The sequence below is a fragment of the Pelecanus crispus genome, chromosome 3, assembly GCF_030463565.1.
Source record: "Pelecanus crispus isolate bPelCri1 chromosome 3, bPelCri1.pri, whole genome shotgun sequence".
In the NCBI taxonomy this organism is placed as follows: Eukaryota; Metazoa; Chordata; class Aves; order Pelecaniformes; family Pelecanidae; genus Pelecanus; species Pelecanus crispus.
Window position 1 is genome coordinate 59,902,408 of NC_134645.1, and position 144,179 is coordinate 60,046,586.

General features: G+C 40.5%; 3 protein-coding genes across 16 annotated transcripts in view; 1 reads left to right on the forward strand and 2 right to left on the reverse strand.

Annotated features, from left to right (window-relative positions):
• The window catches only part of ZBTB2 (zinc finger and BTB domain containing 2), a 9,227-nt gene extending 4,080 nt beyond the window's left edge, over positions 1-5,147 (reverse strand). The window contains exons 1-2 of the mRNA XM_075707346.1: positions 5,119-5,147; positions 980-1,163 (exon numbers count right to left, since the gene is read on the reverse strand). Coding sequence (XP_075563461.1) covers positions 980-1,152 — 173 coding nt within the window. The 5' untranslated portion in view covers positions 1,153-1,163; positions 5,119-5,147. The remainder of the gene's footprint in view (positions 1-979; positions 1,164-5,118) is intronic.
• Positions 5,148-15,902: 10,755 nt separating this feature from the next.
• On the reverse strand, positions 15,903-38,229 carry RMND1 (required for meiotic nuclear division 1 homolog). Of its 12 annotated transcripts, none has more exons than XM_075706655.1 (14): positions 36,604-37,015; positions 36,311-36,368; positions 35,662-35,826; positions 34,689-35,206; positions 29,987-30,095; positions 27,000-27,075; positions 26,602-26,641; positions 22,966-23,066; positions 21,612-21,718; positions 19,457-19,521; positions 18,537-18,613; positions 17,259-17,379; positions 16,341-16,457; positions 15,903-16,094 (listed from the first exon to the last, which is right to left on the reverse strand). In XM_075706655.1, the coding sequence occupies exons 3-14, from the start codon at positions 35,669-35,671 to the stop codon at positions 16,062-16,064; spliced, it is 1,374 nt and encodes a 457-aa protein (XP_075562770.1). In that variant the 5' UTR covers positions 35,672-35,826; positions 36,311-36,368; positions 36,604-37,015; the 3' UTR covers positions 15,903-16,061. The 12 variants fall into 12 exon arrangements, 10 of the variants coding, with proteins under 10 accessions (XP_075562770.1, XP_075562772.1, XP_075562771.1 ...); XR_012830896.1 differs by lacking the exon at positions 15,903-16,094 and adding an exon at positions 16,910-17,078 and having other exon boundaries at positions 16,429-16,457; positions 36,604-37,020; XR_012830897.1 differs by lacking the exon at positions 15,903-16,094 and adding an exon at positions 16,910-17,083 and having other exon boundaries at positions 16,429-16,457; positions 36,604-37,020.
• Positions 38,230-38,413: 184 nt separating this feature from the next.
• Positions 38,414-100,387, forward strand: LOC104034806 (coiled-coil domain-containing protein 170). 3 transcript variants are annotated; one of them, XM_075707913.1, is made up of 15 exons: positions 38,414-38,463; positions 39,507-39,612; positions 40,188-40,429; positions 41,940-42,105; positions 43,090-43,812; positions 64,637-64,768; positions 68,092-68,348; positions 72,558-72,702; positions 74,525-74,710; positions 84,658-84,975; positions 91,881-92,081; positions 93,439-93,612; positions 94,818-95,060; positions 96,113-96,349; positions 100,187-100,387. In XM_075707913.1, the coding sequence occupies exons 1-15, from the start codon at positions 38,414-38,416 to the stop codon at positions 100,385-100,387; spliced, it is 3,381 nt and encodes a 1,126-aa protein (XP_075564028.1). The 3 variants fall into 3 exon arrangements, with proteins under 3 accessions (XP_075564028.1, XP_075564029.1, XP_009486185.2); XM_075707914.1 differs by lacking the exons at positions 38,414-38,463; positions 39,507-39,612; positions 40,188-40,429; positions 41,940-42,105; positions 43,090-43,812 and adding an exon at positions 56,472-56,567; XM_009487910.2 differs by lacking the exons at positions 38,414-38,463; positions 39,507-39,612; positions 40,188-40,429; positions 41,940-42,105; positions 43,090-43,812 and adding an exon at positions 61,280-61,321.
• The last annotated feature ends 43,792 nt before the right edge of the window (positions 100,388-144,179 follow it).

Below are 144,179 nucleotides of genomic sequence, written 5' to 3' on the forward strand. Positions count from 1 at the left end.
ATAAAAGACAGAAATCTAGAAACGGACGTGGCCGCACGCTGTGGTCTGAATGCTCTAACCACAGTAGGCTACCAAGCCGAGGAGGAAATTATAGCCAATTCTTCCATTTCTTGAGGTGCACCCTTCTTATCTTTCTCTCTGACTGCTTTTGAATTCTCACCCATTAATCAAAAGTAAACTTTGCAATGCCATCTTCCAGAGATGACTGTGTGCTCTTGATGAAGCATCAAGACTGGCACATCTGCCGGCAGTCCTGTCTGAGTAGTGCACGTGCACTTCTGTCCTTGATGTTTACTTTTGGCTAAGAACCTTTAGCCAAAGACTTAAGAGTTTCACTCACTTAACATAAACTTTTTGAGATAGTTCAAATAATTGGGAAAAAGAAAAAAAAAATCTTGAAAACAGTCTTACACTTTTGTTATCTTTTCAATGCCCTCCATGTAAGGCTGCTGGCCAAAAGAAAAAAAAAAAAAAAAAAAGGAAGAAACACAAACTCCCTTATTTTCCACAACTATGTAGTATTTTATTATTTAACTGACTTTGGTAAACTGTAAAAAAAAAAGAAACATATTGACCTCTTTTAAAAGTCCATTTCTCAAAATCTCCTGGCAAATACTTATTGGGTTGTATATGTTATGGAAATGTCAAGAATAGGGCCAAGACAGAGTAGAGGATAGTGAGTGGGGGAAGGAAAGTGCAAGACTGAAGACAGAATCCTTTAAATATTCAATTCTAGGAATTCTCTGCTTTTTTTAAGGATAAAGAACTTGTGCTGAATTACAACATTAGTGTTAATGAATCACAGTTCAACTTTAACAGGTTTTAAACTGAGATTCTAGTTTGCAGATAAGACTGGATTCCATATTCCTTATGTCATAGCAAGAAGCAAAAGGAACATTTTCAGGTTTCAAAATGTTGTTAGACCTCCTTAGCTTAGCTAGCTGAACAACATTTAAACAGTGAACCTTTTTATAGTTACCTGGTTTGATGAACAAACAACATCTTGAAGTAGTTGGAGAAAGAAGCAAGGACCGATTTGTGTGCCTTGAAGTAGACATCACCAATGGCAACCGTGCAGTCACACAGGAAACCAAACTCTCTCTGAGCATTTAGTTGCTGCAGCAGAATAAGTCCATGGTTGGCCAAATCCATTTTTCTACACTCTGAAAAGCAAATGACTTCCATGTAAAACTTAACAGTTTTGTCAAAAACTTTTGTCAAAAATAAAAACTTGTTGCATCTGATGCAACAGTGGATGTCTCTTAGATATTTTTCTCTAATACCTGCATATCATGCTTTAGTAACACCTCTTAAACCCAGATGACTATAACTGATATCTTACACGTAGGCAAGGATCTCTGTCTCCTGACGGGCAATGCAATTCACAAAGATGCAAGTGATTTGACAAGGCTTAAAGAGCAAAGCAGAGGCAGGACTAAAGAGTTCTGAAAAGGCATGTGGGGGGACTTGGATACAGAAACATAAATAGCTAAAGGAGAGGAAGAAATATCAACAAGTAGTAAACCCATCTATTTGTAATGGGAAGAATGAAGTATTTTGGCTACCACTTGTCTGTTCAAACAGGAAAAATACATCTCCCTTCTGGTATCAGTCCCCCTCACCTAAGTGGGTGGGAGAGACAAGAGCAGAACCCAATAACCCAAGACAAGTTAGATACCTTTTACGTAAAAGATATATAGAGAAACTGAAAATTCAGGTTAAAAGTATGTGTCCATCCAGCTGAATCCAAACCCAATGTTAAATACTTAAGCACTTCTGATGGTTATGCCCTCTCCTGGGAAATACCAGACACATACCTGAGTCTTCCCAGGCTGAAACAATGAATTCATTCTAGGCATTGGCAAGCCCTCTGGACTATCAGAACAGGAGGGGCCAATCTTTTCACTCAGCAACTATTGGTGTATTTACTGAGATCAGCCACAACAGCATTTTGTAAGGAGCCTGCGTGCCTCATGCTCGCCTAGCAAATCAAGAAACCCGAGGGGCGATAGGTGCGCTTCCGTCCATCGCTGGCCGTCGGCGCAAGGTAGGGTAACTAACGGCGAAATGCAGCGCCAACCTGAGCCCCCCTAAACCAGGGCTTCTGGGGGCCCCCACCCTCCCTGCGCTTCCTTGTAGCAGCTGCTGGAGGCTGCCCTCAAAGGACTACCTAAGAGCCATCAACTTTTTCTCAAGGATTCGGGGGCAGCCTTGGAGGCAAGAATTGGTAACTTTGGGAAAAAAATAGCCAGGGAAACACATTAGGGCAGTTGCATACGGTTGGAGGGATGAATTATATGGCTAGTAAGATCAACAAGTGGATATAAACGTAACCAAAACAAATAGAGCTTTGGGCAGAAAAAGTGAAAGTTTGAAGTAATGTAGGTCTGTATGTAGCCACATAAAACAGCAAGAAACAAAACAAAATATCAGTCAGCAAAATACCCAGGCACGTTACACCCAGAACAGGGCAGATGCCTTATGAACAGAAAAGAAAGAGAAGGTGAAACCAGGACAAGTGGATCAAAAGTGGTAGATGTATAAAAAGTCTTGGTTTTTTTCCCTCCAAATTTAATAGGAAGTTATAGAAATTTTAGGTTAGGTACAAACAGCTTGTTTCTTCTATGCAGTAAGAGTATGGCTTTTTGGGAAAGAGAATAAAAGTGTATTCCACATATGCCAATATGTTTAGTCATTGGGGAAACGAGTATTTCTACTTGCTGGAGAGCGAAGAATGCCTTCATATTTAAACCAATAACCAGGCTGACCAAATGTATTCCTTTGCATTTGCATGCGATCAGAACTCATTTGAGTCAGGGGTGTAAGGGCAAAGAAATAAATACAATTTAAGATACCGTTGATGGTTTTCTTACAGTTAATAAGAGGAAAAAAAAAAAACTAAACAGGTTCCAACTCTCTTCAGGTCCATCCTCTCCTCCCTAAATTACTGTTTGGATAATTATGTTTGTACAAACAATACGCTAAAATCCTCTCTCTCTCTCCAAAAGAGGGAACACTTGCTGTCAGCAGTAACAAAAATCATGTTCATCATTATTTAATCCTGCAAGATGCTCCATGCAGGTAGACTTTGTGATATTACGGAAAACATGATTTTTTTTTTTTTTTGTAGCTTTAATTTAGATTATTCTGTGTGTGCTACATTTTTTAATTCATCAGTGTTGAGCCTGGTTTGTACTTGGACAGTGAAGCTTGTCAAGCAGAACAAACCATTGATGTGAGGGAACTTCAAGCCAGAAAGGCATTCTTTCTAGTTATTATCATCCTAAGTTTGTTTAGCTTATAGTTAGGCTTATCCAAACAGCAGTCACTGGGGCAGTTGAAGCTGTTACCCTTCATCAGAGACCCGAATTAATCTCTTCACCAAATGATACGGTGTTCGTACACGTGCGCAACACTACGTTTCTGTGCGTATTGAAAAGATGTTTAAATGCTTTGAACTGAAAGCACCGGAAGAATTACACTCTAAGGAAGTTATTAAGAGCACTCCGTCCCTCTTTTCTGTGTAGAAGGGTATGTTATAGGCATGCATACATTCAGGAGTTTTACCCTTGTCTAAATAAAGCGATGAACACCAGCAAGGGTATATTTTTGCGTTGACCGACTCAACAACTGTGCAAAATATTTCTGGTGCCCCGAAACCCGGCAGGGACAGCCCTTCCATCGCACGGCTGACAGGCCGGCCTGGCCCAGCTTTATCGCGACTTTTGAAAGGACCCAATTCGCTCAGCGGTGGGCGAAGAACCACGCGAGGCCGAGCCCGTTCGGGAAAACGCCCGTTTATTTCGGGGACCAGGGAGGGAAAAGCGGCGGGCGCAGGTCAAGGCTGAGGCTGAGACAGAGCCGGCACCGCACCAGGCAGGGGGGGAAGCGAACAGGCCGGGAGCGCGGCGGCAGCGGAGGGGAGCGGAGGCGGCCGCCCTGACAGCGAACAGCTGCCGGCCCGGCACAGGCAGGGCCCGGCGCTCCCCGCCCCGTCCCCGCACCCCTCCGCGGACGCCAGACCTCCTACCGATCCCCGGCCCGCTTCCGCGGCAGAAGGCGCCGGCACCGCCCGGCAGCCCCCGCGCCTCCGCCGTGGGGCCCGGACCGGCCCCGCCCGCCGCAACGGGCCCGCGCGCGCGCGCCGGCGGGAGGGGGGAGGCGGGGGAGACGAGGACAGGGGCGCGCGCCGCTCGGGCGCTCCCGCCGCCTGCCGGCGCCGTAGCGCGCGGCGGGGGGGGCGTGGCCTACAGCCCGCCTCCCCCCCCCCCCCCCCCTCCCCCGAGTCACGCTCGGCCCCTGTGGCACAGGTGACGGCGCCCTCCCATTGGCCGCCGGGGCGGAAGGCCGGGTGGCCGCGCGCCGCTCTCACTGGCTGCGCCCCGCCCCCCCGCCCCTCTCCTCCCCCCGCCCCCACCCCCCCCCCCCCCGCGCACGCCACGCGCGCACGGACGGACGGAGACGGCGCGAGACGCAGCGCGAGCGGAGCCGCCAGGGCGCGCGAGACGGGAACCGCTGCCGCCGCCGACGCCGCCGGGGCCGCCCAGCCCGCCGCGGAGAGACAGGCGGGGCCGCCCCTCCCGCCCCGCGCGGCGCCCTCCTCCCCCGCCCCGCCCTGCGCCGGATGCCGCGGGGGGGGGCCGCCCCGCTGCGGGCGGGCGCGCGGGACCCAACCGGCCGAGCCGAGCCCGGCGCCGGGCGGCACCGACCCCCCCCCCCCCCCCCCTCCGCCCCCTCCCTCCCCCCGGCGCGGCCCTGCCCTCCCCTCCCCTCGGCGCGGGCCCATCCCCCCCCCGGGCTGTGTCCCGGATGGAGCCGCCCGGCCCGGCCCGGCCCGGCGGGGGTTTGTCAGGAGGCCAGGGCAGTCCCGGCGGCGCCAGGCGCGGCCCGCCGCCGCCGCCGCCTCCTCCGCGCCCCCCTCGGCCCGCCGCGGCGCGGCCGGACCCCGCGGCCGGGCGCCCCTCGCACACAATGAGGAGGTAGGGCCGAGCAGGCCCCGCCGCGCCCCCGCGCCCGCCGCCGCCGCCTCAGCCCGGGCCGCGGCCGGTGCGGCGGGGCCGGGCGCACGTGCGGGCGGCGCCGGGGTCCCTCGCGGGGCGCGGCGCGGCCGGTGCTCACCTGGGGGGCGCGGGCCGCCGAGGCGCCTGGTGCCGGGCGGGCCGCCGCCGTCTCCGCGCCCAGCAGCAGCAGCAGCAACAACGGAGTCAGCGCGGCGGCGGCGGCGGCGGCGGCTTTTCCTGTCCGGTTACGTTAGGGTCACATGACCGAGAGCGGAGCACAGAGGCTGCAGCGAGGAGCCCCCGCCGGGGGGGAGGGGAGGCGGCGAGCGCTGTGGCGGCAGCAGCAGCAGCAGGAGCCACCCAGCCCCCGCCCGCCCCTCCCTCCCCCGCCCGCCGCGCGCGGCGCGGGCCGCACCGGCGGGACCGGCCCAGCCGCCGCCGCCGCCCCCCCCCCCCGCCCGGCACCCCCCCGGCCGAAAGCCGCGGCGGGGCGCGGGCGCTGCGGCGGGCGCGCTGCCCCTTTAAAACTCCCGGGGGTGGGGGCCGCTGCAGCCCCCCCCCCCCGCCCCGCACCGCTCGCCGCCGGCCGGGGGCGGCCGCGCCGCCGACAGCGCCGCTCCGCCGGCAGCGGCCGGGCCGGGCCGGGGGGCGCTGCCCTGCCCTGCGCCGCGCTCGCCGCCGCCGCCTTCCCGGCGCCCTGCCGGCCTCTCCGCGGCGGCAGAGCCCGGTGCCGCCGGGGGCGCCCGGGGCCGGCGGGTGGCTCCTGCCGGGCGGCGCTCGGCGGGCGGCGGCGGGCGGGGGGTGCCCTCCGGTGCCGTCGTGTGTCCGCCCCCTCCCCCGCGCTTGCCCGGGGAGAAGTGGCGGGCGCAGGTGCGTCCCTCCGCTTCCCGCCGAGCCACCGGGGACGGGGACAAACCGGCGGCCGTGGGCGCGGAGCGGAGCCGGGCGGTGGGGCGCGGTGTCCCGCGTCCCCCGGGGCTCTCGGGCGCGAAGTTTGCGAGCGGGTGTCCCGGTCCGCGCCCCCCCGGCTCCTCCCCAGCTGCCCCTTATGGCGGGGGGAGGCCGCGGGGCCCGGCCCTGCTGGCGTGGGGCTCTGGGGGGGCCGCTCTGCCCCTGCCCGAAAGCGCCCCGGCAGCGGCGCGGGTGAGGTTACGAGGTCACTTGTCAAAAAGAGCGATTCCGAGTACAAACGTGCGAAGCTTGCGTTTGCTTTTCGTCCGTTCAGGTGGGCAAGGTATTTGAAACGGATATTTTTAACTCTGCTTTCTAACGGGGGTGGGGGGGAACATAGCAGTCTTCTGTAAAAATCCAATCTACGACTTTGCGCAGCGGCAGGTTCGGTTGCGGTGGAGCACGGAGGGAAGGTGGCTGTAGCCAGGCCTTGTGTTATCCAAATCCAAGGCGTGCTGTGGAACTCATGGGTGCTTATAAAACTGCACAGATAAATGCAACAACGGGCACATGGAAAAAATTGTCGGTCTTGCAGAAGTTGTTAACTCAGAGTTGTCGGTGTGGAGCAGGGAGGCAAGAGAGTCAAGAGGCAAGAGTCTTTGGCAAGAGGTCGGGAAGTCCCCAAAGAAATTGGAAGGGCGAGCCCTGCATTGGGCGCGAGTGTGATTTCTCGGCATCAGAGCATCAGGCTGGGCACGGGCCGGAGCCGCACCTCGTCGTAAGGCGACATCCGCTAGCTGGAGCGGTGGCGCGGGCGAAACCGTTTTCGGAGAGAAACTTTGCCGTTGTTGGAAACCTTGTAGGAAGGTATTTGGCCAGCAATAGTTGAAGAGGGTTCCTTTGCACCCCCTGTCGTGGGGGCCTGCTCCTGCTATCCTGAAGTATGCTTTCTGTTGTTCCTTAGGAACAGCATATACCGCAAAGTCAGCGATTTTAATTAGGTCCAGATGATTATTACTACCTTCTTTTTAAGGTAGTTATCTAAGCAATCTTGTAGGGGGCTAGCTGTTGCTGGGATGATGTTTCCACAGTCACTAAATAAGGTGTGCTGTGGAAAAAAGGCCCAAACACTTTTAATTTAGTTTCTTGACAGCAAGTGTGCTGAGAGAGGGAGGCGGAGTCTTGTGTCTTGTCTGGTTTGTGGATCAACAGATGATTGCAGTCATCCCAGGCTATTGTTATGTTTACGGGATCTAAATTGATCAAGGACTAGACCAGTTTTAAGTGAGTCTGACTCTTCTGGCTCCCACTGAAGTTGGTGGAAGTCTTGATAGACACAGCTTGAGTCCCTTTGCATTGTATAGCTTGTGAATATTCATTTATTTATCCAAGTTAAGCTGCACTTGAAAACTAACTAGTTAAGTCCTAAAAAAACCAACCTCAAAACCCCACAGCTTATTTTTAATTTTAGCAGAGCTGAAAGCTGATAGTCTGTTTGCTGCTGTTGGCAGTATTTTGAATAAAGCAGCTGAAGAGAATTGCATCTTTAGGACCTGCCTCGAGTACCTGTGATGTGCTGAACTACAAGGGACGCGTTTTTAACAGCCCTCTGTGTTCTGCTATGTGAGCACATGGCAGAAGTGTGTAGAGTGTATTTAACCAGTTTACCTGGCAAAATTTTTCCCTGTACATTTCACTTGCATTTCAGCTCTGCAAACTAAATACAAAGTAAAGAGAGCGGATGGACATTTGAACTTAAGTCGCTTAGTAGTGGATGATTTGTCTCATTCTCATGGAAGATGGTGAAAGTGATATAATTTTTAATTAAATTGAGTGGGCTACTTAGGAAAACCAGTGTGTTTCTGGCAGATATCTGGCAGGCTTTGTGGTCTGTTTTTTCTCTTCTATGTTGCACTTGAATACTTCTCTGTCGGCATTCATGTGGGATTCTCCTCTGTGCTATCTCTGAAACTGGAGAAAAATTAACTTAGTTATGTTTTTTTTTTTTATTAATAGCTCGTAATTCAGCTTTAAAGCACCTTTGCTTGGACCGCAATACTTTAATCCAGCAATAATGCAATTCTTAATTTAAAAGTGTCCCGTCTGATTCAAGGTCCATTGAAATCTGTGCAAAGATTTCTGTGTTGAGTTTAATGCTGCCAAACTTCACAGCTTCGATTCTTACATCTGAGACATATCTGTGTTGCACGGAGCGATAAGCAGTTCATCTGTTGCATTTTGGACACCGGACTTAGGATGTGAATCTAAAATTTTACTTCCATCTCATCTTTTGAGGTATTTTTTTAACATTGTTACAATCCATGCAGCTGAAATTGTAATTAAAATTTATCCATGTCTCATTAAGTGGTATTATTGTGCTTTTAGTTTTGATATGCTGATTCCCTCCTCCCCGCCCCGTCTCTTGAGGTACTTGTTTAGGACTCCTTTCCTAGTTCTATGACTTTTTGAAAGGACTGTTCAGATTGATTCAGATATTGCTGCGCACTTGAGAGCATTCTTAGTTGTGTTGCTGTTGATGATAGGATCATTCCCTAGGTTTTTGGTTTTGCTTTGGTTTGCGTATACCCAGATTAAAGGCAGAATTTTGTCTGGTAAGATCATATTTTGCATTGTAAATGAGCATACTGCTGATGATTTAAGTGTTAATAGGATGACGAAGGTGTCTGCTAATCTAAGTAAAAATTCACTTGAGCAGTGGGAGGAACTTGATCCAGACCCAGGTCCTGTAAGTGTGTCTCTTTGGTAGCGTTCAGTTGGAATCTGGAATGGAATAGTACATTTTATTGTTATAGTCAAAACCTTAACAGCTCTAGTGATGTTAGTCAGGCTCAAACCGCTAAGATTTTCAGTGAGTTTTCAAACTTCTCAGCATTTTTGAAAAATCAGGGCGCAGAGTCCCTGTTCTGAAGAGCTCTTTGCTTGCTGCTCCCTGCGGCACTGCCGACCCACTCCCGCAGGACCCTTGCTGGCTCTGCCGAAGCCGTGGGGAGCCAGGAGCGTGTGTCCCAGGTAATGGGCGAGAACGCTTCCCTGAAGGTGTGGGGCACCGCTTCCACGCTGGTACTACTGTAGTAAAATGTGAGTTTATATTGATGCTGTAAATCCATTTTATTAGCACAGCTGCCATTTCTAACACTTCCACTTCTGATTTATGTTGGTGAGAAGGCTCGGTGGGAAGCGCGACAGCTGCAGTAGCTTCTCGCTAGATGAGGAAATGTTGTACCTCTGAAAGTCTCCAACCTTTTCATCCAGGGATGTCCTCCCTCCCTGTTAGAATTTTTCACATGCTCGGTCTGAATCTCACTCGTCTTTCATGCAGCGTTGGAAGCACGAAGCACGTAAGAGTGATCCCCAGGAAAAACCCTGATGTACGGGTGCAGCAGCGCTTGTGGAACAGCGCTGCTTTTTCTGACCCTGCCACGGGGAGGCTGTTGGGGTACATTCGTGATGGGTGCGTGGTCAGCCCCCAAGCAGATCTGAGCTTTCGCATTTTTGTTGTGAGTAGGTCTGGCTGCCCTAGAGGTGAAGGAGAACTGTGGTGTGTAAGCCACTTTTTGTGTACACTGTAAAAGGTGAAAAAAATGAAGAAATAGATCTTTGTCATTCCGTAGGCCAAGCTGTTCTCCTGGTATCAATATGTTAATTAGGCAGTTTCCACACCTAGTGAACAAAGCTTTATCAACAGCTAGTATGTTGCAGTGTGGACGGGGGGGGGGGGGGCAGAGAATCCTTTTGCTAGTACAGTGTGTCATCTAAGGAAATGGTTTAACTGTATGTATAGAATGTTTCTTGTTAGAGTCTCATCTCCATCAGGAGTTGTTTGTGTAACCAAACTGATACAGCTTCTGCAGTGCAGATTAGCTCTCTGCTTTCTGGCTTCGCCCGAGTCCCAGATGAGCCTGTTACATGGGCCCTGCCTGCTTTTAACTGGAAAAGTTCAAACATGACTATGCGTTCTTGGCTGGGGTGACATTTTTAGTGGAGCATGACTATAAAGTTACAGTAATATATGTACTTGCATGTTTTGTTTTCCTTAGAAAAAAGGATTCAAACAGCCACTGTAGTGAGTGCATTTTTAAAGCCCATGCAGCTGAGGTATTCTGTAGAGAAAGGTGCGCTAAGTGAAATAGCATTGATACTATGTTCACGTTACTATGTAATATCATCTAAATGGTGACTTTAAGCTCATGAGATACTTAATAAACAGTTTTGAATAAACAGAGAGTTCGTCATCATTGGCTCAAGCTTAGTTAGGAAAGTGTTAAAAAGTATTTGGGGGGCAATACTAATTGGCAGTTACCATCGTTTAGTAGGCATACTTCACCAGTTTGGAAAATGTATTTCTTGAATGGCTGGAGCTTGAAGATGGACGTAAAGGGGCAAATGACTGAGCACTAACAGAGAGAAATGGTGATACTAGCTGTAGCTGTGATGCCTTCAACAGCTCAAAATAGAGTGAAGGAAAAAAATGCTTGTCCTTGTTTTAAGTTTGTTTGATAAAGTTTGTTTAAAGAATCAGAAATCGGGGTGGTTGTCGTGCTACGTGTGCAAGGAGAGGGGATTTTTTGTTCTGTTTCCCCAGTCTGACTAGGTCTGTCCAGCTCTTACTCTGTCAAAAACTTTGGAGGACCCAGACTGTTGGAATTGCTCAGTGTTCTGAGATTCAGCCACCTGGGTTTTATGTGTAGTACAGAGTACAGAGGTGATGTCAAGAAGTATGTCACTGGCAGCACTTGGGGGATTGGGAGAAACAGGCTACCTCATACAGCGTACAGCTATGGCAAAATAATTTTCTAAGGCCAACAAAGACCTTTGCTTTTCTGCTGATTGTAAAGAATTACAGTCTCTTTAAAAATCCTGTTCTCAGCTGGGGCTATATACATTTCAAGACGCTTTTTCCCCCTCCTAGATAGTGAAGACAGATAGTTAGGCTTGCTTCCCCCCCCCTCCCCCCCAAGACGACAAGTGTTTTGGGCAATGGTTTTGGTTTTTAAACCCTGTGCATATCACTTATTGTATCTGAGTACTTCAGCCTCTGTGTTTCTTTTGGGTAGTTGTCACACTAGTATCACAAACCGGTCCGTAGACAAGGATAATGAGACTCTTGGCAGATGTTAAATGTCAGCCGGTGAAGGAAGGTCGTACATCGCAGATCAGTGGTTTCCAGCCCGTAGGCTTTCCTTAGACAGTATCTTGATGATCTAGGGAAAGTGGCTGAGAAAAGTAAACTGGCAAACTCAGTACACCAGTGCCTTTTGCAGTTTCTAAATTGGTCTACACATGAAGGGTCCATAAATTGGAAGAGGTTCACCACAACTATTATCACTACTAAGGACATCCATCTGTGTCTTGTTGTAATGTCTGGTACATTCCTTTACAAGGCACCTTTGTTACTTGGCTATCAGTAAACAAACTCGTTTAGGTGGGCACAAAGTATCTGGCTTTTTCCCCCCCTTAGGAAACTTTGAGCTGCAGTTTGTTCAGTTGCTAGGACTAAGGTAGGATGGGGAAGGAGAGACATTTTCTGACATGTTTTAGTGTTCTTGTATTTTTGTTTCAGGCAGGCGCTTGAAGTTGGTGAGAATGTCATCCTTCTCACAGAAGCTGGTATGTGCTGGCTGGACTGAATATGCCTTATTTTTGCAGAGAGAAATAATACGAGATTTTTGCAGGGAGGTGTTGTGTGTGTGCAGTTGCCTGTCCAGCTGGCAGGGCTGATGTGCTGAGCACCACAACTGAGAACAGGGACTGACCCTGCAGCCAGCAGAGCCGGCTTTACCCCACAAAAATGGGGCTGGAAGTCAGGAGTCCCGACTCTCAGCATTCTTTGCTGTTTTACAAATGGCTAGTCTTACGACAACTTTCTAGCAGATCTGCCAAAGAAAGTAACCTGTAAGTTGTCCTTTACCTCATCTGGCGGGAAAAAAAGCACAGATAGAAGCACTCTGTGCAGTTGGGATCCTTACGAAGGATGGTCTAAGAAGGTTCCATGTGGATACAATTTTGCCATTCAGTCTTTATTTTGTTAAAAAGGTTAAAATTTTAGAGTTCTGGGTATACCAGGATTTCTCTCTGTTTTTTCTTGTATATGCTGTATTTATTGCTATTGCATCTTTATTTTTTTTCCCCCAGGTGACCCTCACTGGTTAGAATAGACCCATTTTGAAGACTCAAACTGTGCAGACTGTGTAGTGAAGGCGGTTCTTTTCAGTTACACTATGAAGATGTGTGGTGGACGAGGCAGATGAGACGGGTGTGTTCTCACAGCTAAGGCAGTTTTGTGTTGCTTCTGGAACTGGAGTCTCTTCTTGCCCCTGCCATAAAACCTCCTCCCGGTCAGGCGTGCGTACGCTTGCACAGGGTCCCCATGAGATCTCCCAGTTCAAGCAGAAACAAAGATGCAGGCAGGGAGAGTTTCCTAAGTGCTGCCTGGTTACAGGAGGGCTCTGCTCTCTGTGTGTATCGTGCCGTGAAAGCTCAAGCTTGGTTCTTGATGCGCGCAACTTCCCAGATTGGTCTTGGTTCTCTGTGTGCAATGTAGTGAGAACGTTCTCACTCTGTAAGCGATTGTGAGGTTAGAAGAGAAACCCCTCATACTTTCATGCAGCTGCCACTGGGTACACTGTGAAAAAGTTGGATACAAAGTTTTAATGTACAGGTAAGGCTTAACTGATGCTGAAAAACTCTGAACAGCCACTCAACACAGTAAATGTGGTTGGGGACTTGGTGGGAGGAAGAGTGTGATTTTTATGGCTATGACTTTATGTGCTGATATAAACTGATGCAAGGTTTCAGAAGTAACTCCACTTCTCTTGTTTTGAGGTGTTTGACTCGGTAACTCTTACAGTCCCAAGACTTGAGATAATCAGGCCTACGCACTTTATGCTTTTAAAGAGCATCTAGGAGTCCTCAAATGACTTTGTTTGAAGCCACTTTTCCCAATAGATGTGGTTGGCCTGCAAATTTGCATTTTAGCAATTTAGCTGAAATGCTGAAACATTAAATGTGAGATGAATGGGAACTTATGTTCTTGAGCGTATCACACTCAAATGGGGGAAAAAAAAGCCTGTTTTTCTAAAGGGCTGAAAAATGTTTGCTAGAAAAGTTACAATTAAAATGTAACCTAATTCTCTGTTACTGGAATTAAGTGGCGCTGGCTAAGTTTTTCTACTGCATAAAGGACCTAACGCACCGTTTCTGCAATAACCCTGTGTAAGTCAGGAGGTGGGTGCTGAGGAGCTGTTCCGCAGCATGCTACAAGACTCTGTCACCAAGCCGTTCTGCTGACTGATTCACTTCCATGGGACAGGGGGGCTGATGGTTCAGACCTTCCCAGCAGTTCAGAGCAGTGGGAGTCGAGCTGTTCCAGAACCAAGACCTCCAGGTATGACCTGCTCTGAGGAGAAAGCCTACTCTTAAGAGGAGCTGCTGCTTCTCAAGAGGCTCCCCTGGCACTGGTAACGTGATTTATGGCAAAAGGATGGGTTGTAGTTGGGTGTTTTTCCTAGCTCTGCCTGACCAACCTGATCTCCTTCTATGACCTGGTGACCCGCCTAGTGGATGAGGGAAAGGCTGTGGACGTCATCTACCTGGACTTTAGCAAAGCCTTTGACACCGTCTGCCACAGCATTCTCCTAGGGAAGCTGGTGGCTTATAGTCAAGGCAGGTGTACACTTTGCTGGGTAAAAAACTGGCTGGATGGCCAAGCCCAGAAAGTTGTGGTGAATGGAGTTAAATCCAGTTGGCAACCGGTCACAAGTGGTGTTCCCCAGGGCTCAGTTTTGGGGCCAGCCTTGTTTAATATCTTTATCAATGATCTAGATGAGGGGATTGAGTGCACCCTCAGTAAGTTTGCAGACGACACCAAACTGGGTGGGAGTGTCGATCTGCTCGAGGGTAGGATGGCCCTGCAGAGGGACCTGGACAGGCTGGATCGATGGGCCGAGGCCAACTGTATGAGGTTCAACAAGGCCAAGTGCCGGGTCCTGCACTTGGGTCACAACAACCCCATGCAACGCTACAGGCTTGGGGAAGAGTGGCTGGAAAGCTGCCTGGCCAAAAAGGACCTGGGGGTGTTGGTAGACAGCGGCTGAACATGAGCCAGCAGTGTGCCCAGGTGGCCAAGAAGGCCAACAGCATCCTGGCTTGTATCAGGAATGCTGTGGCCAGCAGGAGCAGGGAGGTGATTGTCCCCCTGTACTCGGCGCTGGTGAGGCCACACCTGGAATACTGTGTCCAGTTTTGGGCCCCTCAACACAGGAAAGACATTGGGGTGCTGGAGCGTGTTCAGAGACGGGCAACAAGGCTGGTGAAGGGTCTGGAGAACAAGTCTTATGAGGAGCGGCTGAGGGAACTGGGGTTGTTTAGCCTGGAGAAGAGGAGGCTGAGGGGAGACCTTAGCACTCTCTACAACTACCTGAAAGGAGGTTGTAGTGAGGTGGGTGTTGGGCTCTTCTCCCAAGTAGTTAGCGATAGGACAAAAGGAAATGGGCTCAAGCTGTGTCAGGGGAGGTTTAGATTGGATATTAGGAAAAATTTCTTCACAGAAAGAGTAGTCAAGCATTGGAACAGGCTGCCCAGAGAGGTGGTGGAGTCACCATCCCTGGAAGTGTTCAAAAAAAGGGTAGACATGGCACTTTGGGACATGATTTAGTGGGCATGGTGGTGTTGGGTTGATGGTTGGACTGATGATCTTAGAGATCCTTTCCAATCTTAATGATTCCTAGTTTTTACTTTCATTGTAAATAATCCAGCCAGGAAACATGAAATTGCTACTCTACCCTTAAACTGGTTTAGTGTTGGACTTGGTAATGTTAGGTTAATGGTTAGACTGGATGATCTTAAAGGTCTTTTCCAACCTAAATGATTCTATGACTCTGACTCTATTCTTTTCCCCATGTATGTGTTTCATGTATTCAACAGGAGTCTAATATCACACTCGGAAATACTGTTTTCGGGTGAAGAGAGAATAGCAAGCTACTGCAAACATAATTGCACTTCCAGCCTGAATTCAGTCATCGTGGCTTGTTAAGGATTTTGTTAAAAGCACCTGAAGCATCATTAGGTTATGTTCCTGAGGTCATACACTGCACTAACCTGATTTTGAAAAAGGTGATAAAATAGCAGTTGTACAGTTGTTCCTGAAAACACATTTAGAAAGAAAATTTGCTGGGGAAAAAAATCACCTCATCCTCTCATAAGGGTAAGTGGTAACCTTCTGGAGATAACAATCTGCAGACTAGGAATAGATTAAAAAAAAAAAAGAAACTTTTACTTTAGAGGATAATTAAGACATCTTACCGTATGGTAATGCACTCCTTGCAACTTGTACTGCTAAGAATCAGATAATGGGATAAGGTAGACAGTCTAGTAATAGAGGTATTTTGTGAACCTTACTTTAGTTTCTCATTCTACTACAGCTTCCTGTGACCTCAGATAAAGTTCAGCTAGTTCCCCTTTCATATAAATACCTTCTAAATAAATGTATTCCCATACAAGTATGTAAATACCTTTTTGTGATGGGGTAGAACATAACATTAATATACCTGGCAGGTATATTAAAATCATGCCAGGTAACTTAAGGAGAACAAATAGTAGTGCTGTTTCCAAGCCTGGGACAGTGTCATGGCTATCCACGAAGTAGCTGGGGAAAATAAGGGAAAATTGCATCATTCGCTAGAAATGCATGAAGTAGCTAAGTCCTCAGCATTTTTTTAACTGTCAAGGGGACAAGGCGATAGAGTCCTTCACCAGATTAATACAGTCAGCACAGAAGGGATCCATCCTTCTGTCCTTGCTTATTAAGGAGACAAAGATCAATCTCTCCCTGCAGCAGTCCTGCATGCATCTGGGCCTACTCCTGGAAAACTTTCCTTACAAATGCATCATTAGTGTCTCAGCTTTACACTAGCACATCCATAGATTAAGACTTCTCTAACATCACTAGTACAGCAGTTGGGAATAATGTTCACAGACAATGTGGTTTTTTTGGTGTGTTTTTTTTTTTTTTTAATTTGAGTAGAAGATGTACGTATTTATCAAGAGACACAATTCCATTATTTTCCAGAAGCACATGACAGACAGGAATTTTCTGGGCCATATGGTCTTTATGGTTTTGTCAGTTTTCTTCTTCCCAAGTTTATTCTGTCGTCAGAAAACCACCCTTGCAAGTTCAAACAGAACCTGTGGAATAGCAAACACATTGATATGAATTTTTATTTGATTTTGTAATGCTTAGAACAGCTTACACTGTAAACAAGATAATCTCAAAAATAATTAGAGCTGCAATTCAGAAGTTACTTGCAAAGAACTGAAGACTAATCCCCTTGTACAGTACATTAATAAAATAATCTTGATTTTTAAAAATTAAGTATATAAATTGCACTTATTATTACATTTTCTTTGTGATAGTGGAAAAAACCCACCAACCTCTATGGTGATGAGTATTACTATCATCCACTCGAGGCGCAGAGCGTGCTTTTCGTTCAGGTGATTTCGCATTAGGTCTGTCAGCTCCATGCAGTGCTGCAGCTTTTCATTCATTACCTGCAACAGATTCCAAATATATGACAAACCTGGATTCCCTAAGTGGAATGACACCACTAAATAAAGGAACACTATATAATATATATAATATAATAAGGGCTCACTGAGCAGAACTAGAAAGGTGTTAACACTCTTCTGCAAAAGAACAGAACAGAAGGTCCTGTAAGGCAACATGCACAAGCAACAGAAGTTTCAATATAAATGAGTCTGTTATTTCAATAGGTTCACAAAAATAATAGGAATTTAGATATGCATCTGCAGGTATTAAACTGCTTCTGCGTGATACCTACTCATGAAAACAGGCACAAGCAAAAGAGGATGCAGCTTACTGGAATGCCCCAGAAGTAACTAAATATTTAAGGTTGCTGTACCACCAAGAAGAGGTAGTTTTCATGCTTCTTATTCTGGTTCAGCAGTAAGCAGTAAGTTATGTTGCCCTTCAATGAACTGACCTGAATGATCATGTCAATAAGAAGACTGCTTCACATCTCAGTTTTTTAACTTGTTTTCTTGCACACATTTCAGAACAAGAATTAAATCTCCTCTTCTGAAAACTACTTAAAGCCTAATTTAGTGGTTCAGGAAATATGCAATCCGTTCATGTGAGGCAGGGTTGTTAACCTAAACTGGGTAAAAGATGCGAGTGGGTTACGAACACATGGAAAAGGGGGTAGTGTATAGGATCCTATTACTCTTTGTTCAGTTTCTACAATTAAAACAGACATTTGTGGAGCAGTCTGTAACCCTGCTGAGCCAAAGACAGCTGATCTGAGTGTGGAAAATTCTCAGTAAGACACCTACCTTAACTCTGCGATTAATGTTGAGAAACTGGCAAGTCTTGTCATAAAGCTCTTCCAGTTTTTCTCTATCCCAGTAGAAGTCAGGTGTTATTAGCAGGTCCGAACTCAGATTTATACGGTGTCTAAAAAGAACAGGTACTTCAGTAGTTCAGACTTCCTTTTGGTGAATATAGGAGCAAATATTTACATAGCAGTTAAAAGAAACAGGAAAATTTTCCTGTAATTTTAAGTAAAATATGAAAAGAATCTCCTTTCATAATAAAAATACAATCGTAGTGATTGTTTAAAATTGGTCACATCTCTTGAAACATTTCTGAGAATACCGTGTAACAGTTTTGAGCATAAATGACTTTTGCCTTATGTCAGCACTGCCTCCTCAACTTGTCACCTTCCTTAACTTCTGATATCTGCAGAGAAATCCTTGACTATGCTAGTAGCTCACTGGAGCTGAAGAAGGCCATGAGTTAAAGTTACTCGGGAGCTCCTTAACAGCTCGTTTGTATCTCAGAACTCGTACGTGTGACTGGTACTGCATGCTGGCTATGCGAGCATAGCGCACCTTTCAGAACCAGGCTATTGTCTCAACGTTACAAAGGCTAAGAGTCAGAATCTCCCACCCTCCACCTACTGCTCACATAAATCTTTGGGCACTTACAGCATCGCTGTTCATTACTGAACAGGCCTTCAAATAGGGATATAAAATCCAGTGTTTAAAACAGGAATTGCTTTTTTAATTTACCTCTTTCTTCACTCATTTTTTTTGGTAAAGCAGTGTGTAATGCTCTGTATTTCCTATGGCCAAATTTCACTTGAGAGGGAAAAAAACCCCACAAAATTCTTACAATGTAGCAGTGGTTTCTGAGTGACTCAAGGGAAGAACAGAACTCTCAAAGTTTTACTAACTCTAGGCCACAGTTAACAGTTCTACCTACCCCTGTGCTTCCTCCTGGTATCCTTTGCATACTCTAGTAGCTACTATAATTACTGGTTACGAGACATGCGTTGCTGGACCCAGGGAGGGAAAAGGGTGTGGAATTTGGCCATTTACAATATGCTGCTTAATGCCCGTCTATAGTTGAAATGCCAGTGGTGAGACGGTGAGCCAGTGGGTCCTCTGACTAACGTAGCACACAGAGTCTCCAGCCAAAAGAAGGCTGAGGGAATTCGCCCCTGCCCCACCCCGCTGTGTTTAGTGTGTATTCTGGTCTTTGTATCACGCATAATTTAAGAATTAAGTTCTGTGAAATACAATGTCTTGGGCATAACCAAAAGAAGTTACCTTAATGCGAAAAGTTCTCCAATTTTCTGCATTACATCTGCATGAGACAGTTTCACCTTCCTTCGTGACTTCAGTATCTGCAAAGTAACAAGTTTTTCACTGCTTGATCAAGTAGCATGTGCTAGACGTTAAGAAATCTGAACACGTATCATACTTAGTAACATTTGAGTTTTGTTTGCTTAGTGCCTTGCTTATCTAGCTTTTTAAGAGTATCACCATGCAACTGTTCATCCAGGGTTTCCAGTAAATCACCGAGTATGCCATCAGTATCAACACAAAATCCTGGAGCTTTTTCTATGAATGACTTCCTGAACAAGAGAGCGTTTGGTTTTTCTTCCTACTATTGTAATTTTTAAGTCATGACAGTGTTCTTTTACCCTGCCGCTACTTAGCCTTTCTATAGACTTTTTCCTCACAACAAACAATGTATTACCATTTATTTCCTTCATTAAAAAAAAAATTCTCTTTTGAACCCTATGAATCTCATTTTTGTATTTGATATGATATGGACTTTGTGCTTTAAGTCTCATGAAAAACTGTGGTTTAAGTAATTCACTCAAACTCATTTTGATATTCAAGTTAAAGCACATTACTTTCAGCCCAAGCTGCCACACACTGTGTTTGGCCAGGTTTTTAAGTGCTGCTTGTCCCGTTACACCTAGCGCATCCAACAGTGGCAGGTGACAGTGGCATGACATGGGAAACGTTACTCCAATGCAGAAGCCCACTCCCGACCCTTTAAAGACCGATGATTTCTTGTCCCACCACTTCGCAGGTGTTCTGAGCTTCTCTATGTTGATGGCTTTACCACCAAATGTGTTAAGCATTCAATTGCTTTTTCCATACCCTCAGCTGTACCTGGACTGATCTTTTACAAAGCACAGGAGAAAAGGAGGGGAGGGGTACAAACAAGACCTCACCTCAGGAATTGACTGGATAGATTCCACAAAGTTATCCAATAATGATTCCCAAATAGCCAGCTTTACTGCAACACAGAGGTGACAAAGCAGAACACTGTGAGAGGTATATATGTGCTTTCCAGTAATTATAACTAAGTCTCCCAACACGCTGCCTCCAGACATCTCGATACATACAAACATTATTTGTAGCAAGTTACTGTTAGTATTGTACAATCAATGTTCATACGTCTACGGACAAATGCAGGTTGGGCACCAACACAGCTCTGCATGCAGAACCACCCTGACCGCAGCTCTCTTCTCCAAATGATCAGTTCAGATCCTGGAGAGTTTTTGCTTCAGCTCAAAAGTTGTGTGTTTAAGTGCTCTCCCGTATGTACGAAGCCTTTGCAAACTACATTCTAAGGAGGCTGGAGATAATGAGCCGTGCTGGAGTCAGGCTGACTTCATGTGGTGCTGCTCAAGAGTCTCCACTGCATTTCTAGTGTCCTGCAGAACTCTCATTCTCCATTTGTCCAGTATTGGATGCAGCATGCTCAAAGCAGGGCGAGTTAGCTTGTATAGACAAACCACCTGTACTTGTTGAAGCTAAATTCAAACTTAAGCAATCTCCCATTTTGTTTTTAGGTGAATATATTGTTCACAAAAGATATAACTTCTCTTCTATGGAAGCCGTTCAGCACAGGCAATGGCAACACAAATTGTAGTACACCTCAGCTTGAGCCTGGAAAGATGTTTCTACAGGAAGATGATATAACTCAGGCCTTTGTTCTTTAGTCTGCAGATTCCCAGACAAGAATGAAGTAACATTCTTGTAGTAACAGATCGAAAATTAACCCTATTCACTCAGAAAAATTACTCAGGGAAGATTTAGTTGTCAAAATGAACTCTTTGGTGGCAGCAATCAATAGCATCATCTAGTCAGGACACTGATAGTAAATGCAATGCTGAGCATTTTTCACACTCATCTTTTGAATACAGACGCCTAATCCAAGTCAGTGACTTAAATGACATTTTAACTTAGCCCCTGAAAAAAAGCCAATAGGCATTTCAGCTATCACTGATTATTTGACAGAGGTTGGTTTCTGCTTTGTCATAAATTTGACTTGGACTAGAATTGCATCCTTTATTTTTACTGAAAATTATTGAACTGTTTTCCTTTATGATGTGCGTGCCTCACACTAACATAAATCACTACCAATTATCTCCTGGGAATGAATCCCTTTCTCCATTACATGTGGCACCACTCTTCCATGCAGTGGTTTTACAAATAGGAAAACTATAGAGAACTAAAGGCTTTTTTTCTCAATAGCTCCTCCTTTGACAGTGAAAAACCATTTAGTTATGCTGTACTCCTTGGTCAAACGGTGTGTCACTTCAGAAACATGCATTCTGTTTCTTGATGTCCCTTCTGTTTAGAGGTGCACTTCCCCAAATACTACTGGAATCCTGTGATTTACCCTAAAAGCCGTAGGGCTAGGCAGACCAGAATTCCTTCAAAGGTGTTTTCGAGGACGGCCTTACTGCTGCTCAGTTCTGCTTCCACTTCCTACCTCATCTGAGGTCTGAAGCAGCAGAGATGTGTATTTCCTCCAGCAACAGCACCACTGCTGAGCCGGACTTCTTCCTACTACCTCCTGACAGAAGTACCACCTATGGCACACAGCCGTGGCTAATAAGCCTGGAAAACATTATCTGTGACTCTGGTCCACACCTTTGATACCAGTACACCTCCCCAGCTGGGAATCACTTCTTCAGCCAGCATCTAGCTTTTTCCATTAGAGGAACTGATATCAGGGTGAATTACCTAAGATTACCAACAGGGTTCTAATACTGGACTCTACTCGTTGCTATCCTAGAATGGTTCTCAAGGGTGGGGAACGGGATGCTCAGGAGAATGTGTATCTTTTGTAAAGCATGTTTCCTAATGTACTTTGTTCGTCTTTAAGATGATTTACATTGAGGTAATTCCAGTTTACAGAAAACAAGGCAAAAGCTTTGAAAACAAATCCTCCCACTGAAGCACAATCAATCTTTACACAGTTTGTCTAAACCAGACACCGGGTCTTCTCCAACCTGTCACTGTACAAGTCCCACTTATAATGACATTTCACAAAATCTGTAGCATAGGCTGGTATTACAAACAATATTAACTCACCAGAAAGACAAAGGGCATTTGAAAAGGCAAATTTCTGCAGAACAACTTCATCACTATCCAGCTCAGAATTTAACAAGATTTCTCCTTTATGAAGCTTTGACTGACCTCTGTTAAAACAGGATTGAAGCATCTTCATTGACTAAGCCACTAGCAAAGGCACATTTAAAGAACAATCAACAATGCAAGAAAGGCTGTTCGTTATTTATATAAAGCATGCCATATCTATATGGATATCCCCATCCTTGCATTTTATTCATGTTCAACCTGACAATAACCAAAACAAATCACTGAAAATTAGTTCCTCAGACAAAGACTAATATTGTGACCAAATTTTCTAGTTTTAAGTGAAACTGCAGCAAGCTACAATGGTAACTACAGCATTATTGTATACACACAGATAATTCAGGGTAAGCAGGATGCTGGCCTCTCTCCTGCTCTCTATCTCCTATATTATCTTTCAGTTTTCCTTTTCTTCGGTCACTTCCTATCAACATCACTCTCTCCCTGCTATGATGTTACTTTCCCTCAAACCTCTATTGCATAAGGGGCCAGCAGCAAAGGGGGCATAAGAGTCATCAATTTATCATGTCAATCTCACTATGAAACTTGCATAAACACAATGGAACACATCAGGAATCACAAACTGCACAAACGGATAGTACATGCAGTTTTCAAATGGCCAGGACAAAACAAAACCAAAAACCTGTCCTCTTCTCAGGTTACCTTAAATAAGCTCAACCTCATTAGCTCAGCTCCTAGTGTTATAGTGTCCAGTCTAGGAGTTGTTTTTTGGTGCTGTTGGAAAGTTACAGATTATTTTTATAATAATTTACATTAAGATATATTTCTGTAGAGATCATTTTCTCCCCATGATGAAGAAACTTTTAACAAGGCAGGACAACTTGTGAAGTTCATCATTCCACAGTATTCAAGTTACAACTTCCCTAGGAAGTGAAGGATGTGCAGAATTACATCTTTATATAGGAACCTAGAGGGTACTAAGGAAAGCTTATGCAGAAAATCCTCTTTAAAATCAGATTTGTCTCAATAATGCATATTTATTTTTTTCTATGAGGTACATAATTTCTGTTTGGGATTGCTGAAGAACATGTTCAGTTGTGTGGGCACAAAGCTTCGTAATTTACAAAATCTAGTGCATAACCAAGTCACACGGGCCATGACTTGCAAGTTTAGCAGTTCAGCAAAATTTGTCAATTAAATTCACCATTTCCTCCTTTCCTTATTTTACTAATTTGAAAAAGAGAAAGGAGAAGTATATTTTTACTAGCTGCTTTTGCTGGAATTTGTTTTAGATATCTATTAGCTTTTATATCGAGTGCCTGAAGATACTTACTCTCCTATTCTATAGTTCATCTCCTCATTCTCCCAATGGACTAGTGCAACTTCATATGGCTGAATTTCATGCTGTTCTAGCACTCGCATGATATTCTTCATCTACGAAAAAGACAATTGCACACACAGGAACGGTTACCATGCAGTATACTATCACTACAAAGATCTAGCATATAACAGGTTGATGAATGCAACTTTCATGCTGAAGTTATTTAAATAACAATGAATAGGTGTGCTAAGTAATGAAGTGATTACTAACACAGTTTACTTCTGAAGCTATCTGTAGCTGTGCGGAAGAATTTGTGGCTATCAACAACTGCAAAGAATCTGTGAAGACTAAGATGTCATTTAATGTCTACATATATAAAACAGGGTAAGGATTAACCACAGCAGCAGTAAAGACAATGCAGATGTATTCAGTATTATAACAATGAGCTGTACAAGATTTTGGCAGATGCCTTGAGTATGGGAATGAATCTTTAGGATAAGTACATCAGGTGGCTGTTTCTGCCAAAGTTACTACTCTGCTGCTAAAATCAATAGTTTAGTTTCAGCTACCAGAGGTTGGGTTATATTACAGAAATCCTTTACCACTACAGAAACCTGTAAAAATGGTTTCAGCTGCCCACATTCAACCCCGTAAACAGTTAAATGTGCAATTTGACTTGCAGAAGTAATCTCATTGTCGTTTTATTCTCAAGCACACTAAAACCTGATGCAGGAAGAAAGAGCCCTTTTCTCTCACAAAACTTTCTTCTCTGGCACCTGACTTAGGATCCCTCATCCTTGTTCCTTTCTATGTGCTACAAGGCTCCCCTCATAAAAATCATTCTGCAATTAGAACAAATTCTGAACTAAAAAAAAGTACTCACCTACAGGTTTTTGAAAGGCATTTAGCTACACAACAGTCAATTAAAAAAAAAAAAAACCCACCACACCACAATACACTTTTGATGCTTAAAATCTTTAAAGAGGTGAATCTTCTACTAAGTCATACTTAAAACAATCTCTTCAAAATAATAGATAATAGTTAATCTTTTAGGGGAAAACTGTATGCTAGTGAATTGTTCATGAAGCATATTCTCCAGGCTAAGTACTCTAAAAAAATCTGTTGGATCACCTGCAAGAGGGATTTTCTTTGCAGTGCTAGCTTTCTTCATTGCTTTCAAGAATTTTGGTGATACTAAGACACTGTAACATTTTTCACTGAAAAAAAGCCCCAACCCCACAGCTGTAACTGCTTGTTTCAAATCCTGAATTTAATATTAGTGTGACTAGTACCTGCCATATATTCCAAGAATTGTGGTAAAAAAGGGTATGACAAATTATTTTCATTTTTTAAGCAAGGAAGCATCTGCTGTTAGGCCAGTCAGCTTGGCCAACCAGCTATGCTGTGTCCAGGGACAGTTCAGCAATGCAAACCCTGCTAAAACAATGCCAGAGTTAATAGCCAATCCATAATGTAGCATACCAGACCTCAAGGGTGTGTTCACTTGGATCCAGGTGCTCTAGCTGGCTTCTTGAAGTCATTACTAACACAGTAATAATTATGCTGTTAATAGACTTAAGAGTCCTTTCCAGAACTACAACCAGCTCAGGCTTCCTAGGACCAGTACAGAGCAAGATTTAAGAAAGCTTTACAGACCGTAAGCAATTCTGTGAAATTCGTATGTCTTCTAATATGCATACTTCCAAAGTTCTTCCATTGCTTTGGATAATGAGAAACTGTATTTCAGCAGCAGCTTGCTTCTATCTATTCAGAGTAATACAAAGGCTTCCACTGACTGATGTGAGTTTCTTCTAGGCCCAGCCTAATTTTATAGAAGGCACTACCTGTGACACAGTACATTTAATGAGAAGAGATGTTCTGGATTCACTAAATGCAAACTCTTGCTATTACAGGCCATCACGTCACACAATTTCCTTTTAAAAAAAAAAAAAAAAAAAAAAAAGAAACTCCACCTCAAAGCTAGTTTTGCTTTTTGCCCCTGCTATTTTTGGTGGGGAAGCTGTTGCACAACCTCCCTACTTAGGCATTTGAAAATGGTATTTTACATTTTAAATTTCTATTAATGATCAGTCTGTAGTTATTACTTCTTCTGTTAAGTGTTCGTTAGTTTAAAATAGTTTTTCTTCTCCTAATAGTCATTTTGGAGTACTTTTAAAAAGCAACTTTGTCCATTCACAGTGATTCTCTACGTTCTGTTTTACCAAATTACTTTCAGTTTCTGTTCTACAGACCAGTGTGGTGGTTTGGGGTTTTTTTTTTTTTTGGTTGTTTCAGTTCAGTAAAACGTGCATAAAAATACCTCCTCTATTCGACCAAGTGGTTTGGAAGTGAACACTTCGACTATGATTTCAATAAGCAGAAAGAGGCAGTTTTCCCCTTCTTTTATAAATAAAGCCAGCAAGTGACCAACTAAAGTTACTAGTACTGACAAGAAAAACATGGTATCAAATTTTCAAGGGTACTTAAGTGTGTACAATAAAATGAGATTTTTCAGAGTAGTCCTGTGGGTAGAGGTGCCCAACTCATAAAAATCAACAGGAGTTAGTCAGCTAGTCTTCAGTAATACCTGTGAATCAGTAGCACAGTTACAGCCATAGCATCCTAAGTGTGCTACAGGCAAGGTTTGAAGGGAGAACTAGTATCTTTTTGTAGGTCAGCTGATATACTGACCCCCGCCCCAAACCAGACAGGAAATCAGGAACATTTCAGGTCTGAAACAGAAAAAGCAAACTTGAATCCAGATATTGTTCATGTCTGGAAACAACTGCTCTGTATTTTCATTTACCTTAATGAAAACCTTTCTGTGAACTTCCATGCATCTCAGTATCATCTGTTTAATATACACCGTTTAATTTCACATACTCTGCCTACAGATAAGTTCAATACTTTTTCTCTTTGTATCTAGAATCCATTTTGATTTAACCACAGTAATAAAAAGCAATATATTAAAAAAACTTACATAAATATAGTCATAAAAATAGGTATGCCTGTGGCATACCCCTCTTGGTCAGCAAAGAGCACCAAATCATTGTAAGGGGTATGTCATTTCATTATCAACATATTTTAACAATTATACCAACGAATAAAAATCTTCCTTCAGGAAAATTGCTAACTGGTAGAAACATAAAACAATATTACAAAGTTGCTTACAAATTTTGCCTCTTTCGAAGTTATCCAAAAGTAAGTTTTGAATAGTTTTGACTTCAATGGCCCTAGAACGATCCTTGTAATGCATTGTCTGTTACATTAGTGCCTTTCAAACAACCGTTCACAAGTTGTTTTTTCTGATCTACTTCTTCAGGACGTAGAGCTGCAAGAATTTTCTTTTTGTCAATCTCACTAGATTAAGGTTTCAGATTTTTAGCATTAAGTAGAAAACGTTATCCATTTTGTATGTTACACATATATTTGCTCATTTTGTGCAGAAAGTCCATTTTGAAAGGTGATGTATCCGCAACCCACACACTTGAGGGCAGCAGCAGCCAAGCACCTCACTCATTAGGAGAAGAATCAGTCCTTTTCCTTCATGGAGAGATCCAAGCTCCCAAACAAGGCCCAAGCATGCTGGGCTTTGTGGGACTGACAAAACATCCACTTATGATGTTTTAACAGTTTTGCTTTACTTACACTCTTCTCTTCCACATTCCAAAACACAACAGCCCCTTCCCTGTGAATTCAAGGAAAAACTGAGGTGTAATTATACTGTTTTAAATGTATTTCAATGCAATACTCAAATTGTACAGTGGCAATTTTTGTCACTGTGAATCAAGACACTTAATAGTATCTTCACAAAAACTACTAAGAGTTGCTTTTTAACCATACTTTAATGAAAAAACATGAGAAGATAGGTTATTTTTTTAATCATTTAAATAATTCTGATTTTTTTTTTTTTTAATCATTCTGATTGGACAGTTATTCCTTGAGTTTCATGAGGTAATATGATGCAATGACTTAGCAAGCTGCACAACTTCTTTCACACCATTGCTATTAATAAAATAATGTTTTGGGCATGATTTATAACTTACCTGAAGAAAAAAATCATGCCAGGATCATCTTCTTTTGCAGATTTCTCAGTACCAATCACCAAAACGTTTGCAGCATCTAATTTGAAATAAATGAAAAAATTGAAGAATTATTCAAACATCTAAACATGGCAGCTATAAGCATGTAAATCCAGTTTTACAGTTACATGCTAACATGTCACTCAGTCCCATATTTTATTTTTCTGATGGAAATGCTTGCCAGGAAACAACTACAACATCAAACTACACTGCTTCTCTGAAGCGTCACACTCTAGACAGACTCAACCACTATGCTGAACTTCACTGGAATCTCTAGTTAATGAAATGTAACAGTTTTGAAGAACAAAAGACTTAAGGGAAAACTGATGCAGGGCATAGTAAATAACCAGGAACAGAATACAGAAGTGGACACAAAGTGAGTGAACTATGGAAGTCTGCCCACAGTTGCAGAGAAATTACCATTCAAATCTGCTTGCCCAGAAGATCTTTCTCTCTTCATACAACAAGGGACTAATCTGCACTCAAATTTTGCTGACTTTGCTTTGACAGTCAGAAACTTGAAAGAGCATACCCCCAAGACAGGAAAGGGTATATCTGCATTCTCCTTCGGATCAGAAGCGTGCTTTTGAAACAAATCTTCCAGCCACCCTCATTTACCACACTTCTGATGTGCACTGCAAAACAGTGTCAGAGTACACAAACTGGATTTTTTTTGCATTAAACTGAAAGAGTAGCTCCAAAAATGCACCTGTGGCACTCCAACCGCTAATGGGCATTCGTTACAAAGGGCCAGACTTGAGCTAGTGTAAGTAGAATGCCCCAAAACTTACAAAATGTGGATGCTGGGTTCTTAAAACAGGGTTTTGTCTTTTTCCCATACAGGTCTGCTCCTCTGTACTACTCACTAATGTAGACAAAGTTTTAGAAGTCCTGATGCGGTTTTGACAAAAAAAAGGTTACTTTCCAGCATGACTCATTTTGTTGCAGAACTAGTGGTAGCTAGACCAGCAAAACCCCGTACCTCTGTTATAAATTCAGACTCCGCAAAGAGGAATTTGCAGAGCCTAACATCTAAACCTTAAAAAGTTCAACCCCTTTGCAGAAAGATCACAAGTCAAGCAACAAGGCATCAGATTCAGCCTGTGTTTGAATTCCACTCTCTGCTTTACTGCTCAAGACACAAAGGCCAGGTAGACCAAGGCGGCAGAGAGAGATGGCTAAGTATCAGATACACTTTTGCTAATACCTGAATTGAGACCACACAGTTGGTCTGTATGAACTCTTTAAAGACTTTTCTTTCACTTGCTATTCCAGTTCAGAGTGAGTTCACCATGGAAGAAACATTTGTCTGCATTTTTTCATTTGCCTTTTCAAATATCACCCTTATCTTTCTTTATCCACCCCAGCCAAAACATACACAATTGAAGAGAATTTGGTCCATTGTAAGTGGAGGTACAGGCTCTGCCTCTAAAATGTTTTTAAAAAGGTCAAAAACAGGAATAATTCTTAGGAAGAACACTACAAAGCAACAAAACCACACACTAATTGCTGATTTAGATTTCTATGTGCTAATATTTTTTGATTTTCCAAGATCAAATGTTTGAGTTGGTAACCAACCACTGCTACATGCACAAGCCAACCACCACAACACATCAGATCTTCTGGCACAATCCAACATCCTTTCATCATCGCTTCCTCCAAGCTTTTGATAGACAGCGAATCTATTGTAAGGAGTCAAAAACACACCATGAAGAAATGAAAGAACTGGCAAAACCCACGCTCCCAGGGTAAAATACCGGCAACAGCAACATTTGCCTTATGATAATTCACAGTCATGCTGGGGATTGTACAAAGTTTCTATCTCGAAGCTGTGAAACCAGTGTTGGTTTTAATACAAAGAAACTAGATAGAAACATGAAGCCTATGTCTACAGCGCCTTGCCTTTCCACGTTCATCTTTCTGAGTGAGATGATCATTAGTAAAGCTTGTGTTTTAAAAGAGACCCACCGGAGTATTATTGCACTTGGATTATTAAGTGTTTGAGAGGCAGCCAGATATTTGATAACCTCTACTGAAATGCCCATAAACGCTGTCATTCTCTGAGCTTCATATAATCTGTTCATTCAAGAAAGAACAAAAAAAAAAAAAAAAAAAAGCATTCTACTGCCAACATATGAAAATCACAGCTGTTCTAGGGCATAAGGTTCCTTCAGCTATAAAAAGCTCCACTTGTTTTTCTCTTGTAGTATACTTCAGCTATTTCCAAACCATACTTTCCCAAGCCTTCAGAGATACTCTGTATGGAAACCAGAACCAATTATTTTGCTGAAGCCTGACTAAGTGAAGCATTCAACAATTGCTAGGATATATTTGGCACAATTAAAAAAAAAAAAAAAAAAAAAAAAGTATCAACTGCATTCCCTTTACGAGAACTAAGCATTTATGGGTATATCTTTTTCATTTCACTTAGTCAGCAAGATTCTCTCTTGCATGCCTTCCTCTCCAACCCTCAGTGATTTACATTAATAGAAGTGTGGGTATGGAAAGAAGATGCAACACTTCAACTTACAAAATTGTTTTGACAGCTGAAGCACTATGGTATCACATTACTGAAAGATTAAAATAAAGAAAACTTTCAGGATTTTTTCAGTTAGCAAATTTCAATAGAAATTCTTTGTATCAGAAAATTTCCAAATGTATTTTTCCTGCACGCATCTAATTTTTCAATACTTTTGCTGTAATTCTAATTTTGGGAAAAATTATCATAGGGTAACAGCAAGTGCTGGTTATATTGTTATTCTGAAAGGTTTAGTTGTGGGGTTTTTTTTAAGCAAATGGAATTTTTAAGCAAAGCAATATTTTTATAGGCAGTATGATATATTCCAGGGTATTACCAGAATAAGAATACATGAGTTAAAAAAGTTATGTCTCTCACCCATATTTCATTTCCCAAGGTATAACATTGCTTTTAATATGTTTCAAAAAACTACCTCTAGGCAAACTTGTTATTTCAACATATCCATGTGAAGTCAGGTCATGACACAGATTACCAAGATGATATTCATCTGCTGTTGCAAAGGCTGTGCACTGCATCAGATTCTGTGCCAAAGGAATAAAGATTTGAGTTAGGGAAATGCTGAAGCAAGATGTTCATAAGACAATTGTTTGCTTCAAATTTATCATGAGTGACATTTTCATTTATTCACTCTTTTTTTACAATACTGTTGCCATGCTGTCCACCTGGTGTACCAGTACTCTTGAGATTACTTGCTCCCTGTTAAGTGGGAAAGCAAATCACAGACTCAGATCAAACCAGGTGACGTAAGTCTTACCAAAAAACCTCTGTGTCAGAGCCATAAAGTGAACCCTTCTTCCCTGAATGCCAATCAAATGGTTTAACAGTAGAGCTACACTTGCTACTGCTCTACCATCCTACAGCTTACGGCATACTCGGCTGACCACGGAAATCAAAAGCAAGACACCCCCAATATCAGCTTTAAGAGCTGTATTTTAAAGATAAATGGAATTCAACTAGCACAGCCTGCTTATCAAACACAAGCTCCAGCCACAAACATCATGTTCTTCCAAGCACAAAGCTTGCTGCCCAGGTAACCCCCAGGGCACGAGCCGCTGCAGCACGGCGGCACAGAAAGCCACGGATCTTCCGTGCCAGTTGCAGGTGCTGCAGATCTACAGTGCCCCCCCTGAGCTGAATCCTGCACTAACAACATGGTCTCAGCTGACACCACAGCCGAACAGTATACAACAGCCAGAGTTTGTCTTAATACTCCACAATCGTAAATAACTAAAATGCCACGTTGAAACAAATGACTGAAAAATGATACTGACTTGCAATGAGACTGACTCATGCATGGCAAAGAAATCAGAAAGTCATCTGTGTAAAGATCTTCTTGATTAATCAAGTAAGTCACAAGAAACCGATTTACAAATTCTACTACTCATTTCACGTAGATTTCTTTGTTCTGATACCGTGTATGTCCCATGATAATGTTTTTCAGTACAATGTAGTGGAAGATATCCAGAAAGCAATGTGTCTCATTGTGCATCAGTCACTTCCCAGCTTTTTGTAACTAATACAAATGGGGATGTAACTAACAACAAATGAACAAAAGAACTGTACTCATCTGCAAGCATTTATACCCACAATACATTTCAACTTAAAATGCAAATTATATTCTTGCAGCATTCATAGACTATCAAACAGCAAGGCTTAAAAAGGTGTTCTAGTCCTTGGGGGGGGGCATTACCAGTTATCAGAATCACGGCCACACATTTAAACCTTCTTTTATTTTTTAATGTTAACATTCTGTTATAATTCCAAAGCTTTGCTTACACATCATCTTAATTCAGTGACCCCTAATAGAAAATAAACTTTAAAATGACAATATTCAGTGAGCAATTTTGTCGGCATATTTCCCTGACTGTGCTATGAGGCTGAGTTTAACAGTGGAACAGAATTGTGTTTTCAGTTCCCTTGCTGCAGTACCTTTGAAAAGTTGCATTATCACAATTTCATCTGTATAAATCCATTCTCAATCTCTAAACTGCCAATGCAAATATATATTTCAGATTCTTCCAGAAAGCTTTTGTTATTAGAAGTACACATGCTCTGCCATGAAACTCTTCTGTCAAGAACTAAGGGACCAAACTTATCTTCTAGCTAGTATATAATCTGAAAAATCTCTATCCCGCTCTATACTTCCCATAGTTTATTACTTGTGCTATTGCTCATTTCACGGCAGATGTACTACAGGACAGACTTTCTGTCTTACTGCTGCAATTTTAGTTTCAATGTAAAGACCTTACATTTAGCTAGCACCAGAAGTTTGCTGCTAAGACTACATGCCTGAAATAGCATTTTGGATATGCACTAGTTTGTTCACTTACGTTTTTACTAAACGTTTGATGGGGAACATTTGGATTGGGTGTAATTTGAGATTAAGACACCTAAAACATACGTGCCCAAGGCACTCTTAATGCCTAAACTCCCATGATAGTTGGTGGAGATACAGCCAAAAAGTCTATACTCTAATGAGTGATTCAGCTAATCCTAAAATAGACGTGTTAACTGGCCGGTCAACCTTAATCCTGTGCTTTCTGCTATGTCACTTTCACCTGCAAACTTCAAAATAACAGAATACAAGATCTGTACTGGAGCTAGAAATAAAATCCAGCTACTCACCACCCTCCTCCTTTCTGTCTACAGCTGGGGCTTTGTTGAGATTCTATCCAGAGCACCACAACAGCTATCCGAGTAGCTATCTTAGCTTATGAGTTCCTCAACGACTCATTTTCTGTACCATCACGCCCCCAACAACTGGACACGCTCATGGAAACGTAATTCTCCTTAGCCCATCCCTTCCACTTTAAGCGTACAAAAATTTTGAAGAAAGAACACCTATAGGATGAACTTAAATCCTCACATCACCACAGGAATCAGTCTTTACCTTATGGACAGTAAATGCTACATCTTCACTTGATTTTCAAGCTTTTTCTAGACTACATGGCTATAGCATTAAAATTTAGCTCAGAGGTTCTTCATGCTATCAGACCTTACCAGATTAACTGAGTAGTGGTACTACTCACTGATGGACTGACTAAACCAGTTAACTGCTTTCAAGTAACTCCATCTAGCCTGAAAAACTGGTCATACGACCATTTATCATTACTGGTGCTCAGCACTCTGCCTGTAAACAACGCGGGAAGACCAGTGCTGAGGAGGGGTGGGAAGGACCTCATTCACAGACTGTTCTGCAAAAGAAAGGTGTCAACTATCAGGCCCTCCCAGACAGAAAACACAGAGATCCTCAGGATTCATCTAGCCTAGAACCTTGAGAGGGGGCACAGAGCTGGCGTCTGAGGGGCAGGCGGGGAAGGAGAAGAGGCAGCAGCCTGCCCCTCGGGAACTGCCCTGGCAATGGGACCTGTGTTACTGCAGGGCTCGTGGTTGCCTCCACACAGGCCCGGGAAGGCAAGATCAGCTTTTTCGTAACACCAGGATTTAGAGAAAACCGATGTCACGCTGAAAAAAAATCTGAAGGGTTCTCCATTTGCTCTACAACTTGCAGAAATCAGCCACATCTTTATTTCTCTATATTACGTAACTGTAAGAAAATACACAAGCAGGTAAAAAAAATAAAAAAGCTTATTCCAAAATACTGTCAGCCTGCGGTCAAGGTGACACCCTGTCCGTAGCCCTGTAGATGTGGCTATATGTCTGACAAAACCACATGGGGTTTATTCAAAAATAGCAAATGTTTTTGTTAGGTCTGAGTTTATGTGATTTCTGGCACAGCATTTTGCCATGTGGAAGCTTCTTCAGAAAGTATATTATTATTTCAGTATATCAGGCAGGATTTTCTCCATTTCTTCACAATGGGAGAAAGTAAAAATAGCGGTGCCTGTTACTTGCATACATATATATGAAAATGTCAGACAAAGAAACTCTTTGCATTCTATGCTGCCATTTAAAAGCCTCAAGAATCTAAAAAAATTGTCACTTCAATTCACCCAACAACAAAAAGAAGCAACCTCTGAATGCAATGTCATAGCATGAATAACAAGCTTGAAACATTACATGGTGTTTCAGGACTAATATTCTTCACTTTCTTTTTTCAAAGCAATGGGAAAATACAAGTGGGAACTAAATTGTCTATAATGGAGTCTTTATGTTACATTAAAGCATATAACTCCTGCTCATCATACAAAATATTAAACAGAAACCTAGATGACGAGAAGGCAAGCATTAAAACTTCAGTTTCTGTGCTCACATTCAGTAGATCATGTAATAGACACATTTTGCAATGTGGAAGCTATTTCTGAAAGCACAATACTTGTTTCAGTCTCATCTACAATACTATTTTATTAACAATACCCTGCAACTCAGTCATCGCTGTAGCTTGAGGAGAACAGTAACACTTCTGATGCCAGGATTTTCCTTAGAGATCTTATATTCAAGTATGCTTAAGGTCTGCCTTGGCTAGTACTGAAGCTTGCAAAGAACTATCTTAAGGAGAAACAGCCACAAGTATGCACTGTTCCACTTAACTTTATCTCATTTTATCCAAAAAAGTTTGTTGCTGCAGTCACTCTGTAGACCTAGGAGTCTGGAGTTCAAGGTGCTATTTCTACACATGGAATAATCTTCCTCAAGTAACACAGGCTACATCTGCACCTCTGTTTCCCATCTGAAACTTAACCTGAATATAAACTTTATACTATTTATTTTCATCTTGATTTCTGTTTGAGTGAAGCCTTAAAACTGGGTAGAATTGGACAAGCGAGGATACCTAGGGAAACTTAAATTATTCTGAAAGCTAGATTTTGTTTCTCAATATTAAATGTGATTTGAGAGCACTGTTTAAAATTATTTTTAATGGACTTCATCTTTCCACTTTAATAACCACTTATCTTCCCTCCACTTTTGTTTACACCTTGCTAGTAAATCTCCACTTTATCTTCAAAATACCAGACACACTAGTTTCTATCAAGCTTATTTCTGTTTGCAGAGTTCCAACTCCTTTGTGGCCACACTAGGGTAAATAATGAAATCCTCCTTGCTGAATAAACATGTCAATTTCATTAAAATGTTAATCTAAACCCAAATCTGAATCTTAATTAAACTGATGAAGTTCCCTTAATGTTATACAAACTGTAAATTTTATACTTTACCTCCATGTCTGACGGTAGTGGCTGGTTAGTTCTGGATGGCTGCTTGGTCCTTGGTGCCTTTGGTGGCCTCTTAACTGGCTGGTTACTGTGTTTTGGAATAATTTTACCAGCTGATACAACCGAGTAAAATCTTGACGATATGTTCCTAAGCTTTTTAATACGCTCTGTATAGAGCTTGTAGTTTTCTGTCATCGCCACACCAAAATGTTTCCAGGATGGAAAAAAAACCTCCCCACTCCGATAATAAACATTTTTTCCCAAAGCCGATACATTTCCTTGGAGCAACTGCCAATTCTTGACTTGCACACATCGACTTGTCAAACAAAGGGAAGCAGTTTTCAGAGCATACAAATTCCAAGACTTTGCTGTTCTGTGGGCTGTTCTGTCAACTTCATTATCCGGCTTTAATAGCAGACGTCCAGTTTTATTAAAGCTTTGGAATCGGCATATTGTTGTTAAAGCGTGGAAAGATCTAGTCTGAAGGCGCAGAAGTTTCAGTCTCATTGCTTCCCTCAGAACTGTATTTAAAACAAACAAACAAAATCATCCATCAACCCTTTGGTGAGAAATAATAGTATTTTCCCCTTATCTGAAAGATGACCCATACTCCTTTTGCATGTGTTAGTACTCCTAAGCACATAAACATTGGTGGGATTACACAGCTTTATTTCAATGCTATGGAAATACTCTAATTAAGATCAAAACACATTACTGAGCTGTGTGCTTGCAACACATGGTGAAAAAGTAGAATTGGTTGCTATGTCAATATGCAAGCAGGCATCTTTTCCTTCTGTTGCTCATTCTGTGTAGCAGTCTGCACTCTCAGTAACCCCACTGATGAAATTAACTCACACGCAGGCACACACCTTAAAGAGGACATCAGACTCTGTGAATCATTATTTTATACCTAATAAAAACAACAATTAGATGACTATGTGCTTGTGTGGGAATGTCACCTACAGAAGACACACACTGATCAGCATCGGCTCAAGCTGCTGTACTGCAAACAGCCAAGCATGGCTGCAGCTCCGTTTGCCCGTCTTGACTAGAGCGAGAGCTGAGTCAATCAGGTTACGGTCTTGAATCTGCTAGCACATACTGGTGCAACAGGGACCTCAAGGCCTGCTTGCAGATCTGCCTGTGCTGACGGAAACACGACAGTAGCATCCTTATTCTGTTATGCCAGACTAAGAGCAAGCTTATTATATATACGCTATGTTCTATGAGCTAATCAAACCTCAAAAGTATTTACAGACAGTAGACTGAATATGTCAGTGGGTGTGTTTCACTTGCTGAAAAATCGCAGTGTCAAGCCCCTGTCCCCATCTGCTTTTATTAACCAAGAACATTTCCTCTGTGACACAAAATCCACCTTCAGCAAGTTATTGACAAAAAAAAGTTGTACAATGTGAAAAAACTGCCAATTTCAGAATATTTTCCAAAAACTGTGTAAAGAAGGATCGTCAATACCACCCATACATTTAACTTAATAGTTCAAATAAGCATTTTCTTGTGAGAACAAATCATTGTGCTAACCGGAACAAGCCTTCTATCCTGACAAGGATACCTAGATTCTAGCACAACACAGGCACAACTTGGGAAAAAACAAAACCAAACCTCACCCTGACATATCTTAATGGAAGGGGAGTACACTAATTCTGGTGAAAGAGGCATACAATTCTACCAAAAAAAAAAAAAAAAAAAAAGAAGACATAAAACACCTTTAGGCTACCACGGAATAAGTAATTGATATTGGGCATAATTTTATGTGCTCTTCACTTGTAGCTTTTTGCCCAATTTGTAAACCTGTTATTTGCATACTCATTAGAATAAACTAATTATTATTTTCCTTTTAAACTTGTCCTGTATTTAAAAAGTGACCCAGAAGACTCTGCCCAGCACAAGGCACATTTACCTTTTCAAAGGCCTGCTGCCTCTAGATAATCAAGAGAGCTGAAAAACTCAGTGACTGCCACTCAGGGTGGTGGAGAGCCAGGACAAGGGGAGAAATCTCCGGTACTGCGGGGTAACGAGCAGAAAGAGACTCACACACGCCAGGTAAATCCGCACTTCCCTAGCCGACAAAACCTTGTGTGGAATCACAGCGATCCCGGGGTGAGTTTGCAAGCGTGCAGGCTTACAGCAAGTTCCACGGAAGCAGCGAACACCCAGACTAAATTCCACCGAGCAGCCTTAACGCCAGGCTGGCAGCAGCAGCGGCAGCCAGCCAGGACGCGCAGAACGGAGGCACCCAGGAAACAAGCGGGACAAGGGGCCACCCGCCCCCCGACGGCAGCAGCACATCTGCGCTTTATTTTTCCGCTTTACAAGACACACTTTATGCACGCCCCTTGCCTTTCCAGCCGCCAGCCCAGGCTTACTGCGGCAGAGCCAGCAAGAGGGACGAATACACCGGGCCCGCTCTGCTGGCAGGCGGGTGGGTGGGCGGGCGGGCGGGCCCCCCCGGGTGCTGCGGGCCCGGCAGCGGCGAGACGCCCGGGCCTCACCCTCCGCTCGCTGCCGGCGCGCCCTGCTCCTTCCCAGCCCCCACCCGGCGGCGGCGGCGGCAGGCCCTTCCCCTCCCCCCGTCCCCTGAGCGAAACGGGGGCGGCCCCGCCCCCACCCCGGGAGCGCCCCCTCTGGTCTACGCGGGGGGGGGAGCGGCCCCGCTGCCATTGGCTGCCTGCCGGGGTGGGCGGGAAGCAGGCCGCCAGGCAGCCAATCGGGAGGCGAAGCTGCCCCGCCTCCGCAGGAAGAGCGAGGCCAGCGCCGCCCCCGCCCGCGGCGGCAGCCGAGGCGCTCGGGCCCCGCCCCGCGGCGGCGCGCGGCTGACGGGCGCCCCTGGCGGCCGCGGGGAGGCGCCAGCGCCGGGCCGGCGTCACCGCGCGGGGGCCCGGCCCCCCCCGCCCCGGCCCGCAGCGCTCGGCTCCCGCCGCAGCTGCGCCACCGCCGAGGAGCGGCCGGCGGAGCGGCCGGCGGGCTGCGGCGCCACAGTACCTGAGTACGTGGGGGAGGCAGGGGAGCGGCCCAGCAGCCCGCCCGCTCCCGCCGTCCGGGGGCACAGGAAGGGACGGGGCAGGCTCGCCCCCCTCCCCCGCGGGCAGGGCTCTTCCTCACCCCTGAAACTGCCTCCCCTCGCTCGGCCTACGGCCGTGCCCGCGGGGGGCGCGGGGCCCTCCCACTCGCGGCGGGATCCGAGCCGGGCGAGGCCGCCACGGCTGGCCCACGGCCTCCCGCGGGCGCGGCGGCAGGCCCAGCCCGCAGGCGTCCGCGCCGCCGTCCGTCGCCGCCCCCCCCCCCCCGCTCCCCCGCGCCGCTCCGGGGGGTCCCAGCAGGAGCCGCGCCGCCCCCCCGCCCTCTGCATGAGCTCCCGCCGCAGCTCCCACCGGCGGCGGGCACCCGCCCCGCCCCGCCCCTCCCTGCGGCGCCCGCCCGCCCGCGCGCCGCCGCCGCCGCCGCCGCCGCGGGAGGGGCGAGGCGGTTCCCGCCGCGCGCCAGCACTGACCTGGGGGAGGGGGCGAGCCGCTCTCCGCCGCGCGAGCCGCGGCCCCGCCCACCGCCCGCCGAGCTCCGCCAGGGCGCGCGGGCCGCCAGGCCCCGCCCGCCCGCCCGTCGCCGTGCTGCGCCGCGCCGCGCGACGGGCGCGGCTGAGTCACCAATAACGTCCGGCTGCCTCGCCCCACTTCCGGGGGGCGGCCCGCCGGCGCGCGCGGGGGCGGAGCAAGATGGCGGCGGTAGCGGCGCTACCGGTCTCCCTCTCGGGCAGGTTTAAGGGGTCCGTCACGGCCTGGCGCGCTCGTTACCGGCAGCGGGGTGGGGGGCCGGCGGGAGCTGAGGGGCCGGCTGGTGCCCCCCCGGCCGGGGAGCGGCTGCTTTCGGGCGCCGGGCCTCTCGCTCGGGGCCTCCGGCCTAGCGGTGGGCGCTGGGCGGGGCCGGGGGCCGGCTCTGGGCCTACCCGTGCGGGCGGGGGCCGCGCCAGCGTCGCGCCGTGGGTGGGCGCGCTCGGGCGGGGACCGGGTGGCCGGCAGGCGGCGCTGTGGGCGCTGTGGCGCCGCCTCGGCTCCGCGCCGCCCGCCGCCGCCGCAGGGGGGGCGCCCCGTTGGGCCGGCCTGGCCTCGCCTCGCCTCGCCCCGCCCCGCCCCGCCCCCGCGTAGCGCTGCGGCTGTCCCTGCCCCTTACTGAGCTGAACAGGTAGTGGGAGGGTGTAGGCTGCGCCTCTTGTTTTTCCCGGGGTTTCTTTGGGTGCGGTGTTCGGTAGCGGGTAACTGTTCGGTTCTGAGCCCCTGCGACTGGAGCTCTGACCCACGCGGTAGAAATCTTCAAATAAAAACCATTCTTCAAGCTCTCTGTAGGGCTGGTCCCGCTTTGCTCGTTGTCCTTCTCATCTATAAACAGCGTTTTGGGGGAAATGTAAATCAAGTATGTAGTGGAGAGCAAGTAGTGTGGATTTCCTTGTTAATACAAGATACACTTAAACTTTAAACAAATCTCTATGCTTTTAACTTTAAATTTCCTTGACTTTACATCTGGATAACTGAGCAATTAGAGAATGCATTTTAGCCTAGAATTGACTGCAATTTTCACTCTTTTGGCAGGGCCAGTCACTTAGCATTTTCTTCCCGGAAAAGACTGGCGTTTATCTTTTTCTTCAAAAGTAGATTCAAGCACCTGGCCAAGTTGAGGTTTTTTTGTTTGTTTTTTATTGGTGTCCACTGCTTTAAAGGCACATAAACTTACTTTTAAGACCTTGGCATTTATTCTAAGAAATAAAAGATATTTCATCACTTAATAATAAAATTTTGGTCCTCCTGTTTTTAGATCCTTTGCCTATTTTACAATTAAAGACAGACTGCCCCAGATCCTCACAAGAGTTATTGATACTCTGCATCGACATAAAAATGAATTTTTTGAAGAACACGGTGAGGTAAGAGTAAGGTCTCTTTTTTCCCCAAGTTTCTTTTTTTCCCCCTAACCTTTGAGACCCCTTCTCTGCCTTGTTTTTACTGGTTTCTTACTACAGTCGTTACTTGTCTGTCTTAGTCTTTTTGTCTGTTGTGGTTTTTTTTTTCTTTATCGTCTCTTTCTTGTAGCTATTTTTCATTGATTTTGTAACTCACGTTTCTGTCTAATCTTTTTCTGATGTAACTGTTAGGCAGCTGCTTCACTTCCTCAGGTTGTTTTTGTGTTGATGCAGTGTTTAATAGACTGTAGCATCTTCTGAACACGGCAATGTTTCAATACTCTGTTCCCCTCTGATAAGCAAAAAGTCTGGTTTCTGAGGTAGAAAAGAAGTCCTATGCACATTTCATTTTTAGGATGGATGTTAGGTGTAAGATGAGCTTCGTTCACCAAAACGTGTTTGGTTGACTCAGCTCTGATTTGTTGGGGACTCGTATTTGGCAATTACAACTTACCACGTACCTCTTTCATGAAAAGTCGATCTGCGTCTCTACAGGAATAATGTTCAGAATAGGAACTTTTGTTGTCCACTTATTTCAGAAGGGTGTTGAAGCAGAGAAGAGAGCTATATCTTTCCTTTCCAAGCTGCGGAATGAACTGCAAACGGACAAACCGGTGACCCCTTTAGAAGATGAGCTGCCTGATGCTGCACTGTGGAACCAATACCTAGACTACCAACGAAATTTATCAAATGGAAATGGAGAACCAAGTTGGTTTCAGTCCCCTTGGTTATATGTAGAGTGTTACATGTATCGAAGAATTCAGGCAGCATTAGCACAGAAGTAAGTTATTTACTAGCTTGGTATATTATTCTGCAAAACATTATTCTTTCCCATTTTTATTTTAGGAGAAAGGAAGACAGCTGGGGAGTAAGATAAAGGAAAATCTTAAGCTTTTACCATATTCCTTTTCCCTCATCTCACACCTCAGATTTAAAATTAATACTTCTTCAGTGCAGCAGAATGTGAAGCTTACTAGGTTTTTTTATGCTTCAGTTTCTGCGACTTGGTCTACACAAAAACTCTTAAGGTTGACTGTGTAGCTTGACCTTCTTGCAGACTAATGTGCATTGAGATATGAAAGTTATTTAGCGTTTTGAAAAGGATTGTTAGTCTAGAATTACCTCTTAAGATGTACGTTAGCCTAAAACACAGAATGTAGGAGCCACTAATGTGTTGGGCATTCTGACTTGTATTGCTTCTCAAAATCTGAAGTTACTGTTTGAGAACTGTTTCTTGTAGCAGTAGGGCCAGCTTAAGCAGCCCCTGTTGTTCATTCGACACCATCTTCTTAGTTACAGCAGTGTTTGCAGACCGTGTGTTGCATCGAGCTTTGGGAGCTGATCCTGGTTAAAAATAACTTGGCAGGAAAAACTTGTTGTGCTGGTACTGCAGAGAAGTGCCAGTACAACGTAATGGGGTAGGAATGAGCAGTTTAATTTCCCGCTGCTGCCAAAAAAAAAAATTGAAAGCTCCATGCGTACTGGATTTGCTCTTAGTATTAAAGAGATGCAAACACAGTAATGGGACTCTGCTTTTACTGGTATATTGCGTAATTTGAACTCTTGTAGCAAAAACTTCAAATATGAGATGGATCTGCTGGATTGCACTTAAAAAAACCTGAGCAGATACTTTTCATTAGTAAGCTTTAAGTTTCTTGATCTCCATTATTTAGCTGCTCTTAAGCATGTGCTTAGATGGAAGTTCAGTCATTTGTCAAAAGGTGCACATGCAAATATGTCTCATAATAGATGAGTCTATATTTCTTAGATATTGCAAAAATTGAATTGTTTTGTCATCTTTGTCATGTTGTTTCTAAAGTCCTAGTTAAAAACTTTTGTAAGAATAACTTTATATCGCTGTAAGAGACTTCAGTGTGGGAAGTACACTTCAGTATACACAAACACACTTAAAATTGGGCCAGCAATTCACTATGCTAGTTCACTTGAACGTTACAGTTTTAATTCTGCATGTCTGAAGACTGGAGTTCAAAATGGTCACTGTATGTGTAGTTCCCAGAATTGTTGCGACTGAACACTTGTTCACTTTCAGAATATATTGCTAGAAATATAAAGATGTCTTGTATACTGTCTGTTTCGGTGAGATGGCATCAGGCTGTTATTGAGATGTGTGAAAATCTAGTATGACAAATTAGAAGTGGAAAATCTAACTAGGGCTTGTAGTATGGCCTAAAAAAGCTGAGCTTTGAGCTTGCATTTCCAGGTCTGTTTCATGTGCTGTCATGGAAAATGTGGCAAGTATGTCAATTTATTTGTTCTCCTTCTATTTTTAGCCCACCTATTGACAACTTTGATGTATTTAAGGAAGGAAAGGCTCAAAATTTCTTCGAATCCCAAGAGGCTGTTATTGGCTTATGCACTTACTTTCAGGAACTTCTTAAAAACATCAAGGATCTAGATGAAAAGCAACTTCAGGAGGAACTTTTTAAGCTATTGCAGGTAAACTCGTGGTGCTTAACATAAGAATTTAAAATATCTCTCCTATGTAACAAACAAAAACTTGAGGTTATAAAGAATCTGAACTTCATATGGAAATTAGAATATAGCTCTTCTGTTTGTAAAAATGCGATGAAATCCTGACAGCCATATGGTATTGCTGCTACTCTGGAAATATTTAAATTTTGGTTACTTGTATTAAATGTGACATTTTCATTGTCCTGCTGGTCCTCATTGTGTGTTTGAAAACCCAGCTTATTGTCCTGCAAAACCAGTGTCTCTAAAACATTTTAAGTCAAGTTCCAGATGGCCTTTTTGTTATTTAACTGTAAAATTTTAAAACAGTTCATTTTATTGATACTCTAAAAATTTTTAGATTTCTGTGGAAAAAAAGTTAGAAGTCAGTCTGGACCTGAAGTGGTTTAAAACCTTTATAACTGCATTATTCTTAGAAAATAATGCCTTTGGGTAGAATACAAAAATCATAGGATTACAGGTAAGTCCATTAGCTGGCAGCAGTGCACACCAAGTATTTGATGAATCTTTATAAAGATCTCATTAGTGTGTACTTAAAATACAAGCTCTTACTTGGCTGCATGTAATAAAAAAATAAACCTGCTTTTATTACTCCTTTTTCTGCGTTCCCACTGATATTTTCTGCAATTACAGTATGGAGAATATTTGTGCTTTAAGCTTTGCTATCGGTGTATTTACATTGATGTAAGTCTTCCATCTTTGTCACTTCTGATGCATGTGTCTGATGCCTGCATAAATACAGAGCATTGTTTGGTTTCTTCCACAAAATCTTGTGTATATTAAAATTTCTGTAAAGAAGTTGAATTTTATTAAAGCTTGGAGGAAAATGTGGAGTTAGAGCCTTCATGTCCCTAAAATAAGAACAAACATACATAATCTTTAGTGTATGTGAAGCGTAGAATGTAACTACAGTGATACTTAGCAAATGTTTTTGTTTTTTCCTCTTTCTAGGTGTCATTGTGGGGCAATAAGTGTGACCTTTCTTTTTCAGCTGGTGAAGACAGCTCTCAGAAATCTAGTCCTTTACAATCCCTGGAAAACATGATACCTTACATCTTAGTGAATGATATGGAAAAACTTTGGTCACTACTTGTAAACACCAAAAAAAGAAATACAGAAAAAAGTAATGTTAGAGTTGACATAATCCTGGATAATGCTGGATTTGAACTCGTAAGTGATCTTGTGTTGGCTGACTTCCTGTTATCGTCAAAGCTAGCTGCTGAAGTCCATTTTCATGGAAAAAGTATTCCATGGTATGTGTCAGATACCACAAAGCATGATTTTAACTGGACTATTAAAAAATTGCAGTCAGCTAATCATATGTGGATGTCTAGATGTGGGATAAACTGGGAGGGCAATTTGAAAAAGGGAGTTTGGGTTTACCGTGATCACATGTTTTGGACTTTGCCACATGACTTTTCCAGTATGGCTGAAGTTGCTCCTGACTTGTATGCTGACCTACAGAAGTCAAACTTGCTTCTTTTCAAAGGTGATCTAAACTATAGAAAATTAACAGGAGATAGAAAATGGGAGTATACTGTTCCGTTTCATCAAGCCTTGAACAAGTTTCATCCTGCGCCCCTCTGTAGTTTGAGAACACTGAAATCTGACACTCAGGTTGGCCTGAAACCTGGACAAGGTGAACAAATTCAGGCTTCTGAGCCTGAATGGATGGTGAGTGGAAAATACGGCGTAGTTCAGTTTGATGCTGCTCTCTAGTTAAATGGTTCCTAATATTCTGAAAGAGAGATTCAGTCTGAGTTTTAGCTACTTTCTCTGTTCCACGCTTGGCTTCAGCAAAGATTTTCTTTTTGTTTGTACCTTTTCCTCCCAAGTGATTTGTTGGTTTTGTTCCACAGAAGACTTTAATGTTGTGCAAAAGTTTACAAACTGTCGTTGTTTACATAAATCAATCTGCATTTCAATATATTTTGTTTTCGTAGTGTCCAATGTCAGCAGATGTTTAAGATGAACATGTAGTTGTCCATAACATCTTGTCTTCATCAGTGGATATGAGAGTTTATGGTTAACAAGTGAAAAATCTGCTTCAGAAACCATTTCCTTGATCCCACATTCGCGTGTATTTACTTATTTCAGTATAATTTGTGCTCCACATGCCATCTATGCATTGCATGAAAGCTAATATTTTAGGGAATGCACAAATTAATTACACATAGATTCTTTGCAACCCATTGCAGGATTGTATTTTAGGACTGTTGAAAATTGAGTTGACTTCTACCAAGACTTTATTACATAAATTGTTTTTTACTTGCTTCTTGTGTCCATGGACAAATAACTTTTGATGTTTTGAGTATCGTTCGCTGTGCATTAAGAGAAGAGTTCTTGGGTGATACCTTGTAAATATTAATTTAGAATTTGAAAATTAAATTGTAATTTTAAAATACAAGTGGATGTTGCTAGCCAGTTTACCTGTAGGAGGGGAGTTGTCCCTCTTGGTAGGAGAAAGGGCAATCTCATTTTAAGAATATGGAAGATATTGTTTATCTAAGAACCTCTACAAAAAAAAAAAAAGCACACAAAAAACCCCAAAACAAACCAACCAACTCAACCAGTTATATTAATTGGATTTTAGATTTAATACAGATTTGAATTAAAGATTGTCTGTCAGCAGTGTTTGTGGTTCAAGCACTGCTGCCTCTTTCCATTGTGATATTTTCTTTGTTTGTCAAATGTACTTGTTTTTTTAAGAAAGATGCCATAATTTTCATGGGGGCAATACAACCCCAGTTGCACTGAGAAGCGTATGCTAGAGAAGCATACGCCATACAGGTTGCTGCTAATCAGAGTTGTTACCTGCCCATGTCTTCTCTTCTACCCTCATCTCAAATTACTCAGAATTTTTGGGAAAATTTAGGGATATTTTAGTGTTTTTTCAGAGTGAAGTGAAATGGAAGTGGAAATGCATTATCCATTTATAAAGGAAAAGTTAAAAATAGATTCTGTTCAGTCTTAAAGTACTTTTACGGTTTGATATAGGGCCTTTGATAGGCAACTGATGTAATGGCAGTGATAGCCACAGATTTGTTAGAAAATGGCGGCAGAATTACCCGTGGAGTCTGACTGGGTTATGCTCTTGTTTAGAGCTGCTAAAATGAGGTGAACTTGCCCCTGGTAGCCAGGGTGGCTACATTATAGAGAACAAGAGTAGACAGAGAATTTTCCTTTTCCATTTTACATGCATCTTACACAGTGAAAAGGAGGGCACAGAAGTGACCTTATTTGAGTACGTTTTGGAAGTGGTGCTATGGCAAGGGAATTAAGAATGACTGTGTGGTAGAAAGTGGATTTAGAAAGACTTTTGCACTTACGGTTAACCTAAGGCAAGGGTAAGCCTTGGCAGGCCTAAAGAAGTGGGAGGGGGAAGATGGGGCAATATTTTGTACCTATTTCAGGCTTTGAAAGTGAAGCTGGATTCCCCTTCTGGTCAGTGAAGTCACTGGCAAAGCATGTCTTCTGAAGTGGAGAGAATCAGCTGCTGCTTATTGTGTTCATACAATCAAGATCTACACAGTGGATAAATACGCTCCAACTGCTGATGACTTTGATTATTTATGTTTGTGTTCTTCTTACATTGGAAAGTATATTAGTATTTCAAAGTTGCAAGGTCAAGTAGTTAAAAACTAAGATGCTAGGAATTTCAGGAGGCAATGTGATATGGTAGGTAGGGTTCTACTTTTGAGACCTGGGTTTAGTGTTCTCATCTCCTTTGTGTCTCTGGCTTTGTACTCCTAAAGGATGAATTTGTGCTCATCCTTAGGCACCTGATTATTAAACTGCATAAATTAGAAATCCAGTCAAGAGAGCTGACGGTCAGACTGCTGAAGGTCTCTCTGACTGGAGAGAGCTCAGGGGGACTGCAGCTTTGGTGCTTTGATCAAATATGTAAATGACACGATGAATCTGGGCACTGGAGCCTCAGTTTCTCATCTGAAAATGCTGTTAACTTGTTTCAGACACACTTTGAAGCAACAACTTTGGGTCAAGAGCAGAGGGATGGAGGGTGTGGAAAATATGCAATGAAAACTTCCCACCTTGTTCAGAGAGACAAAATGATTAGGGGAAGAAATTTGCTTTGCCTGTGGACAGATTGTTTGTAAGGTGCTGTCTTAATTTGCTGGAGAGGTTTAAAAGTGTGTAATGGACAAGAAGGCCACTGTTGAGGCCACCTGTGAAGAATAGATCTGCCTCTTACATGTGCTGAGAAACAGTTTCATTTTTCACTGCTTGTTAATCTGTCTCTTTGTGCCCAGGTTGCTTTCAAGCTGTTACTTCTGGGAACTCACAATGCAGATCAGTGAAAACTAATATTCTGAAGTTATGATAAATAGAATCCTACAAAATGCTAAATCACTTAGGAGATGCAGCAGTATTTGCTCAGTATTACTGAATCATCTCATTGGAGATTGTTGCATTAATGTTTGTGAGGAAGTAGGGTGGTGATTTCATGAGTACCATAAGACATTTGCATTTGAATGCTAATGTAAGACATGATGTCATGCTGGGGAAAAAAAAAACAAAAACAAATTAAATTACTTCTCCAGTTTATTAAATGAGCACTTTTCATCTTTGTCCCTTACAAGAAGTTTATATGGTTATATACAGTGTGACTACATAGTTATATGAGGAATGTCCAGCCGTAACTTCCAAATACTTAATTGCTTGACTCTATAGCTGTAATTGCAAAGTGCTATCTATAGACAGAACTGAATATGCAGCATACTTTTCTGTTTGTTGGTTGGCTATATTTTTGTAAAATTTGGATTGATTCTATGGAAAGAAATAATGGTGCTGTAATGTTATATTCTCCTATGTCACAAAGAAGTAGTGAAGACAGATACGGTGATGAGGCGCTGTGCTCTGCTGGTGGGTTAGCTACAGTTTAGTTGAAAATCGGGATGCTTTTGTAGATACTCAGTGTTAATTACTTGTGTAATACAGCATCATGAAATGGCAGCATGTGCCTACTGCATTTAGGTGGAATTCACTACTATAAAACATCAAGCATATGCTGTAACAATAGCATATGCTATAATATAGCATAATATTTTTTCTTGAGTATTCAAGAAAGTTGCTTCTGTACATCTGTGTTACAGCTTATTGCCCAAAATGCTTGAACAGCATAACTCAGGAGCTACTGATTTGTATACCCAAATTCTTGAGATTTTCATTTCATGTGCCATTTGAATATTTATAGCAAAACGAAGGGCGTTATCAGTAATTCTGAGGACCACAACAGACCAATGCCTTCTGAATTCTGTTTCTTTTTTTTATTCTACCTTTTGAGCAACTGTATTTGTAAAATGGTTTTTGATAGCAATGATTTTAACTTGTGATGAAACAGGAGGAAAAGTAACATCACAGGCACAGTGAAAGCCAGTTACACACATCTGTCTGAATACTTGATAATTCATTAGATAAGATATATACAAGACTTCTGTATGTATATAAGGCTTCTTAAATTAAATTGATGTGGAAAATAAGTTGATTGTATGACTGGAAACTGTTGCAAGAATGTTGAAATAAATTATGTAATTTTGTGCAAAAGTCAAGCATCGTTATACCATTTCAGTGGCTGGGAAAGCCAACTTAAAATAATTCAGGTCTTAGTTCTGGGTTTTTTTTTCCTCTGAAACAGATTTTATTCAAAAACCTGTAAAGCATATTTATCTAATGGAGTTTTGAAAGATACAGATGCAAGAGATGGGTATCGTAAAATGTTTCCCTTCATCAAGACAGGGTAGTTATTAGGGGAGTTTCTACCTTGTTACTCTACCAGTATTCTTGTTCAAATTTTAAAACATTAAAAAGCATTGAGAATCTCTTAAATTTTGTCTGGTAATTACTTAAGGTTGGTGCAGCTGATGTTGTCATTATCAGGATCACTTCCCAAAATGATAGGTGCTCCATGTGTTCTCAGCAAAAATAGAAATATTTTAGTGTTACACTTGCTGTGACCAAAATATTTCCAAATCATTTTGTTTTACACACCTTACTGATGTCCTGTAAACCCTAACTACTGTTGTTGAAATAGTTCCTTTGAAGTTCATAGTGTATTTGCATTCATGGTTGAACTACTTAACTACTTGTTCCATGTGAAGCGTATTTATCTCCTGTACCTTGTCAGACAGCGTAGGAAAAATGTTCATTCTTGCATGAAAATTACCACATGAAATGTTTTTAATCTAAAAAAACCTAAATCATGTCTAAAATATAAATTCCAAAGTGGAATTTTGTACAGAACTGTTACGGTTTTTTTCATTAAAGTTTGTTTGCTTACAAGCCTTCTGTTTACCCAAAATTTCAGACCAAAAGTTTGGGATGGCTTTTATTTAAAGCAAAAATAGAAGTTCAAAATCACCTAAGACTTACCTAAGGATTTTAAAATAAAACTGTGAAAATACGCTGGTTGAAATGGTCCTTTTATTTCTTTCCAATATGGCAGTGGCAGAAAGCATGTGAGGAAAAAGATGTCCTATACCATCGACTGTTTCTGTTTTCTTGTTTGGTTATGGGTTTTTTTTTTCCCTAAAATAGGTTTTCAAAACTGTGAATTTTTATTCTAGCTGACACAGATATATTTCTGTTTCTATCAGCCCTGGAAATAAAAAGTCCACTTAAATAAATTTATATAGATTAATTAATCCATGTTGTGTCTCAGGTTTACAGTTGTGAATTCTGCAGATATATTGTGGGGTTTTAGTTACACTTCTTTTTGAGGTTTGGCTCATTTGACTTTCTTACCACTGGGAAAGAAATATAAAATGTCATATGATCATATACAATGAATAAACATATTCAGTACTAGTATGCTGCTTTTGTTTTATCACTCTTCAGTAAGCTACATAATCGTAGTCTTTCAAACTTCCTGTGAAGAGAATTTTTCATGCTTGTAGGAATTTCTTTTATCTTTCCTGGGATTCCACTTAAGCCTTCCAAATCTTTAATGAAGTAAAAGATTGAGCTGAGCAGACTAAGGTAAGATATATCAAGGCATATATATTATGGGCTTTTTTGTTGCTTTCTTAATGTTAACTAATTGATTACTGTCATACTGTTGTGGTGAGGCTGATGCTAAGTGACTGTAATTGATAAAGGGCCTGATGATACAGGTAGCTGCATCTTCCGATGTGCAGTTCACACTGAGTTTTGCTTGCAGCTGTGGTATTTCACTGAGGGATTAATTTTAAAGGAGGACTTGGTTGTTACCAAATGTGGAGATAGAGTGCCTGACGCCTGGGCAAATGGATGATGGAGCAGAGGCAGAAGGCATCCAGACCTCCTATTCCATGTATGGAAATGGCTGTACGGAAACCCTTTGTATTCAGTGCAGTGCTGCTTAATGCTGACACAAGGCGCAGGAGCATCTTCAGACTCTCATCCCTGAAGTTCAGGCTTTCTTCCCCCTTACCCATTAACATACAGAATGCCGTGCCAGATGTAACCGCATAGAGTTTCCTTCAAATAGCTGAGCAAGGCTCAATCTTTTAAAATGTTTGTGTATATTAAAATAATGCAGCAGAGAAGGACCCGCAAACTGGTAAATACGTGTTTGCCTTCAGTGGTGATGTGTCTAGGAAGGTCGTTTGGGAAACAGAACTGGCTTGTAACAGCCATGCAAGGCCCGGAATAGGTTTCAGCTCTTCCACTTCCCAGGAAAATGTCTTGGCTGTTGTAGATCAGGAAGTATACTGGGTTCTTGTCCTTGATGGCTTATATACATATATAATTGCTATTTTGGTCTAGGATCTGTGTTTGTAAAATACGAAACAATTCTGGAAAAAGGTCAGTGTCCAGGAGCGCTCCCTCAAGCTAGCTGAAGGATCCCTTCACCTGCTCTTCCTTCCCTCCAGTGACTCTTGTGTTATCTGCCCTATTTCAGCCCAGGGAGTATGTCTACCCATCGCCTAAGGTTAGGGAATTAGGAGACAGATAAAGTTCAAATTCCTCCAGGCAGAGAAGGGCCTGCAACTTGCTGCAGGGGCTCCAATATCGTCACGTGAACAAACACTATCCCCATTTCTCTGTAGTTGGCTGTGTTCTTCATTTCAAGCAATCCTGAATTAGAGCTCTGCTTGAATGCCTTTGGGATGCATTGGATGTGCAGCTTTGACTGCATCAGTGGTGTTAGATTTGGCCCTTGGAAGTTTTACTGCTACTTTTCTGCATTGTGATGGAGCATTAGCAGGAGCTAGTTGCCCAGTGCAAATCGGGGGGTTTTCATACATATGTGGAAACCCAAGTTCCACATACAGAGAATTACCAAAATAACTGCATGAAATGAGTTTAGACTTTCGAAGACTTGATATCTGGTTTAAGTTCCCCAAACTGCAAATGACCTAATACGTCAGCAGCAGCTTTCAAAGAAAAAACTTAGATTTTCAAAGAAAATAATTTCTTAATAAATTGTTGTTGACTTTCTTTTTTTTTTTTTTTTAACCATACTTGTGTTCCAGTAGCTGCAAGTATCATTTTTCTTTCCTTTGCTTTCATTTAACATTGTGCACTTACTGCTGATGTCCTGAGCTGGAAAGCAGCTGTGCAAAGTGTTACTCTGTGTCCTCTCTTCTCCTATGTCTCCATACATAGACAGATAAAGATATGTTAGTCTGTGCATAAAATATTTTTAACTAAATATTTGCTTGCATGGATGTTATCTTAGTACTCCTTGTTTCTCCTTCACTAAAACATAGCTTGTATTTTGGACATAACGCTTGAATTTACAAGTAAAAAAAGTTCAACTGTAATTTCCAAAACTTTGGAATATATTCTTTGGGAAGTGCAAGTACAGTGTTTGTTACACCATGAAGCTTTGCTTTTTCGTTATTGCTGTTTGCCTTGTGTTTCAGAATTAACTTCTTGTTTTCAGCCCATGGTTATTCTGCCCTTACAAGATAAGAAGGCATCTAGTAATGCTATCATAAAAATGTTTGGTTACTGTTTTGTCATCCAAAGATATTTAGTATCTGCTCATAGGCAGGCTGAACTGTTTTATTGCCACATAGGAGATCTTCAGGAATACCTCTCCAAAAGTGATTTCTTTTTCCCTGATGGTTCTGGGAAATGACTTGCTCAGACCTGAAATATGGGGGGAAGGAATCATGCTTACACAGATTCTGTGTCAAAATCTCACATCTTTCCCAAGTCTGATTAGTTCTTCCGTATGCATATTGCATTTTCACCACCCCGCTTTGTCCCAGTGGGGGAGTCCAGGGTTGTAAAACCAGCTTATTTCCTTCAGATTTACTGACCCCACAAGATGTCTCCATCAGTTTAGTTGTGCTGCGCAAATTCACATGGGATGAGGACAGCATTAAACACAGTGTTTTGGGGGGGAAAAAAAAAGGACTCCCATTTTGGTTAGGCAGAGGAACAGCTAGACTTAATCAGACTAGTTAATCCTTCTTAAGCTTGTCCACTGTCAGATCTACAGTAGTAACTGGTATCAGACACAATTTACACACATACAACTTACACATCTTAATCATATTAGTGATATTGTCTCTCCACTTTCTCATGAGCCTATTTTTTCCTGATAATATAATTGCATTAATGCCTTTTCCACCTTGAAGTCTGTAAATGTGTTACGAAATTACCTCCAGGGAGGCAGTACCTCCCTTTGTTAACTGAAGTTGTATGTTCAAGCCATGTTTAGGATCTCCACATCAAATCGTCTGTCACTGATCGTGAGCCAGACTTCTGCGTCAGATGACAAAGAAAAAATGGGAATAAGTCCCGTCTTGATTTCTTCATTATTTTTTGAAGTAGGTAAGTGGAGGATAAGGCACTCCTCAAGAAAACTTTCTCTACTACAGGATGTGATACTAGTGATTTGAGGGGGTGGAGGAGGAGCACAGCTTGGTGTTGGGACATACGGTGCTTTTGGAGTTGACACCTTTTGGAAGGCAAGCAAACGAGAACCTTGGCAAGTTGTGCCCATGACTTTCATGCCAAGTATTTGTAAAAATGTGGCTGGTTTAGAGTTATTCTAGCTAAATTTTGTAGATAATTAAGCCCTGTGGACTGAACTTTCCCTGAATCTCTTTCGGAGAAATAAATTTCATCTTCTTTTTTTAATGTTGCTAGTGTACAATTCTTTTCTACCTCAGCTATAGCTGCTTTTAGGTAATGAGTCTGAAATGTGTATATGCATTCAGGAAATAATTTGGAATTCGTGTACATGATAAAACAAATACTTCACCTCAATATGGTGTTGATGTTGATGGCTTCAGGTTAATAACAAAGCTTTTTTTTATAGTGTTAGTAAAAAAAAAATTTATTTTCAAAATTAATATTAAATATTTTGATTTAGTCTTTTAAGCAATTGTTATGATGTATTTAAATTACAAGATCTGTGAATAGCAGAATTAATGAAGCAAAATTTTCTTTTCCCCCTAGATTCTGTCCCATGGGTACCTGAAGACCTGGTAGTTTGCCTTGCTTCCTGATGGGGCATTTGGGAAAAAAAAAACCAACCCAAAACCAAAAGGCATCACAAAAAAACCCAAACAAACCTCCCCAACCAACCAAAACAAAACAACAACAAAAAACCCCAACAAACCAACAAACTTCATTACACATTGTAATAATACACGGAAGTGTACTGCAGACTTTCCATTCAGTTGGGGCATCTCAGTGTTCATTCTGTGCTTGGCTGTCTGTTTCACAATATTTGCAGGAAATTAAGCATCATTCTGACTTAACCTCTGTCGGATTTGCTTGAGATTTGTCAAAAACTTGGAAAAAAAGTTAAGTATATATCTGCATGCTTAAATACTATGATTGCACTTGGTTCTTTTGAAATTGGTTTTAAAATACAATGCCAAAGATATATTTTTTTTTGTAGTGCTTTTGATTTTTTTTTTTAATTAATGAAAATATGTGAAAGCAATTCAAATAATAAAAATAAGATCGCACCTTTGATTAAGGAGTTAATCGTTCCATTCTTAAGAATGGGTTTGGCTCTGAGGACTTTGTGAATTCTTTCTTGAAGAAATAGTGTTTTAGGGACCTTTTTACTAGATCAGGTCTGTCTATTACAATGACAATGTATCTGTACGTGTCACTCTTGCAGTGTTCCTGCAGGCCCCAGTAAGCTGCTTTTTTTTTCTTTTTTTCCTTCTCTTTTCTTCTTTTAAGTGGGCCTCTCATTTTATGTTACACATTTCTGTTTTCTTTTTATTAAGTTCTCAGAAGTCTGCAGACTGATTTGCTAGTAAAATACAGATATTGATACAGAAATGTCATTTTAGCCTGTGGCATACTAAGCACTTTGAAAGGTAATCTAAGCTGATTTGTGTCACTTGCCAGGGAATCTCTGGTTCAAGTGTCCAGAAACATGGAACCGTTGAGGGTACTCAGAAGAATTGCTCTTCATCCATCCATATCCACAAGATAAAAAGGATGTCTCTTTCATCAAGTGAGTGGCAAGCTATCCACATTGTCATGTGACTTTTAGCTTTAAAATTATTCTGATACATCCATTCTCATTTACTTACAGAAAATTCAGTTAGTTCTGCAGGTTACTAAATATCTGCTCCTATCTCACTTGTCAGGTTTTTGAGTGTACTGGCTACTGGAATTAGGGTTTCATATCCCAGATCAGTTTTAGTGTCTTTCCTCAACAGTGAACTCTTTCATGGAAGGGAAAGATTGTAGTAAATTTTTTATTATTATTTTCTGTTTTAAAAATTAGAGTGACTTTATTAGGTATATACATTCAAGAGATCCTGCATCACTTTGCTCAGAAAGGCTGAGAAGATCCTGTCCATGTATTTTCTGTAACAAAACACGAAGAATCTTATTCATGGAAGTGACTCCTTGAAATTATTTTTAACTAAAAACCCTGAAGTAACGCTTCCTAAGTTGTTATTTCCTGCCCCTCTTAAGGAAGAAGAAACATGGAGTCCTTTTGAGAACTTTACCTGCAGTATTTAGCAAACAAGCCTAAAATATTTAAAGTGTGAGTATCCTGTAATAAGATCCTTTTTTCTTAGTCAAATGGCTTGCAGAGTAGGTATTGCACACCCTCAAACTGCCCCATTCTTTTTCAGAGTGTTATATGAAATTTCTGCTTTCTTCATTCTTTTTTTTTCTTGCCTCTTTTGTTGTTACTCTCACTACAGTTCATCAGATTCAGTGGTTTACAGTAAGATACAGCTGTACAAGCATTCTCTCCCCATCACCAAGGGTGTAGAAGTGGCTGAAATATAGCTCTTGAACCAGCCGTGGCACTGCAGGACTAGCGATGGGGAAGTGCGCTCAAGCACATGCTTAAGAAAGTTAGGACAAAGTTTCACAATCATTTAATCCTGCATCTGCATGCTGCTCTGGTAGTGGGACAGACTAGGCTGTCGTCAGATGCTGGACAAATCCAGGATGATATTTTTGTCTAAATTTGCAGAGGACATTAAAACTTGTGCCAGATTTATGATGGTTTTACGTAAGACCGTCGGTACGAATTTAACCTGTCAAAAGTATTTAATAGATTTGAATTGCAGAATGAGTTTATGCTGGATCAGCATTTTGCACCATGTGGTGGTAGCAGCTTTGATCCACCGTGTTTGAAGTTATAAAAACTTTTGGTTGGGCTCCCTAGCCAGCAGCATAATATTTTAGGTACTTCACGTAATAGAACAGTTGGAGACAGAAAAGGAAAAAAAAAAGAAAAGGTCAGGAATGTTATCTGCATAAAAATATTAAGGCTTTGTGTTAATCGAGATTTATACCACTTTGGGATAAACTTTGGCGTGGGAACAGAATGCAGTTTAACTGGGAAGTGGGGATTGCCCGGGCATTTCTCTCTGAGCCATATGGAGACAGCCTGGGCACACAGTTCCCTTCTGGCCAAGGTCCCTGCTCTTCTCCTCTGGCCACTTTCTTGCCTGGCTCCTTTTGAGAGTCTAGCATCGCAAAACTCCGGTCCCTCCTCTGAGGCAGCAGTCGCCGGGTTCAGGGGGCCTCTGCCTTCAGAGAGATGCCTGCAGCACGTGCTGCTCGCAGCAACCTTCTCTGTACCCCCATCCGCTCTGTCAGCACTGGATAATTTTGATTCGAAATGCCCTACTGGTTTCACTCCTCTACTACAGCAACAGTGAGAGCATTTTGTAGACAGTCCTCAAGAACAATGGGGTTTGTAATGCATTTTTATGCCCCCCATGCCATCCTGTGTTGCTCAGCTCACCCTTCAGCCATGAGGATGAACTGGAACCGTGTCACCGGGGAGCTGTCGTCACCTCACACGCTGACAGTGACCGTGTCTTTCCTCAGATGCTCCCTGAGGTAGAGGCTGGTGGCTCTTGCCAGCTCTGCCGCCTGCGCCGCACGGCCTCAGCCCTGCGCCGGCCTCCATTTCCCCTGCGCTGTTCCCAGCACTGCTTCCTCACATTAAGCGGTTTTTCTCCTTTCCTTTATGAGTTTAGTGGCAGATTCCAGCCGAGATATGGCATTGTCTAGCTCTGTGCTTTAAGCGATGTAGCGTTTTGAATAGAGTGGTGATCCGCACCGGCACCCCTCTGCTTGGGCAAGGGGTCTTCTCTGTCCTTGGCAGCAGCAGTGAAATGGCATCAGGCACACAGAGAGGAGGACAAAAAAACCCATCAGTACTATCCCTAGCTTTGCCATTTTCTTCTCTGGAAAACATGAGCAAGTCAGTGTTCCTAGGAAAGGTAGATGCGTCTTGACTTGTGGGTGAGTACCGAAACGGTGCAAGATCGCCCCGTCCCCGCAGGCCCTGGGGCGGGACTGGTGAAGCAGCTCACAGGGACTTTAAAGCAAATGATGCGCAGCACCGACGCACCTGAAGGTTTCAATTTCTTTTACCGCTAGCTGCGGTCCCTCTCCTCCCGTTTTATCGACTTTAGGAGGAGGCGGTCCCCTTCCAGCTGGAGGTATTTTAGCGGTGGTCGAGGCGGGCTGCTTCCCCCGGGCTGCGGGAGGTGCTCGTTTTACAGGCACTGCGAGGCGAGAAGGAAACCCCGCCTCAGCAAGAGCCCGCTGCCGCCCGGCTTTCATCGGCTCTGCTTTCCTCTGACTTTTTTGAGGGAAAAGTTGAGGTAATTCCCTCAGGTTTATAAAGTTTTGTGGTGTAGCGTCTATTTGACGTGGAAAAAAAACGTTTGTGCGAGCATCCCTTTGCCACGCCTTTTCGCCTTCAGGGACCAAGCGCTGCGCCCCCCTCCCCCCCAGCCAGGGGCCCCATGGCGACGCCCCGCGGCCTGCCCGCCCCGGCCCCACCGCCCGCCAGAAGAGGGCGCAGGCCGCGCCGCCCGCTTCGCGTTGCCAGGGGGACGGGCGGCCGCGCGGCGGCCGCCGCCATGAGCGGCGCCGGGGCCCACAGCGGCGGGCCCTGCCCGGCCGCCTCCGCCGCCCCTCGGCTGGCTGGCAGGGGCAGCGGCGCGGCGGCGGCGGAGGTACCGCGGCGCTGGGGAGCGGCCCGGCCCTGCGGCCCCCGCCTGCGGGGGCGGCGGTGGTTTCCGCGGGCGGCAGGCTGCGGCCCGCCCCGGCACCGCGTCCCCGGGGGAGGACGGCGGGGAGGGCAGCCCGGGCGCGGAGGAGGGAGGCGGCCTCGGCGACCGGGCCTGGCGGGCTGCCGTCGGCCGGGGCGGGCCGGGCCGGGCCGCTGCAAGGCGCCCGCGGGCTCCCTCCCGTGAGAGCCCCCGGGGCCGGCGTGCCCCGCCGTCCGGCACAGGGCAGAGCTGGGCGGTAGCAGAGGGACGGGGGGAACTCAGAAAGAGTACAGCGTTCGGGTTGGTTTGGGGTTTTTTTACAGTTCCCTTATTAGAGAATAGAGCCCCGATTTTGGAAAAATCCCCCTCCTTGCCGCCCTCGGTCTCCGATGGCTTTCTGTCTCCTGTTTCTGTGGAGGGTGACTGACATTGAGGCTGACTGTAACTCCCCCCCTTGCAAGTTATCTTTTCAATTTTAAATCTAATTTCTCCTTTTTAAAAAAAAAAAAAACCAACAAACAAACCATGCAGCTGCAGAGCTGTACGTGGCGGTGGCTGTGCGCTTCAGCTGTAGCTCAGTGAACTTCAGCTGATTGTTATAGCTTTTCTTTACAAATTCAAGGACGAAAGCTTTTTCTTAAGTATTGCAGAAGGGAGTATCTTTCATGGAGTAGGAATTTACAGTTATCTCAGAATTTCTTCTTTGCATTTCTTCTTCCTTTGAAACTAGTTTGCTGGCTTTGATGTGAATTTAAAGGAGACGCTTGAGGATATTGCTTAGAAGGATCAAACTCGTTTGTACTAGAGATAGAGTAGAAAACTTGTAACGGTTTTGTATTCCAAAGGATAAACAATTTGTTAGTGTGTGAACATCTCAGTATCTCCTTAATAGCTGAATATCAATTTTGTAATTATGTTGTATTGTTCTGAGACAAAAAAACACAGAATTTTGGTAGTTTTGTCATGGCTAAATCAATGGCCATTATATTAAGTACAACTGCTTTCATCTGATTATGAAAGTGCATAGTAACTGCATAGTTACAGAGCTGACAGTAACCTGCTCCACCTCCTACTGACCTGAAGTCAGTTTGTGAATGTTACTTTCATGACTCGGCAGCATGTTAGAAACTATGTTATTTATAAAATGTGGGTTTCAAAAGGCAAATCAAATTACAGCACTAATCAGTCTTAATTGTGTATTTACCGACACACTTAAATATATCTAAAATATTTGCCTTTCATATATCTAAAATATTTGCCTTTCATTGACTGTAGTAAAGTATCATAAGTATTGTAAAAAAATTGCAAGAGTGTTGGCATTGCATGATATCTGTTTTTTAAATCTATCATTTAAGGTCTTCTCTTACAAAAGTTATTTAACTGCCTTCAGCACCGATAAAGTAAAAACAGTAAAACAACAAGTGGTTTGCAAAACTCCCTGCATAAGCACTTCATCTTGTCATGTTTTTCTCCTAAATTTTGTCTTGGCAATTACCCTTCTTATTATTTCGAGACTAAACACAGCAACTACTTCTTGTTAATTCATTTTGGAAAAGCTGTGAGACAAAGTGCCGGGGGGATCCAAATTCCTGAATTTAGGCATACAGGCAAAGAATGAAGTAAAGTCAAAATCATGTTAAGTAATATTTACAGTAGGTGATGTGTCTCTGTAATTGCCTTGAGATGACTGCTGTCTTTCATAATTTTATTATATTTAGATGCAAAGTCACCTCATCCTAGCAGAGAGGAAAACAAAAGATGAAAATGCTTTAACTGCGGCGTGTAATAGTAGAGGGTAAGACTAAAATTTTGATTGTCATGAAACTTGCATTAATCAAGCTTGAAATTGGCCTCTTCAGTAGATGAACAACACCAGAGAGTGATTTTTATCTTTCAGGAACACCTTTCAACGATTACTGCAAAGGGAGGAGGGTAGAGCTAAGCAATACCCTTGTCAAAGGAATTTAGAAAATCTCTTTAGTTATTTGAGCTGTTGGGAGCACTTTGCTCAGTTTTATGTGTTTCTGGAGCAGTGTAGTAATGCATACAAAATCCACAGGCACATAGCAACAACAAAAAAAGAACTTTTCACAATTGCACACGCAAAAACTGCAAGCAATGAGTTGGGCCTAGTTACACGCAGAAATCGGGGAGGGGAAAGAGGGCTTCACCGAGTGGGAAGTGATCAAAAGTAATTGGCTATTTCTGGCATTTTATAATGTGAAAGAGAGACTGACAGAACTGGAATGGTTTTGAAATGTTACTTGCAAATTTTGAAATTTATGTTAATGAAGCATTATCGATACATTTTGAGATCTCTGATAGGCAAATTGGGCAAAGTATTATCTAGAAAGGAGTCAACCTTACCCAACATACACATACAAGATGGTTAATTTGTGAACATTTGTGGTTTTGTTATTCCCCCCCCGCCCCCTTAATTACTCCAATTTATGTTAGTCTGTTTTCACATGAGTTAACAAAATCTGACTTACTGTGTAACAGTGGCTTACCCTTCTCACACTCATTGGTGTGTGTAGCTGCTGTGGCTGTTCTGAAGGGATGTGCATGCTGGCTGGCTAGCTGCTGCTACCAAGCAAAATGTGCAATAGCCAAGTGCTACCTGCCTTCCCTCCATGTGACTCAGAAATTAATCTCTAAAAACCGTCCAGTGCCCAGTTGTCATGTAACTTGTAGTTATTTATATAAAGATTTGCTTTTTATCCTGCAGATCTTAGGAAGAAATTATATTCTAAAACTTGTCTGTCTTTATCCCAGGATAGATTATTTTCATAGAATCATAGAATGCTTTGGGTTGGAAGGGACCTTTAGAGGTCATCTAGCCCAACCCCCCTGCAGTGAGCAGGGACAGCTTTAACCAGATCAGGTTGCTCAGAGCCCCGTCCAACCTGACCTTCAATGTTGCCAGGGATGGGGCCTCCACTGCCTCTCTGGGCAACCTGTTCCAGTGCTTTACCATCCTCATTGTAAAAAATGTCTTTCTTATGTCTAGTCTAAATCTATTCTTCTTTAGATTAAATCCATCACTCCTTGTCCTGTCACAACAGACCTTTCTAAAAAGATTGTCCCCATCCTTCCTATAGGCCCCCTTTAAGCACTGAAAGGCCGCAATCAGGTCTCCTCGCAGCCTTCTCTTCTCCAGGCTGAACAACCCCAGCTCTCTCAGCCTGGCCTCACAGGAGAGGTGCTCCAGCCCTCTCATCATTTTGGTGGCCCTCCTCTGGATCCGCTCCAGCAGGTCCATGTCCTTCTTGTGCTGAGGGCCCCAGAGCTGGACGCAGTACTCCAGGTGAGGTCTCACCAGAGCAGAGCAGAGGGGCAGAATCACCTCCCTCGACCTGCTGGCCACGCTGCTTTTGATGCAGCCCAGGATACGGTTGGCCTTCTGGGCTGCAAGCGCACATTGCTGGCTTATGTCCAGCTTTTCATCCACCAGTACCCCCAAGTCCTTCTCCGCAGGGCTGCTCTCAATCCCTTCATCCCCCATTTTGCAAAATAAAATAAAAATTGAATATTCCCTGCATGCTGAAGTAGAATTTTCTTTTCTTTTAAAATAAATTTATACAAGGCAGTTTTGAAAACAGCCTTTTTTAGAACATATTTTGACTGTTTAATCAGAAAATTAAGCTAGTTAGCTTCTGGATGGCAACAAACTTTTAATATTAAGTTTCTAGCTGTAGTCAGAATACTTGCAATCAAAGCATAATGTTAAAGATCCCTTTTACAGCAGTTCAGGCCATACAGAATGTATTCCTTTTCATCCCCATTGTCTTGAAGGGCACCTTATCCTCCCACAGATCCAATAGCAGGTTTGGGGACTAACATTTCCTTGTGATTTCTTAGGGAGATGAATTCTGCGTGGAAATTTTTCAGCTGTGCATTCTTTCCAGTACTTCATGTTGGGTGTCATCTTCATTCTGGTTGCAGCAAATAATAATAATGAACTGTGCTGCTGCATTGTATTTTCAGAAATCAGAACAATTTTTATGCACATATACACCCATGAATATGAATTTGTCTTAGGAAGAAATATTACAGATTCAGGATATCTTATTTTGTTTGTTTTCAGAATATGAACTGTTATGACACTGGGATTTATAAAAATTATTGAATAGCCCACTGAGTCCAACCAGTGTGCTAAGTCCTGTATAAAGATGTAGGTAAAAAGGGACCACTAGTTACCTTAACATCTGAGGAGAGAAAGAGATGTAGTTCAGTTAAGATAGATCATGTGCTTATTGCTCAGATTTTTTTTTTTTTTTTAAAATTTTATCAGTGTAGAAGAGATGTGGGGTAAAAGGAGAGATGAAATAAAAACTTGGAGTACATGAAAAGCAGTGGCAAAAGGAAGCGGTAACTGCACAAAGCCTGACTGTGCAGCTGAACCAGTGAATGTAACCCAGAGAAGTCAAAGTTAAGATGTCTGTTTTAGTTAGATGTGGGTTTGAATGTTGTGGAGGCCATCAAAGCTTGTAGGCTACTAGCAAAGCTTTCATATAGTGGTCTGCTTTTATGCCCTACTTTGCTGATGGTAACTTATGACATAGTTTAGTAAAGCAGGTCTGTGAAAAATTAATGTCATGTGTCATCATATTGCAAATCTATTTAATTTTCAACCTCTCTTCCCCCCTCCTCCGTGTTTGTTCTGTAGAAGCAAGGGAAGAATGGAGTCAGCGAAGGTTCGTGAGTCGTCATTTTTGGTATGCCAACCTCAATGTGCTTAGGTGCTTTGGAAACAGGAAGAAGAAATCCCTGCCCTGAGTAGTGTCCATCTGCTATGGGAAAGAGGCAATGCATTGGCAAGTCACTCAGGGTAGTGGTCAGTTTACTGATTACTGAGGGCTTTCTGTTTCAATAGAGATTTTTTTTATATATATTTTAGGAAAGAGGGGGCAGTGGCAGCAGCATTTGCCAGGGTTGAAATAAGAAATGTAGCAGGAAATAAAAGAAAAGCTGACAAAAGCAGAATGGGAGCGAGTGACTTGAACAGTTGGTCAATTTCAAAGTATATGGTGATGTATAAAACTACTGAATGTTGTTGAAATTCTGTTGTTTCTGAATTGGGTGAAGTTTGCCAACCACAGGCCGGATTCCAGGGAGGTGAAAGGAGTTATTTGGTAAAAAAATGAAAACAAAAAACCCCACAATAACAACGATGACCTTATGTTGTTGATCTTGTAAAGCATGCCTATTGCTAATAAAGCCAAAGGTCCAAGTAAATATTACTCTTAAGTATAGTAAATATAGCTTTATCTTCTGTTTAACATTTGAAGTGAAATGAAAACTTCATTTTCATGCAGGTAAGTGGAAAAGGATCGAAACAGTTAAGAATGTGAATGTGAGAAACACCCAAAACCTAGATTATTTAGAGCTGATTGAGTGATAATATATTAAGGCTTCTCCTGTCTGCTGCCTCTTATTCTTTTACAACTTTATTCGTTCTATTTTCTTAGCAGTAATCAGTATAAACTACATAGTACTCATGAAGCACTACAAATCTGAATTTTTCCAGAGATACAAAAGTGCCACATCTGCATTACGGATTTTACCACTATAGTAGAGTCATGCCAAATTACTTGCATTGTTATAGGTATTATTAATGATAAGACTTGTGAATGGCTGCTGGCAAAACATAGAAAACTATTTACTTATATATTAAAGCATGCACATTCCCTGCCAAAAGTATGATAATCACACCGAGTTTCCTAGTGTGGTGTCACCATGTATGATTAGCTTTGTATTTACTAAGGCACTGGAGGATGTAGAGATCTGCTTCTGTAAATCTCGCTAAGACTGTAAATGAATGAAATGGTAAATCCCATTGACTTTTGCACCTGGCTTCATTTAAACCTCTTTTAAGTCCCTCTGGATGTATATCTGCATCTTTAAAGTGCTCATAATTTTAAAATCTAGTTGTACCTACAAATGTAGGTTTCAGAAGTTCCATCTGTAAAGAGTTTTCTTATGTTGATTATTGTTGCTGAACAGGGGACTTCTTTCTTCAGCTATGCTCTGGATTTTTTTTTATTTCATCAGTTTTGAGATGTATTCCTGCTTTCTAGAGAGTCATAAGTGGTTGTGTTTGTTAAGGGAAGAAAAAGAAAACATACATCAATACAGTAATATAATAACATACACAGTGCTACAGTTTGCAAGCTCCAGCCATGGTTTTGGAGCCCTGGTGTATTACAGAATGGAAAAAAAACCCTCTCTACATCAAAGAATTTCATGTGGTTGCACAATGTGAAACAAGTGGAGTAAAGCAAAAAAGAAGACAAAGTAGCAAAGAGACAGCACATGCCTTCCCTCACTCCCTCAGAATGGTGATAAAGTATTGAAAAAGTTAGCAGCCCTTTTATCTTGGAGATTGTGTGCTACATGTATCAGTCTGTCTTGATGGGAGTGGCAATTCCTTTGTGAAAAGAGCACAGCTGAGTGTCTTTGAGGGAGATGAATGTGATTAAACTTGATGGATCTAATCCAGTGTGTACTAGTGCACTAAAGAAACATTAAAGAAAATAGTCGACAATGAGAAACTAATCCGAGGTAATTTATCTTCTCCTGCAGTCCAAACTAGTAGTTTTGCCTTATTCTCCAGGGATTTTTCTGTATGTTTCTTGGTAGAGGCTTATTTTACTAGATGTTCACCTATTTAGAAAGCTGTTCATTTTTTTTTTTTTTTTCTATTTAGAATGGGTAGGAGCTAAACTTGTAATTTATCTTGACCCGGAACCAATGCTGATGTAGAAGAACAGGAAGTGAAGAAGTCTTGTCTCTGTCTCCATTGGAATACCTTGTTTCAACAGCAGTCATTAACTGGGGGAGATCTGCATTTTGTAATATATGCCTTAATGCACTGGGCTTGCAGTTTTGTTTGTCCCATGTGGGAGCTGATGGAATAAAAATCTCATGTTCTGTCATCTGCCACGTGTGCTCCCAGCATCACCTAAACACAGTCTTGTTCTGAAGATGTTAAATTTCTTTATTTTGTAGTCACTGTTGATTTAAAAAAAATGTTCTGTCTAATGAAACTCCTATCAAGACCTCAGGTCTGAATTTTCATATTGAACGATTTAAGTGACAAAGGCCAAGAAGTCCAACACATTTCTGCCCTACCATAGAAGAGCAGAACCACACAAGAATGGGAAAGCTTACTGTAAAGAGTCTAAAAAGCACAGCTAGAAGAGTTATAGAGAGCCAGTGCTTGCCATCTATCAGAAGGGCTTGAAAAAGGGTGAAAGGATGTCAGTATGGTGATTTCTGGGGATGAGAAAGCATCATTCAGAAAGCTGAAGTTATGTCCGAGTGATGGAGTTCAAAAGGATGTTTAGTCTTGGCAGATTAGAAATAAAAGCACAAATGGGCAAGCCAAAAAGTGACTTTGAGGAGCAAGTAGGAGTGTCTGAGTAGGCTTGGACTTGTCAACCTGGCAGAGAGACACTGGAAGTGAGATGATAGAAATCTGCAAAAACATGAATGGCACAGAGAAGATTGACAGCCATTGCTTTTCTTTTTTTTCACCATTTCTTCCAACATAAAAATGAGGGGGTGTGCAATGTAACTGAAGTCTCAAACCCAACGTAGTTCTTTGCATAAGAGACACCTGAGGACTTCCTTTGGGTTAAAGTTTATGTGGGTTGAAGGAGTGACTAGGTAAGTTTGTAGAAGAGGGACCTTTGAATGTTGCTAAATACACTGAAACTGCAGGAAACAACCTGAGTTGAAAATAGTGGGAGGCCATGGGATTGTTGAGGGGGAATATCTTACGTGCCAATATACTTTAGCACTGATGTTGATGGCTGAACTTGCAGATGAAGGTGGAGACTGAAAAGTAGAAAGACTGAAAGGTAGAAAAGTGACTGCTTATCCTGTTTTCCAGTAAGGGTCAGTTACTCTGGGAATAACATATTTGGAATAGGTCCCCCTGAGCAGCTTAATCAAACAAAAACGCACTGAAGCAAAAATCTTCAAAAAATGTGATGTCTAATGGTTTTGTTTGCATGCTGTCTTCCCAGGAATCTCATGATCATGTTCCTTTGGATATTCCTGTCACTAGAGAGCAGATGAATCACTATCGAGCTGCAGCTGAAACTGCTCAAAGTGAACTTGCAGCACTTTCAGTGAAGTATGATTGTGCCCAGTCAGAGGTACATTTAAAAAAATACTTCCAAATCCTTCTCCAAACCTGAGGATTCTCTACAGACACTTTCTGCAGAGAATAGAAAGTTTGCAGAAAGTCCAAAACTTCTTGCTTTTGATACAGAACTTTTGTTTCTGGTAACACAGAATTTCTATGTGATTTTTACTCTGCTTGCTTCTGTGTTCCAAAACTGATTATGAGCTTATATTTGAAAGATTTGAAGCAGTCTAGCTTTTCATCATTATCATCTAAATGCAATCTTTTGTAATTAAACTTGAAAGTTAATATTTCTAAACTGTGGTCATATAGAAGTTCTGATAGATCCTGTTGCTGATGAGTTAAGATATAATTGCCCATCCTCACCTATTCCTCCACTTTATTCAAGTTACAGCTCCCCAAATTTGCTTTGCTTTCATTACCAGAGAAGTTGTGATTGAGCTAATGAGGTTGATTGTAACTAGAGAGGCTGAAGAAAACGCACACATATTTTTCTGCTGTCCGTGCTCTGGGAATGGTGGTTCTTAGGAGAGAGGATTTATTATACGATATTTTTTAGAGTTTCTGTATTTTCACACTTAATTTTTTTTTTTTTTTTTTTTTAAACATATCACCGAATAGGATTGATTTGATCCAATTCAGCAATGCGGGCAGTGGTCTGTTTTAAAATGGAGTCAGATTTGCCTTTAGGAGACATGAAGTGCTTACATTTATTTATATACATAGATTTAGGTGTATACATTCATAAATATTCATAGATACATAAAGTTTGACAGAAACTTGTGAACATTCATCCAACTAGTACTTTAAACATCTGTGCATTTTACAAATGTGTATTTCTATTGCACATTGTAAAGTACTTTGCAATATACTTGCATAGCACATGAACATTAAAAAAGGCTCTATCAATGAAACAAAATTTCTTTAATTGTGGATAGCTGAATATGGGGAACAGCAAGAACATGTAATATTATATGAGAATGAATGGTTAATACAGTATCCAGTCAGAACTACAGGAGTGAGTGTCCATCATCTAAGCTTGAATTTGACCAGTTGATCCTGAAATTACTGCAGAGGTCCCCTGTATTTAATGGCTATCCAGGATCAGTACTTTAAATTTCAATTCTAAAAGCCATACAGAATCCAATGTTCTCATAGAAAGAATTTATTACTGGAAATGTTGAATGGCTTTATTGCCAGCATGACTGACTGATTTATAGATTCTTTCAGCACTGTGCTTGCAAAAGTGAAAGAATAGTCAAGAAAGCAGCTGTTCATGCTCTTGTTAATAAAGACCTTCATGACCCAGCTGAGGTCAGAACCCTGGTTTGCTGAGTACTCTGTAAAACTCATGATACGGGATTATTCTTGCTTTTTCTGCGATTGGAGCTGACCACAAAGACAATGGACAGAGGAAAAAATATCACATTTTGCAGATGGGGAGTTGAACCACAGAGAAATTTTAAAGTTGTAAATGCTTTAAGCTACCCTAGCTTGGTCCAGCTGCCAAGCAAAGCAATCCTATTGTTCCTTCAGCTGCTCATTTCCTTCCCCACACTGCCACATCCCTTGTGTTGGCACAGATGTACATATAGTTTTACAGTGCACTGTGTTGTTGGGGAACTGATGCAACTGAAAAATAAAGCCTCTCCTTCTGGGTTGTTTTTTAGCCGGATCAGTTTCTCAATCTTATTTCACCTTGTAGCCATATAAGCGCTTCTGCTAGCACAAAGAAGAGGCTGGAGCATGGAAATGAAGCCTGTGAGCCTGGGAAAAGGCAGAGCTGCTTTTCTGAAAATCAGCGCCGCTTTATGTCAGCTCCAATGTGTTTGATAAACCAGTGCTTGCAGGTGAATCATAAGCTCATCAGAGACTATGCCGCTGCTGCAAGAGTGATCCTCCTGCCTGACTCCCTGGTGTTAGCCTTTTCTCTGTGATGTGGCCAGCTCCCCTTCCTCCTCCTCTGTAGAAAGTGAATTATTTTCTATCAACTGTGTTAGTTAAGTTTGTGTAGGAGTCTGACAAATACCACAGCTGGTGCGAGGGAGAGGACAGACTTGTGTGGCTGGGAGTGGGATAAGCAGGACTTCTCTTTCCCAAGGCAGTTGCCGTTCAGTTGGCTCACTGGCCTCCTGGAATTTCTCTGAGTGTCTTGGGTTTGGTCACACTGGAAGCCTCTGGCAGAGCTGTGAATTTCCTGATGTCCTGAATTGCAGCTTAATGTCTTAAATATTTATTGTCTTAAAATGTTTGCCATGAGTTAAAAGCCCTAGCACATGTCATAAAGAGCAGTTAAGGTGGCTTAATTATTTGCCTGTTCATTTTATGTCATAGGAGATAAATGCTTTGGATTGTATCTTGCTGCTTATAATTGGAATTGTCAGGAAAGCTGAAACATGCCTTAATACTTCTTGTGACAAAAACACCACTTTAAATTACTTGTTCATTTTAACAGAATAAAACACACTGAAATTTTATGTGCCTGGTGTGTCTGCCTCAGGCTCAGTCTTTTAGAGGAGGTTGTAGCAGAAATAGTTCAATGGAGAATGGTATTTTGAATGAAAAGAGAGAGGGGAAAGTAGAGAAAAACAACCGAACTTCATGAATTGCTGGGAAGCTCTAGCATCATCTCTGGAACAGGTCCTTGACTTTTGGTGTGATGTCCCTCATCCCACCCTTCCTTAAAAGGTTCTGTTGCTGTTTCTGTGTAAATACAACTACATTTGATTGGATTATCAGACCATAAAATAACTATTTGCATAAATGGAGAAGAGGTTGCCTACACCACAACTCTCAAAAAATTTCTTTGCCTCTGAATATGCTGCAAATCATCAAGAGGCTTCACCCTCATACAACAGGATACTTCAGTGTTGCAACTCCCCACAGCTATAAATTATCTGTGGAATTGTGCACCAGAATTGGGAGCAGGGAGGACACAGGCAGAAAAGAGGGAATAGTGGTGTTAATGACTGTATTGTAATGCAGATGCATAAGGGAGGTGAGTTAAGGCTGCACAGAAGAACTTAAGGTGGGCTTTTCCTAAATTCTGAATTTGTAAATAAATTTACCTTCCTGTAAGAGATTATCTTGAAAAGTTGTATTGTATTACACAACAGCAGCTTTTGGTTTTACAAACCCCTTTCTTCCATTGCTTTTTCCTAGTTATATGAAAATAAAGTTGCGTCCCTCCACTCAGTCTTGTAGTGATAGAGAGTCTTTTGTTCCAAAATGTGTTTCTTGTCACATTACTAAGCTTGTAGTGCAGTCGCATATTTCAGCCTGGGCAAAATTATTCTTCCTTTTTTTATGAGTTTTCTCTTTTTCTGTCTATAGCTTCTGGAACTCAGGTCCAGAATGGTCTCTAAAGAAGCCTCTTTTCAAGAGCTGAAGGCTGAAGCTGAAAGCTACAAGGAAAACAATGCTAGACAGATGTCTCTCCTCCTGTCTTTGCAAACCCGAATTCAGGAGATAGAGGAAGAGGCATGTGTGCTCACCACTTCTAAAAACCAGGCTGAGCTGACAGCTCAGGTGGCATTCAAGGAAAACCGGGAGCTGAAGGAGGAGCTTCATGAGCAAAATGCCAAACTTAAGTAAGATTTATGTGACACAAGAAACAATTTTTTTTTGGGATAACAGAATGGTGCAGTTGTCAATGCAGGAAAATAAGTTGGTGGACAGACTTTATTGCAGATCTGAATTCTATTCAGTTGTGCCTTGAATAACTGTTGGACCTGAGTTTGTAGAAAGTATTGAAATTTGATTTTTGGTTTGAGTTGTTAGCCCATAAATGGGGTTTTGAGGATTTTGTCCTTCAGAGGAGAAATGATGATATGAGTCAGCCCGGTGTAACCTCAACATTTACAAAAAATGAGCACAGAGGGCCGTTTGTCTGAACGCAGTAGAAACAATACATATGATTTCCTCATTCAGGTATTTCCACACATGGCGCTGAGGCAAACTTTGTGCCTTTCATAGCATGCTTGTGATGGGCAGTACCTGCAACTATGGTCTAGTGCCCTAGACTATCCTTATCACATGGCATCTTTTGCAGGCATTTACCTGTCACTTGACATGCTGCATGGGCCATACAGTGGTGAGTGACTGTGCTGCTGCACCACTCCGGTCTCTTTTACCCTCTTCTGTGTCACAGCTGGAACTAGAACAGTGTCAACTGAATTTCTTTCTCAGTGTAAAGCTGTCCATCAGGAGCAGTGTAATAAAGAAAGTATGGTATAATTCCTAGTTAGTAGCATCTTGAAGGGAGCATGTTAATGTTTGGTTTTTGTTCAGCTTTCAGTAATGTTAGCTTTGTTTGACTTTTCTTCTGCTTTCTTCTGGACATTGCTGTGGGTTTTTTGGGGGGTTGGGTTTTTTTTTTTACATGCATACTGATTGCATGAAACTTTTAATAAAAGATAGTATCCTTAACTATACTGTTCTTAGCATAGTGTGTCAGAGCACTGATCTGTCAGTTCTGCATCACTGCTAATACTTCAGGTCTGTGGGATGAAGACTGATAGCAATGTTGATTGCAAATAAAACTGATTGGTGTGAAAATATTCTGAACTCTCAAATTCCAAAATCAGTGTCAGTCATAGTATATTAATAGACACCTTATAGACTTTTATAATGGCTTTTTTTCCCACCATTACAAGGCTAGTATCCATGTCTCTCTCAATATCATCTACTTAAAGAGCAAGGTGAGTGTTCACCAGATGTCTGTATTTCCCAAATCAGTATTTTCCACAGCTCTTCCAGGCTTTGTGCATTAGAAGTGGATAATTAAGTTATTTTAAAATCTAGAGAAATCCATTGCAGTGCACTTGTCTATTACCAGCTGATTTGCCAAAAGCCATGCCTGGAGAGTGCTGATGTTGATCACCAAAGATTTTAGATATGATCCCAATATAAGTGAGGAGATAGTTAAGCCAATAAGTGTATTATGCATCCTAGCAACATAGAAACCATCACAGTCTCTGAGGTAATGGTTGTTAAGATTCTTTAAAATGCTACCTCTGTGGAAAAAAAAAAAAAAAAGAAGAAAAAGGAAGAAAAACTTCCTATACCATTTGCGTGACTCACTGGGAGAAAACTGCCAAAATACTGTGTATCATACTAGCTTATTGCTACAGTGATATGATCGATTTTATGTAGCATAAATCTGTATTGTCACTCCCAGTGCAGCCCTGGCTGCTCTGTTTTGCCCATGACATTGCGTCAGCACTTCCATTTGTGTTGCTGCATGGTGATCAGGACCGGGGAACTGCTCCAAGAGAGAAGTGAGCAAAATAAAAAGCTTAATTTCCAGCTCTACCAATCCCAGATCCATTTTGTTGTGCACCTAGAGTGTACCACTGGAGTGCTGGCAAAAGGGAAGGGACAAATGGAAGGTGAGTCTGCTCTTTTGGAAGGAACAAACATGTTGGATTGGTCATGAATCTACAGTGTATCAGCGTATGCTTTCAAAGCTTTTTCTCATCCTTAGCTGATGGTTACATGTGCCACACATGTACAATTTTCTGTGATTGGTTTCCAAGATGTACACCTGTCCTATTGAAAATGGTGCTTTTCTACTCACAGGTCTATTTCCAAGGTATTTTTAGAGTCTGAACTGTGAAAAGCTTTTTTTTTTTTCTTTTTCTTCCCCTTCTCTTTGTTCATTAGTTCTGAAGAGCTAGCAAAACTGTGAAAGAGCTGCATTCCACTTTTTTGTACCTGATTGCCTATTTTCTAGGTGCTCACACCTTTATGGCCCTACTGGAGGTAATTAGGTTATTCGTAGAGTTGTCAAGTACGTGCTTTGTACTTCAGACTGTTTATTTTTAGAAGCAGGCATGGTTCTGTGTGTGATGTGGCTCTGAAAAATTGAGGCACAGAACAGTTTGCAGGGTTGGTGGTCAATCTTATACAATACTCTAACGTATAGGTGTGCATGTATGGCATGTCTGGAGTCTCATACCTTTTCACTTCTGACATACCCCTCCTCAGGACAGCACTTTAGTGAGCATCTCACAGCTTAGTTTTGCTGGGTCTATAGAGGAGAGGAAGGTGCCTGGAGGTGAGAAAGCTGTGAGGCACTTGTTTTCTGAGGGCCAAGTGCCTGCTGCAGAAGGCAGAGCTCCTTTGGCTCACTGTGTGTGCTGTGCAGTAGTACATAGAAATATCCTCGTCCTGTCTGGAGCAGTAATTAATGTTTTCCATTTCTCTGTGTTATTCTTCCACTCTCTTCCACTTTGCAGCATTGACAACAACTGTGCTGATCTCCCTCCTAAGGCAACATCTTAAATTTTTTCATGGACCATCTTTTTGGTCAGTGATTTATAACTACTTAATGTACTGTGTTTGCACTCACTCTGTGTTTCCTATAGGAGTCTTATGCTGCTTTTTGATTGTGGAGTGATGCTCTGTTGCCTGTTTGATTGCTATCCTAGAAAGGAAAAAATCAGAAATGGAAAAGAATGAATCCAGAAATGGCTAGCATGCCTACCCTGAAAACTGAGAATAGCGCTATGCTCTGATAAGCAAATGAGTTTCAATAAAATATTAGCTCTGCACAGCTGTGTGGTGGTATCTCACATCTCGTTTTATTCTAGTGTTCAAATCTTTGTGAAGAGCTTGTTTTAGAAAGTATCTTGTTTGTCAACTGGAAGCTCAATAGTTTTGTCTCTGGCACTGTATTTTTACCACTGAGTACCTCTCTCATGGATGTTGTTGGAGTTGATATTTGGATTACACTAATGGCAATTCTGAGCTTTGGTTGGGTATTTTTGTTAAACTGTTTCTTTGTAGTTTTTCAGGAGTGGTGCTCGGCATTGCAGCATCGTGAGCAAGATTTAGATCTATATGTTTGCCAGCTATGCAGACTGGGGCAATGCTTGTTTGCGGGACTTGTCTTTGTCCTTGGCAATGGGAGGGATGTAGCCACATTTATGCCAATGAGTTAAACCGACCGCTCTGTTTGGTTATTTGTTCTTACAGAGCATTTACAAACCAGTACCTGCTGTTAAGGCTGATAACAGATATTTCATGTGGGATATGTATCCATGTGATAGGCACCTTTCGAGAGCGATGAAATTGATGACAAAAAGCTGCCTTTTCTTCATATTGTTGTGGTAGTCCCTTGATATTTTTGTTTTTTAATGGATCCCTTTAGCCTGAATCTAGTCTGTGCTTTTTTTCTCCTCTTTGCCCTCATGTCCTGTGTTCATGGGTAGTGTTACATTGCAGAAGACTTTATGTACAGCAAAGTAGTGTCTCCCACCTCCATTTGCTTCTGCTGGTAAACTTCCCTTTGCATGTATGCTGGATGTCCTACATTTCCATTAGTCTGGAGGGGCTTCTCTTTCCCTGGAGTTTGTTGATCAGCACTGTCAGCTTCATTAGAGAGACAGGGAATGTGAAGTGCTTTTAGCATATTTTTATGATAATTTGATCACTCTCACTTTTTCTAAGCTTTTGCTTGCAGCCTCCACTTCTAGTATCTTGATGGCACTGTTTATGGATGTTACCTAGTTCTTGTTTTTTATTGAAATTTTGTGCTGAGGATGAGTTTGGGATTGTAGAGGATTCTTTAAAGTGTTAATCAAAAGCAAAGATGAAGAAATGTTTACACATAAGGCAACAACAAAAGTGATATCTGTTAAATAACAGATATAGAGAATTATATGTAATTTTAAAAATTCATTTTGTGGTATGCAGAAGCTACCAATAATCTTGCGATAATGTCTTTTGCCTAGAATTCTGCTCCAGAGAACATTTATCCTGATGTGTGTAATTTTTTTTTTTTTCTGTCTGATTAGTAAATATTTGAATGAGTGTGAAGAAAGCATGACTCAAGCCTCTAAAATCAGCAGAAAGTATGAAGAGCTCCTTGCACAGCTTTCTGGATTCTTGGACGCAGACATCAGAGAAAAAGAGAAACCACAGGAACATTTAATGTTGAAGGTGATTATGTGTAGGCAGGGGTTTCTGTACAGAGATTTAATAGAATAATATTTGGTTGTCAAAGAAATAAAGCAACTGATGGAGACAGGAATCTTTGTGTTAAATAATGATTCGCAGACAGTGCTCTCATTTAAGATAGGTTTATTTTCATCCTGGGTTGATTTTCAAAAGTGCTGAACACTAGTAGACCTCAGTGAACTCAATCTACTCTTATCTGCATAAATATTTCATCAACCTGTAGTTCCCGAGTACAACCCTGATTAGATACTTGGTTGAAAGCTTTCCTGAAAACATTAACATGGGGAGTCACTAGGAGACATGTAAACTGTATACTAGATCTTAACACTTATCTTGAACGGATATACCATTAAGGAGAAACATCTGAAATGACATACCCTAAACCAACCTTAACTATGCCCTGTAACAAAATGCTGTAAATCACTGTGTGGTGTTTTCGAAACCTAATCATGAAACTTTATTATTTCTCTTCAGAATATTTCTGAAGTTCCAAAATCTAAGCTTCCATTTAGGAAAGGAAAATTGTTTGTAGACTCTTAACATAAATCAATACTGGTGAAGGGCAATTTATCCTAACTTTATGCTTTTTTTTTTTTCATGTTCTGTCTAGTCTTTGCTATCCCTATTTTTCTTCACTTGGGAGCATACTAGGTATTTTTTGAAATTTTGTTTCATTCTATTCATATTCTAAGAATTCTGGCTATAAGGAATACTTAATAAATTAAGATTATCTAGGTATGTATCACAGTGGTTTCTTACAGTCCTTGCCCTCATAATATTGCAAGCCCATTGAAATTGTAATAGATACTCTAACAAAACTTGGCTAGTTGTCATTAGAGGCAAAGATGTTTGTATTAAGCTGTAACTCTTATACGCTTTAAGTTAAGGACATAACTGGAATTTAAAAAAAACAGTGTATGTTGACGTCTTGTTTTAACAATGTAAAAATGAATCTAGTTGGGAAATCTAATTTGTGCTGAAAACTGCATGCATTAGGAAAACTTAGCAACTCATTTTTCTGTTTGGGGCCATGGCATGTCTATTTAGCTTCTTTTCCACATATGGTTTTATTTAGAACAGAATTGATCTGGCTTAATCCTAATAAACGTCTTGCCAGTAGGAGCCAGAGTACTTTTTTTTTTTTTTTTTTTACCTTATGCACTCTTTGAAGTGCCCACACTCATCTATTCCACTTCTTGGAAATAGTGTAATGTGCCAAAACAGTCCTAGAATCCTCCTGGAAATAACTCCTTTTTCCAAGGTGTCGGCTGCTCAGAACAGCAGCCTACCAGGTATTTGGCCCTGCCCTTGAATATGCTTATGAAATATCTGTTACTAACTCAAATCTCCCCATGCCTAAAAAGTTTCAAGCATAAAATGCAGCTTTCAGTTTCTTGTTCCAAATGAGACAGATAAATCTTAACAAGCCAAACTGAAATGGTCTGCTTTTCGCATGAAGTTAGTTATATTATCTGCTTCCATTTTCTGACCTGCTTCATATCAAGTGCAGATAAGCAGCATCAGTAGCTCTCCACCTGTTTAATAGAACATGGAGATTGTGTGGGAGTAAATCTGAACCACATTACACTAAGGTGTGGGTTTCTGGTGGGAATATGGTTCTCATTTTAATTGTCTTTCTACTCTTTTTAGAAAGGAATAGTAGCGTGCAATTATAAATCTGACCTAGAGGTCACCAGAAACACCATGTCTTTATTGGGATGATTAGGAACAGGTGTACTGGACTGAATATATGTCATTGTTAACTGCTTTAAAAAAGTTACTAATATTTGAATTATTTCTCTAGGTCTCTGAAATATGTAAAGAAAATCTGACACTAAAAGACCAGGTTGCTGCTCTTCAAGAAGCTATCAATGTCCATGAGATGGAGTCCAAAGCTAGTAGAGAAACAATCATGAGGCTTGTTTCAGAAGTGACCAAGGAGCAGAAAAAAGCAGCAGGACACTATCAAGACATGGAAAAACTTAGTAAGGTACATAACTGCATGATGTATATGTTTGTTTAGTTTTCAAATGTTTTCTTGAAATTGCAAATTGTCAATAGGAGTTGTATGAGAAAAAATGCTTCTGAAAGACTTCCAGTGATTAGGGTCTTTCCTAAAAAGGACGTTTTTCTAAGGTTATTCTCACCTTTTTGAAAGCTTGAGAATATATGGAGATTAAACAATAATATTGTGTAAAATAGGACTGATTTAGATTTGATGTCTTCCGATGATGCTTGCAAATTTATATTTTTGCTTCCTTTGTATTGTTGTAGCCTTTGCTCTGCTTGCACAAACAGGTGAATAAACAGATGTTTTTTAAAGCAGCGTAAACATATAGTTAATGAGTATATCTGAGGCACAAGCATGGAACAATGAACAAAATACTCTTTTAAATAATATTTATGTGATTTGCAATTTTTCTGAGGATTCTTCTACTCAGTTTTTTTAAAAATTCTAATGAGAAATGAAAAAGAGTTGAAAGGACTCTATTTTATTCTTTATCTTAAGGAACTGGAAATAAACTGACTTGGCTTCCAGACACCCTAGATTATCTTGTTTCACTATGTTATAAACTTGTATTTCATACTGTAAATATTCAGTTGATTCATACCCAAGAAGTTGTAGGCAGTAGGATGGCTCTTGCAGGAAAGCGCTGTTTTGCTATGGGGAACCCACAGAGGAAATCTGTGCAGCAGGAATGATTCTGAAATGAGAAATGTAAGTTAAGTTGTAAGTCAAGTATTCACCAAATTCACCCAGGTATGATTTGGAAAAGAAAAGGATGTGGTTTAAGGATTTAATTGCTCATGGAGAACTCACCATTAAGAGTTCTCATACATTGCAAAGGATAGACAAACAAAGTGAGCTTCTGTAGCAGTTTTCCTTATTACTTTGTACTTTGACCAGTAACAGTGGGAAGGGACCAGTTTACTAAAACCATAATGAAAGTTTCCCGCAGGTACTAGAGCAGTGGGTTAAAGCTGATGGCCAGAACTTAAGAAATGAGAAGAAACTTAGACTGCCAAATACATAGCTGAGCTGTGTGTGACTGAGTTTGTAGAAATTTTTAACATAAAGGCAACCTTGTGCAAGTAAGCTTTCAAATGTAATATATCGTTTTCCCCAGCCCCCTAGCATTACTTTTTTCCTGAGAAGACCACCACCATACACTTTAAAGGATAAAATGATCTGATTTGGTTGTCAGCAAAATACTTAGATGATGAGAAATAGCTGACAGTGTGCTCTGGAGAAGAAAGAATTTGTTGTAGGGTAGATAAATGTTAAGTACCACAAGGGTCATAAATTTTACTTACTGCTGAAAATACTTCTTACCAAGCTGTGTAAAATTTTCTAAGACTCAAATGGGACTGAGAGAGAACCTGTACCAAAAAGTTCAACAGGTCCTTTTTAAGAACATTTTTTTCTTGTACTTCACTTCAAACACAGGAGTGTGAGTAAGGGTAGAGTGTAGGTTGCTCACTAGGTAAGCCACAATCAGAAGATGTTTTTAAACCAAGATGAGGACCTCATTTGTGACTTGTTTTGCAAATTTGCTCTGACTGCCAAAACATTTCCAAAGCTGAACTAGTTGTATGAAAAGTTCTTCCCTATCATTATTGTGCATATGCCGAATACATAATTTATTTAACCCATTTTACAGAAATGTCTTGCTAAATCATTAGCATGGCCTTTCAAATGAAGTGTGTGCCATCAGAGCTTATCTAGAAGCTGTAGATTCCTCCAGTGCTGTTTCAATTTAGCTACTTAAATTTGCAGATACTGAGTAAATCTGTAGAGAAGGTTTTGTGTTCACAAAAGTTTCTTAAGAAATTCAGTATTGAAAAACTAAGTAAAAAACCAAAAATGCTTTAAATCCACATATCTGAAGGAGGAGGATGTATGGCACCCCCTGTTCCCCTGATAGGTGTTATTAGGTTACAGGAAGGGCATCGGTGGTATAAAGTTGGTTTGACTTTGTTATATACTTTGCTGCACAGTTTAAATAAGCACATGAACGGAGTTGCACATGTTGTGACATGTTTCCCTGTGAAGGTGAAAAGCAGCAATCCATACTGTTCTTGTGCCAGAAGACACACACACATGGCAGTGTGTTCCTGGACTGTTTTCTGAGCTTTAATTAATGGAAGTGCCTGTAGGAGAATTTACCCAGCACAGACTGAGTACAAACGACTCTTGCCTGTGTTTGCCTGGAGCTCCCAGGGCCAAGCGTATTGGCCATCTTCTGTATTACAGGTTGAGATGGTGGCCCATTTCCCCCAGTTTTTTCTCAAAATTCTTCCTAAGTGTATAGAAGCCATCACACTGTTCTGTCAGTCTTCTCCAGCAAGCCTCAGCCACAGCACTGTTCCCTGCAATCTCTCTGAATCATTGCCAGTTTTTCTTGCTAGGTAGTTCTTCACTCCTGCTCCTTGGGATTTCTCTGAACTCCCTCTCTTGGCCAGGTACCTTTCTTTATGTCCGAAGAGGAGGCAACTATCTAATGATCAATTAAACAGATTGTAGATTCTGAAATTCTTGATGAAGAAAATGGAAGTTGGTTATGTTCAAGCAGTATTTTAGCAGGTTATAAGGTTAATATGTGAGAGTAATTAAGAATGTTCTTTACCATATTTGATACTTGACTATTTGTTGCAGTTATTTGATACGTATTTGTTGCAATTAGCTGGTTTTCATTTGAGAAGCATTAACAAGTGAATGATAATTTTATCTATTCCCCTCTTAGCCTCACTGCATCACAATGTCAAACAGCAAACAACAGAAACTAATATAATCTCACAACTAATATAAGAAACAATAGCAAGCCATCCAGTTGTTTTTGTTCTAATGTATTGTTTTTCTTTTAGAATTCTGAACTTGTCACATTCTGACCGAATATTGCAAGAGCTTGCTTCTGGAAGTCTGTAAATATTGTGCATACCTTTATTCTGGCAGTGCTGAATATCAAATTTGCATTTGATGGAAAATAAATTTTAAATGCTGCTCAGATTTCTAGAATGAGAATCAGAATACCTGTTCTTTCTTTCTCTATGCCCAGACAGTGATTATTGATTATGGTAGTCATAATTACAGAATTATGACATTCTTTGAGAATGTCTGTAGGTCTTTATTAAATGTCTTATTTGCTCTAACCAAGTTTCTTTCTGGTATTTAATAAATTCTTATATGCTATTTATTTAAGGTATAGAAGATGATGCGTATAGTCGTCTTCTGGATGAATTTGCCTTTCATACAGCATTGCCACTGATGACCACAAGAACTAGTAAACTGGCTTGTTCTGTTTCACATCTTCACTGATGATTCAACCTGGAAATACTTGTGTTTTCCTCTGAAGTGTTAATTAAACATCTGTTTTGCAAAGATGTGCATCATGCAATGTTTTTAAAGAACATATTTGAAATATATTCAAGCAATTTTAATTAATACAAATATATCTGCATGTACTGGTGGTGCAAAATTGACCATGAGAATGCTCTTCAATGTTCAATACTGACTTGTATTAAATTATGTTCTTGAAGAATAAAATTTATCTAAGTAGCATCTAATCAGTATAAATTTATCCAAATCAACTGATTGTATGAAAACATAGTTAATTAAAATATAAACTTATTATTTAAGGAAATTGAGCAAACTTGAGAAACATGTCTACATTTTGAATATACCCAAACACTTTGATTGTAGGAGAGAAAACCAAATGATTTTGGGTTTTTTCTTGTCCCAACAGATAGATAAAGTAATGAGTTTCTCAGTTAGAACCTGGATTTTTTTTTTTTATAAGATGTCATTAAGAAAATACATATGAGGGACAGGTTTCAGCAGGCATCACAAATATTTACAGGTTGAATCATCAGAGAAGACAGGAGATAAGAGCAAGCTAGTTTAGAGTCTTTGTGGTTTAACAGTGGTAACTGGAGATGTGGCTGGTGTAAGAATTCATCTGGAAGATACCTGCATTCTCTTTTATACTTTATTATTACTGTTAATGTAATGTGGGAATTTTTTTGTATATGTATGTGTAATTGACTTAGTATGTTGAAACCCTGATGCTGATTGAGGTGCTAGTATTAATAATGATGATATAAGTTCAAATATGCTTCTTTGGTCTAAAAACCTTCTCAAATTATTTAACATGAATACTCTGCTCTTCAAAACAGATGAAAGCCCAAAAGCCCAAAATTTACTCTGGAGGGGTAACAAGGGCATCTGTTAACACATGGCTTCTCCGAGAAATAAAATGGAGGAGATGGACTTGTGGTTGTGGCAGGGGTTGTAGAGTGATAGATGGTGGTGAAGGATGGCAATTATGTAGGAATCGGCTATGTCAGGCCAAATAATTGTTGTCTAAGCTGTGAGAGTAGCCAGTAGCCTGTGTGTGGGCAAGCACACAGAAATACTTTTGGCCATATATCCTCTGAGTTTCCATCAGTCTGGGACTTCCTGATTCAAAGGCTGCATCTCTATGTCAACAGCTGATGCTGCTACTGTATGATACAGTATGAATGTTTCACATAAAATCTCATGAAAGCCCTTTAGAAAATGGCCCTGTCATTATTAGTGAATTTTGACCAAAATAATTATTAATTCTTCCAGTTCTGTATGTGGGACAGCTATCTTGTCAACGTCCAGGTAAGGCTCTGGACACTGTCTCTGTGCGTCTGTTGCTGTTAAAGGTCTGAACTCTCTGGGCAGAGCCTCAGCTGTCTCCTGAGCTTTCAAGTCTGTACCCACCTTCTTACAGTGGAAGTGAAAAACTTGCATTTCATTTCTCTGCTAGTTTTTTTGCTTTTCTTGTAGCAAATCTTTGGTTTTATGTTTCTATAAATTCTGCATTGAACTTACTATATAGCTTTCAGAAGAGTAACTTCTATAGTGCTTCTGTGAAAATTATAATTTTTTTGATATTTTAAAAAATTGCATGCAGTGCGCACAATTGACACAATGTATTTCAATAACAGAACTTAAATATCATCGTAATTTTGATGGATAACTCATTAAGGAAGAGCTGTAGAGGCTTGCCTAGTTGATAACCTCTTCTACAAAAAGCTTTACAACAGTTTACATTGAATCAGGAGAGAATGAGTTCCTCTAACATCTTTGGTGCAGCTGCCCATTGCTTTAGCCACAGCTGTCATAATTAATGGCGTTCAGGAGGAGTATGTCCATGTAGTTTGTCCACAGGGTTGCTGGGTAATATGGACTGTGTGATTAGGTGGCTGTGGTCTATGTGCAGTCTGTGGGAAACCTCTCCATTTTAACCTGAACAGCAAATGATGATTTAGTTTCCCTTCCAGGGAGAAATTGTTTTAGGAGCTACTCCACGTGTAGGAACAGTGAAAGACAGAAATGAATGCTGTTGGTTCCTGAAAGATTATTAATTAAAGCTTCACAGCTCTTCAGAGGGCTCAGTGGAAAGGGAAGCCTTCATGCCATCCTCTCTTCTGCAGGTTATTTGTGGGAAGACCTTTGCAGAGCTTCTGAAACTAAATGTTGCCAAACTTGCAAGCACCTGAGCTTGATTCCAACATGTAAAGGGATAAGAAAATGTAGTTGGTTACTTTCTAGTATTGGAAGCCCACAGATTTTAAAAATTCATGTAAATAAAAATAAATTTGCTCAGTGGTTTAAAATTGAGCAAAGCCATTCCAGGGTCAAAAATTTCAGTACAAGAAGAGAGTTTTGTACCTTCTTTGCTCTTTTTTTCTTCAGAAGTTAAGGTGAAACTGGCACTGGAGATAAAAATCAGTATTATCATAACCTCATCCACAAAGACACAATAGTGGCTTTTTTAGTAGGGCGTGGCATACTTCTGTAATGTCATACATGCAAAATAATTAGAGAAAAAACATTTTCACAGCCTGTTTTAATCTATTGGATTAGATGAAAGTAAGATTTTCATTTTTGCAGTGTATGGTTAGGTAAATGAGCAATTAAATTTGTGCTTACTTACAACCACAATAAAATGCTACAATGCTTTTGGGATGTGAACCTGTTGTGTTTTCTCTGAATCTGCTTCAGTTGGTGGGTATTTTTGTTTGGTTGGGTTTTTTTTTGTTTGGTTGGGTTTTTTTTTGTTTGGTTGGGGTTTTTTTGTTTGGTTGGGGGTTTTTTTGGTTTTTTTTTTCTTTAGGAAGGGAGAACTAGAGGAGGTAATACAAAGCTCTGGAAAACTGAGGTTGAACACCTGAATCACTTTGGAGTAGGTAGTGTTCACTCAGACATTCTAAAGAAATTCAAAGTTGAAATAGGTTAATTATTAATTACAGTATGTAATCTGACACTTAAAACTGCCTCAGAAATAGTACCTAATTTGACAAGTATCCACTTTAAAAAAATTATTATTGGATGAAATGACAAACCAACAGACCTTATATGTGTATAGGACATGCTAGTTGAAATTTTGAGAAATAGGAAAAAATACAGTATATTAAGGAAGAGTTATCACAGCTTTAAAAAATACATTGTAGATATTGACATCAACAGAGTGAGGATATGTATTATTACTTAAAAGATCTTATCCCTTCTTGTTTCCTCTCTTTCATCTGCCTCTTTAATGTGATCGTCTCCCTCGTTTTGTTTTGCAGTGTTAAATACAGCTCTTTTAGCCATTCCTTATAAAAGAGTCCCTCTCTTTCTCTGCTTAAAAGACACAAGTAATTCTCCCACCTGCTACAGCTTGAGCGCATTTTCTGTGAACGCAGCTGACCCTAATATTGAACATATGATTTCTCATGAGGGAGGCCTTGCCAGTGTCTTGTGCAGTGGTCTGGGTGCTCTAACATCTTCTCTAGTCTAGCGCAGGTAGGGTGCCAGCAGGTGAGTGCGGGTAGACTGCATCCCAGCCTGAGTGGGAACTTTAAGTACAGCACTGTGCTGTATGAGCCCTTTTGCTCTGGTCTCGGATAGCTGAAGAACCTTTGGTGCTGCTTTCTATGTCCGCAGGTGAGCATGGCCATAGTAGATCTGCCACATCCCTTGTGTCTAACAACCAGTCATTGACATGGTCTACGCCGGATAAATCCACCTAATGTCCAATTCTGTCTTCTTTGAACATCAATTTCTATAATTATTCCTGTTTTCAAAATTTGTTTTGTGTCAGTGTTGAGTAGCTTTTTTGACCCTACAAGTTGCATACTGAAACCTTCATATGATTCAGAGCTGTGGGACATTAGCCATAAAATGTTGAGGAGCCAAAGAGAAAACAAGCTGTTGCAGTTCCATCCTTTTGGTCTTCTGGGGTGGAAATTGTTTTATCCTCTTGCACTCATCACTTAGGCACTTAGGGGTTTGTTTCTAGTTGGGATACCACCTTTATATGCCACAGACCCTAAATTTCTGGATACTGTTCAACGTTCAGGCTGACCTTGCTGAAGCTAGCCAGTGTAAATGCTCTCCATTCAAGGGAGGTTTCAAGGAGGATTGTTCACAATTTTAATGTTTTGAGCTTTACAGCTTTTAATTCTGTAAATTGCTTGGGTGGTTTTTTGGTTTTTGGTTTGGTTTTTTTTTTTTTTTTTTTTTTAATGTTTAGGCATCAACAGGCTTGCAGTTCCTTATTTTATACCTTGATCTTTTGATTCAACTGTGTGTGTTTGCAGATGTTCACAATTTGGAACAAGATTGTAATTAGGCCAGCTCCCTGGTGCTGGCAAACTACTTTTGCACTGCCTTTCTGAAAGGAAAAATACACACTGCTGAAAACTGTAATTGAAATAAACCACTCTCCATTCTTTGCTGTAATTACCATAATGTAATTCTGAGTGCAGGTGGGAATTTTCTATTAATAGGATGTGTTTAGAATAAAAAAGAGAAAATGGCAAGGAATCATGCCAGCAATTGTTTCTGAGAGAGTTCTACAATTACTTTAGAAAGGGGTAGTAACAAATAATTTCCTAAATGACAGGGTTTGTTTTGGTTTGTTTTTATTTATGTGTTCACATGTTTGCCTTTTGAAGCTATTTAAAAATTTTAGTATTTTTAGTATCGTATGTTTATGTTTTATTTCCAAGGGTGCCTCCCAAACTCCCTTTTTGTCCATCCTCACTGCTGACCTACATAAATACTCCCAGATTTACTATTTGATTGGCATGTATTCTATTAATAGTAATGACTTACTATGCTACACAGCAAGCACACGTAGACCCTGAGAGACCCCTGAGTGGTCACCATATTCACAGCTGCTCCAGGAATAATTCTTTAATTCCAATGTACACAATCGTAGTTCATATCAATCCACTTACTGAGCCTCTACTAAACAACTGAAACTTCCAGAGCAATTTGTTCTCTATAAATATGCCATCCTCTGGCATAATTTTGTGTCTTGTGTGAAGTAATACCCTCTCCCATTTGTTCCTATCAATCACATAATACCCTGAGGAATGAAGACTTAGTCTTTGCTACGCTTCTGGTTGGTTTCACTGCAAATTTTTTTCTTGTTTATGAATGTGTAAACACTCTTAATATTGGCATTGTAGGGAAAGGAGAGAAGTTCACAAGCTGACTGACTGAGAGAGATGATTTTTTCTTTATGTTTAGATGGGTTATTTTTCTTTCATTTTTCTATCATTTGCTTTTGCGTCATGGGTCAGAATATACAGTTCTGTCTGTCTGCTCTGCCCTTTTGGGTCAATATTTTATATACAACCAATATAGACATATATGTACTGGCTATTTTTTCTTCTTTCCAAACCAAGTCTTAATTCATCAGAAGGTAAAGGGAAAGTAACTTTTAAAAGCTCTGTGCTTAGAAGGAAAGGTTCATAGGTGTCAGGGGCTGAATGAGAACCATGACAAAATGCCAAAGATCTGAGGATGTCCCTGAGCAGTAAATCCTATGGGCTATTCACCAGGTAGCCTTATCTTACAGTACCCTGTCTCCCTACTGAAGATGACATTGTCTTTGAGTATATTACTTCTGAAATGCAAGGGACTGACTTTTTTGTGGGGGGTGGAGGGGAAGTTACAAGGGTACTAGATAGAACGGCCATCCCATTAGTCTTTCTCCAGTCATGCTTCTCCACACCGACAGCCCAGCTGAGCTGCAGATGGGGGCAGTTGTAGGATCTGTGGAAGGACACATAGCTCTGCATTGACTCTCTTCTATTCCTCAGGCAAATTTGACCTTATGGCGATAGGGATTTTACTTTCTTCAGAAGATGGCATAGCTCAGAATAATTCCATTTTTGAAGATTTTTCTGAATGTTTCACCATATAAGTTGAGGTGAAATTGGTATTTGAGCATTTGCACCTTCTTTTGTGCTGTCTTATCATCATTTTTTTTTTTGTTTGGCTCCTCAATCCCCATTTCTGTGTATAGATAATCTCAGAAATTTTTGTCACATTCATATAAGCTGATCTCAGAGATCACCTCTAATTCTGCTTTTCGCACTATAATCAAAGAGTTTCTGTGTATTCTTTTGGTCAGCCCTGAATTGGTCAGGCAGTTGGACTAAATGATTGTTGTAGGTCCCTTCCAACGGAAATATTCCATTCCATTCCATTCCATTCCATTCCATTCCATTCCATTCCATTCTTTCCCCTCTGAGGTGTAGGACTTTGGCTTTATTTGTGTTACATCTTGTTCACCATTTGTTTTCCAAGTCATATTATCTGAATGAAAAAATAAGCAATAGTTTTACAATAAAAATTGTTTTTTGTTTACCTGCAAATTTTATTAATGTATTACTTCTTGCAGGCCACTGCAAGAGGTTAGTCTATAGTGTGATTACAGCAGTCTTTGGACTTTCATCAATTTCAGGGGGAATTCTCCTATGAAGCCCTGATGTTGAGCCCATATGAGCAATATGGTCCTAATTTCTCTATCTGCAGTACCTGCTTCTGAGTTATTCCCTGCTTTGTATGTGGAAGGGAGGGGTTATAACAAATTTTAAAAGCCTGGTTTAATCTTTCATGTATTTTAGGATCTTGACAGTACTATAATAGGGAGGCAGAGTTTGGAGATGGAGATCAGAAACCTCCAAGATAAACTGACTGCTAACCAGAAAGCTTTGGACGCCTCAAAGCAGGAACTGCACAATCTGAAGAAATCTTCCAGTGAGCTGGATGGAAGCTTGAAGAGCAGCAGAGAAGAGGCCAGGACTGCTCAGAGTTCTTTAGTGGCTTTTAAAGAGCAAATCGCTACCCTACTCAGTGGTGGATCTGCAATAGTTAAACCTTCCGAGAAGGCTATTTTGGAGAGGATCCAAGAAATAAATTGCAAAGAGGAGAGTAAAGAAATAGTAAGTCAGCAACTACTTCACTCGCCCAATGTGTGTATTTATTCTCTTTGGATCCTTTTTCATTTTATTCATCTGTTAGAGTGTTGTTTCCTTCTGCTTAGGTTTTGAAATGACAGAAACCTTTAATTTTGTTGTCTGTTGATTTGAGATAATAGGTGAAAAGCATCTATGTTTTATTAAGTAGGAAGAGGTCAGAAGTGAAATTAATAATAGATGCTGTGACAAATGAAAGACATGGAATGGTCTTTCAGTTAAGATATTGAAATTTGGTTTCAGTGCCACTTAGCAGACATCAAAAGTGGCTGCATGGTCCCTATGATTTAGTGGAACATGTGAACAAGCATGGATTTGCTGCTGCAATAGTGGCTTCAAGGACTGACCTGTTTCTCAAAGCAAACATAATTGATGAGTTGCCCCAGGCAACTTCTTTCCCCCCAGCCATCAAAACCTGCACCTAAAAAGAAAAATGTATTTTTACACTTACAGTTAAACATTGTTGAAACCATAACTGCTCACCATCCAGGAGAAAGGCAATAGGAAGGCAGCTGAGTATTCTAATGCTCTGACTTGAGGGGATTTGGCTGGTGGTGTTTGCAAAGGTGTTTTTGTATGTACTGGTAGAGAAGGGACAGCTCAGGAGGAAGACGAGCCAGAATACAGTCTGACCAATGTCAGTCTCCCAACACTGCGCTGAGGTTTCTCACTTGCTTACATGGGCATATATTAATTTTGTCAGTGAGGACTGTTATTTAATTAAAAGTCACACACTAAATCAAAAGCTGTTTTCACTGAGCCGCTGAAAAACAACTTCTGTGTCCTTGCCAGATTTTAAGATTCTAGCATCTCCTGCCGATGCAATAGTTTTTTATGTTAGCAAATGTTTTTGTATTCTGTCCAAGATGGGAAGTAGCGCTTGAAAATATCCCTGTGCATTTTGACTAAATATTTTGTTAAAAAATACAAAACAGCTCCCCTATACCTTAGTTTGAGAGTCAGTATGCCAAATTTCAATGAAAACAAGTTTTGTGAAAATTATTAAAATTTGAAAGTGATCCACTGAAGTGGGAGTGTGGCAGCAACTTTTAAATATAGAAGCTCTTCACAGTTTTGCTGTACGTCATAGAGTGTTGTTTCCATAAGCAAAATGCTTTCAAATTGAAATCTAATGAGAATTTTATGTGCATGTGTGTTTGTACTATTTGGTGTTTTGGCATATAGTACACTCTGTTGCGATGTTGATTGTTTTGAGAACTGCTGAGAAAGGGAAATCTAAGTTGACTGGTAGCTATTGAGTTAAAAGGGTTTGCACCTGGGAATGCTTTCGGGTGACCTGCTGCTTTTTTAAGATTCAGTTGTGGCCAAGTCCATTTGCATGCTACATTAAGCAGCTGTTAGCCTCTTTGTGGATATACTACAGTATATGCATAGTGTGTGCTGCTTATTTCAGTTCTTATTGTTCCTGATTTTATTCCTTAATATTAGCTTTACATGCTGGGTTGCCCACTTGATCGTCCTGCAGACTGGTAGTATTGGGGAGGATTCAAAATCGGTCTTTATTTTATTGCAGATATGAACTTTTCCAGCTGCTTGAGAGGAATGTAACTGGTTCTCCAAGTAACAGCATTGCTTGGAGAAGTCATGTTCTGTTACTGTAAAATATACAATAATCAATTATTTTTTTTTCTAAACAGCTGTGATTATTTTAGAGGTAAAGGAACTGATGTTCAGCGAAACAGGTAGTTTTTTGTAACAGTAACAGTGTATAAATTCATTTATTTGGGTGCTATGATGTAATGTCTCTCTCTCTCCCCACGCCACCAGAAAGACTTGTTGACTTTTGCAATGGAAAGTAACTCCCTTTTTTGGGGGGGTCTGAGGATGGAGACATTTGTTTTTCAGTATTATGCTATCAAAATTAAATGTATGTACTAAAAGGAAGCCTTTGTTACTAAGATAGAGCAGGTATCAGCTCCAATCTGCTGCTGCCTAAATCTGTGCTTTGGAACCAACATGCTGGTCTTACAGTTGCCAGCTTTTGTTGGTTTATTTTTATATAGTAGAGGAGCTATGTCAGGTATGTCTAGTGTAGCATTCTACCTCTGCTAGCAAATACAACAGTTGCCTGCTACACTTCCAGCAGTACTCCCCCAAAATACTAGTCCTTTCTAAGTAAAAATTTGTGGCTCAGTTTCCTGAACCATGAATACTAGCTTTACATTTAATATTGCTTGGTGAATTTTGTCATTGTAGTTGAATGACGAAGTTTTGTGGATCATTGTATTTGCTAAGTAGTTAAGTGATGAAGCTTTAATATTTTACTGCTATGACTCATTTGGAAAAATTTATTTGCATTGCCCCAAAGTGAACGATGTTACTAAAGCAGTGCTGGCATCTATTTTTGGAAGAATTTCTACGTTAAGATTAGGAGCTTTGAAATAACTAAGCTAAAACACCAATATTATGCACCTATGAATCTGTTTCTAATAGCACATAGACTTTGTCATCAAAAAGTTGTTTTACAGTGAACTGCTTTTCTTTCTGCAAATCAGAATTTAAAAAAACATTTTCTAAGGTTCCATTTGTAAGGAATATATGTGTTGGTATATATATGTTGATCAGATTCTTATTGCATCTCCGGATTCATTTCTTTCCAGGATTTGGGTATAACATCAATGTTAGCATATGTATGCTTTACTATCAGTCAATCAAGAAAAAGGTTAATTGTGTTCAGATAGGATTTCTTATAGACTGTTCAGTGAACTGAAATAAAAGACCACAGAAGTGAGTCATTAAACGTTTTGGCAGGGCAATATAGAATCATAGAATGCTTTGGGTTGGAAGGGACCTTTAGAGGTCATCCAGCCCAACCCCCCTGCAGTGAGCAGGGACAGCTTTAACCAGATCAGGTTGCCCAGAGCCCCGTCCAACCTGACCTTCAATGTTTCTAGGGATGGGGCCTCCACCACCTCTCTGGGCAACCCGTTCCAGTGCCTCACCGCCCTCACTGTAAAAAATTTCTTATTATATCCAGTCTAAATCTACCCTCCTTTAGTTTAAAACCATCACTCCTATTAGCCTATACTGTTGTGGGTGCCCAAGCTAGCTTGTTTCACAACAGCCCCTTTGTGGCTGCAGTCCAGCAGCAATGCCAGGACAGGTACGTATGAATCCAGCATCCCAGTGCCTTGCTGCTGGAAGCTGAAAATGTGCTAATGAATGCTCTAATGTATAATGGGAGAAGGATTACAATTAGGTTTTTCCCTGAGTAAAGACTGTTTCATTTCTGCCAGGACATTGCTGCAAGCAACTTACCTTTGCAAACTAGATTAGTGGGATCAGGAAAAGACAGTACAAGAATCTGGGGGAAAGAGGACCCTCCCTATTTGAGTGTTTTGATGTCTTCCCCAAACAGGTTTTGTTTTTTCATTTTTAAATCATCATGGCAGCTCCTCTGGGAGTTTTGTGTATAGGATTGTATACATTAGATGAACCAACAAAATATGTATCTTTACATCCAAGCCCAGTCAGCTATGTCTGGCTTACATCTGCACACACACCTGTCAAACAGAGCTGTGAAAAGTTAAATTTTAAAAGGCCTGTGGGAAAATTATTCACTGCAACTGCTATAGTCAGATTTTCTGCAAAATCTGAAATGCTCTTGAAGATTACGTCTCCTAATCATGGTGATTTTGGTATCTGAAGGGCATCTGAGTTAGTCATAGTCTGTATACTAGCCCTTAGCATTAACATTAGCAAAAATTATAATTTCGTTTGAAAAAAATCAGCATATATGTAGACAATGTCCAGTGATAGGTATTCTATTGCAGGATTAAGAAACTACTTTGAATCAGTGTCCTAATGATCTTTTCAGCAGTTATAGTAAGATGTGTGTCATCTGAATATGTTTGGACAGCTCTTGGGTGTTTTTGTCATTTACTATTTCTAACATACTGGAGGGGTTCACGGGCACCTGGAGTCCAAGGCAAGCAAATGTTTTCAGTTCATGAAGAGCTCAGCCCTGGTATGAGATCTCTGCGTTCAGGTCCTTTCTGTTCGACAAGTTTTGTTGCAGATCTGTTGCAGCAAATTAAATTCCTATGGCCAAAACTGTTTCTCTTGACTACCTACCCATCTGACCTGAGATAGGAACAGCTGGTCTGATTGTAGATTGTCTTAATTTTATCAGGTTTTGTCATTACATATTGAAATACAGACTCTTAAATGCCAAAATTGATTAGGCTCTGCTACTGCTCCCATTAAAATCTCCTGTTGTTCTTGTTTCTTAATGATTTTTATGGCAATGTCATAAATGCATATTTAGTTTTAGGGATTTATCCACTTAACCCTTCCAAACAAAATAATTGAGTGGAAAATAATTTGGGAAATTAAATTAAACATTGATAAAAGCAGAGCAATATATGTACTGACTTAGGGCTCACCAAGAAAACTGCAACCAACTAGAATGTGAGAAATTATTAGGAAAAAAGTTGAGAAGAAAATTAAAACCATAATTACGCCCCTGTATAAATCCATGGCTGCTGCATTCTGAGTACCACACACAGTTATGGTTATTTCATTCAAAAAAAGGGCCTGCAAAAAATACTGTGAAGGGCCATGACAGTGTCTAGAGGCTTCCATGCAAGAAAAGACTTAACAGATAAGAACTTGTCAGCTTGGGATGGTGAGTGCAATGCAATAAAAGAAAATACAAGTTTTAAGTACCATGATAAGAGATGTGGCAATTCTAATGCTTTTCAGCTGGTAGAGATCTTAAAAAAAAAAAAATTTGTACTACGTGCACACGTGTGTGTGTGTGTATAGGGGTACATATAAAACAGTGGAAGTTTAAGATAACATCTTAACAAACCAGAACAGTATAGCTTATTGATTGTCAAGATAATACTAAGATGATGAGAATATTTAGTTGATATGCTGGAAAAGAGGGGAAAAAAAATGCCACTAGGATGTGAAGGACCTTGTAACTTCATCCTACATGCTGCTTTTTTGCACTCAACCTAAGTCGACCACATGCCTGTCTCTGCGACTTTTGGGCTGTTAAGGGAAATGCCCTACTGACTGCATAGCTGTAGCCAACTTTCTGTTCTGGTGTGCTGTGGGGCTGGGCCTGGTGCTTGCACATGCTCTCTCACAAGAAAAAAAAAAAAGCTTAGCACAAGAGAAAAATAGAGTTTGGGAAGATTTTGCTGAGGGTTATTTAGTTGCAGCAGGGATGAACCCTGCTGTCCTCAAGGTAGCAGCTGCCCCTGGAAATGAGTATTTGCAGCTTCTTGTAACACAAGAAGTAAAAGGTCTTAATTTGAAATTATCTGGTAGCCACATTAAAACAAAAAGAAGGAAGTGTTTTTTTGCAGGCTGGCTGACCACGCTGCACAAGTCGTTGGCACAGGAAATTGTGGAGGTCAGAACTGCAGGACCAAAAATGCAGCCTTTGTAAGTCACTGGATGAAGGCATGGGTGGGTAATAAAGGTGCAAGTCTGTTTTAGGAAATCCCCAAGTTATTGATTGTCCCTAAGCCATGGATGAAGGTTACTCCAGGATGCTTTGGAAGATAAACTGACAGCTTGGTGGTTTTGTGGTCTCACCTTCTGTGCTAGGATCCCTCACCTTCTCATATTTATGGACCTTTGAAGCCTGTAAAAGCCCCATGCGGCTGGGCTGTGCCCAGAGTCACTCTGCAGCCTGAGGAAAGGTCTCTGGGTTCTCCAGCAGCAGCGTGTCTCTGTGGGCACAAGTTACTGAAAGATTTTTTTTCTCCTGCTGAGTGATATGTGATGCAGAAAAGCATAAAATGTGTGTGTGTGTTCTTGCAGTTTTATTATTGTTTAGTGTTTTCTACCACTGTATGAGCAGCAGTAATTTCTCAGTGTTTTTTTAGGTGGGTTGGGTGCAAACTATTGTTTGTATTTAATTGCAGTCTAAGTTGGAAACCTTTCCGTGCCATTAAAATTAATGGGAGTTTTGTGTGCTTATTGTTCATTTTATTAACAGGAGGCAAACAGATGCTTAAAATGAAGAGACTGCTTTGAGATGAGTGTCTGAACACTGACTTACAAATGCAACATAATTAGTTACGTAACTGAATAATTATATGACAGTAGGAAGAGGAGAGAGGGAAAGAGGGAAGCAAACAAGTTTTGGATAGAACTGTCTTTCTGTATTTGGTAGTAGTGTAATCAGATGCTTTCAAGCATTTAATTTATAAGTAGTTTACAACTTAAAATCCATTACATTATATGTAAGTGTTGCAACATTAACAGTGTAGAGCTAGAAGCATTTTCAGAATTGTTAGTCTAGTTTCTTGTTATGAGATTTTATCCTTTTAGCCTTGGGCTTTGGCTAGATTATAGAATTTTTTTTTTTTTTTTAGCAAAATCTTTTAGTTAAATACTCTTTAACAGTTAACAATTGGGAAGCACTCCTCTGAGACTTAGCTATCCCTATCTACATTCTCACCTACATGCTGCATGTATTTTCTAAATCACTCTTATCTGTTTTTTCCACTCAGCTCCTTGATAGACTAGTGATTTTATTGGCTCATTTTAAAGAATGTTAGTTGACTGCCAGGTATTGGTGGTTTGCTAACATCTTTGGAAAGTTTGTGTCTAAATTAGTATTCATTTTTTATAGATATTAGCCCCTTTTAGTTGGCTGACTCATCTTAAATACGGTTTCTGCTGTTCACTTTTGGGTGTCTCGCATGTCTCTGCCATTTTCTCCTGGTGGTTACAGCAGGTTTTTCTCTTTTTGTCTTTTTAAATGTATGTATTTTAAAGTTAGATATCTTACCCTGTTTTTAATAATTTGAGAATGCATCTTGCATATCTTTCTAACATTTTCACACCCACCTAACCCCATATGTTTTGTTGGTTTGCTTGGTCCCTAGGTGGTATCTCAGCTTGAAACCCAAATAGCTAAATTGACTGAAGCTTTGGAAAATCAGACCAGATTGTACCAAGAAGCTCTGGAGAGGAGCAGGAAAGCTGAAAAATGTTCTGAGACTTTCCAGGATCAACTGAAACACTTGGAAGAGGAATTACTGTCTGTAGATCTGATGCAAGATGGTTTGAAGCTTGAGAAACAAAAAGTAGTTGCATGCGTTATTTTCTTTTGCATAAAAGTCACTAAAGATTGAGATACAGCTAATCATATTGCATTGATCAGCTGGAGTATTACTCACAGTACTCCGAGTAATGTGAATTAGCAGTCTGGCATCATGTGGGGAGTAGTAGTATCTTTTATTTGACCAACAATTTTAGTTGGAAAAAGTAGCTAAGGTTTTGAGTTCAAAGTCCATTTAATGTGAAAAAAAACCCAGATTAAAAGAAGTCTCTGTAAATACAGCAGTAGTCCTTCAAGGTTCTGTGATCTCAAAGCTTTCTCTGTTCTCCCTGTCTTTCTCTAATATATCATCTGGTCTGCAGTCTCTCAGATTTTTGTTGTGATTTTTTTCTGTTAATAACAACTTCAGTGCTTTCTGCTGCTGCTGGTTTTAACATTTTGAACCAGAAGCATCACAAAACAAAAAGAGATTCTTGCTATGTTTTATCATCTTGGGCTCAAGCAACAGTTGTGGAACTGGTTTGCTGTGGGTTTTTTTTTTTTCCTTTGTTCTTTCTTTGCAAAGATTATGACCTGCAACAGAACTAAGAGAAAACAAGGGCAAACATAGTTCTTAGTGAGAAGGAGAGCTTTGGATTTTGCAAGAGAGGCTGAGACCAGGGAACTAATGAAATTTTTAAAGAGCTAGCAGGGCAGGACAAAAGAAGGAAAAATCAGATTAAATAATATTTTATATCTGTATGTGTTTACATCAGTAAACCAGATGGAGATGCAATTAAAATAAACTTTAAAGCAATTTGTAAACCAATAACTGTTATCTCTAAAACTTGCTGTTCAAAAGAAGGGCAAAAGACTGACCATGTTAACATTCCTGTGTCTCCTCAGACTACATCGGATCTCACCCATGGCATCCCTGGTACCATTTTTATCTGTTTTAGAGCTCACAGCAGTGGGCAATCACAGCACTTGCAATTCATTGGGATGTAGCTGTCCTTTCTAACTTTCTCCTGCCAATGCATGGTTGTGTAAAGCAGCAGAGCCACACACAGGAACTAGAGTCAGAAGCAGACACACATACCTAGTGCTCTTCTTACTGCACAGGAGCAAAAAACAATCTGGTCTTGCTAAGAAGATAAATAGAGTAGGTCCAGGGATTTATGAACAAAATAAATGTTGACTAAAAAAGGACAAATGGAGAATTTGCAGTTGTGTGAGGAGCGTGAACTATAAACATACCCTTTCAGTACATTATTTCTTGTAGATAGCGACTTGGCTATGTATAGTCTGTTGCTGGTGCAGGTGGTATTGCTTTTAAATTGTATTTCAGGACTTTTAATGAAGTTTTATTAATCTTTTGCCCACTTTTCCACATCTTATCTTAGTATCTGAAATTTCTGGAGCAACTTAATGAGAAGATGAAGCTGGATAGCCTAGCAGCAGAGGTTGGATTTGATATGAATGTGGATGCGATTCTAGCCCGGGTGGAGCAGTTAGTGAAACTGGAAGGTGACGCAGTGATTGAAAACAAGACTATGGCATATAGCCTACGAAGGAAGGTAGGCAAAAAAGACATACGTTGCTGTTTGTATACTTCTATAGTAGCTCGCTAGAGGCAGCAGATTGGAGCTTCATGTATGTACAAGGAATTTCAAAGATGTCTGTTACATAAAAAGAAGATGGTAAACATTTGCAAACTGTGCAAACAGACTCCATATTAAAACAACTAAAACCACCAGTTGGTTAAATACATGATAACTGCTTTTCACAACTGCTTAAATAAATGTATAAAGTTATGCATGTTTATATGTGTATATGTCTGCTTTTTAATATACATTTATAATATACTTCTGTAAACAACTACTGTTGATATGTAAATCTAAAAGGATCTGCTGGGAAGGGAGGCATCTTACACAAACTTCTCTAGAAACTAGTAGGACGTCGGTTGTACTTCATCAAGAATTTCAACATTTCCAACAAGAACTGTGCTCCTTTAGGAGCAAATCTCTTCAAATTTGGTTAGACACCCCTCTGTCATCCTGTTATGACAGAGTGAAATCTTCTGGTTTTAGGCTTATCAGAATGGTTTAGATCTTAGAATTAGGTCTGTTTAAGGTTTAAAACAACACTGAATTTTTTTCTGGGAGCAACTGCCTCTCTAGCAGGTATAGTGTGTATGTTAATACTCCTCAGATGTTCCAGAGTAAAGCCTGGCAGCTCAGCTCAGGTAAACTGAAAACCAGTAGCTCCCTAGGCACCAAAATTGCAAAACTAAGCTGCTGGACCTTGTATTGGAGCAGTGGATGAAAGTTTTCTTATTTCTGTATGTTGATTCTCCTTCTTGCACACTAGCCTTAAATGACTGATTAAAGATGGAAATACCTTAAACTACCACCACTGAAACCACAGTCTCCTTAATGAGTCTCTCTTACCTCTTGCATTTGACTACTGTTTTATATTTCAGACAATCTCAGATGTTATGAATGATGCACAAGTGTTTATGTTCAAATAGGGTGCAGTCTATATGTAAATTTATTCTAAAAGGTAGTGCACAAATTCAGGGATGGAGAAGCACAATGAATTGGTAATATAAGAGGTATCAAGTTAGTGTATGTATGCTTATACTGCTTTACAGAGTTTTCAACAGAGGAATAGGAGTTCAGGTTAAATATGCAAAGTAGGGATTAATTCTGCAAAAGAATCTGTGTAGTACCATTGTCTTTCACATACGTTTTTTCAAATATCCTTGTGTTTGGAAAACTAGTTGAAGACTCAGAAAGAAAAACTTGAAAGCAAAGAGCTGCACATGAACCTTCTGCGGCAGAAAATAACCCAGCTGGAAGAAGAGAAGCAAGTAAGGACCGCCTTAGCTGTGGAGAGGGATGAGGCCAATCTTGCTGTCAGAAAGTTACATAAGATGATAGAGAGGTTACAGAAGCAGCTTGATCTGGCAAGGGACACGAATATTGATCTCAAAGCCAAGCTGTCTGAAACCAATGAACTTAAGGTGAGTTAAAAGATTACATTTGTGCTTTGTCCACTTTTCTATTTCAGTTGGATATAGCTGGAGTTCATTTACAATAAATGTGTTCATGGAGAACTGCTGAAATCCATCTAGGTGGGGAAAGCACATATTACATTGTTTTGGGTATTTTGCAAGTTGTCTTGATGTACTAACTAGCATCTGTAAAGCACAATGTAAATTTTTAGGCTGGTGTAAGAAAAATATGATACGTGCATCCCTTTCTTTCCTGTCGATATGGCTGTAATCTTATATTTCCCCATATGTTGCTCACAGAAGATCTATTCTGATAGGTATGGGGGGGAAAAAGGGGTTTTTTTCCACATAAACCAGGCAAGATGCTAAATTTTCATTGTTCCTGTGTTTTATTACATTGCAGCAGTAATAAATTACCTGCTTTAATGCAGGTGAAAACAGGTAGTTTGCAGTCATTGATAGCTTGCCACTGCTGGAAGGAAGATTGATATTTTGTGAGTTTTTGTCTTGTGGCTGATAGAGTGAAATAGATAAGTAGTTGCATGTTCCAGCTGAAGGATTTTTACCATTTGGCAACTCTTTTTCATACTATTTTTCCAGGTGCTAGCAGAGAGTGAACTCTCATTGTGGGTTTTTTTCTGTCCAGTTACCTCTTTTCACAAAACCTGTAGAGAATTAACTGTCTTTGAAACAAAAATCTTTTTGTTAATTGAGTTGAAATTGGCTAGTCTCCTTTAATAACTTGTCAGTTCACAGATACATGTGATTTCATAGAATCATAGAATCATTTAGGTTGGAAAAGACCTTTAAGATCATCCAGTCCAACCATTAACCTACACTATCAAATCCACACTAAACCAACCAAGGGTAGACTAGACTAAACCATGTCCCGAAGTGCCACATCTACTCTTTTTTTGAACACTTTCATTGCTTGCTCATTGAACATTTCATCAAGAACCCATAAGAAACCACATTAAAGTGCTTACTCATGATTACTCCTGATTATTTGTTCGTTAGATGAAAAAATGTGACAAATTTAACATTACTGTATGTTATTGCAGATCAAAACTTTGGAGCAGAACAGAACAATAGAAGAACTCAATAAGTCTCAAGGCAAATTGGAAAGAATGAAAGAAAAGGCTGAGAAACAACTTAACTCTGTCAAATCAGAACTTCTTTTAAAGGAGCGTAAAGCTACTGAAGATAAAGAAAAAAACAAAAATATGTTAGAAGCTGTTACCAGTGAGATGAAAGTGCTTAAAACAACCCTTGCAGAATTAGCAAGAAGAGAGAGACAGGTAGGTGTATAGGTATTTGACAAGTGCTAGCTGTCACTTAGAATATAAGAATGTGGTATAGATGTACCAGCTATCCAGCTGTGATGAAAAATTTTGTGAACATTATTAAACAAGGAAATTTTAGCTCACACTTGTGAGCCAGAGTGGTAGTTGTGATTCTGAGAGGCAAAGCTATTCTTCAAGTTATAGATGCAACAGAATGAATAATAAATACAGGCATTGTTTTCTTTGTTCACTGCAAAATATTATATCACTTTTTGGAGAAGTATAAAAATGCTTTTAATTCCTAGTATCTTTTTGAGGTATGTTTTTTCCATATATCTTAGGTATAAAACTTAACTTGCATGTTATGATGTATAGGCCATAAATTCAAAGAATGTTGGAAAAGATCAGAAAATTAAAAAAAAAAAACCAAAACCAAATCAAACCAGACTTAATATTGAATGTAACTATTCTGGATCAATTTGTGACATATAACTTTGTTAAAATTTAGGTAGGAAAAATTTTTGTGGTAGCTCACTTTGGGGAGGGTATAAGGAGTTTGTGGGAAACACATTAGTAAATCTGTTCCATTCTAATTTCAAAAAATTGTGAAGTATGTATGTAATTTCCCTGCATATTGTGGTTTGTAGCAACATTATAGATGGCATAATTGTTGAAAGCCAATGGCATACTTCTTTAAAAACAGCCACACAGTATTACAATGTTATTTAACATTACACATAGTGATATCCATGGAAAGCAGAGTACACCTGAAAAAAACATGCAGTCAAAATCTGAATATATTTTATTTTTACATCAATTTAACTGAAGTCCTTATTTGCAGTAGTGCTTAGAGTAATAATGTCAACGTTCTGGTTGAGGTTTTGATGGTTTCGTTATAAGGATTTTTTCCAGTCTTAGTTTCCTTTTTTTTTTTTTTTTCTTCTTTCTATTGGAATAAGACCCCTTCTACTTTCCAGTAGGTACAGGGTGAAAACAAAATGTAGCATCTGTTTTTTACTTCTGGTCCCCGCTCCTAATATCTTGGGTTAATGCTCTAAATTGCATTCAATTCCTCTCTTTTACTTCAGATAATTTTACTCACTGGATGGAAGGTGCAAAGAAAATTTATTATGAGTGCTTACGGCTGTAGCAAACCTTTGGTTTTGAGTCTTTAGTGATGTTTGTCTTTTATTATTTTTCTCCTTTACTTCAAATTGTGACTCTCTTAGAAATATCAACTGCTATTGAAGAAAGCCTTAAAAGAAAGTTAGGTGGTATGTTTATTGGCTTGTGGTATTTCAGCAGAACTGTTGTGTTCTTAATACCTCTGTTGCATTGTTTTTAAAGCTGAAATACATTTCTCATCTATTTTTTTTTTCTAGGTCTTATATGTTTTAGTGCAAGATTTAAAAAAGTTGTTCATGATGTGCTTACAGCACTGTATCCACTTAAGGGTGTAAACATGTGTCTTGCTCTATGTGAGACGTGCAGTAATGTTCTAAAGATCGCCCAGCATGTATTGTCTGTTGCTTTTGTTTGAAGTTTTTAAAATTAAGATTGATGTCCCCTGGTGGGGCATTTTTGCATCCAAGAGTGATGGTTTTCTTTTTCAGTTTATGTGGAGAATTTCTCTTTATAGTCAACCCTTTTTCTGCATTTCCACTGAACTACAGCTTTGCCTGCACTGTGCTTTATGTGCCATGGTATAATACTCAGAAAAGTTGGGTTTTGTCTAGTGTTGTTCCATTAAAGTGGAAAAAAATCCTCAACTTAAAATGTACATAAATGAATGGCTTAAAGGATTTCTTTAAGGGCTCTGTGTGCTTTGCAGTTTAGGTTATTTGCTGATGAAAGTTATTGAATTCTTAACATCTTTATTGTCCATTCAGTATAGCTATGACCTGCTTTTCCCATCAGAAATAAAGACTGAGATGATTGTGTATATGTTTTAATTTGTATCTCTTCCCTCTGGCAAAATTATGCTGAATCAATAATCTGTGACAGTGCAGCAAATTTAATTTGACTGGATTTGATACATGGTTGTGCTATCTGTTTTACCCACAGTTGCCATGATTAAGTTGAACAGCTTGCAGTAGCAAAGATACGAGAGCAAGAAATCTGGTGCAAAGCACAGACCCTAATGCTCCCAGGGGATCAGCTGGGTTTGCTGTATAGACATCTTGTGGGGGTTTAATTCATCCAAAGACTGGATCTTTGCAGAAGGCTGCCTTGATCTTTTAACATAAAGTCTGTATGGAAACAAATTCCAGCTCTGCTCCCTGCCTGTTCTGTCTGTGATCCAGATGTTTAAAAAAAATCTTTAGCTTCTGCTAAATTGTGCTTGCCTAGCACACTGCCAAAGCCCCACATCAGTGATCTCCCAACCTGGTGTTGGAGAGAATATGTGGGAATTTGGGGGTTTTTGGTGTTACATTGTTCCAATGTTTCATCCAAGACATAGCACTGCCTTGGTAAGACAGGTAGCTGGGACTGAATTCTCAAATCCTTCTGCCCTATGCTGCCTTGGTTTCCATATTGGTTTTTCTGAACTGATGGCAGCTCCTTAGGGTTTGTAATGGGATGAAACAAACTGTCTTTGGCAAAATCTTGCAGCTGATACCTTGTTTTCAGGGTTTTTGCAGCTTGCCTCACAGATGTTGTAACTGCTTTAGAGTTCTGCACAGTATTCTTGGGGATGGATACGTATTTCAGCAGTGCTTTTATCTGCTTCAGGAGTGTGTTTCTCTCCTCCTTACCATCAGCCGTCAGCGTGATTGGTGAAGTGATGGTGCTGCCACACCAGAGCACGAGTCCAGCTTCTTGATGGTTTTGATATTTCTGTGACATTTTGAGTCCCTGTCATGCTTGGGAATGGGGATCTTGATGTTCAAATAGATAGCAAGACAAGAATATTTCCTCAAATAGGAACATTTTCCTCTTTTAATTGTGTGTTGATGATAAGGGGTATTAAGGCATTGGTTATTTGGGCTGTGTAATGCATTGTCCATTGAAGAGGCATTGAAGTTTGACTCAGAATGATTCATATTGCGAGTTGAGAAGAGTAAATCAGCATTCACATTCATCTGATCTTAAGTTTTTATCTAGTTGTTGGCAGGGTCACTGGTGATGACAATTACTTGTGGATGTCTGTCCATTTGGAACTGCAGAGAGAAAGCTGGTTTCTTTAATTACTTTGCCAAATACCCTTCCTATGATATATTTTCAGCAGCTACGGACAGAAGAAAAATGAGCATTTCTGAGGCTGCATCTTGAATTTTGGCTGCATCCTGATTCCAAGTCTAAGTCAGACCGAAGGTTGTGCCAAACCTCCACCTTTCTTCTAACTTCCTCCTTTCTGCTGTGGTTTCCACAAGAAAGTGCAAGGTGGAGGGGAGCAGTGTCAGGCAGTGGTCAGGAGCTTGAGGTCAGGACCAGCACCTTAGCCTATGCTGTGGGATGTGCCCACCAGAGTTTCCAGTTCTTTGTATAGTTTGCAGTCATCTAGGTCAAGCACAACTCCTCTTCCTGTCTTTCCCTCAGTTCTCGCTGTTGAGTCAGCAGGGAAGATATGTCTGTGAAGGGTACTAAAGAACACTTGAGACTGTGTTTTGTGTTCAAGATCCTTAGCACCTCAGCTCTTTACTTCTTTTGTTGTTTGAGGTACGCCCCAGGAGGCTGTTTCCATCCTCTTCAGCTCTCTGTATTGAGCAACAACAGATACTCCTATATTTTGCACTGCTAATACAAATGCTTGGTTTTGTATGTATGCATATTTGTATATGTTTTTTTCCCAGGCATCTCCTTTGCTTGATACTTAATTTATTAGTAATTTCTTTCTGTTTGCTCTTGCAGCTGGCAGATTTCCGAGAGGTGGTCTCGCGGATGCTGGGCCTCAACATTGCCAGCCTGGCCCTTCCTGACTATGAAATCATTACACGTCTTGAAGGGTTGATTCACTCTCATCAGCACCACTACTTCCCCTGTGTCTGCCTCAAAGATGTGGCAAGGGCACCAGAGGAACACTCAGAAAGAAACATACAGCTTCTTCACTGAAATGTGCGTTTCGTAAGGAGACAGAACAAAGTAAAATTTTCTTTTGTGCTTCCCTACCTGCTAGACATGCATGGAAAACAGATATTTATTTCTGTTCACTACTCTACAGATACCAGCTTGGGCTGATTTTTAGTGTTTAGTAAGGAGACTGAGCCAAATGGATAGAGTAAAGCCAGCAGCCTAGAGACAACAAACAGAAAATCCCTGGGAAACATAATACTTCAGTTATGAAAATGATAGGCAATACGTGAACAACGCATAGCCCTCCAGTTTTGTTGCAGAGGCATTGAAGGCATGGGCCACCTGAGGTCAGTTCACAGTTTTGGGAAGTACTGGCTAATGAATGTCAGCTTCAGTGACATTTATTGTGCTTTACTTCTGGGTGACAGGGATGAAATATAGAGGGGGTTGTCCCGCTGCTGCCTCTCTTGCAAAACGGGACCTCTCTCTGCATTTTTACACATAAGAACTTTAGCTTCAAGACAGTTAGCTGGAATTTAGACAGAGGGACTAGCAGAAAGTTAGAACAAGGGATTTTTTTTCTTCTGTTGTCTTCCTTAGTCTGCTCTTGTGCCAAAACAAGAAGTTACGCTTTTTCAGCAAAGGCTATTTCACAGAGTTCAGTCATATGCCTGGTGTAGATATATTTGCTAAAATTGCATGTTGCCCTTGGTCATGGTGCCTTGAAAGTTTTTTTTCTAGCTGCTGTATTCCTTGGGCAATTAATCAGTAGGCCAAATAAGTGGCAGTTCTGAGTTAATAAAAAGTTATTTTAAAATGCTTATCCACTACAGAAAATAGTTGAATTACTAAAGTCTTTATTTTCAGCAAAGCAGTGATGAAGTGTACAGAATCACCTCTTAATCATAAAATCTGCTTGTCTATCACCCTTTCTGAGTGTTGTTAAACTTCATGACTTTTTTAAAAGAAATTTGAACAATAAATCTGTTTTAATAGCACACTTAAACGTGATTCTATGTTTTTTAGTTGTCTCTTCCAATTATATATTTTATATGGATGTGTGGAACAGTGAAGAAGACTTACGTATTTATGTCTGGCCATTGTGGACTTTTTACAGTATCTCGGCAAATGATAACCCACTCACTAAAACTGAGCAGACTATTTTAAGAAAAATGAGACTTTTTCAAGAAAGTGTGGTAATTTTGGTATATGGCTAGGGGGTCAAAGCATTATAGGTTGCTTTTATTTCACTTGCCTCTGAAGAATCATTTCTCAGTGACTTGTTAGTAAAAAAACCAAAAAACTCCCAAGGTTTTGCCAAATCTGTCATTTGAGGAGATATGGTAAATCATATATTCTTATGCTCCTGTGGCTACCCGGATTAAAATAAATTTCCTTTCTTGTTTTGTAATGTGACATTGTTTTTCAGGTAAAGTTTAATAAATGGAATAAAGGAAAAAGTTAATATTAAATTATATAGGCTTCAAATTAAGAAAGCACCACAATGTCAAAGTAAAATAAAAGATTGAAATGTAAATATTTTTAGACAAGATGTGTTGATTGGGAATTTAGAGGGTGGAAAAAGATGTAATAATTTTCTAATTCTTTGTGAGAGAATATAAGTAGTTTCAGCTTGTGTTTTGCTGGTTGTATAGGCACTTCTGCTTGAGTTATTACTAAACAGCAAAACCTGTTTTCTTCATCACATTAGTAAATATTATACAAAGCATATTTTACCATATTTTGCAAGTTAAATAAATTGCATTGCAAAATTACGTCCACTCAGCCCAGATAATACATTCATAACTTTAGGAAATAGTCTCTGAGAGTGCCAGTCACAAAGTAGGTATGCATATTTGGCCATATTTTATGGTTGTGAGATGATTTCCTAATCTCTGCCAGGAGACTTAAAATCTCCTGCCGTGCTCAGCAGTCCTGTATCCTGCCATCCTGTGAGCAGCCGTGGCACCACCAGGGAAGTTCCAGCCCCACAGAAGCCACCAGCAAAGTTCTCCAAATTACTTCAGGGGAGGCAGATTTTCACATGAAGTTGGTAGCAAAGCTTGATTACTGTCTTGCATGTTAAGCCGACAGAAAGTACAATAAGGGCTTTCGAATGCCTTTTTTTTTTTTTCTCAGAGTGGATCTGTGGTTTTTTAAATGTTAATTCTAATGTTCATCAAGGAATATGACCTCTTTGCTGACTATTAATATTCTTTGTATTTGCTTTACTTTTGGAAGGGTACTGATGTCTTTGTTCATTTAGCCAAAGCAAATAAAAAAAGTAAAGTAGTAATTTGACATGAACAAAGTTCAGGTGATTTTTGACCCATGTAATTTAATTAACCCCTGAACAAAGTTTAAACTGACTTGCAATCTTTTTTTAAGGTTTGTTTCATACAGCATTGAGCTTAGTCTTACCTTTGGAAAACAAAATACTAAAATAGGCTTATGAATGTTTTCAAAACTTGTTTCAAACATTTTCTTCTTTTTTAAACCAAAGTGTATTCAACACAAGACATGTGATAGAAACCTGAAAGTGTGTGTTAAGGCTGTGCCAGCAGACACCTCTCTTTCAGTAGATTATTTTCACTAGGTTGGTTTGTATTAATAAAAGGTATGGGATTAAGAGTTTGCTATCTGTTCATAATTACTCTTTTATTGTGGTAAAGGATTCTTGATTTATCAACAGAACACATACACAAAAAAAAGTAACATGTGAAATCATAGATGGTATAGTTACAGGGGAAGATTTTTTTTCTCCAAATAATAGCTGAACCAACTCCAATGAAGACAGCTTCATTATTTTAGATTGGCAGTGCTAAAAAAGGCAAAACTCAACAAATTAAAATATTGAAATTGTAGATATTGAAATGAAATAATTTACGTGCCATAAACATTGTACTAATAAAACCACAATGCAAAGAGAAAAAAGTGTTATAAAGTTATGAGTGTATTAAAATATATGCAACTGAATTTTTGTCTATTCAGCATATTGTTGATAAGATATTCTTCAAAGCACAGGAATTAATGCAGTAGAACCATGGTTCCTCAAAGAAATTAAGTTCAAAAGCATTTAAATGCTTTGCTGAATTAGAATTAGGAAGCATAAAGACAGATCACATTAAATTACTCTTCGACTTGTGTTGCTCTAGAGTTTATTATTACTGTATAAAGTAGTTTGCTTGTTTTTCCACATTTTCTTTCTGTGGATGATGTGTGCATCATCCACATTTTCATAGGGCTGTTCAGTTACTGGATTGTTTTGCACATTATGATGGTGCAGGGAAGGGGAAATATGGATGACCCAAGTCATGGTAGATTTTAAATACAAAAAAGCAGGTGGGAAATCAGGCACATTTCTAGAGAAAAAGACTATTGGATCATGTATTCTCCCAAACTTTCTCATACGACATAGAAGTATTTTTTAAGACTACAGATGCTGACCATTTCTCTTGACCATCAAAGAGAAAAAGGGGCGAGGAATGGAACAAAATGAAGTTAAATTCTCTATGAATTTAGAGAAAAGGGATCTCTGATATTACTGAAGCACAGAAAACAAAATTAGTTAACTATGTGGAAAATAGAAAAAATGATAGTTTGCCAGAATAGAAATTGGAAAGAATGTTCAAACATAATCCTTTTCAAATGGAAGATTTCAGATTGCTTTGTTCTTCTGTCAAAACAAATAAGAATCCTCTATGAAAATGCCTTTTTTTTCTGGAAGGAGGATGAGTTTATTAGACTGTACTCATAATTACTGAGGAATAACTGAGTCAGAAATAAAAGATCTACAGAACAAGATAACTTGCTTGAACAAAATAGATGACTTTTCTGACAGTTTTAGTGTCAGCTAATGAGCCATGAGACAAAGAAGGCGGCAATAAATAAAACAGTTGAGATACATTTTCTTATTTTTTTTTTTTCCCTGTGATTACTTACGCTTTTGGTAAGTAGGTGAAACAAGAAAAAGAAGATTGTGGTGTGAGCAAATGGGGTCCAAACTGTTAACTTCCAAGTAGTCCCAGGTGGAGAAACCAACTGTTGGATGGCTTTTGGTAATGCTGGGGATGGGACTAGAGGGCAGGAAGTCTAAGCAAGCCAGGAGCTGAATAGGATTAGGCCCCTGGATATGTATATGTACATAGGTGTTTTTATAAAATGATGATTTGGCCTTTTGGGGGGGAAATGGAATGTTGCCGTGTTGGGTGGGGAAGATGTGTGCTTGGTTATAAACCAAACATTCAATTTACTATTAACATTATTTTTAAATAGGCTACTGAATGCAATTTAATCTGAAAAAAGACCCTTAGTCTACAAAATATTCCTGTTACCACACCTTAGGGAGTGACAAATGCTCTTTAGGGCGCTGATTAAGAGGTCTGAGTTAATTCTAAAAGAACAAGCTTAGTTTCCCCTTCCAAAACCAGGACGCTGCCTGCTGGGGACAATCGTTCCTGCTGGGCGGTGTAGGCAACCTCTGTCCATGCCCTGCCAGCAGCCCTGTGGGCAGCAGAGCCCACCGCGGAGGGCTGCCTGGGTCTGGGCAGCCTGTCTGGGCATGCTCACGCTGGTGCATGCTGCCTGTCTCACCCCTGTCGACTGCCAGCTCGCCTCCTCAGCCAGGACCCTGGCCAGCTGGGATGCTCTACTGCTCGTCAGGCCGTGTGCTGGGAGCTCTGATTACAAAACAAACATGTGGTGGTAGCTGTGGGATGCTGGAAGACCTTCCCCAGTGTTGCTATGAAGGCAGCAACACGCCAGCAGAGTTGACTCAGCCCTTTCCCCTTCTGGTCATGTTTTTGTACTGTGAGGAAGAGCATGACCGCAGCCGCTCTGTGGGATGTGGCAAGGCATGAAGGAGAGCCTTGCAAATGGAGCTGTAAATCTGGGCAGATCTAAGAGCCACCTCTGGTCCTGACAGGGAGTGTCTGCAGTCTGTAACCTGCGCTTTGACTGATAACCAGGCTCCTCTTGGGCTCAAGCTTGCACAGTGAAGTAAGAAGCACTAAGACAAACATTTTGAAGCATTTCTTCTGTATATCCTTCATGCTTCAATAACTGTGTAAAAATCTGCAGTATAAATCGGAAACTAGCAGTGCAAATTGATACAGGCAGCCACCATGGCTGGCTTCTTGCCCTTATGGGTGCTCAGAGACTCACAATTAACCAAACAGGCATCCCAAAGGACAAACAGAAATACAGTACAGAAATGCAGACAACTCTCAGACCTTTCTTTTAAGGCATTCTTTGTTTTTTCTTAGCCTTCACATGCTCTGTTAAATTTGCTGTCATTAACAATATCTTTCTCACCTTGATCTTTCACAGATCAGTCACCCGCAGCAAAATCTCTGTGCCCAGCCCTGTTCTTCACCCAGCAAGGTTTCAAGTCCGTTCCCTGCAGGGAGCCCCAGTGTCAGCCGGGTTGTGTTGGGCTGCTGGAGAAATCTGTCCATGCTCTTGCTCTGCTGCCACTTTCTGTCCCTCAGCCTGGGCAGCATCCTCTTGTGATATGCACCTCACTTCTAATCAGGGTGTGATCGGACCTTTGCAACGTTGTGTGGAGTTCAACAGACACCAAGATACAGTTCACTTTCTGTGTAAGACTGCAGAGTCTTTCAGACTGCTGCAGACACTTGAAGATGCTTCATACCCCTTTTAGGTGGTTTTCTGGAGCTGCTGGGGTGGGGGCAGTAAATATACGCTTGTGTGGAGAGGAAAAAGAGCAGAAAGCATGTGCAAGGTCCTGCATGTGGGTTGGGGCAATCCCAAGCACAAATACGGGCTGGGTGGAGAATGGATTGCGAGCAGCCCTGAGGAGAAGGACTTGGGGGTGTTGGTTGACAAGAAGCTCAACATGACCTGGCAATGTGCACTTGCAGCCCAGAAGGCCAACCGTATCCTGGGCTGCATCAAAAGAAGCATGGCCAGCAGGTCGAGGGAGGTGATTCTGCCCCTCTGCTCTTGTGAGACCCCACCTGGAGTACTGCGTCCAGCTCTGGGGCCCCCAACATAAGAAGGCCATGGACCTGCTGGAGCGAGTCCAGAGAAGGGCCACGAAGGTGATCCAAGGGCTGGAGCACCTCTCCTGTGAAGACAGGCTGAGAGAGTTGGGGTTGTTCAGCCTGGAGAAGAGAAGGCTCTGGGGAGACCTTATAGCAGCCTTCCAGTACCTGAAGGGGGCCTGCAAGAAAGCTGGAGAGGGACTTTTTACAAGGACATGTAGGGATAGGACAAGGGGTAATGGCTTTAAACCGAAAGAGGGTGGATTTAGATTAGCTATAAGGAAGAAATTCTTCACTCTGAGGGTGGTGAGGCACTGGAACAGGTTGCCCAGAGAAGTTGTGGATACCCCATCCCTGGAAGCATTCAAGGCCAGGCTGGATGGGGCTTTGAGCAACCTGGTCTAGTGGCAGGTGTCCCTGCCCATGGCAGGGGAGTTGGAACTAGATGATCTTTAAGGTCCTTTCCAACCCAAACCATTCTATGATTCTAGGAAAGGTTTTGGTCAACCTAAAGGGATCCTATGAAATAGTGAGCCTATATCAGGCATATGACCACAAGGGGACAGGTATGTACTGCTGGTTTGTGGAAGCAGAGGTGGAGCTGCAAGAAGAAGCAGCAGCAATAATACAATGGTAAAATGATGGCAGCAGACAAAGAAAAGCGGGGCAGGTGCAGATCTTTGTAAAGCAGACTGCAATCATTTTTACAGCAGATGTAGTATGGCCATCAGTTAGATGAAGGAATCCTGCAGGTTATGGTGTAAAAGCCCCTTAGAACTTTCCTTGGAGATCAGTCTAAGCCAGGCTGCACAGAAAAGTGCTAGACTAGTACTGAGATTATCACAATAATATCAATGTCTAATCATTTTGATATTGTTTGGTATTACAGACATTTAGAATAATACTTCTATGATGTCACTTCAGCATGTGACACTTCTAGCTAGATCTGGCTGCCTTTGAGAATATGGATTGAGAACAGTTGAACAGAGGATAGACAACACTGTTGGGGAGTGTCCAGCAGGAATGAGAAGTAGTGTGGCTCATATAACATTTAGGGATGCAAATCTGAGCATGTATTGATGACATTTAGTTGCCTGAGGTTTTATGGAAGAAAGTGGGGACAGAGAGTATTTGAGATGCATCTCACAAAGTCGCAGAGCTGAAATGGATTGATCCAAGTGGCTAAAAATATGCTTGAAGATGACTTCCCTTTTTTACTATTAGCAACTAGTCATCTCAACAGTTCAAGAGAGAGCATAGGAATCAAAAAAGAATAAATATTTGAAAAAGCAACCAGTAAACAGAGATGGATTTAGACTACTGACCTAAACAGAAAATAATGTTATGGGTTCAGAGTTGTGCAGACTAATTCTCTGGTGATAAATCTTAACTGCAAGTCTTTATAAACTTCTAACTTGTGGATGAACTTCAGGATAGAAACAAGAGGAGCTAGTTGCCCTTGGAAATCTGCCCATGATGTAGAGGGAAAAAGGGAAGCTGGAGCAGGAGGAAGGGCTGATGAAATGCCGAAGGACTGCTGCTCAGCTGGTTTTCAAATCAAGGTAGGTAAGCTTCCTTTCAGTCTCATGAAGCTCTATGAATGGCAATGCCTGCACCAGTGAGTGACAGAGATCCAAAATCCCCCCAGTTAGGATAAAAACTTTTTGCAACAGCTTTTTTATTCTTAAGTGCTGTGCTTTCAGATACTTCTAATATAGTTCTTTATAGTGGCTTCCTGGCCTGGAAGTCAAAGAAGAGGTTCTACTTCTCCAAACATGTTCCCTCTGTGGTTTTCCTAAGAAGTTCTTGACTGGCTTGAGAGTTCGGTTTATATATGTGTCTGTAGCACTAGTATCATTGCCTGTAATGCAATGTGATGCTTTGCTTTTATTTACAGTAGGAGCGAAGTCTTCCATGCCAGCTGACAGAATTTATTAATTTGAAAATTCAAGCCAAAATGGTTCAGTCCTTCCTAAGAACAAGACTAATGGAGATTCCATAATTTTCCTATATCCATAACTAAAAATCTGGGAATTTGGAGCAATTCAGGCCAGAGTACAAAATGACCATCTTTATAATGAATGTTTGTGGCTGCTCTGGGCCAGAGCAAAGGTTGACACATCTCTCTGCTCCCAGTGCTCTTTTCACTAGAAACAAGCGGGAGTGGAAGGAGTGGTCCGGCACAAAGCCACAAGGGAAAAGAGACAGACTCGGGAAGGAGCTAGTTACGGCAGGTTTCACAGGGAAGGGAAGAGAAAGGAGGTTTCATGGGAGAGATACAGGAAAGGTGGGCTGCGAGGGAAGAGAGGCGTGAGTAGCTGGGTAGGGATTTGGGGATGAGCGTTTGGGAGAGCTGAAGCTTAGGAAGCGAGCAGCAGATAGCAGTGAGGATGGGAGCAGTTTGGAGCTTCCTAGTCATAGACCAGGATGAAGGGCAGGGGGGAAGCCAAGGGAGGGAGACAGAAGCTGAGACTGTTGGGTCCAATAAGGGGAAAACCCAGGAAGGGTATGAGAAAATCAGGACCCACATGTCCTAATGAAGGAGGAAGAGTGGGAGGAAGCAAGGTGGTGCAGAATGGAAAAAACTATACAGAACAGTGTTTTGTTGTGCAGAGACGCTCTTGCTTCATGCGCATCAACGCGGCCGCTGCAAGTGCCTTCTAGCAGTGGTGCATGCTGCCGGGCTGCTGTTTGGCAAAGGCTGTTTGCTCCCTTGCCCACCTCTCGCAGGGACTGTCCTGAGTCAGATCTGTTTGCATGAACAGCACTACTCCCAGCATTTCACACCAGAAGGAGACTGAGCGTGCAGTCTCGGTGAAGTTCTTCCATTGTGTTCATGCACGTGCATTCTGCATATCGGAAAGGATTTAATATCTGGTTTTTGGAGATGCAGAGAACCCAGAATGGCTGTTAAAGATCAGTTGGAGTTACGAGGGTGAATATCCTCTGAAAATCTTCAGGGACGCAAATGGAGTTTGAAAACCGGATACAACCAAAACTGAAATAATCCACGTCTTGCTTCTGGCAGACTTCAGCAATACTGTCAAAATGGCGGGGGGGTGGGGTGGGGGGGTGGAGTACGAAGAAGAAGTTGGTCTGAAATACAAGTTTTTGAAACGTAGGAATTCCTGACAGAAATAATTCTATTTCTCTCACCTAGCACTTTTCAGCTTCTTGCTTACTGTAATGGCAACCACTGTTTCATTTTGAGAAAGCAAGAAATCAGTGGGAAATCCCTCCCATTTCTCATTGCCATGGTCAGAAGCCTTTCACCCATGAAAACTCAACAGGTGACTAAGCTACAGTTTCACCTCCTGGTAGCAGGGTGCTGTGGTTCGACTCTCCCCAGCAAGGCTTTTGGTCCCTGCCTGCCCTCCACTGCTTGGCTCTTGCAGGAGATGAGTGTCCCAAGGACACAGATAACATACTGAATAATCTCTTTGGAAAATTGCAAAATGTTCAGAAGGTGGACTTTTCCATGAAAAAGAGTTATCATGAAGAAAAGTCACTTTTCCCACTGGAAGAATTCCCAACCCTTCCCATTCCAGTGGTGGGAGAAGGTGGGGAGAAGCAAAGACATAAAGACGTTGCTTTTGACTTGTGGCTGGCAACTCGGTGAGTTCGCATAGCTTCGGCTGGATTAAACACTTCACCGAAGGATCTGCATTCAGTATGTTATTAAACCCAGAAGATTGGAGGAAGTGCAGGTTTGGCCAGCAGCTGAGAATCCTGTGTTTCCTCTGTACTATAGAGAAATTTGTTTTATAGTTTCTAAATAAAACAGGATTTTAAAAGTCTTTTCAATGTGTATTCAATGAAGGATAATTATAATTATACCATCAGAAAGACTCTACTCAACAAAACAAACTGGTAAATTTAATAAATTAATGTGTCTTACAGGAAGAAGAAATTACGGGCGATTACCACATTTACTTAACCGCATCAATGGTGTAGTTCACACAACATAAAATTACTGTTTGTGCCACTGTTTTGAAAAGGAAAATTTCATGAATTTCAAGTGTTTTATTGTTCCATTTTACAAATCCCAGTGCTCTAGTGACTAGATATTTCCCCTTTGCCAGCTATTTAGCTACAAACATGTTTTATGACTTAGCACTTGTATGAATCAGATTCTGCAAGACTCTGTGAATATCAGAATTATTTTACTTTTTAGGCTGTGTAAGAATATGGGTGTTTTACATACTTTGGCCTTTATCTCTGTCATAGTTAAACCCCCAAAATACATTTGCAAGCTACTTTTTTGTCAGAGAAAAATGGTGGGGTTTTTATAATAAGGGAATGTTCCTTTCTGCTCTGGGGTCCAAGGCTCCTGTTATGGAAAGTTTAAGCACTGAAGTTTTTATTCTCTGTTTAAAAGGAAGGTAATTACACTTGCCCACCCACCTTTAGAAAGTTCTTTTAAATTTCTGTAGATGAAGCACTAGAATATTATGATTTTATATTTGGTTACATATAAGACTCCCTATAATCTGTTGAATTTTTTCTTTAGAAAAATTTGGAAAGATCATTCTATTTTATTTGCTTCTAGATTTGCTTTTAGCTTACAGTAAACTGTAATGACATTTATTTCTAAGATGGACTGTAATTTTCACATCCCCCAAATTGCAGACTTTTAATGTTAAAAGAATCCTTGCTTAAGCTGTTCTGAAAAGTCTCTTATAGATGACCACATACTTTCAGTGGTGAATTGGGCTACCTTGGAGAATAAATTTCTGAACACAGTGCACTTTAAACAAATATTTCAGAAATGAGACTATGCTTGTCTTAGAGTTGTAGGCAGAAGTTAACATTTCCTTTGGTTTTACTACTCCCCTGTGTCTCAGCTAGGCACAGGTTAATGATCTTGTTATTCAATGTTAAACAGAAAAAACCTTCTCATTACAATGTTCACATTTTTTATAAAAATAAGGGTGAAAAATTGCAGCAGCGGAGCAACTGCCCAAGCCTCTGCCATTTTCTTTTGTGCTTTGGGAAGCAGGAAATGTGTTCCTGGAGAAGAATAAAGGTGTACAAGGGACTTGGGTGTGACACATGCCAATATTTTCCTTTTAACCACCTTGATTACTTTTTGAGAATCTACTGGGAGAGCAACTCTGTAACTAATGAACACCATGGTAATGTACTCTTTTAATTGATACCTATCCTGTAGACCTTAAGTGTGGGTTTAGCACCATTGCCCATCTGTAAATTAAATTAACATTCTAAAGAAAAGTGTCAGAATACAAAAATACTATGATGTGATGAACAGAAAATATACACTGTGCTGTCCACCAAATAATAGTCATATTGATGATGATAAAATGATAATGCTGACTTGTTTCTAATAAACACATTTCTTTGCAAATGTTTTAACAATAACTTGCTGATAGCTACAAATATAACTAGACTCTATTAAATTACAGTAAAAGAAATCATTAATAATTACTTGTGACATTAATTATTAATAATAAGGCTATGCTCTGACATAGTACTTTCTATGGTAGGATCTCAAAGTGCTTGACAAAAGACTGCTGGCCCATTGTTGCTGCCTTTACAGACAGAGAAACTACAACAAAGTGAAGTAACTTACTGAAAAATGCAGCAAAGCCCAAGGCAGATGGATCGCTGCGTCCTCTGATTCTGTCCTGGTGCCGAGCCGTACATCTGTGTGGCATCTGGACCTGATCCTTCACTGCTTTTCCTGGGCTCCATTTTCAGCTGCATTTCCTGACACGAAATTACTACAGAGCACAGATCTTCCTGCAGTACAATACAACCTCCAATTTAACAACTGCTAAAGGATCTACATTTGCTTCGCTGAAACAAGGTGCATTTCTTGATGAAACATATGAAAAGCAGGTCAACTCAGGTGCAGTCTGAATGCCACTGCTTAAACTCCTGTCTGTTTGGTAGACCATGTAGAAAGGGGATTGGAATTTTGCAGGAATAGGATTTAGCTATTTTAATATTGCTTTCATTCTTCCTTGTAAACTATCTGAATAGCATTGTCAAAAATATCTGTAAATAATCCTAAGTAAAGGGTGTTTATTGACATCAGAAGGCCCAGAGGAATCAGAAATAGAAATAGGAGATATGATAAAATCCAGTTTATAACAACAACAACAACAAAAAAGTATTTCTGCTTCTAAGGGAAGAAAACTGAAACAGGATTCACAGTTTAGTGAAAAGAGGTATTTTGTTACAGGCAAGAAATTGGAGACCAAATGATAGAGAAATATAATTTGTAAAAAGGAAAATATGTCTTTGTGAGTTCCATACCATGTAAAAAGTGACTCAGTAAGCATTGGTAAGAGTAGCGTCTGCAATACATCTGAAATGAGTACAAGCTTATATAAGGAGTTCTAAGATGAATGTCAGAAAAAAAATTACAGGCATTCTTAAATCAGAAAATAGTCTTCAGAAAAGTTTGGAAAGCTTCATCTTTACATGCAGAAGTGCCCCTGAAGGAAGTGGAAGCAAGTTTACATTCCAAAGTGGAGTTTACAAACCACGTCCAGCAAAGAAGGGGTTGATTCAGGCAGCAATTAACGACTCGATGATAATGGACCAAGCAGCCACATGTAAAAGAACCAGAAGGGGAGAGTGAGGGAATAAAAGCCAAATGCATTTGGAGAGATGAAAGGCAAGGGGACCTGATCTTCAGAGAGAAGGGAAGGACGCTCCGGGATGTAGGGAGGGCAGCGGTGGGTCGGGCAGCGCAGGTGAGCCTTGCTCCCAGGCAGGGCAGTGGCCACTCGGGCAGCCAGGGCTGCACTGCTGGCAGTGAAGGGAAAAAAGCCCCTCTGTGGGGTGGTCTTAGCTAGAGCAACCTGCTTATAACCTACGTTCGGGGACTTTGAATTTATAATTACGAGTAGTCAAAATATCAAAATCCCAGAGCTTCTGATTACCTCAGAATATATTTGGTTTTGTCTCTCCTGGAAGCCTGCCATAATTTTTCCAGTTGGGCATGTGAGCTTTCACAGTTCCACATGAAAACCAACAAAATTTTAATATATAAGCTCTGAAAAAATGCAAAAGGCCCAACATGTTAAATTTAAAGATGGGGTTACATCCTTCACCCCAAAACACATCTGTAAAAACCCACAGAGTTTTAAAAGCCCTGAAGTATCAGCAAGCAGGAGGTAAGTGAGGACTGATTCCTCTAATAAGCACTGAGGGATGGGCGAGAACAGTTTGCCTGAGGGATCAGGATGCTGGTGGCATAGAGGTGTGCAATGAGGGAATGGGACCAGACTGCAAAGTGATAAAGTGATGCTGGTGTAGAAGACCCACCTGAATTACTGAAGTCTCCACATGGATATAATGTACATTCCTTATATACATCCAATCATGCGATGGTCATTGTTTTCGAATATGTAATGATTCCCAGTCATGAGACTGTGGTGTGTGCTCATCCAATAGGATGATGTTTGCCATGCCTAACTCAGTTATTGTCAATTCACATGTAAAATCAATTATATGGTGTTTTACTATTTTTGAAATCCAGATAAAATGCCTCCTTGAAACAAATGACATTTTTCAGTAATTTGTGGTGCCTTAAAATGCTTCCATCTTCCCACTGAAGGCAATTCATTTAGTAATGGCCAAATCTTGCTTCTCTTTAAAAGACTAATAGTAGAGGAATGGTAACAGCTTGCAGAAAAATTGGTAAAGAGCATACCTGTAGGGCAGTAACAAACAGGCAGAAAAGGAAGGGCTTGTTTGCTGAAAGGGTCACTAGGCTGGGAAAATCTGTTACAGGAACTTGTGGTAGTGCCTGTGATCAAGATGTGACAGGACTATCGGTCGGACAGATGTGTACACACCTGGAGAGAATCTGATCATTCCTGTCACAAGAAAGGGACTGGAGTAGATGGATTCCAGGTTTTTTTTCCATCCAGAAGCACAAAATTATGTATTAGAGATGCGTCTGAGGTTGGTAATACTTTCAACAATATAACTAGCTATAGCAGTGTTTTGTGATATTGTTTCTATCCTCAGGTTTGCAGTTAGAAGCTATAGTTCAGTATTTTATTTATAGTTATTTTTAAAGTCTAACCCATAACAGAGTAACACTTCAGATTTTAAAGAGCCACAAAACAAGCTGACAAATTAAAAATAAAGGAAATGATATTCTAGCAATAAGTTAAATACTTTGGCTATTGTGGAATTTCTTATTTAACTGCTTCTAAGTGTTCTTTCCTCTGCTCAGAAATCTAGATAGTCCAAAATAAGTGAAATACAAAATCCCTTAAATTTTCAAATGCAGTTTCTTTAACACATCACATTATATGTGTACTTGTATGTTTTAGTCTGTTACTAAGTACTAGCAGGAAACTAAAACAGATACTTATCACAGATGTCATGTTTTACTGGCTGGACTAGTGTGAAGAGCTATCGTGAAACAGGAAAATGTGCTAATAAGGTAAGAAATAATATAGGAAGATGAATGCCAGTGCATAATACAATTTAGGAGTTTGCTGTGTAAGAAAAAGCCTGAGAACTCTTTTGCCTGATATGTTTTCAGAGACAATGCACACATCTCTGGAAATTTTCTACTCAAATAAACCAGGTAACAGGTACAAAGTCAGCACGATGCTATTATCTGGGAAGCAGGCAGCAACCATCAGTGACACAACACAAGTTGAGAACAACTGTGGGGAAAATATTGACGGTATAAATAAAGAACAGCCAAAAGAATTGGGAGACAAAAAGTCAGGGCTGCTGTTACTATCACGAAGCAAGACTTGGAGTCTGTTGCCTAACAGCCTCGTGTTGGTACTCCCGAGGATGCTCAGCCAGTGCTTCAAAAGGTTGCTGAACTAATTCAATCAGTTGGTCACTATCAGAGAACTACAGGACCAACATATTTCACGTGATATATCAACTAGCTGCTTTTTCCACTGCCATTTGGTTTAGATCATCCGTCAGATGCAGAGAAGCGAGTCCAGCATTGTTAGCCAGCTAAGGGCTGACCACCTGGTGCATGCACCTCTGGGAAGAGCAACATCGTGAAGAGCTGAAGGCATTCAATCCCCAAGGGTATCAGAATTTGCCCTCTTAAGGACAGGTGAGTTTAACCTGATGAAAACATTAAACTATGTTATGTATCAGACATTAAACTGTGTTAGGTATCAATGTAGGCATCGAAAAGAGTTCAGTTGTGGAGTCTTGTTCCTTGTGCTAAGAAAATGTGGGCATTAACAAGAATAGCCCAGTTATTAGTGGAGTAGGAATTTTCTTTGAGTAGCCTGCATTTATTTAGTCCCTGTTGGAAATAGCCCATAGGACTGGGTTCTATTTATAGCTTTGGTATAAATTTTCTGAACGCAATTATTGATTTAATTTAATTTTATTGCTAGTAATTTAGCTAAATACCAAGATAAAGAAACTTGATTCTAGTGACAACAACAACAACAACAAAAGGGTATTGAACTGAAATAGGGCCTGACATACTGTTAACCAATTAACATTTTTATTCTGGGGCCAAGAAATACACATTTGCCTTTAACAGAATGACCGACCAAATCGCTCTCAGTCAGCCAATCTGATAAAGGTCAACTATTGAAAACCCAGTCTGTCAGTACACAAACTAAGTGACCTCAGCAGTCATAAGTTCATTTGTTGTTTTGAAAGGCAAAGACACTATTTTCATAGATGCATCTGTTGTGCATCAATTACAAAACCTTTAATGAAATTTTATGGCGGAAATACCGATACCAGCTTTCCTAGTGATGCTTCTTGTTCATTGGGGATTTTTCAGGTATCTTGACGGCACAAACTTGGTTGAAATAAAATTATGTGTTTTAACCCCTTTAAAATGTTGTTTACTTTTACTTTAGTCAAACAACCCTTCCCAACAGTTAAACTGGCTGAATAAAACTGACAGGGGCAGAAAAGAGGAATATGGAGCCTATTCCTAAGATAGGCAATTATTTTATGCAGAGATTTACATCTCTGATTGCAGAATAAAACTTTAACTGCTTTTTGTTTACCTAAATTTGAAAAGATTTTAAACTGATTTAACTCCCTATAGAGAGTTGGCCTAGGAAACGTAGCTGTGGGACCTGCGGCAGCAGAGCTGGTTGGTACTCTCATGGCTGGTGCTTAGCAAAGGAAAGGGCCAGTGCTGGGCACCACAGAGGGGGGACAGTTGCAGGGTGACTCTCCTACGCAAGGAAGTTTGCACAGAAATAACTTAGCAGTACAAAGAAATTCCCTCATGTTCTTCGTTAGGAGCTGATTTATTTATCATGGTCTCTCGCTTATATCCCTTTTAAGAAAAGAATTTTAAAAATGTCATCCTGTGATTGCCTGTGATACCATCATCTGGACACACGTTTAACTCCAAAGCCAGCTTGAAGAGTTGCGTCAACACCTGATCTAAATCTCTCCGTGCCACGTCTGCCCTGAGGGAGTATTTTGTGTCTGTTGCAGCATTCCTCATACCGGGGAACAAATAGTATTTCAAGATGTACGTAGCTCTTGTTTTTGTAGAAGTTTCAGGAACCCACAGCTCCCAGTAAAACTGTCATGCAAACTAGATTTCTGTCTTAATAGGTAAAATCCCTGCTCATTGCAGGGGCGTTGGGCTAGATGATCTCTCAAGGTCCCTTCCAACCCAAAGCATTCTATGATGATTCTATGATTCTATGAAAATACGTATTTATTCTTTTAACATCCATTTTTCTTTTATAAAGTACCAGAAATGTACATTCTTTATTTGAAAGAATGAAGCTGCTCCCCCTGCTAAGCTGCGAGTGTCTTAAGCAATGTCTTTTGTCCTCTCACCTTCCACAGTTCTGGCATCTGTTATCTGCAGTCACTTCTTTTATATGGATGATTGTTTTTACATCCATGCTCTCCCTTTCAATTAAAAGTGAAAACCACTGTCATGATTTTACACAGATCTTAAAGGACTGAAGATTTATTCTGTCTTTAAGATAGGATATAATCATCTTTTAATAGAGATGGGAATTTCATGTGTGGCTTCACAGAATAAATTACATAAGTGCAGTGTGAAAGCACTGCACAAAAATCCTCGGTAATAATGCTGAATATATCTGCCTTCATGACTCCTGTACATAAATATGATTACTGAAAATGCCTGTTAATTCTTCCGTTGCTCAAATGCTGCCAGATTCAGCAGCTTGACAATACAAGTTTATTGTTGTTTGTTAAATACTGATTTTATGCATGTTTTATTTTCTCCTTCTGTTCCCTTATTAAGCTGGAGACCAACAGAAGTATTTCTGGTTTATGGTATGTTTGTGAGAAGAGTCTGCACTAATGTCAGCATTACTGTAGAGAAGATATTGATACCTGTGGGCTGCCAAACAAGCAAGATGGTATTTTTCCCCAGTTTATATGGTCGCGCTGTGCTATGACTGCATACATGAGCATATACACACATATTAGCAGTACTTGTACACATATGTGTGGCACTGAGAGAACAGGGTGTGTGAAGCTACAGTTTTATCTAAGGAGATGCCAGCTTCTCTAAAGCGGTTTGACAGGAGTCAAGCTGGCAGTATTTTGGGTCCTGAGGCCTACAGTTTTAGCCATCACATCAATCTCTTTCTTTCAATGTCCCTGGAGGACACAGAGGATGTTTGTCCTCTGCCCCAGTTTTCCACTGTCTGATATACTTTTGGGGTTTTGTGCCATCTTTCTTCCTTTCTTTCCCATTTTTGTCCTTAGTGTCACCAAAGGGATGTGGGGAGAGAAGCTGAATGTTGGCACCCTGATTCCTGTCCCACAAGGACTTGCCCCATGCAGCTGTGAAGGAAGGGCTTGGTCGCCCTGATCCATCTAGAAGAAGTTGGTTCCTTGGACTAACACATCCTTCCAATTGCAATCGTATCTCCCTCACCAATCCCAGAGGTTCACAAATGGGTGGTGTTCCCAAAAAATCCTGAAGTGAGAAAGAAAAACCAGAAACAGTGCAGAAGCTCCTAATGACACATTTTTTTAGCCTGATTTCTGATTTTCTTCTCAGTTTGAGTGCATGTGTACGCGTAAGACTTATGGTGGCTGTTGCACACTTTCCTGAGTATAGAAAGGGACAAGAAACAAATAATTCTGACCTGGCATCAGAAAATATTATTGCCTGCTTATGGTGTGGAGTATGGTCATTTACAAACCCTGGACTTGACTCCTGTTTTTCCGTTTCATGGCTCCCCTATCTTTTGTGCATGTACTCTGAGCAGTTTTAAAATGCATTTTCCATAGCTGACGTATACTTCAATATAGTTGGATATGTTAGTCTTCAGTCAGAGTGCAGTTGTTGAAGAGCAGAAAGAACTACAGAAACAATCTAAAAGAGGTTATAAAGAAGAAACATAAAAGATATACCTCTATACCATGTTTGTCTGTGTCCTGCCTACTAGGAGAATATATACATATATATGTTAAACCATAGAGCAGGGAGACTGATTATTGGCTGCCTGCATGGCAGAGTCACATTTGAAATGAGTCAGGCCTGAATACACTTACCAATGATGCAAAAACCCAATGAATTTGGGAAAGATTAAAGAGTTTGACAAATATGACTGTCAGCTGTAACTTCGGGCAGGGGATGAAAATTTTTGAAAATATTTGAGAAATGTGGTTTGAGGACTTTCCTACACTTCCAGGAAAATGAAGGCCACTCACAGTGAGGTTGTGAAATCAACATATAATTGAAAGCATGCAGCAATTCTTTATGATTTGAGTTGGTGTGAATTATGTGAATACAATTTCTGAGTCAGAATATCTAAGAGAAGAATAACTGCTCAGACAACAGAACCAGAAGAAATGGGATGATACTAAAATTGGAAAATGTGTTTTGTACATTGAAAGAGTTCATGACAATAAGGAGTCTGACAAGTCCTGACAATATTTCTCCAAGAAATGGATGGGTTTTTAGGTGACTTTAGATGTGATTACATAATAGAGAGAAATCTCAGGTGGAGAAATTTTCTGAGGAAAAGGCGGCAATACATTTAAAATCATATTGATGCTATGAAACTGCACAAGTTGGATAAAAGATAATGAAATACTTGAAAGTATCTGATCCAAAAAATCAGTTTAAAAAAATTGGCCTGTTCTTTCTTGCTTTTTTTTGTTGTGTCTATATATAAGCAATATAAATATTTTTCTATGTCCTTTTGTGTATCTAGTGCAAAGGTATCTGTTTTTTCAAGCTTTTGGATGATAAAAATATGTTCTTTGTGGAAAGACTTGGCAAAGGAAGAAATTAAATTACAGATTTGCAACAATAATCTTGGCGTGGTGAGCCTAGGCTAAATAGTGTTCAAACGAGTTAAAAAGAGAAGGAAGATATACTTTAGTTTTTCTTCATCACCCCCTTCTGAACTTACCTTGTGTCGAGCAGGTATCAGATAATATTATTATGAGATGGAGTAGCTATTTCTTGCTCTTTGTCCTTTTCACAGATCGAAATCTAATTAATTCTTTTTTTTTTTTTTTTTTTTTTTTTTAAATAAGGAAAGGAGGAACCAGAGTAAGGAATTAAAAATGTGAGTTTAAAAACTTTGTAAAAGGGACATTTACCAGGTCATTTGGACCAACAGTAATGTCTTGATAACAGAAAAGTTCATCAACATATTAGTGCAATAGAAATGTTTGTATTAATTTTGTAAAAAAATAGTAATTGTGGAGTTATTTTTGTCCCACATTAAAGCATTTCCCCTCCACAGTAGTTTTACCTTGAAACAGTGAAAGGTTTAATGCATCCATTTTTATCAATTGATTTGATGGTTGTCATCTATAACAGCTACATCTGCTGCTGAAGAGGAGCAAAATGAAACTAGCAGACAGCAGAGAAGGCAGAAGCAAATTAGATTTTAAAAGTCTACATCAATTCTGATCTCATTTGCACTTTGCAACACAGGTGTCGAAATCTGTTTCTTAACAAGTATCTTTTAAAATTGGACTGTGCTCCTTTAAATTGCTTAAATAAGATTTGTGCTACTTTCCTGCTTCACAGACCTCCTCTTTCTCAGAAGCAAACTTAAATTACTTCAGGAAACAGGAGGCAGAAATGGAAACACCATGTGACAGTGGGGAGCGGCCCCACTGGTGGAGGAGAGCTCATCCCTCCCAGGGTCACTTTGCAGAAACCCCATATTTCTTAGTATTGGGATGGCAAGGGGTGACAATAAAATATGTGTTTTCCAGGGGCATAGTAATTGTCTTAAACTGTTTCAGTCCACCTCTGCCAGCCACTGTATGTTCACTACCAGTATATGGTTAGCTCTCAGTAATATTTTTATTTAACTCAAATAACTAAAAAAACCCCCATGTATGAAACTGTTTCTACACATGAAGATTTATAGTGCTGGGAACAAAACTTATCATCTGGACCTCATTAAGATTTTCCTGGCAAGTAATTAATGCTGAAAGCATGTTTTGATGAAGCATCTCCAATAGCAGCAATGGTAAGTGAGTTAAAAGCAGCTGGCATTATAGAAATAGGTCTATATGGTCTCTTAAAGTTTCTGCTAGTTTTTCCAGCCCTCAGCAAATGGTGGTGCTAGTACCTTATTTTTCATTCACTGTGTTTCCTCATTTCATGGTCATATCAGCCTCTTGGTGACTGCCAATGAGCGGATCTCATCATAGCTGAAAATTCAGGAACATGTGCAAAGAAGCAACCCAAATGGGCAAGAAATTTGAATATTCTCTCTCCTGGCTTTTTGCTTTAAAATGAGAAGACTGCAGGTATGAATCTGTCAAAGTAGGTAATTAATTTTTTTTTTTTTTTTGCTTTGTTTCTGTTTTGATTCATATCTGTTGTGCCTTAATTGCATGTCTATATTTATATGTACAGTAAGTTGATGTACGTTTTTCAGTGCTGCACCTATTGTGCATTTGTGTTCTAGACTAGGAGAGCAGGACTCTGTCTCAGCCTGCTTTTGGGAGAATTGGCTTCTGGAGCAATAATCAGTAAGATGTAGGGTGCCCTTTTCCCAAAGCAGCAATGACAGCTTATCTACTGTACTCCAAGCAGAATACATTGTGTACAGCTCCCTGTGAAGTTCCATGTTGCAGAAATGCAGAAATACCCATTGGCATCAAAATAGTCTTTTACATTGTGTACTAGGTTGGGGAAGTACCTCTGAGATAACCTTACCCTTAGTAATACATAATAACTATTGTCTAGATTCAAAGTGTGTTTATTGAGTATATCAGAAAATGTCTATCAGCTACAGGTTTACGTCTGAAGAAATTTCCAGAAATTACTGATGACTTGGAACATTTAATGTAGCAGCAAGTGTGCAACTACTGTTAATTTCGCCCATTGAAAATCACAAGCTGGAAAAGCCGTTACGAGTTGTTTTGAGAGGTTCGTGTTTTATCATCGGCTTGATACTGTGCTTCTGGCTGTTAGTCACTGGGCTGCCAAAATTCAAGTGGCTTGAAGTGTGGGAGCTACTGGATCTGCAGGGCAATAACGGGAAGGAGGTTATTTTATGGCTGATCTCCCTGCATATGTAGTGTGTTCCCCTGTGATAAAGTGGTTATATCAGCCCCACCTATTATTAAAGTTGCCTGACTCTTCCCATTATGGACTTTGTTTTCAGATGCTTATAATGTAGTCAAACTATAACTGTCTGAGTTGAAATCTGACTTCTTATGCTGGGGTGCATGACTGATGCAGGTGTCTTGGGAAAATTCTAGCTGAAATGCTTCATGTAGAAATGAATCAAAAATAGTCCCCCCCCCCTTTTTTTTTTAAAAATAAGCCTAGAGAAATTGTTTTGCACAGCAAAGATAATCTCTTCTTTGTTGAACTCTAACTGTAGCTGTGGGATCTTTGATCTGCAGGTCATAATTTCATGATCTCATTAGCGGGAGGAGAGTCAGTGTAGGCTTTGTATTAATGTAGAAAATGCGGACCCTATTGGATTTTTTCACATACACTGTGTGGGCTGCCAAAGGTATTTTCAAGTCCTGCTTGGCCGTCATTAAAGGAAACTTTCTTGCCTGAGTGCATCTGTGCTTTCTGAGTGGAGACTTGACACTTGGAAGAGAAGTGGCCATTGGCTAAAGGACAGCCTTTATCTCTGTGAAATCAGCCCAAATCTGGAAAAGCTGTAAGCTGCTTAAAGAATGCATAATTCAAAAATGCTCATGCTTGCTAGATGTTTTCAGGCTTATTCCCTACATTTTATCTCTGCGTGCCTAGGCTGGGACAGTGCAGGGCTTAGCAGACCTCTCTGTAACTGAAGTTCCTGGAGTGTTGCTGGCCACGCTGGCTCTGGACATCACTATGAAGACCAGGGGCTCTTTCTCTTCAATGCCTATGTTTTATAAAATTATAAAATAAAATTATAAAATTGAAAAGAAAAATGGAGGAGAACCTGACCTTGGCCCAGGGACCAACGCAAGAGATTGGGACAAGGGATCTGGTTGTAGAAGCCCATGAACTACAGGTACCGGAGGCTTATGGGGCAGCAGAAACTGGGTATTGGAGTTACTCTGCTGGGTAAAAAAACCCAGGAGTTAGCAGTCAGGATCAGCTGGACAAAGAGATTAGGGTAAGGAATGAGAAAGGAAGTTAAGGTGTAGATAGCCGGAAGCTATTTCACAAGTCTTGAACAGAAGAAATGGGACTGGTGGGCCATATGGTCTAAGTAGGTGTTTCCTGTGTGAGGGACTGGAAAGTTGAAAAAAATGTTCCACTCTAGTGTCTATGAGAAGATGAACTCCGATCAGAAGGCTGAGCAGTAAAGACCAAAACTGGCTAAGAAAGGCAAAATGGGAAAAGTTATGTGTGAGGAAGCACCAGCCTAAGAAAGTCTGTAAGAGATGGGACAGAAGACAGTTTTGTGGTGGATCTGTAGTTCTTAGTTCTTCACATGAATTGAGGGTGTCAGAAAGAAACACGTAATTGAAGTTCTGTGAAAGGAAGGATATTAGTTTGTTTTTCAAACACCAAAACCAGTATACAACATCTATTTTAAATGCATTAGCAATTCTGCAGTATCAGAAACTCAGAATGAGCAGGTTCCAGGGATAAAATATTCCATGCAGCCTTAATTTGGGGCTTGTTTATTTACATCCTCAAAATATTTCTCTTTGCCTAACACATGCACAAAATAGGGTGATTGAATAGTCTGTGAAAGTCCACAGTTCTTTTAATGTTATTGTAAGGGCAACAGCAAAGGATTTTAATAAATACATCACACTGGCTGGTACTTTCACTAGAGAATTACCAAATAGGACACCTATATTTAAAACGTGGAGGGGAGAAGGTGACAAAAAGCCTCTTGTTCTGACCTAAATAGTATGTCAGATTTTAGAACAAATTACAAAAGAAGTAGTTTTAAAAACTGAGCTATTTGGTTGGAACCAAGAGGAAGATGAAATTGATGTTAAGATGTATGCAGCAAAGTGGCAATGCAAATGTACAAATGGAAACAATAAAGACAACTGGTTTGAGCTTTGATGTTCCTTTAAATGCCTGACTTTCCAACTCTGATAATGTTCTTTTAATTCTTGTCTTGGAGGAAATTAATTGGTTTTCTCCACAAGACAGTCCAGCAATGTTATAGTATGCGTGCAGAGTGGATGACAGTGGATCAGCACCCAAGAGTGAAATTGTCAGTCACTAAACTGTCTCTGTAGACACCAGCTAAAGGTGTGTAAAAGCTGTGTATAGCTACCATGTGAATTTGAATTACTGCCATGATGTCTGATGAGTACTTTTTAACCACAAGATCAGTATTTAATTAAAGTGAATTAAAATATTGTGCTTTTTGGTTTTTTTCCCTCACAGTATTGGCAGCTGTGCATATAGTTTTATTTTACTTCTTGAATCTGCTTGGAAGAATGAAATGTTTTGTGTGTCTCATTTTTTGCAAGTGTTTACCTAGATCTTTATTCTTATTGTTTCTTACTAGGTAGTTTGCATCTGTTTCTGTTAGAAGATTTTGCCTGCTTAATGAGCAGAAAATGACCTCCCTGGTAGAACAAAACCCTCACATATTATAATATTCTTTACCTGATGCTGGCAGCTTGCACCCAAAGGAGAAGGCGCATGCTTTTAAATTAAAGCACCTAACTTGGGTGCTTGCTAGGAATGGTCTCTGGTTGTCTGCACAATGGAAAGGGTTTAGTTTGTAGTTTAGGACCCACCTCTTTTCACTAATTATATAGGAAGCTAAAATGAGACACGCATATCAAGAATGAAGTTACATTGTCAAATTAAAGGTCACCAGTGTGATGTCTTTTGGTAGTCATCTGTTAGTGTCTAGTGAGACAGTCTTGTTCACACTTACCAGTGCAGAGCTGTCATGAGAAGGCCTTAATGATGAGCCTTGTTTTCATTAGATGCAGCAGCCAGTGCTCATATACTTCTGCTTGCGAAATCAGAGCAAATTCTGCCAACAAGAAAATGGAAGGTGTGTGATTTTATAATTTATGAAGAACTGGAATGGTTATAATTTTGGAGAATATGCTGAAGCTTGAGTTCCCATTAGGTCATGGTAATTGTAATGGTAAGCAGAGAGAAACAACAACCCAAAAATATGTCTTAATCAGAACAAAGTTGTGATTATGCCTATTCCTAAGAGCAATTTCTGTTTGCACTGTGCTGAGAGCCCCTTGATGCACTTAGCGATTTGGAAATTTTGAATTCAGAATAAGAGCTTCAATTATGTTATTTCCCCACTTTGTATGCCTTAAACAGACAGAATCAGCAAAAACTGAATAGGCAAGATTTAATTTTTTCAAACCAAGTAACGTACAAATAAAACTGTATGACTATGAACAATAGCTCTTGTGTCCTGTTCCTGCTATTTGCAGGTCCATATATTGGCTAGCTACCAGAACCCATAAAATGCTTTTAGGCAGCTGTGTCCCATTAAAGCCACATGTTACATCAATAAGAAACTATAGAAGTGCAGAGCTGACAGGGATTTTAGAAGATCACTTACCTCCATAGACTGGGAAAAGATCAAGCATGCCACCCTGGAAGATATTAAAAGCTCTCAGGGGAGGAGATTCCAGATCTCTTTAGACAGACTATTTTGGCATTTCCCTCCTCTGACTGTTAGACAGGTCTTTGTAACATCCAGTCTAAGTTATTTTGCAAATTTTCTTTCTCATGGTGGACTTTGTAAGCTATTGGTTACTGTCCTTTTATAGTGCTCTATTACTTATTGTAAGATCATTGTCATATCTGTTCCCAGCCTCCACTTCTTCAGAGGAAAGAAACCCAATTAGTACAGTCTTTTTTATCTTTTCATCACCTTTTCTGTTTAAATCCTCTAATACTGTTACAGTCCTCTGGATTCTGATTTGTTTACATTTTTCTGGAAATTGGATGAAATTAGTTCTTCATCTGAGGATCCATCAGTGACAAATACGGGAAATTAATATCTTCTACGGATACATGGGATGCTTTGACTGCCTAGCCAAATATTCTCTGTCTTGTGTTTGTGCATTTGATTTGATTACATTCTGTAACTTAGTACTTCATAGTTTAGTTTTCCTTAATGTAAAATGAATATAGAACATAGAAATGAATATCTGCCCCTTGGTTATGGTCTAAATAAAAGGAACTGTAGAACAAACAGGTCTGACTATTAAAAGAATCATCTTTTGTTAACAGTATTTTTGTTAAAAAACAGAATTATGCACCTGCAGGGAGGAACTTCGTTAGCAGTGTCTCTTAAGAGTCACAAATTTCTCAGTTTTGTTTGTGCTCTAAGATAAAATGAGGAACAATTAGGTAGGTTAAGACTCATTACTCTGAAAATAGATGAATTAGGGGGTATTTGATAGAAATCTGAGAATTTGTGAGTGGCATTGACTGTTTATCATTTCTTTCAATACACCAAAGCTAACAGAAGCCAGGTTCAAAACAAACAGAAGATTTTTTTTTTTTTTTTTTTTAATGTAGCAGTTGATAGACTTTGGAAGTTCATGTCAAAGCATGTTATGGATAATTCACATGTATGGTAGTTTACATATATTCAAGGGCAAGTGGGTAAGTAAGTGGAAAAGATTATGTACATGGTTAGTAAGCGGATAAACCAAGGTCAGTAACTGGATAAACCAGATCCATTTTGGGAAATACCCTGAGATGAGAATAGGTGGAGAGTAGTAATGTACTCAGAAGTATCATATGTACTTTTTCCCTGAGTATCTGCTGCTCATCAGTGCTGGAGATGAGACATTAGAAGAAACGGACCCTCTGTCTGAACCAATGGACCAGTTCCAATGCTGTCATGCTACCAGAAACCAAGGCAGTTTCCCAACAGCATTGACTTTTCACCAGAGGTTTGAAAGCAACTTTTTTTTTTTCCCCACTTGAGAGGAGAAATACGGTCTCCCTTCCAGTGGCACCTCTGTACATTATTTCATCAGGGTCTCTTTTAACCTTCTTTCAGGAGATATTCCAGGGTGAAAGTGTTTGGGCAAACTATGAGTGGCATAGAATGAAATCAAATATGTTAAATAACATTATGATTTAGTGGAACAGGAAAGAAAATGGTCCCTCCTTCAGAAATAGTTAGTACTGCAGTTTAAGAGGTAACAAGAAGTATACATTAAAAATTAAGGGAAACTGAAGAAGATAAAACCCCAAACATACCAGTTTATTCTGTGCAAGCTTTATTCAAACAAAGGACAGCATTTCAGAGTTAGGTGTAACTGTGATATACATATCATACATGCAGGTCCTAATCTCCCAAATTTGCTCTGCAAAATATGGATACAATGACAAAGGATGGGAAGGGAAAGAAGGGAAGGCAAGGGAAAGAAGATTCTGCTTAAATTAGAAATATTAGAAAAATTCAAAACTGAAAAGAAAAATTAAATTAATGTTTCCCTCTTCACTAGTTAAGAAGCTTTATAATCTGACAAGTAGCTGTATCTTTGTGTACAAATCACTTGTTGAAAAGTGAAACAATATTAAGATGAAGTGTCTAAATGAAGGCTGGGAATTGAAACTAGCTTCTAAAAAAACTCACCCCCCCCCCCCCTCCCCCCCCCCCCGGCCCCTTTACCTAGCAAATCATGTCTAGATGGTGCACCAATGGAAGACATCAAATTTGCAGTGAGGTCAATGGCATGCAGCATTACCAAAAAGAGACATCTGTGTTTCAGACCTTGGAAAACAGATAGCACTTTAAAGCATTTGTCTGTGCTCGTTAAGCTTGTTCATGGGTATGGAGGAGTTGCAAACAAAGATGCTTTAAAAAAATCCAGAGAAAGTAATTTTTATGTCAGTGAAAACTCAGAGAGGGCAGTAAATCATTCAAAGGAGTGGCCTTTTTTTCTGTCTGGCATAAAGGACTAACAGATTGGGCCTATTATACAGCACAAGGTAGAACGTTTGGACAGAATTTGTGGAAAAGAGTATATTTTTAAATTCAGGACAGAAGGCAGAGCTCAGGATGGCTATTCCTCGGCAGTCAGAGAAGAGGAAGATTGTTCATGGTTATATGGAGGTTGTGGGAGCTTTCAAATTTAGAACTCAAGGTCCTAGAAATAGCAAAGCTGCTCTACAGAGCTTCAGTGCAAGTTAGGTTTTAATCCTGCCTATAACACAATTCAAACTACATAAATTCATAATAAAAAGTTGTTCCTAAGCCACTGTTTAGTTAAGGAGTAACATAGTACCATTCTGAACAAAACAAAAAACCCAGTATGTTAAAAGATGAAAAGCTATTTCAGATGGTTTTAAGTATCTTCAGGCATATTTTCCATAGGTTTGATTGTTTTTAAGTGTCTGACCTGCTCAGGAGTTGGAAATCCCAGGACATTAGCTGATGACTGCTTTGGAAGACTCCTTCAGAGTCAGGAATATTTCATTAATTCATAAGGATTATTCCTACTTTTTCCTTTTAATTTCACCCCACACTTTATGCTTCTTTTCATGATGTCAAACTGAAGTGGTCTTAAACATCACTTAGCCAAAATAGATTATGTGACTTTTTATATCTTTCCTTGTAGGTCACCCATGCCAGCACCTTTTTTTTTTTTTTTTTTTTTTTTTTCCCATTCCACTGGGGACTTTTCTTTGTCAACATCTTTATGGCAAAAAGGGTTCCCCCAAATTCATATAATGTCTCGATGTCCCAAAGCCCTTAAAAGAATACTGTCCCATTGCAGATGCCTGCAATATAATGTAGCATTTTTTTTCAGTTTGTTGCTATGTGTTTCAAAAGTTCAAATCCTTCCCCCTACAAGCTCACAGTTCATCAGAGGAGCAGTGCTTGAGCTGAACAGAAGGCAGATCAGACCCTGCAGTGAAAGCAGCTCTTTACTATCTGCCTCTTGATTTAGCAATTCTTGGGTTAGCTAATTTCTTATAGGTGTCACACTAGCATAGACTTTCAGTGGACGTTATTCAGCTGGTCCAAAAGATGTATTCTTAATGAGAATTATTATGCCTCAGTGGCCCGTTCCTCCCTCCTCCCATCCTTCTGTGTGCCAGGGTACTCTGTGCAGGGAGGGGGCACCCAGTGCTGTCAGGCACTTGCTGTCCCCTCTAGAGGTAGTACAGGATGCTGTCTTGGTTTTTTTTTTTTATTATTTCCTTTTTCTTTTCCTCCCCTATTGTTTTCTTCTGGGAACATTGACAGAGTTTGTGGTGAGCAGGTGGTAACCACGGACAAGCTGGGCTGAATCATCTTTAAACCAAAGGCGAATGGAAGGTGCCTGGAGAATTCAAGATATTTTTGCTAGCAAGAGGTTAGTGTGTCAAGAGGTTAGTGCATGGCTCACGGGTCCAAAGAGGAACACCACTATGCAGTGGGAAAACTGCAGCGTGCAATTGAGTTATGTCCATTCACACAGGGTTTAAAGAAAAATGTTTCTTCTATAAGGTTGGGAGGGCATTAAGGCAATAATTAAACAAGTATGCTGTCTTCTCCATCTTGTGGATGTTAAGTAAGACATGTCTTAAAACTTACCCTATTATAGATTGCATTCTCTGTTCTTTGCAAATGTTAAATGGTCATAAAAATGTAACTATAGATAACTTCACTGAATTTGGCAATGTTGCTATCCAGGTCAGCTGGATTTAATTTTTAAGTTATGATTTTTATAATATATCAAATGCCTTTCTTCCTGTGACATGATAATTCACTCCTTTCACTAATTTTATAATTGTTTTTTTGGAAAGAGTAATGGATTTCTGGCGAGTGTTTTCTTTTATAATTTAATGCTGTTTGATTCACACAAACCTATTGCTAGCCAGTAAATATTTTTTTAGTATTTGTTCCATTTGTTGTTTAGCAATAAAGACGAATTTACAGGAAGATTACCAGAAACACTCTCTTGCCATTATTCTTTTTTTTGGGAGGGAGTACTTTACTTCTTTTTATCCTTTTTTCCAGTGTCTCCCTAGATATTAATAACTTTTTGAAAAGATTGGCAGCTCTTCTCTACAAGATAATTCTAAGAATTTGCTATGGGGTTCATTGTCTGCACTCATGTACAGATGTTACAAAATTTCCACTTACCTCCTACTTTCCAGCAGGCCTGCCTTTCTAATTGTACAACCAGAGAACCAAAGAGCCTGTAGTCTTGGGGGAAAAGTGGTCTTGTGCTCTTGGGGAAGCTGAGATCCAGTGCGAGTTTTAGGATCAATGCAGCCGATTACCGCACTCTCAGCTGCTTTGCTGGGTGCTGGGTAGAGGGTTGTTATCCCTGAGGTTGTAGCTAAGAGGCCAGAAGCACATGTAGTGTACCCATGCTGCTCAGATGGGGTGAGTTGAAGAGCAAGCTTGGCTATGATAGTGGACTCTTTAATACCAGGTGCTTAAGTATGGCTGGTGACAGAAGTTCTGCAGAGAGGCTTGAACCTTTTCAGAGTCATTATTTTACAGGATGAAGCCCCCTCTTCAACCACAGTTGACCTACATTCCTAGATACTTTGCATTGGCTTTCAATAACCCTAAAGTACTAACATCTGTGAAGCGATCCAAATTTGTGTATAATGACCAATCTTTGTATCCTCTGCAGCTGTTGTTCTCTGAGATTTTACTTCCTCATCTCTGATGAATAGGTGTGATCAGGTCACTGTGATGTGCACAGATCACTGGAAATTTTCTGAGAAGTGCCAAGAAGTGCCAACTGTCTTTTGGAACTGCTCTGCTGCTACATTAGCAAGCCAAAGATTGCTTTGGCTGGCTCAAACAGTGCCCTAGGGTACAATCTATCAAGTGTTTATCTCTAACAGTTGTTTAACGTTATCCTCAATGACTAATGGATTTGAAAATTCTTTGTTGTTACCAGTTATGCAAGCATATCATTCTGCTTTTTCTCCTATGCTGTTCTTTTCATTCTAATTATCAATTTTATCATCTCCAATTACATTTGGAAAGCAAACAAAAAAAATGTCCATAAATCTGGCAATAACCCATAGGTTTTCCCCTGAAGTCTTCAACTTTTTTTACCACTTCTCTGCACTTTCCTCTCCATGCAATTAATTATTTCCTCTTTGTGACTATTTCCTAGTGCTCCTGGGAGGAGTGGAAGGAAGGGGAGGAGCACAGAACAAGCACTGGTTTTTTTTTTTTTTCTTTCAGCTCTTTCTTCTTTCCGCTTAATCTAAAATCGTGGCACATTTCTCACAGATGTTCAACCATTAGATTAAAGTAAACAGAATTCTTTTCATCCTTTTCATTCTTCTTCCTTTTCCTCTTTCTGGTCCCTGCGTCACCCTTACTTCTTTTTTTGATCACAGTGGAGAAAACTCATCCTTCTTGTTGCTCAGGCCTTGGTGTCAGCTTTGGTTTGGACATCCCTGCTGATGTCTAACTCTGAATCACTAATTTAAATTAAATCCTTTAACTAAAATTAAATTAAAATTAATAAAAATAATTAAGTAAATTTAAATTAGTCTCTAATCTTATCCAGGGTCTTATACTAGACAGTACTGCACACTTACTAGATTTTCAAGCAGATGATGTTTTGTGCTTTCTCCCCACCGAGGGAGAGTGCTTTCTCCCCACTCTGCTACAGTGCTTTGGGATCTGTCTTGAAATGCCCTCTCCTCTGGGACATTAACCCAAATGTGACAGCAAGCAAGTGCTGAATTGCCTGTCTGCATGGTCCAGGAATGAGAAGACAAAGCTTCTGGTGGGCATCACGGGTGCAAGGGTCTAGGCTGTCTGCCTTGCCAAGGGGGCAGGATCATAGAATCATAGAATCATTTAGGTTGGAAAAGACCTTTATGATCATTGAGTCCAACTATTAACCTAACACCACCAAGTCCACCACTAAACCATGTCCCTAAGCATCACGTCAATGCCTCTTTTAAATATCTCCAGGGATGGTGATGCAACCACTTCCCTGGGCAGCCTCTTCCAATGCTTGACTACCCTTTCTGTGAAGAAATTTTTCCTAATATCCAATCTAAACCTCCCTTGACGCAGCTTGAACCCATTTCCTCTTGTCCTATTGCGAGCTACTTGGGCGAAGAGACCAACACCCACCTCACTACACCCTCCTTTCAGGTAGTTGTAGAGAGCGATAAGGTCTCCCCTCAGCCTCCTCTTCTCCAGGCTAAACAACCCCAGTTCCCTCAGCCGCTCCTCATAAGGCCTGTGCTCCAGACCCTTCAACAGCTTCGTTGCCCTTCTCTGGACATGCTCCAGCACCTCAATGTCCCTCTGGTATTGAGGCGCCTAAAACACAGTATTCCAGGTGTGGCGTCACCAGTGCTGAGTACAGGGGGACAATCACCTCCCTGCTCCTGCTGGCCACACTATTCCTGATACAAGCCAGGATGCTGTTGGCCTTCTTGGCCACCTGGGCACGCTGCTGGCTCATATTCAGCCGGCTGTCTACCAACACCCCCAGGTCCTCTTCCAACCGGCAGCCTTCCAGCCACTCTTCCCCAAGCCTGTAGCGTTGCATGGGGTTGTTGTGACCCAAGTGCAGGACCTGGCACTTGGCCTTGCTGAACCTCATACAGCTGGCTTCAGCCCATCGGTCCAGCCTGTCCAGGTCCCTCTGCAGGGCCATCCTACCCTCAAACAGATGAACACTCCTGTCCAACTTGATGTCATCTGCAAACTTACTGAGGCTGCACTTGATCCCCTCATCCAGGTAATTGACAAAGACATTAAACAGAACTGGCCCCAAAACTGAGCCCTGGGGAACACCACTTGTGACCAGCCGCCAAGTGGATTTAACTGCATTCACCACAGGTCTTTGTGCCTGGCCACCCAGCCAGTTTTTATCCAGCAAAGAATACACCCATCCAAGCCATGAACAGCCAGTTTCTCCAGGAGAATGCTGTGTGGAATGGTGTCAAAAGCTTTATAAAGTTTAGGTAGACAAAATCCACAGCCTTTCCCTCATCCGTTAAGTGGGTCACCTTGTCATAGAAGGAGATCAGGTTATTAAAGCAGGACCCGCCTTTCATAAACTCATGCTGACCAGGCCTGATTGCCTAGTTGTCCTATATGTGCCATGTGATGGCACTCAAGATGATCTGCTCCATAATGATCACGGATGAGCCAGGAACAGCCTCTGCCCTCAGTAATGCTGGGAGTGCGGGGTGACAGAGGGCTGGGAGGATTTGGGAATGCTGGTCTGGGGGAGTGGGCAGACATATGGGTCCTGGAGGCAGAGGACAAGGACTTACTGGATGTGCTTTGCCCTCTCTTGGAGGGGGAAGGAGGCAGCTCAGGTCAGCAGAGATGTGCAATGAGTGAAGACTGGCCAGTTCTCCAGACTGCTGATTCTGGGAGAAAAATTGAGCAAGGGTATGGGTTGGAAGGAAAAAAAGCGACAGTATTGGAAAGGTGAGGAAGAGGAAAGCAAGATGACGAGGGACTTGAGGAGTGCAATTTGGGAATGAGCTTGAGATGGGATGTGGAGGGACTGGAAGGAGGCTAGGACTTCTGGAAAGTGGCAGATATGGAGAGTGTGCTCTGTGATGAGCTACCTCAGGCTTTTATTGCGGGGGAACTTTGTTAATTAAAAAAAGGCAGAGTCATGTGATTACATTATGTTCCTCCTTTGTTCAAGATGGGCTTCTCTTCTTCACAAATGCAGAGATAAATGAGCAAATTTTGCCCAAAAGGTAGACAAAAGTGAAGGTAAGTTAAAAACCCCGAACACTCCCAAACCGAGGCCATACCTTTTTTGAAATAAGACATGACTTTCGGATATTTAGGATTGACAGCCATGTGGAATGACATTTCTGGGGGAAAACCACCCAAAGACTGGGAACATGGAAGAATGAGAAGTTTGTTTTAGGGTGATTCTAAGAAGTATGCTTGAAGGGAAGGAAACAGGGCATAAGGACAGAGTTACATCATCTGACTGTGCTTGCCGAAATGCATGCATCTTGCTCTTTGTTTAGCTTTTTGGCCTGTCTGACATACAAACTATGGTAGTATTGGCAAAAGAGCCTATTACTGCTACACTAATTAAGATTTCAAAGGCAGTATTTCTGAATTGTGTATGAGTTAGATCATAACGCTGGGCAGCTTGCTGATCTGTAGAGTAACAGTTTGTCTGAAAAAATGAGTTAGGAGCTCTGAGTTTTTATGTCCTGTTAACTGCAGCCTGCCTGAACTCTATACCTGAGTTTAACCCCTAAGGTCACAGTTAAAAAAAATTCACATTAGGGCTGACTTAACAGTTCACTTTTCTCTTTTTTCTCAGTTTTCCTGTCAGTTTAATTTTTAGGCCTTCCTACCTTTTAGGCAGAATTTAGCCATAGATTTTCAGTGCAGACCTGCAAGGGCAAAAGTGAATCATAGTGCTTGTTTTGCTAATACCAGAGTCCTGCAAAGGCAGGGCAGCTGCTGCAGCTGCCACAGCCACCCACTCCCAAGGGAGGGAATACCTGAGCAGGCAGAGGCTATTGCTGGAGGAAGATCTTGCAGCTGGTGCTGACCAGGCTCACCTGGCTATTTTGGCAGCCAAGGAGCAGCAAGACTGGTTATTCAGGGGTCTACATCAGCCTCTCTCTCTTTGCCTTATCCTTTCCCTTCCCATCCTTCTCCCTGCACCTCTGCCCACACACTTATCCTCCCTCTTGCAGAACTCACTTGTCTGTCTTTCTGAGAAGCCTTCAGGAAATTTTGTTACAGGGTTAGGTGTGAAAAGCTGATAACTGAATTTGAGAAAAAAGATTTAAATGAAAGGGCGATGTTACATTTGAAGTGGCACGCCATCAAAGGATTCACTACCTCTGATAGATTCCTGTGTAAAGATAAGTGTGTCGGGATTGCTGTTGATTGAGTAAATTTGCCTGAGTTGTGCTTCATTGGATCAGCTCATCGCTCAGCAGCCTGGTGGGATCGCTGCGTGGACAGAGATGTGTAACAAACCCAGAGCAAGATGGCTATTACGTTCATGTAGTGTGAATTAATCAATTAGTATTTAATAAGCTTAATGCACCTTTTTCCCCCTTCAATTCACCTTTATTTCAGACACAGCAATACAAATGAAGAATAAGGATTGCTTCTTTTCCATCAGCAATGACTATTTAGGGCACAAGATTCAAGGAATGTTCTTGGCTTGCACGTTGAAGAAGCATTCATTTCTTTGTTGCAGTGACTGCTTCCTACTGCTTAAAGAATGTGCAGTCCCACAAATTTAGAAATCAGTTTACATCCTTGTAAACTTGTCAGTATGTTCCTTTTTATTTTTTTGAAGTCTCAAAATAATTGTTTTTTGATTCATATTTTTATGGAATCTGCAAATGAGAAGATGGCAATTTTTTCAAAAAAAGAGCAATATTAAAAACTAAAACCAGTTCCTTTTCTTATATCTTGTTTTATATATATGGAGGTGTCAGATTTTTTTTCCCATTGTTAATAGAAAAAATGGTTTAAAGAAGTATTAGAATATAGAGTGATTTAAAGGATAAATTTGCCAATATTTTCTGCCAAATTGTTCTGCAAAGTATGGTTGAGACCAGGACAGAAGATCCTTGTTTTACTTATCTTGGTTAGGTTTTAGTTTTTTTGCAGATTTTCTCAAGAGTGTGTTTACTGAAAATGCAGCATGTTAAGCAGGAGCTAAGAAGGAAGTCCTTGGGTTCCTGTTCTTTTTCCTCAAATAACATTTCCCAAAGACACACACATATGCTGCTTGTGGTTTACAGAAGCTGCATCTGGCTCAGGAAGCCTCCATAGATGAAAATAGCTGGAGATTGGCCAAGTATGGGGAGAAATGTCATGGGCACTTACCTGTTCCTACTCTTCCCTAGATGTCTGCTTATGGATGGTGTTGGAGACTTGCTACTGGGCAGTTGTCTGACCCAGCACGGCCTGCCCTATCTACTGCCTAATGGCCTTTATTTCTCTGAATATGGAGGACAGGGTTTGCTCTCCAGCATTGCTTCTAGAGGTGACTCACGTGTGAGGGTCACTGCAATGGCACATCCCTGGTGTCCAACTGGAAACTCACTTCCTTGGGAACCAGGCACCAAGGTGTGTGTGTATGAGGCTCAGTTGCTGGCAATTAATTTTGTCTGATCTTCAAAGGGAAAATGAATTAAATACCTTCAGTAGCTATGACAGCTTCAGTCTATCAAAAGCATTGTGTGGGACAGAAGGATTTCATTGCGTCATCTGACTGCCAGTATACTGGCCAAATCTAATCATTACAAATAGGGTTTGGCTCAAGCAAAGAGAGCATGCTCTTAGGAGTTTATTCTGCAGTCTTCAACTGGCTACAGAGAAACTTGGCCTCTTGTGCTTTTAGTTTTTCTCACCTGTGTCCCAAAGGTTTAGATATTGTTTGATACCTGGGGCATGGAGCACTGGTCCTGTGGAAGTTACAGGTAGAGACTTGGAGCTTTATTTATGTTCATGATCATCTGTGCTAGCAAGCAGATGTGGTGCAGCTGAAGCTGGCAATGCTCTGTTGTCTGAAGATTCACAAATGTGGATGTTTGCTGGTTCCTGTCTATCTATGTGCATTTGGCTCCTCATCCCACTTACAAAGGTTGTTACCTCAGCTATATTTCTGGGTGATAGTATATATTTCCTCTTTTTCCTCACAGAAGTCACAGGAGTCTCTGTGTTCAGGGGTAGGGTGGAGCTTGGTTGGTTGTCTTGGCAAGTCACAGATTAACCTGTGTACTGCACACACATGCACAGCATAGCTCATCCCCTCCTTTTGAAGAGGACATAAGCAAGCAGTGAGAGGCAACAACAATAGATCAGCTGGTCAAATTCACATTCAGAGAATATGAACAAAGTTTTGGAAGAAAAAGAACGAAAGAAGGATGGGAACTTTCCTTTTTTTCACTGTTTTCTCAGTTTCTCCATTGAAAACTCAGGCACCACATTTTTTTCCATGAATCCTCTTACTGTTCTTTAACTGTGGACCCTCTCTTCTCCTTTAACAACCCACTTCTATAGTATAAAAATAATAGGGCTGAAAAGGGTGTGGATCTGAAGTGGAAGAGGCAGTAGATGCCTCATGCCAACAGAAGGAGGCACAGGTTGCTGTTGAAAACACAGCCTCCCCAGGAATAGAGAAAGGTCTCATGTAGGTAAGGTGTCCATCCTGCTGGGTGTTCCAGCTGCTGCACCCATCCTGACCTGACGATAAGGGCAGAAGAGGTGGTAGCACTACCAGTAATGCTGGGAAAGAAGTCAAAGAGTTTGGGAACTCCCATATGACCCATAAGCAGGTAAATAAATATTTTATAAATGCCTATACTTCTATGACAATCAAAATAATTAAATCCAAAGTTTTTTTTCTGCTAGATGTTGAAGGCTATGCTAGGTATTGCAGGTTGTGCTGTGTGTCGGTGTATTTATTTTGATCAAATTTTTTTTTGAACTTCAAACTATTGTTCATTTTAAACAGATCATGTCCTCTAAATATTGATCCTGTAGAGACTAAGTTAAATAATGATAACAGGAATAGAAATTTCTTTTGACCTAACTGGTGACATTAATGACTAGTGACTGTTTCCCTTTCCTAAATATGGGATCTGAGTTGAATGAGCTTTACTACTAATGTGTTGCTATATATCTGGAGTAATTTGTGTTTATTTTCTAACTCTGCAAAATAGACAACTTCTGCAAGCATTATCTTGCTGTACATTGTTTTGGGTTAACTGCATGTGTGTTGGTATAGTGTGCATGTAGTATGAAATGCTTTCTATGCCTAATTTACAGTCACATTGTACCTAGAATTAACTAGCTAATACATTTAGAGAGGGATGAAATTAATCAAAAAAAAGCCCATTGTGATTCTCAAAAAATATTTATAAAATTCATCCAAGTTCCACCAATTTTTTTTCCAGTTAAAATTAAAACATAAAAAAAGCATTATGAAGAATCATTAACTTTCTGTTCTTTTATTTTAATGATAAAATATTTTGATGTTTTGATAGCAAATCAGCTTTTGTTTTGAAATTTCTTTAATGATATTTAACAGTAAATGCTTTGCTTTTTCAAATATTTGACTGTAGCCACTTCCTTTCTGTCAAACAAAACATTTTGGGTAATCTGGTGATAGTTTCTTTCTGCACTCTACCATTTTCAGCATTTCCATGTGGTGGTCATATTTAAATGAAACGTTGGAACATGAGGGCAGAAGAGAGAAGGGGTGCTTCTTTTGCTTTTCTCTAAATTTCTCCTACCAAACATGTAGTTTTCCATCTCTCTTGATCTTCCCTCTTCTCTTTCTTTTTTTGTTCACCTCCATCCCACACCAAATCATAAAAAGAAATAATTACTTGTATGGGTCAGTTTTCACTTGACTTGACTAAGCTTTTTTCAAGAAGTAGCTACAAAATTGAAACTAACTCTGTTATTAAACTGTGCTACTAATATAAAAGGGCAGGTAATCAAATGTGATTGTTATTTGAGTTTCAGCTGAAAATACTTGCATTAACAACAAACCTTTGTTTTCCCTTATTAATTCAGTGGCTTGTGTTGGATTAGTATCCCTATCGTTTAACTGGGAATTCTGATGCCTACTCTAATTAAGATTTGTTATTATATCTCTCATAACATTTTTATCATTTTCTTATCACTTTACAAACCTTTCACCTGTTAGGCTGTAATTTCCTCTATTTGATGCCTAGGAACAGATGACTTTTTTTATTTCTTCCTTCCTTGTTAGAAACTTAGAGGAAAAATATATTTGTTCATTGTATTTTGTTATGATAGCAAAAAAATATATACATTAGTCATTATAAATAGGCCTTCAAATTTTGCCTGCCGTGTCTAAGGAAGAAATTTTTTTAAGGTAAAACATTATGATCTAATCTCCAACAGTGATATTCTTTGCATATTCTTTGCAAATTGGCTTTGCTTAGGCTATCTGATAGATCTGAGAAAATTTCAGTCACATACGTTTGATTTTCCATGGGGGGTCTTTCTGTAAAGCTCTTTAAGTTCTGCACTAAAGATGAATAATCTGTAAGATTATTATTATTATTAAAGAGTAGCCTTCTTAGGATGCCACACTGTATGGAAAGCTGGGATTACAGACTATGTTGCTATATCTGAACTAACATTAAACCGCTGGACCACGTGCAGCCATGGTAGCATGTAGCGTACTTGGAATTATGTATCTAGTGTATATCCAGACCCCAAATCAGATTTTGTAATTTGTGCTGAATGTCTTTTGCTATCGTGTCTACACTTCTATCAACACGTGACCTGAACAGTACTATTTTGAGCATGTCTACATAGCTGTAGTGACCATCAGGAAAACAGCCTTGCATTGGTAATAATAAAGGAAACAGAAAGACTACCAGAAAGCAGTAGCTTTTTAATACATCCCTGTGAACTTTTATCTATTCCTTTCTTTCTCCCCTTATATTTTATCTTCTTCCAAGATTTTTTGCTTATACATTTTCCCTCAGCTGTACATATGCACCTGTAGTATCTGTGTTCTTTAATGTCTGCCAATTCCTTTATTGTATCTACCAGTAAGTGTCTGAAAAATGTCCTTTTGATTAGAGATGGCCCATATTCACATGGAGGTATTGAAACAGCTGAAAAGGCCTCAACTTATTACTAGTCTGTCACTCATAACAACATCTACTTTTGGCAGGAGGTCAACAATACGGGTTTGAGCTTCATGACTTGAGACAGTTCCTAAAATTAGAAAGATAGTTGTACACAAAGATGGTAGAGAATTTAATGAAGGTGGATCATTTTTGTCTAAAATTTTAAACTGGTCTTTTCCTGCAATGGTATGCTGTTTTTTATTAACATATTCTCTAATTTTTATTTTTAAATATCTTTTAGAAATGAATTCCCTGTTAAATCAGATATTTTGTGAATGTTAATGAAGCCCTAACTCTGTTCTGTAATGTAATTCCCAGTGTAACATTTTACTTGTTCAGCTTTGTAGACTTTCCCTTCTGTATCCCTTCTCAAGATTGTATGTTTATAACCGTATGAACACAAGATCTATTTAATCTGTGCCTGACTGTGTACTCAGATTTTGAAGCACTAAAAAATCACAAGTGTCTAGTGTCTAACTGGGTAGCCCTCTGGGATTTTTTCTTTAGTCGTAAAGTGATTTCTAGATTCACTAAATCAAATAGGACTGTATTTCCTGGAACACCCATTAACACTAGGAAAAGTTTTCACAGTTGATGCCTAATCAAGTTTCTGTGAAAGACAATTAAGTTGATTCTGGTTTGAATTGAAGTCTTAGCACTAAGGAAAAAAAATACTCTGTAGCTGGACACTTCAGAAGTGAAACCCGTATGATGTAAATCATGCTGATTCACCTACTTCAGATACCTCTGCTAAAACCAATACATATTTCTGATTTGCTAATAGGCACTCACAATCTTAGTGTTAGGGGACAGAAGAATGTGTGTGAAGAGCTTCTGGGTACTCTTGAGGCCATTATAAAGCCCATTGAAGGAGAAGGGAATCTGCCCACTGACTTGAATAGACTTCGTCTCTCTTAATGCTCAACAGCTGTAACAAGGAAATTAATTTGTTTAACCTTTTGATTTAAACCATTTCTAATATTATGTTTCTTGGAATTAATTTGTTCTTATAAATCCTGACCTTTCTTGAACAGATGGTGATAACAATCACAATGAGATTGTTATTGAATGGCATATGGGAAATACGAGGCCCAAATAATATATTTGATTGCTGGTGATCAAGCAAGAATCTAATTTGATCACAAGGATGTTTTATTTGAATAAATCTGTTTCAACCTGAAGCTTTCTGTAAAAGTTTCAATGCTCTTGACCCTGACTAGGCTCTTAGATACGTAGTTGCATGGTGCATACTCTTTTGATAATATTTTTCTGAACATACATTTTCAGTGCTGTATTAAAGGCTAAATTCCAGTTGTAAAGAGTCTAAATTGATTACAAATATTAGGTGAAAGAAAAGAAGTGGGTAAGGACCTCCCTTATTAAAAAGTCTGAATTTACATGAGTTACTACAGCAAAATATCTCATGGAATTGCATTGTATCAAAATAACCCAAAGTTAAAATCTCAGTTACATTTAAAATACTTATGGCATATGCATCTTTTTACTTTAATTTGTTTAAATTGAAAAATAACCTGGTAGCAATCTTCAAAAATAATATGAATTGTAGAACTCTAGTCTTTGTAACAATTTGGAGGAATAGATTGTAGTTGTGATATACTCATGGCTGACACAGCAGGCAGTGGATAATACTATATAACCTGACATTTCCCAGCTTTTTGCTATTTCTCTTAGCAGAAATAAGGACTGCATAAAACTGGCTTGTCTATTGAGAATACTAACTGAAAGGTGGTGGCAAAGCTATTGTCTTCGATGTGTGAAGTATTATTATGTATGTAAACAGATTAAGAAATGTCTCTTTTTTCCATTCTCTTACAGCACAAAATTACTTGATTAATGTTTGTGTTTCTATTAGGGATTGTTTTATCTGGTAGGCATGAGAATGAATTTTAAACAAGGAGAAAAAAGTCTTTAGTAGGAGCAGTCATACCTAGAGTAGGAGCGTTAGGTTTTATTATTCCATCAGAACAGACTGGATAATTTTTTTCCAGGAGGGAGGGGATATGATCTTTTATTTTTATGTCACTATTTGGTATCTTCAATCATAGAAGGTCACAAAATGGGTTTAAATATTTTACATAAGGATGGTGTTTTCCAGGAGAACAGTTTGTGAGTAACATATGTATGTTAGTGTTTAGATCAGATGTATCACCACATAGTAGTAAATTTGCAGAGATATGTGTGGTGAATTTAAATAAACTAGGGGGGCCATCTGTTACACAGGATTATCTTTAGGCTTTTAATGGCCAATTTTAGCACCAGGATTACTACAGTTTGTTCAAATGGCTGTGGATTACAGTTATACACAGGAGAGATTAAAAAACAGTGATATAGTTTACTCCTGTTTGTATGTTAGTTAAGACTAAAATGTATGGTAGATTTTTGCCTTTTTTTTAAATAAACAGCTCTAAACTAAGTGCATAAGGAAGGATGAACATGTTATTAATCTATTTCTGTATATTTGTACTGAAATTTCCCACTAACTTTATGGAAAACTGTCCCTTTAGGACACATGGGAACCTAGTGATAGCAGTAAGATTTAAATTTTTTGGGGGTGGTGAAGAAAACTTCTTTGAAGATGTATTAGTGTTGTGAATAGAAAGGATCCCAAATACCGTGTTTAAAAATGGATGTGGAATAATCTGCTTGGCTCTTCTATTTTGCTTGTAAGTATTAATTTATGAAGAGACTCTCAGAAAATTAGTTCAATCTAGTCATACGTCTGGGATGTAAGTGAGTCCACAGCTTGAAAAAGACTTGGTTTCTTTTGGCTCAAGAAATAAACTACCTACCAAGAAGGTAAAATAGGGGTACATGTTTCTAGCAATGTAAATTGGTAAAACTGTTCTGCACACTACTATTAATAGTATTCTTTAACGATCTATGATTTTTTTTTAAATTATAATGTACTACCAGGGCAGGTCAACATATTAATGTTTGTCCCTATTATACTTTCAGTAGAAATTTTATAAAATAATAGATGTATATTGGGCAGTATTTGAGTAAATGAGTATTGAAATGCAGTATTTGTGAAATTGCTCATTTGATGAACGCCTATTTAAGCAATGCGCTACTGTGTATATACATCGATGTTAAAAATGGGGGAAGCAAGCATGCAGAACAACACAGACCTGGTGCCCTGGTTCCAGCTGTGTAAACAGATGTTCTACTCTGTTCCAAGTACTTCTCACTGTGTATTAAGCTCCAGGATTTATTGGCACTCTTTCTGTTTTTACCTGAGGCTCTTTGTCTGGTAGATGGTGTACTTCCTCCTTGCCATGCTTTTCCCCCTCAAGAGTGCATTTGTTTCCCTACTTTGGCATTCCTCTAGCCATTTGATTTGCTGTCTTTGCCTGTAGGTTTGTTTTCCATATGATTGCATTTCCATCACATTGAATTATCTACAGTGGAATATTGTAGCATAGCCCCCATCCTGTGCGTTTTGCAGCTTTCATAATTTCAAACTGAAAAATGGAATGTGGGAAAATAAGACACAAAACATATAAAATAAGTTATGTGTTCAACCACAGAAGGGTTACTGAGATCATTTGCAGTATGCTTGGGACGTACAGTGAGAATACTGTGAGAAAGGTATTAGCATTTATCTAGGGCTTCTCTGAAATACGGTAAAGCATGCCATTTTTACATTTAAAATTGATTCAGGAGTTGATTTTTCATCCAGGCTTCTTAAATCAATGAACAGGATGTAGCTGAAGCCAATTTTTTTTGGTCAATTTTTGAAGAGCTATGACAAGAATCCACTGTTTTGTGTACTTATTTCAGTGCTCCAGTACGTCTCTTATCGTGATCAATGGGAAGTTTCCATTGGCTTCAGTTCTGCCACATTATCTGCAAGACATCACAATTCAAGTGATGCAAAGCTTTTCCTAAGAACACCGTGATAAAAACATGTATCTGGTAGAATACTTGGAAGCACGTACACAATAATATGCACTATGGATCTCAAAATATGTTTTTTTCCAGAAAAAAATAAGCTCCAAATATTTCAAATTTAGTAGCTTTGGAAAGATTTCCTTTATAGTTAAACAATCAATGGCAACAGATCTGGTGTATTCGTCTATTCTACTGCTTTGAGTCAATGTATATGTTTCCTTTCACAGCTGTTAATAAGAACAGAGAAGATATGAAGAACCTTTTTATGGTGCAATGTTTATGTGGACTAGTACTTCACTTTGTGAAAAATTCAGTGTAAGTATTGGGATATCCTGTAGAATAAAATAGACCTCCTGTAGGATAAAATAGATCTTGGTTTTGTAATATCAAAGTATCTGTCTTGATTGAAAATATTCTTTAATTATATATATGTTTTGATACATATGTACCCGTTTTGGGTGAAATTTAATCTGAGATTTTACTATTAAGAAAAATTACCTTTGTGATTTTTTAATGAAAGGAGAATAATTTGGTTTCATGACTCCTCTCATATTATTTTCATTTTTCTTGCACAGTGGGAGTCTGCTACGCAGGATTTTGCATTGCATTCTCTACTCCTGTGTTTATCCAAAAGTCCTTGTGAGCCATTTGCATTGAAAGGGTAGGCATTTCAATGTTTTGCCTTATAACTGCAAGGTGAGGGTGATTGCATTTAAGGATGAGAACAAGAAATTATTTCCTGCCCTTGTCCTGTTAACATATGCAGCGTATTTCTCACTTCCTTGATCATGGTCTCCTTCATCTTTCGGTAAAGCCTTCTACAACAATTGTCCTAACATTCACTAGAAACAAGGAAATGCTTGACATTTTATAGAACATAAAACTGTAATAATCTGATTTCAAATAAACTAGTAAATTGTGAAGGAGTTAACTGTTA

Coding starts and splice junctions, on each gene's coding strand:
- RMND1 (XM_075706651.1), bottom strand. Junction 19,522..21,611: donor AAATGCCCTTTGTCTTTCTG/GTGAGTTAATAT, acceptor TCTGTGTTGCAG/TAAAGCTGGCTATTTGGGAA. Junction 16,458..17,258: donor ACATTAATCGCAGAGTTAAG/GTAGGTGTCTTA, acceptor AATCTGTTGCAG/GTAATGAATGAAAAGCTGCA.
- LOC104034806 (XM_075707913.1), top strand. CDS start 38,414: ATGGCGGCGGTAGCGGCGCTACCGGTCTCCCTCTCGGGCAGGTTTAAG. Junction 68,349..72,557: donor GAGCAAAATGCCAAACTTAA/GTAAGATTTATG, acceptor CTGTCTGATTAG/TAAATATTTGAATGAGTGTG. Junction 92,082..93,438: donor TGAAGCTTGAGAAACAAAAA/GTAGTTGCATGC, acceptor ATCTTATCTTAG/TATCTGAAATTTCTGGAGCA.